Genomic DNA, 110,522 nt, shown 5'->3' with positions numbered 1-110,522 from the left:
TATTTAAAGTCTAAAAAGGTTACAGCGGTCAGTGCGCTTAAACCCTATTGGCTGGTGCATTTAGGGAAGCTTAGCAATGATTGGACCATCTGGAACAAGATGGAATGCCATACGTGAGAATCATAACAAAAGTAATAATCTAATTACCAGTTGTGAACATAAATAACAGTTTCATTAACATACTGTTGTCGCCCTTGCTGTGCTGGACTTTTCTGAACTAAAATATACTTAAAAAAAAAACACATCCCCAGATGTAGAGAGAGGGAGGGGAGGCGAGAAAAAGAAAGAGAGGCAGCCCTGAGGATCACACCACAGAGGAAGCTACAGAGATGTAAAGATAAAGCAGAATAAAGGCAGATAAAGAGACTGAGCAACTTTTTACTTGCTGCTGAGTCAACTGACCCCGCCATCACTCTTTCGGACCTTCTGCTCCAGATACCCATCTTTCATCATTTCTCTTTTGTCTCATTTTGTTTTTCTCCTCCACTTTTTGTTATCTCAACTGCTTCAAAACTACAATTTCTTTTTTGTAGTTGCACCCCACCCCCTCTAACCCAAGCATAAAGTCATTTTGCTGCAGTTGGGGTTATTGTTTTTGTCGGAGCCTCTGCTGGAGGCAGCCTGAGGATTAGGATACAGTCGGACAGAGAGGCACAGCATGATGGCACACTGAGTCATGAGGTAGGATAAGATACAGTATTTATCTCAACTTCTGCGTCCATGTGATGCAATGATGAGCTTTGTGGATGAATGTGTTGCTACAGTGAAGGTACAGGGGCTGCGTAATTGGCTTTTGTGTAAGTGTTTTAAATTAAATTTTTATTGCCAGTTTATGGATTCATTTTCTGTGGGTTCTTTAGTCAGATTTTTTTGCTCAAAATGCTGCATCTGCTCAATTTTACCCACTCATGTTACAGCACTGATAATCAAATATCGCAGTGTGTCTCCATGTTCCAGTGCACTTAGTGCCTCATTTCGTCTGAGCAGAAGCTGCAAATGGTTAGGATTTCTGGAGACTTTCAGAGGAAGTTGTTTCTATCTCTCCAGGCAAGCGCAGTGTGTGGCAGACAGACATTTTCACAGTTGGGTGGAGGCACTCCGATCTGAGCCCTCCCACTTATCTCACTGTAGTAACTGCATTTTCTACTTCTTTCAGGCTCTGTGGTTTTGACATCAAATTTGAGAGGATTTAAAGTCAGGCTTTAGTTTGGGGCTGTGCAGTGCAGTCTGTAGGATGGCCGCTGCCTAAACCCACATCCAGTTATTTACACTGCTGTTTCCCGGCCTCGATTAATAAAAGTAAACAATTTTAAAACGGGTTCATCTTTCATTTGAGGTATTAAAATGTGACGGATTGTTACATGTTTAATGAGCTCTGTAGCCGGAAGACAATCTTCACAGTGGGTTCCATATGTTGATGAATTGTTGTCTGCCCTATCATGGTAGTAATTTAGTTTGGTGTTTGGTATCAGCAATGCAACCAGACTAACAAAACACTTCCGATTTAAAATTGCACTATTTGATAATTTTCTATTTACAGTGGATTCATTGACAGTGTGGAAGGTGAAGAGTGTTGCTACAGTGATTAAACCACAGATAATTAGCACCAGCTACTTTTTTCTTAAGCAACTTCTTGGGCTAAATGAAGCCAATGGAAGTGCCAAAAACTGCAGTTCTTTAAATGGCCACTTGAGGCTGGCTCCAAAAGCAAGTCAGTCCCCATAGACTCCCATGTTAAAGCCGCTACAAGGAACTTTTAACTGGATATGCAAAAGTCTCTCGTTTCTGCTGATGTCTGTGCGTGACCTACAACAGCAAATGAGACCATCGTGTGAAGATAAGCTATTTCTATATAGTGTATATCCATACCTTTAGGAAACTGTCTCCGGGTCCGCCCCAGGTTGCTTTCAGGAGGAAACGATTTACGGCACTCAGACGTCACATGTCATCTTACCGAGCTGCTTACATTTATAAATAGTCGCTATTCCTCCTCCTCAACCCGATGTCTGTGGGGAGTTAAAATAGCAGCAATCATCAGGTTAAAGTTCTGTGAAAGCACTGGACGCACCAACAGTCAGCCACGTCTCAGTCACACAGAGAAAATCCAATCCTCGGGAAGTCAGGAAATCCTTCAGGATAAACGTTTTGTTCGCTAGCGATCTACCATTTACTAGCCCAATCCTGGCAGGAGCCGGCGGGTCCACGGCGTTAGCTGTCCGGGGAGCCACACACAGAGGCCGCAGGTTGCGCAGATTCACCCCGCGCCAGCGGGGACGAGGAGAGCAGGGGCTGCGGGACTGGAACACCTCATCTGGGCCGATGACAGGTACCAGCCAGGCGTCGACAGGGTCCAGCGTGTGCCGAGAAATAAAGAGGCGAGGCACTGCTCCATACTCAGTCCAAGAAGCTGTGGAAGTGCTCGCCAAACAGGCCATCAGCCTTACCAGCCGACCGCTGCGTTTACCCCGGCGGTGGTGCTTACGCCAGAGAGGTGGAGCTGGGGAGCGGCACAGGTGAACTGGGATCCCCCGATAGGAGCGGGGGCAAAGTTTTCCCGTCTTGTTGTTTCATTCATCCCCAAAACAAACACATGCACGAGCAAGGTAAGCGTCTTTACGATAATACACGCTAGAGCTCATGGGAAATGTAGGCTTCATTCCGGCAAAACACTCCCACTTTTGTCCACAGGGTCTCCAAAATCAATTGAAAATGAAAGTTCCTTGTAGGGGCTTTAAGGTGTTCAACTTTATAGCAGGAATAAACTTGTTTACAGCGTGGTACAAACATAAGCAAACATTGCGATTTGATCTACAGGCATAACTGTAGCTACGGCTGTGTTTTCAGATAATGAAAGTTAATTGAAAAAATTTGGTTGCCTAAAAATGTTTTGTTCAGCATTTTGTTGAACTTAAAGACCCTTCAAAGAGTCAGATGTTCCATTTTTGGTTAGTGCATTTTCTTTTAATGGTTTTAAGGCGTTTTTTTGTTAGCAAAATTAGCAGTAGCATTATCCTTGTTAACCAGAGCTTTAAATGTACTGTGCCAGCATAGCGAGCAGCTAGCGTTAGCTCCACACTCCCGTCCAAATATGGTCACTTCTGGCTCCAAACATCCAAGATGGCGACAACCAAAATGCCAAACTCAAGGCTTTGAAATTGAAGTCCTCAAAACAGCTGCTGCCATCACAGTGGCTACGTCCATTATTTCCCTTGGGAATTGGTCGACATCAAACCAGGGCTGCAAGGAGAGTGACACAAATGTTGTGTTTGATTGTTTTTATGCTGCCTCATAAAGGAAAGAATCAGTGAATGCAGGTTTAAATCCATGATATACATTTAATAATACCCACCCAGAGCTGTTGCGTGTATGTGTCACATACTGCTGTAAATTGATTCACAAGGATATTGAGAATTTCAAGGCCACTTGAATTAGTCGATGGTTCTTTGGGGTTTCTTTTTGAATGAGTCTATAAATACACCATCACTATGGTTACACAGTAACATGGTAACACAGTAATAGCTACAAGGCTTTTATGATTCTGTTACACTAGATAACTCTATCTATGGCAGATCTTAATGCAATAAAATCACATTTTGCTCACAATGGATGTTCACAACCAGATATTGAATCTGACCGGAAGCATCACAGTCATAATACAAAGGAAAAATCTGAGAAGATAAAATAAAATATATATATTTTTATTCTGTCTTCTCAGATTTGTCCTTTGTATTATGACTGTGATGCTTCACAAAAATATTGGAAAATATTATTTTCCAAGAACACGGTGCCAAAAAAGTCTGAATTACTCCAGTGTTATCCGATGCATCACATTTGAGTGTAAAATTTTGACCTTTAATTGTACTGCAATGGACCAGCAGTTGAATTTGTGAGCACAGCTGAATGTGTGTGGAATACAGACTTGAGAGTTGCAGCCATTTTGACATTTAATTACAGTTCTTTTATTGGAATAATACATGCAGGATTCACCAAAAACTAAAGCAGTGCCGTGTTAGATGGTGCATTTTGTCTTTTTGACAAAAAATCTGACCTTTAAGCAGTAATTAGATGTGGGGAGATGTTGTCGAACTTGCAGGTAATTTAGCAACTGTGTTGCCACCAACAATATGGGTGCACAGGAGGCAGAAGCAACAGATTTTCTGTACTGGTCAGCAGGCCGCTGAGTCCATTAATTCATGGTGTATTATGACTGATAGGAGAGGGTGTAATTAAGGAGAGGATGAATCTCTATTCTCTTTTTAATGAAAGAGTAAGGACCTTTGGCACTTGGGACTGAGCCGTCTGTTCCATCAGATCCAAGAGACTTTTAGCTGTGAATAAGATGTGAGTGATACAGATTATGAAAATTGATGGTAGGTTATTGCTTTTGTTCTGAATAGCAATGACGTTGTATTTTGTCATTTAGGAGTCCCTGCACCCTAAATTTAAAACCCATCATTTTTCACTATGCACAATGAGTCATCACCAAGATCCTTCCCCTCCCTTCATCTCTCTATTGTTCCTCTTTTGCTTCCCCTGATATTCCCCCATCTCTCCCACCACCCAGTCTTCCACCCATCCTCCGCTTTCCCACGACAATCCACATCATATTACATAAAATAAAGCTCACGGTCGTAAGTGGATAAAAAATTGCCTTTACTTAGGAGACTCTTTGCTTGCTTTTCCCAGTAAACAAACAGAGTTACATAAAGGCTACAAAGCCTCCAGATGGGACACGATGGAGGTGCAGTCATTTGGCCAGGAGTCATTTCCAGCATAACATGCACACACAAAAGTTTTTAGGGCATTTAGGAGCTTATTCTCATTCCTTAATCCCATATTTGTTCCCTACATGCTCACCTTTGCCACTACCTAGCATTAACCTTCATAGCAACCTTAACCTCACTTTAATTCTAAATCCTAACCTTTGAGCCAGGGCGAGCGGACACGTTTATTTCGAAAGAAAAAGGATTTATTGCAGTTTTTCAGACTGCTTCATGTAGCTGTGGTCAGGGAGGAGCCTCCATATCTGCAGTGGAAAATGCTAGCTGGTTGGTATCTCATATTGCGTATCAAGAAAATATATTTTTTATCATGCTGTGTACACAATCAGCACACAGGGGTCATGCACAAACCAGCAGTCACGTTCCTGTAGACATAGCTATAGATAGCCACTTGGCAGAGATTCAGTACCAGGTGGCATCTCTGAGGTAGCAAATGGAGCTGGCCTCCTCTGAACTTGGAATGTGCAGGGCGAGCATTATATCATCGTGTCATTGTAAAATTTTGTGGAATATCCATTTGCATTTTGTAACGCAAACAAACTGATATTGCAATGTCCAGAAGCCAATTTTATTTGTTAAATGATGTACTCACCCACGAAGGGTGACAGTAGAGGACAAATCACCAAGCAGTCATAAATCTCAGGATAATCAGACAGGCAGCACTTTTCACTGGCCGGCTCAATGTTATAGAGTTGAGTGTTTGAAATTGTAGGTATGGCATATCACTAGGGTTATCAAAATAGTGCTTGCTGCAGATATTTCATTGATTTTGGCTAAAAACACCTCCAACAGGCCGAACATGGTTATTTCTGGCATCTCAGAACCTTCCACCTTGACAGAAAATGCAGTGAAAGTCACCTCCTCTATGCTCCATGACTCAAAAAATCTCAACTCACCCAGACTGGACAGAAAAATAAAAACTGTCAACAATCAAAACTGAAGATATAAATGTCGAATGATTCTTTCTAGACCCTTTGTAACTTCTTTTGTCTGTGCAATAGGTGCTGCTCACTTTTTGTTCAGCCTGTACAGATCACTGCTGCTCTTGGCTATTTCTCTACCTCTTTGCTTTACGACCAGAGTGCCTCATTGATGTTGAGTGGCTTTCTTGGTCTATTTTCTCTGCAATCTGCAATCCATACCTGCAGTCAGGCAATTCGAGGCCTTCACTTTCAGGTCATGATCAGTTTTCTGGACTCGTTGTGGTCTGATTTTGCCGAGATGCAGGTTCCCCGGTGCACAGAAACTGTGTAGCAAAATGTAGATATGAGAGAAGCACAGGGAAGGGTGTCAAGTAAAATAAGTGTCCTAGTCAGGGTGTAATGATCCATCAATCAATGATCGATTGATGCATGTTGTCATCTTTAAGGTATGCCTTTATTTTGAGATTTCCATGGCATGTCTCTGTTGCCATTTCTGTCCAAGCACACCTTCTTTCTGGACATTGAGTGCTCACAGCCTAGTGCCAGGCAAACAACTACAAACAGCCAAGAAAAAGACAACAAGTACATATCCTGATATCATCTCATATCAATCGCAGGCCCCTGAATTGAATCAAATCAAAATTGTATCATGGCTTTGTGATATCAGCAAGTATCACCTCATTGCCCAAAGAGTTGATATCATATCATGATAGCTGATATTCGATATATTTGTCCAATCACCCAACCCTAGTCGGTACACCAAACTGTTCTCATTCCCAGGTTGTCAAATAGTGATGCTTTATCACGCCCCTTTTACACTGCCAGATTTTCCGCGAATGTTGGGCCGTTTTGCCGGCAAGCTGCGAGCATTCAGACACACAGAGCCGGATTGGCGAGTTGATCTGAGGTGCCCAATTTTCTGCCTCGAAGGGTAGTCATATTGGCGGAACCCCCGCAACGGGAGGGGCTGTTGATGAATTGTGGGAGGAGCTGTTGATGACGCCACACATGTGACCCACTGGCGGTGGATAAACAGGAAACAGCTGATAGCAGGAATTAGCGAGCAGCTAGTAGCAAGAGGGAAACACAAACCTGACAGACACTGTAAAGATGAGCAACTGGGGAGACAAGGAATTGTGCGCGCTCCTTGCCCTCGCAAACAAAGAGGCCATTAACCGTCAGATGACGGGGACGGTGGAGAACGGGCCGACTTACGAGAAAATTACCGAAGGACTGACCAGCCACGGCTTCCGTCCCACGTCACTGTTTATGTCACATGCCAAACTACACGCTTTGTTACTTGCTCACGCCCCCCATTGCCCCGAAAAAGGCGCTTTCTGTACAAACAAAAGTAGGTAGGCGGCATTTTGCTGCACTCCCCGATTTTGTTTTTATACTGCCAATGCTGAAAGAAGACTGATTGGGCTTTCCTGCAAATTTGCACAACTCCTATTTAAAAAGGGCTAATGTGAAACACAGCTGAAACACATTGTGACATGTGGTTAATATTGTGAAGCAATCGTGGTTAGATTTAGGCAAAAAGGCTAAAATAAGTATGTTTGTTTATGATGTGACGAAATATGTTATGTGAGTGACATCGGTGCATGATGATTGAGTTAGCTGAAAGCCTGGTGTGTTTGTATCATAAAGTACACCAAAGGCTGCCTTTGGCGTCAGTATCAAATGCTGAGGGGTGCGACGAAGCAACGGCATTTGACACACTGGGAATGATTATGGGCTGGTTACTCCGAATGTATTGAGGTCCAACCTAAAGGACTCAATCTAAATATTTAGACCTTCCTATCTGGAAATATAATTTACATAGAGTATAGTAGAAGTAGAAGTGATGCAAGTGGGGGTGTTAAAGCCTTGTTTCCTCTCCTTTCTTAATCACATTTTACTCTGTGAATTTTTAAAGTCTGTATAAGCAATGCCCTTGAAATCTTATTTGTTCACATGCAAATGCAGAGGAGTGCAGATTATCAGCAATGACCCTCCTACTTTGCCTCTGTTATGGGACGGGGCCCCACACCCCCACATAGACCAGACGGTGTTGATTTTACAGAGTGTTTAAGGCATTTCATAAAGTTTGTGCTCACCCCCCTTTTTACTGAGAGACAGAGGGAAAAGGGAGGGTAGCTGTAGTTTATGTGATGGCGTGTGAATAAATTTTCTTTCTCACTCTACACAATCAGATTTTATTGTCACCGGTCCTTGTTTATCTCCTCTGAGTCAGCAAGGACGACTGCACTATTATGTTGTGTCCTTCTCTTATTGTATATACATTATTGTTGTGGTAATCTCTCGCTGCCTGCTGTTGCCCAGGGGCACAGCTGACCTCTGCCTGCTCTGACTGGAGAGAATCACAATCATTGATTCTCATCCATTCACATGCACACATCTATACAAGAAACGTCTACTATACGTCACATGTGTCCCTGCTCTGTGGCATCGGGGTTTGAGAGCGGCATCAGGCATCTTTGTGTCTGAGATACACACACAAACACACACATGCTCGCTGTAAGTACAGCTGCTGATGTCTGTGCTTAGTAGCAGCTCTAAAGTTGGCACACATCTGTTCATGCATTGATCCACCCGCTCTGTGTGCAAGCTGTGTGTGGGGACGGGGAGTGTGTGCGCCGGACACACTGTATATCACACATCTTGTCATCTCTCGGATGATGCCGTGTGGGGGGAGGTTTTCCCAACATTGTCCCCTGCGATCTCACACTGCATGACACTCCCTGCATGCATGTGTGTGTGTGCCAGGGTCCGTGCATTTGTGTGTGTGTGAGTGAATGGAGTTTATCCCCACTGGCCCAGATGCCCCGGCTAAATCCATCACCAGCGGTGCTGCACAGCGGTGCTAAGCTGGAACATTTGGCACCAAGCTAGGAATGAAAAAAGAAAAACAGGAACACACTCAAACATACACATATGCACACGCACACACAGAAAATTGAGTTTGGGGATTTTTTTTTTTAAAGAGATTCAGAGGAAGTGGATTTTTTTAGTGGAGGAGTTGGACTCAGGGACCGGGACAGGAGCTCTTTCTCTGACGCTCTGAGCCTTTTGGTGGTGGTGGGGCTGGGGCGTCCATCCCTCTCTGTCCACCCGCTCATTACTTCATCCGTCCAGTCCGGCTGACAGGATGGAGCCATGCGACGACGATGACGAACTGGGGATGTTAGCCGCATTCCAGTAAGTTCTTGTGTCCCTTGACGCTTCTTGTTTTGTGCTTCCTCTTGTCATCGCACACAACACTTGTTGTTGACACATTGTACTTATTTGCAAAGCTGAATTTCTTTAAGCAAAAGGCACATTTTCAACCTTTGCCATCTCTTTCAACTTCCTAATCAGAGTGTTAAAGCTCTTTAGCGAGGGCTTTGTTGATTAAGCTCCATGGGAGGTTTACATGGAGGTTGCTGCTGGTTGTTGGAGCCTGCTGTGGGCCTCTGGCTTGGGGTCACAACAGAAGAGTTGTGCTGTTTTAGGCCAGTTTTTGGTGATAGATCTTTTGATGCATTCCCTTATTTCTATTTTTGTTTTCATCTCAAACATGTAAGTGCTTCGTGGCTTAAGTTTTTCTGTTCTTGTTCAGTAAAGTCAGCTCTGTATTGTGTCTAATAATACCATTTTGTGTATATTCTAAACCATTGAAGAAGCTGAAATGCTGTACAAACCTGCAACCCATGTGACCAAGCAGAAATTAGACTGCAGTTATAATCAGCAGTGGAGGAAGTATTCATATAATTTACTAAAGCTCTATGGGGGCAGTAACAGCAGCGTATAACACTTCTTGAAACACTAGAATCCTATGGCGAAGAAATCAGTAATTCGTACATGAGGAGGAAAAATTAACATCCCGCAATCAGGTGGTTAGCTCAATCTGTGGACAGTATAACCTGTTAGCAGTTACTTTTGTTCTCTCATAGTGGAGCCATCTACACGAAGAGACGCTACAAAGTAATTTGAAATGCGTTCAAATGTGATTTAAGGCTATTTTTGTATGTTGTCCACTCGGTCACCGATGGCTGATGGATGGCGTACGGTAAAACCATCTGATCGCCGCAGTGTAGCTGCTGGATTTTCCCGAATTCTTTCGTTATTTACGACGCCAACTACTGCAGCTAGCACTAAACCAGAAGAACGAAAACAATTGCATTAGAACCAGAAGATAAAAAATAGGCGGCACAGCATAAGGTGAATATCGTGTTAATATTGTGTTACAGGATGCTCAACTGTACGATTCTGCATTTCCAGTCAAATGTAATTGAATGCAAAATGGCAGTCACATATTGACAGGCCTTTCTGTGATGATCTTTAATATTTTCCTGAGGTAACTGTTTATTGATATGGAAAATACTAGCTGTAGTGACAAGTGAAGTCAAAAGGCATCGCCCCTTATTTTTCTCCTTCATTTCTTAACTATCTTCATAGCTGCTCTGAGAGAGTTGATGGATTTAATGCCCGACTGTCTTGCTGCTGGCTTTAAAGCAGCCATATTGTAATCTCGCTCAGTGAATTGACGGCACGTGAGTCGTCCGTTACATAAGGCTGAGGTGGCTCCAAGCAGCAGAGGAATCCAGGACCTTGTAATTACTGAACACACTTAGAGATTACATCATGGATTGAGGGGTTTAGCTTGCTGGCTGCAGGGAAGTGTGGGCGTGTGTGTGTGCGTGAGGTGTGGCCTCATAAAATTTTATTATTTTGCCCATAAATTTATATGCATGTTGCTTCCTACACTATGAATATGCAGTATGTAAATGCAGTATGTGTGTATATATGCTGCATGTGTGTTGCAGGTTGAGTAACTGAGGATCAGGGGGGCAATTAATTGTTTTAATACTGTCACTTCAACAGCCGGATGGTGTGTTTACTCTAAGTGATTGTCATTTAGAGTGTTATTTCACATATAAATGCACACATGCTTTTGAATCATGTGGTCAATGTTCTTCTCAGCTAAAGTAATTCATTTTTGACAGTAGTTAACAGCTTGTATTGTGATGCACTCAATATTTCAACTCGTTGACATACTGACGTCATACTGTTACCCACGGCACCGACTCTGCAGTGGTTCCAAAAAGTAGAGCAGCTTCAGTAATGTAGAATAAACTGTGGCGTCCTGAATGTTTTATGAACAGCCCCGGACTTCTCAGACTCTTTTAGTGACTCAAAGGGAACTCATTCAGTGGCGCCTCTGGCAACGGTACAACGTCTCTCCCTCTCCTCTCTTGCTGTGTGCACACAGGAGTTGTGTCGTCAAGTGATTTTGTGGTAAATCTTGATTAATTTAAACCTACCTGACGCTTGTGGCTTGACGAAAAATTACATATATATACATGTGCAATAGTTATGGTGGCATAACTGAAAATGATGGATAAATGGTTGAAATGTCTGTCTGCTGCCACTAGTTAGCATAAATGGATCTGATAATTTAACCAGAAAATCAAACTTTTTTAAATTAGTATCCCGCATCACAACAGAGTTTTCAGAAGTGGTATCGAGGACTTTGTTTGAAGGACAAACTCTATGTTCTGTGGTTTGTAAGAAAATTATGAAAACACAGCAAAACTCATACAGTAACTTTATGGCTTGTTTTTTTGGATGACAGCAGGTGGGAGAGAAAAGTACAAAGGAAGGGAGCTTTCCCTTCTGTCTCCTATCTTTTCTTTTTACCTAAACATAAACCCATGCAGCTGCTGGTCAGCAGTGGACTGTGAGATTGAGGAAGCGCCAGATCGCAGCATCATTGTCGAAGGATTACAGCAATGAGGTGATAGGTCATTGGCCAGGAAACATGTGGCCCAGAAAGCAGACAAATGAAATTTGATTCAGATTCAGACTCGACTCTGCTGTGTCAGTCTGATAGGCATGGAGTGATTTTTTTCCCCCCAATCTCTCCACCTGCTGTTCCTGGTTTTCAAAGCACTGATATTCCAAATATTTGAATGTTGACTCAGCAGCTGCAGAATGACTGACACACATTGGGATATCAGTGAAATCAAGTGACCCTGCTGTGCTGCTTTTCTTATTTCTATTGCACTGCAGCAGGCTACAAAACTAACATCTACAACTAACATCATCTACAACTCTGGTCTGTATTCTGGAAACGTAGAGTGTCCACAAAAACAAAAAGTATTTTTGATAGGCTTGGTGAAGCCTTTAGTAACTGACATCTGAGGCATTTCATTTTTCAAAGAGAGAGGTGTTTCATGCAGAAGTGTAATGCATTTATTTATTTAAAAAAAAAAACAAAAACAAAAAAAAAAAACTCTGTTTTTCTGAATGAACAAGATTATTATCTCACACTGAGAAAAAGATTCATGGGAAAAAACCTGCTCTTGTTTAATTGTAAATTAACAATATTGTTATCTTGTTAAGCAGAATTTTCTTTCCATGAAAATTTTCTAAGATAATTAATTCAGAAAATAAGGCAAGTCTTTTTTTGTCTGAAGCAAATGCATTACACTTGCGTATTTCATCAATATTTGCATTATGTCTTATTACCATTAAACATAATTAAAATGACACCATTGTTATTCCGTCTGTTGTGATGTTGTGGTAGAAATTATATTGATCAGATTTGGTTTATCACTTATATAATGAAGAAATGATAGGGGCCAAGAATGGAACCCTGAGGCACACCACATTGTAGTCATGCCTTTTTGCAAGCAGCAGTCAATCACAAGCCAGCATCCTCACATATTATTCACGGTTAAAAGGGTTGTTTTTTTTAACAATGCAAATGCTGTGTCATGAGCACCGCATTTCCAGAGTTTCAATAGTGAAATATCAGTTTTATCGTAATTGGTTGGTTTCAAAATAAAAACAGTTTCATCTTCCTTTGCTTTTATGTGCACTAAAGCTAAAGGAAGAGACTGTATATGTATTAAAACTCTACCAAAACAGAATACAGGGGGCGTCGGTAGCGTAGTGGATATTGCCAGCGCCCCATGTACAGAGGCGATGCCTTGCTGCAGCAGTCACAGGTTTGACTCCGGCTTGCAACCATTTCTGCATGTCATCCCCCGCTCTCTCTCTCACCCCCTTTCACTCTGTCCTATACAATAAATTTTTTTAAAAAAAGAATACACGTTAGACTGAATGTTGAAGCTCTAACCTGTGAGGATGTGAAGGTGTACATGCTAGAGATAATCAATAGAAATGAGAGAAGTTCATTTACTGACTGTGATTATTCATCTTAGGTTGAAAGAACAGCTACTTCCCCCCAGAATCCCTTGGGGGATCTCCTCTTTTACTGTTTTACCCAGCTTGATTGTCATTGCGAATTCACACTTTATATTCTGAAGTTCGGCAAACTTTATATTAAAATTTCAGTACAAATTGAATGTGAGAGAAATAAGACACATTGACTACTTTAGTAAGAGATCAGATCCAATTCTCTCACTCCAGAAAAGTGCAGAAAGTGTGTGTGTCTATTGCAAGAGCCCTCCCTTTGATATAATCTGCTGTCGCTCCACCTCTGTGCCCTGCTGCACTGCAGGATGTTTGTGCTTGGATTGGTCGGGTCAGGCTGGAAGAACCTTGAGGCCAAATCGGTCATAGGCCGATTAGTTTGCTGGCAGGTGCTCAAAGTCTAGTCCTTCTCTCCTTCTTCTTCTTCTTCTTCTTCTTCTTCTTCTTCTTCTGCTTCCTCAGCCTGTTAGATGGAAATTCATGTAAATTCCTGTTGGCCAAGGATTTGGAATGCATCATGACAAACACCACAGTAACAATCACCTCCTCTGCTTTTCTGCTCTTCCAATTTGGATTTCAAAGATCCAGCAGCTCTGGAGGGAAAAGTACAAAACACACACAATATTGAAGTTTTAAGCATTTCAAAAACTTTTTTGACTTTATATATATATATATATATATATATATATATATATATTTGTCATCCTGAAAAGTACACTACAGAGTTGCAAATCTGCCCACAGAAATGTGGTGCCACCTGCGACTGTCATTTTGATTTGATAACAAATATGCAGTAAATCAGCATGTGTCTTACTCTATTTTTGCATATGTGAATGTGTATAAAATGCTAACAACTTGCCAAAGTCACGCTGTAATTACGTATGAACTAATAGGTAGCATACCCTGGACCGGAATCTGCTTATTCCTGGGCCTGTACACTCAATATTGTGTTTGCTAGCTGGCCTCTGGAGTCAAGTCATCTTTCTATGTCACTTCTCGTAATGTTAAATTTGATTTTGAAGAGTAAAAAAAAAGCAGATTAAATTTGGTAAATTTGCTGGTATAAGTAAAGGCGTGTTAATGCTTGAGCCCTGTCTCCTAGAAGTTATGTTTATGTAAAACTAATTTGAAACAGCAAATATGTTTTGAGGGAAACACAATGCAGAGTACAATGTTGCTAATCAACATACCTGGCATGTCACAAAAATATTGATACTGTCAGGTGTCAACAAAAAATTCACTGACAATGTATTTCAGTTGTCAAAAAATACAATCTTGCACTACAGTTTTCACTGAAAGTGAAACTAGTGACGGTTGTGGCCAGAGGCATTATGTTTTTGCAAGGTTGTCCGTCCATCAGTCCCATTCTCATGAACACGATGTCTCAAGAATGTCTCAAAGGATTTTCTTCAATCTCTGGCAATTACGTCCACTTCGACTCAGTGATGTATTGATTAGATTTTGGTGGTCATAGTATCAAGGTCTTAAGGTATAAAGGTCATGGTCACTGTGGACTTTTCCTTCTCATTCTTGTCAAGACCACCTTGAGGAAGTTTCCGTAGTTTGGCATATATGTCCACTTGGACTCAATGATGAACTGATTAGAATTTGGTGATCAAAGGTCAAGGTCACTGTGACCTTGTATCTGTCCCATTCTGGTGAATGGTATATCTCAAGAAAGCATTGAGGGAATTTCTTCAAATTTGGCACAAACGCTCATTTGGTGTCAAGAATGATCTGATTAGATTTTGGAGGTCAAAGGTGACTATGACCTCACAAATCCCATTCTTGGCCATAACTCAAGAATGTGTATGCTAATCATAACATAATTTCAAAGAAATGTCTCATACATTGAAATGAGAAAGTGATGGCATAGTATATTCAAAATGTCAAAGGTCATCTTCACTGTAACATCATATTTTTTTTGCAAAAACACTTTTCTGGCCATTACTCAATGTCAGAAACAGAAGGGGAGACAGTTGGTCAGATACTGAATTGGTGACACTAATTGTGGGTGTTCACCTTTGAAACTGTGCTGATTGTATAGATCTCCTGTGCTGCTGGGGGGGAAGGTTTGTCTGAAGTATCTGTGTTTTTAGAATATGTAGCTCCTTTGCAGCAACATCCATGTTTGAGGCATTGTCCACTGTCATTGCTACATAGGTCTGGACAGACATAGAAGTAAACTTTAACTGCAACTTGACTGGTTCGTGGGGGCACAGGCAGTAATTCTTACCTTTTTTACTAACCCTTAAACCAAAATCACAATCTTTCCCCAACCTTAACCAGAGTGTGTCTGTTGCCGAAACGTGAGACAAAAGTCTGGAAGCGAAACCAGGGCTCCAGTGTCAAGGTCCTGCACTTTGTACAGGGTGTCCGCGGGGTCTTAAAAAGTATTACAAGTTGATAAATCAAATGTCGGAAAATTAAAAAAATATTAAAAAGTCTTAATCGCGATTTTATGAAGTATTAAATTTTCTTGGCAGTCAAGCTTTGACAAAAAGTATCCATGAATGTATAATTTATTTTCCTCCTCGCGACTATTACAAACAACGACGTGTATGTAGGCACACTCGGACTGCCATTAGGTGGGGTGGGGGGGTGCTGAGCGAAAAAAAAAAGTCCATAAAAGTTAATAAGATACAAATTAGGGCGAAATGGTAGTTTCTTGCAACTCTAGAACTAAATAAATTTAAAAATTTAAAACCCTCTGCGCGCACTGCAGCGCAAGCAGACAGATGTGCGACTCAGAGCGCAGCGGACCGGTGGAAAATGTCACCATCAGCATATTATTTTACATCAATAAAATCTATTTTATCATTATTTTGAGTCACATTGTTGAAAGAATTTAGTCGTCTGTGTTCAAGCAGAATAATACGTCCATTCATTGCACGTCAGGCTTTCTATTTCCTTGTCGGAGATGTTTCCTTTTTTAATTACATGATAGCTATTCTCCCTTAACTCACCAGTAAAGAATACCTTTGTCCATTTCAAATAACCCGTGGCAATAATAATATCCCTGTTCTCTGATTTACTGTGAAACTTTTTTAGGCAATTCATGCAACAATCAGACGACTTCTTTACTCGGCCTAATGGGGCCGGCCTTTATTTGTCAACCAACCACAAACAATCAATCAATTAAAAACACAAACTGAAACTGGAACATGAAATCTTATATGCCTAACAGACATTGCTTCTCGTTCTTTGAGTTTACATATGGCTAAAGGGGAAAAAAACAACCGTAAACGGACGGCATGATTGGTGTTGCGTTCAAGGTCCCCCCAGAAGGCGGGAGAAAAAAAGGCCGAATATTCGATTTTTTTTTTTTTTTTTTTACAATCGAATCTTGTGCCATCGAATAAGGTTGTTGTTAGCTGATAGCTGATGTTGAGCTGTAGAGCTGTGTTACTTGTTATGACCTAAGGTGTATTTTGATAAACCTGCATTTGGTTTAATTCATTCTTTCAAGCTTTATTCCTTTTCATCTTATCTGAGTTCTGTTGTATGTTTGTGCTCCATAGATTTAATTGCAAACTACAACTGTTTAGTCAGTTAAAGATGTGTTGCTACGACAGCTTGAAGTGGCGATGAGGTCTTACGGTTTTTTTGGAAGGTCTTAAAAAAGTCTTAAAAAGGTATTGAAATTAACCTCAGGATTCCTGCATATACCCTGTTGTACACTGGCCATCCTCCCTAATCTCCTCCTTGAAAAGTCTCAGCAGTATGTGAATGTAGTGTTTCGTTTCCGAAGAGAAACGTTGTCTCTTACCCTCATACAGGCAACGATAACTGTAGCTGTTTGGTAATGCACAGATGTAATTTCTAGGTGACAGGGTCGCGATGCTTTTAGCATGATGTAAGCAGGATGTTGTGGCAGTAATAGAACACCATATATTTCAATAAATCTTATGTAAGAGCAAAATATTGCAGTGTGCCCCCGCTTTTCCTTTCCCTCCCTGACACAGCATGATACATTATCAGAATTAAAAGCATATTCCTGCCATGCATCATACAGTATTTAATGTACTGTAAGCACTGCTACATTTGTGCTGAGGTGTGTATGTGTCCAGCAAAAAAAAACGATTTTCAACAAGACATGCTGCTACTAAAAAAGCTGACTGCATCATTGACCAACAAGGGTGAGCCATCAATACCAAATGACTTGCCAAAAACCCTGTGTGTTTGTGTGCAGCTGTGCTGGCAGGTATCGACGAGGCATCAGCAGGGTGTTTGCTTGTTATTCTTGGTTGTTTGTTGTTGGAGTTCTGTGTTTATTTCGCCATGTTGTTCATGTAGGAGCTAATAGAGGAAGATCACGACGTGTCACCAAAAACACAATATCCTTTGTCTGAGTTGAGCATGTCTGAACGTGTGGGTTAGACGTGTAACTGCATGTTGCACTAAGTGGGGATTTGTGGTTGCAAATCCGTCGTCTGTTTGCAAACAGTCAGAGATCTTTCATAAATGTCAGATGAGCTAATGTGTAAAGCCACAATCCTTTAATGACTAAATGCAGATATGGCAGCGGCCCCTGCAGCTAAAGAACGTTTACATTCAGCAGGGTTATCACATGATGTTGATCTCTGCATGACTGTAGTAGGAAGATTTAAAACCCATATGCCACTTAGTTGCATTATGTCCTGAGCTGTGTTTGCTTGCATGTTAAACGACTACAACAGATGGATAAGATTAGGAATAACAAGTTTTCTGTCACCCTTAATATTTGTTTGTTACATTGACTTTTCATGTCAGACTCTTTCTTTTTTTGTTGCATTCAATTTTGATCACAAGCTCAGGCTTTATTGCAGGATTATGCTTATGTAATTTAAATTTTCTTTATTAGAATTCAGACCACCACACACATTCAGCATCAGTGAGCCTGCAGCAATACATCTTTAATGCCTTTTACAGCCAGTATTCAAACTGTGTATTTGTGAACAAGCCGTATGTTCTACTGAAAACTACCTGCAAAGCAAAATTAGATAATAATGTGTGGGCTCCTTTCGGTATATACCTCAGCCCAGAGTGAGGTTGACATGTTCATTAATTCTAAACTAAAAGCTGAATTTTAAAGTCAGGTAGGAAAATGTTGTTACTCTGCAGATATACAGAATTTAAGTACAACTCCTTTATTTTGCAGAACAACATATGATGACCACTCTGTATCAGTCATTGTGGGCTCGGAGGTTAAAAGAGTTGCATCTCATGGTGAATTAAAGATACTAATTGCCCAGCAGCTGTTTGTATAAAGCTCTGTGAGCTGTCCAACAGGAGCCCAGGTGTATCTGGGTCTATTTGCTGATTTGTACACACCTTGCGTAAATACACTCTAATTCCCTCCACCCTCAATTAAAATGATGTGGAACTGAAAATTAATGAATTAAATATAATTAGTTGCTTCTATATCAGAGCCCTTATCTAACTCTCGGCAACAAAGCAACAAGCTTATCACTCAAAATATCAAACTATTTTTTCAATAGGTAAAAGTATTGAAAGGGAACCATGGAGCTTTTCTTTATTTTCTGTCATGTGTATAATGTTACAACGTTAGATGTTCATATTAAATGTGGACAAAGTTTCAAATACTAGAGATAAATATATCAACATTTTCTTACTCAGCATCACTATTGTAACTGTTGTTGAAGTGTTGTATAAAAGCAATATCACACTCCAGGTCGTGATGTTGTACTGTGATATCGTCACAGCTGTGATTCGGTTGTAGGTACGAGGCTGCAGACGATATCACAGTACAACATCACAGTACAACATCACTCCCTCTCGTGTGATATTGCTTAAATGTAAAACCGTCAGACCTTTCTGAATACTTTCCAGCTGTTTTTTCTACTTTTCAGACATATTTCTTTACATGGTTCCCAGCTCCAGGCATACTATTGCAAGTGATTACATTGTGTAGCCTACAGTGCTACATGTAGCTACATGCTAATGTTAGGGAAAATGAGTAATCTTGGTTGCCATCGTTGTTAATTTCCCCTTATTTCTGGATCATATTCCTGTTGGAACATGTCTGATAGTGAAGACTTTAATTTAGCTTTTGTTGGTGATTTTAAACGGTAGAAAGTGCCGTTTTACTCCATTTGCAAGTACACTGCTACATGTAGCGACATGCTAACATCAGGGAAACATGTAAATCTCCAATTTGTTTCATCATCCTGCTGGAGTATGTTCAGATGTGAAGATATTGGTTTATAAGCTTTTATTGGTGAGTTTTCAAGGTAGAAGGTGATGCTATACTTCGCTACAGTCATACCCCACCTGCAAGTACACTGCTACATGTAGCTACATGCTAACATCAGGAAAACGTAATCTTGGTGGCTGTTGTTAATTTCTCCCCAACTTATGAAAGAAAGTGCCGCTATTCTCCGTTACAGTCATTTTCCAGCTGCAGTAACGGGTCAGAGACCATGAGACAAGGACGACTTGGAAACATTGACCAATCAGAGCAGACTGGGTTTTTTGAGAGGGGAGCTTAAAGAGACAGGTGCTGAAATGGAGCATTTCAGACAGAGGGTCAATACAGGTGTTTCAGTACAGACAGTATGAGGAAACTCCAGTTGTTTTTTTTTATTTTACATGAATCCATGTAAACATGTTCGAGTTTAAACCCAAAATACAGGTATGAACCGAAAAAAGAGGATAGTAGGTTCACTTTAAGCATGTAAAATAGCATACATTACATGCAGTCGGAATGTATTCATTGGCTAATCATGAAAAAAGTTCTCCAGTTTGTTATCTCCACCTCTGCATGCTCGGACCGGCTGATGACAGTACATTGAGCAGTTTGCCAGTTTCTGATGTAGTCCTCATGGAAAGTTTCCATTATTTGTACTGTCACAATGTAACACTCCAGTCCAAACACACTTCAGCAAACAAAATTGCTTTAAAAGTGCAACACAGGAAACACCACAGTTTGGCCTCTCAGCTTCTGTTCCAGGAAAAATAAAAACAAAGCAGTTATTTATTACGTCCACTCTTGCCCAGAACACTTCCACCATTACTCTCTCACTTTGTTTCTCTCATCACCGGGAGCTCTGCCCAGTTATGTCCAGCAACATTGGGACTGTTGCCCAAACGAGAGCCCCTTGGGCCCCTTTGTCATCACACATTATTGGTCCTTAGCCTGGTAATCACACTCTCCACATTCAGTGAGCAGTTTTTCATAAATATACTATTTCTACTCGGTTTATGTCTGAAATGTCTGAAATCGGCTGTTAAAATTGTATTTTAATATTTTTTTTATTTGATTAAGCTGCTTTATTTTGTAGGGAATTGTGCCTTTAAAATGAGCTCCTTCATAAAACATACCGAGATAGACTTGTGTGCAGACGTTTATATGGCATCGCATGCTTGTTTGTGTGTTTGAGTGTATTTGGCAGCCAGACTATTGGCTGTGTTGGTCGCCTCGAGAGATGTGGCACACAAAAAAAAAAGAAAAAAAAAAAGACGTCAGCATTCAAGCTTAGTGAGTGCATGTGTGTGTAATTAAATGTCACGCTGGGCTTGAAGAATCGCTAATAGCATTTGATCAATTTGTTCAGTCTACATATGGGTCTCCATCTCTGCATCCCGATGTGTGTGCACGCCAGGCATGGTGAGAATACATACATGGCATGCAGCCAGCAGTGTGTGAATATATACTCCAGAGGAATATATATTTGCTTGGAAGATGTTTTTCTTGTGTGTTTACAGCTCATGCATGCCTGCGTGGAAGCCCACTAAAAGCTCAGGGGTCCGGGGCAGCCAGCAGCTTACTAATATGCAGCGAGGTGACAAATAGCTCCCGTCGTTTCCCACTCTTCCTTATCTACTAAGTGTCTCCGACAAGCTCCAGTTATTGAAGAGGGACGTTTAGCGGGCTGACAGGAGAAGGCATGAGGAAAGTGGGAGAGGGAGAAACAAAAAGCTGAGCCAAATGTATTATTTGTTTAAACCCACATGGAGCACTCAACATTTTAATGCGTCAGAAACAATCTGGTCGCTGCCAGGTACAGACGGTATGCCAGGAAGATAAAATCTCAGCTGCTTCGAGAGAACATTAGCAAACTTTTAATATAAATACACATTTCTCAAGGTCTGTGGAAAAGTTTTTTTTAGGATATTGTCCCGAGGAACACCAGAAAGGCTTGAAAAGTGATGTTCTTTTGAAAATAAATGGAAAGATAGAAGGTGTGTGATCTTTTTAATCAAACTACTAAACTACTAAAACTCTAACCTGTGTGCTTATAATGTCTCCGTAACAGTGTGCTGAAATATTGTTAAAAGCTTTCTTGATCCCAGTCAGTCATATCAATCCAGTCTGCCCAATGTGAACTGTGGCTGGTGAGCGGTGCTTTGTTTTGGCTTGACTGTTGTCAACGTCGCAGCTGGGTCACAAACGTTCTCATTTTACAGCTAAACAGTACACTAAAATATGTTTCTGAAAACATTGAAGGTCTTCCTAGTCATCCAACCACTCAAAGTGCTTTTTCGCTACAGCTATATTCACTAATTCAAATAAACTGGTGGCCAAGGCTAACGTACAAGGTGCCACCTGCCCACCTAATCACACACACTCACATCAATGGCATCAGGAGTGTTTTGAGATTATCTTGCCAAAGGTTACGTGATGTGGACTGGGCGACCCATTCTACCTTCTGAGCGGCTGCCTGCAGCAACAGAGTCTGGATTCATGTTTGATCAGCGCTGTCTAGTTTGACAGTTTGACCACAGGTTGACAGGACGGACAGCTGCGTCAGAGAACTCCTTAGCTCTGATTGGTTGTTTACAGCACAGGTCCCCTTCTAGAATTGAACTGAGGAAGAAAAAGAAAACGTACGGCCAAAATACTAAACTCAAGGCTTCAAATTGGAAGTCAATGGATGATTCCATCGGTCTATAAAGGAAAATGGATCTTCTGCATCGTAGGGCTCATAGAGCAAGCGCAATGCCTTTTGCCAGCCGAGATTCCCACAAACTCCTAACTTCAATGGCAATATATGATTTAGTCTTCCGACTCCTTTTGACTTTCAAAATGTTATCAGACAGAATACATCAAACTCTAATGGTGGAATGAGTCACTTTGCGGGGGTTGTGATGCCCTAAACAATTTATCCACTCATTTACAGACGTCTCTTTCACAACACAAGTCTTTCAGAAAAGTCTTTGTGGGCCCAATGGCACCACATGACAGACCAGGAAGTTGTAATTCCATGGTCTGGACATTATGTCTAATTAACTTCAAGGCCCGGTACTGTTTCTAGGGGCTTGGTGATATCGTGGTGGCTATGTCCATTAGTTTTTATACAGTCTATGTTGGCACGCAAAGCCAGTCTACCTATTGATAATTCCATCGAACCTATTGATATGCAAAGAAGTGCTGTGCTTGAAGCAATTATCCTTGAAATCCCTTCCAAAACAGTACCAGCTTTGTTTGCTGACCCTCTCCCCTATCTTGTTACCAAATCTCAAAATAAACCCTCCACTTGATCTTGAGTAGCCGATATAGTACGTATGAAAAGTGTAAGCCTTCTCCTCTCATCATATAATCCCTTCCTCTCTGCGTCTTGCCCTTTTCCCATCTCTTTCTCTCGTTCCACCCTTCAGTCTCCTTCTCTCCCAATCCATCATCAACTCCCACATCACACCTTCATCTTACAACCCCTCACTTCTGGAATATCCATGTCTCCCTTCATCCATTTATCCTCCCTGACCTTTCCCTCTCTCTCCCACTCACACCCTCATCATCTCTCCCTCCATGCACCTCCCTCGTTCCCCCTTGTTGTATCAATCTAGTCCGTCTCTCCTCTTTCTCACACCCTCCCTCCATCTCCCCTCCTGCAGGGTTGTCTGCCCTATCAGATTAGGCCCGTGTCATAAGGAAAAGAGAGAAAGAGAGAGAGATTGCCGGTTGGATTAAAGGCGGACGGGAATGAAATTCTATGATCTCGTTGTTTGGACGAGTCACATAAAGTTGCTGTATGTGTGTGTATGTGTGTGCATGCGAAGGGTGGCATCCGCTTTATCCCCTGTAATGACAGCGAGCTGGGCAGGAATGCCTGGCCTTGCACTGTTGCATGCTGGTAAATAATGCATGTCTTTGGTATGATGACAGAGAGTTTAATGAATGGCTGATTGCAGTTTTATTGTATTAATATATCTTGTGATGCCATGTAGATTGGACAGCATGTTAAATTACTGTATGATGATGGATTGGGCCACAGACACGACACGTTACAGAGCAATCAGGTGTGCATTCAAATAATAATTAAAGTGTAGGATGGGGTAATATTATGATTGGATGCCTCACACAGTGCTGTGGCACAGTGAAACACAGTGTGACATAGATTATTTATTTTAAATAAGACACCCCCTGTAACGTAATGGTTACTTCAAGGCACCTGGTGATGTCAGCAAATAGTCACAAGAACTTTTATGTGCATCCTTAAAGACCAACAATATGTTGAATGCATTTCCTTCCTCATAGACCATTTGCTAAGGTATTTGAGTGTTTTTAAACGTTCATTCTTAACACAGTTTGCAGCCTTTTCCTTTTTTAATTACTGCATTTAGAGATGTCAGTTTAAGTTAACTTTGCTTTCGATTAGCCCGACATCCATTAACTCGTTACACAACTGTGATTTTTTAAGAAAAAAACACACAAAATGACTTGAAATACAAGATGACTTTTTGAGTTTTGAGTTGAAAATGTCTTGAATTTTTTTTATATTTTCTGTTGGCTTTGCTGGCAGACATAAAACTAGCTGCATTTTCGTGGGGTGTGTTCGGAAACACTCAGTCTGAGTGCCGAAGTGCACTCTGGCACAAACTTGCGAATTCAGGGCACCGTTGGAATGTACCTTTCGGTTATTCAGAGCACTGCACTCTCGGAGCAGCACAGCATACTCTGGGTACTCTGTCTGGGGAGACGGAATAGCATTCACGTGAAAATACAACACTCTTCAAACGATAGTGCTCTCAGTTTGGTGTACAGCGCCAGACTGAATTTCCAAACACAGCCATGGTGCCCACTGACAACCCGCTGGTCCCACTTGATATCGTTAGCCTTGGTTTCTCTGCGCTGTGCACCGGCCGGGCTGGAGCAAGCTAGGGGCAATGCTAATTTGGCAATTAGCTGAAACATGGTGGCCACCCTCTGGTGTCCCCCAAGGTTGCGTCAGTGAGTAAGCGGCTTAAATTTGAGCCACAACCCCCAATAGCAATGTTAATATGTTAGCACCACGAGCTGTGCTGATGCTGCTAACACTGCTATCTCTGCTGACAGAGCTCAAAATTAAGCCACGTTCTCAGCAGGGTGACCTGAGGGGGAGACCAGAGGGTGGTCACCATGTTTCCACAGTGGGAATCACCAAAGAGCTGCGTTACAAGCAAGCTCCAACCCAGCCACTGCTCTGCACCGTGCAAATGAGAGCAGTGGCAGCTAGCTACCCAGTGTGGCGTGAATCCCTTATTACCTTTGTTCTGCATGTTTTGTGAAAGATTGGGATATAGACGAAACAGAGCAGTACCACCAGAGATCGTGGAGGCAGGGTAGTGTCATCGAAGCAAGATATGATCGGAACGAATCGGTAATACAGTGATACAAGATGCCTCATTTGTTGTTGTGCGACTCTGTGCTTTAGTGCCATCTGTTGATGCCAGCATAAAGGACGCATGGAAGTATGAGGGCGGTGATGTTTACAACGTTTGGAACAGATGTATCTATTTTCGTATAAAGCGAGTCTAAAAGAGCCTGACCGTGTGTGGGATGCTAATCTCAAGTCTGTGGAGCCTTGTGCTTTGTATGCTACCCCACCTCCTCCCTTGTGACGCTATAAAGATGTCACTCTTCATGAACTGAGACAAAGCATTGCGGAGGATCCTAATCCAGGTAGCAATAGTGTTTCCAATAAAAGCCATAATTTGCAAAGGTTGTACACAGCCGTATTTTGTTGCAGACGGGGGTTGGCTCTGCATATATTTGTCGGTGGTCTGCAGAATACTGAACAAGCATTGATATGTGACTGGCTGCTGCAGAGGTGACACAGATTTATGTTTGAACATCACCACTCAGAGACTCAAGGGAATGTCAAAGTCATCAAGGTAGAGAAAAGAGACAAAGCTTATCATTTCAGTATCTGTCCTCAGCTGATGAGCTACATGTTTAGTTGGATATTTCAACTATTAGACTTTATTGTTCTTGAAGTAGCCTCTGGTAGAAATCTCATTACGGGATACGATTATGATGGTTATTTTGTTGGACATGCTACGTCCTGCTCTTCTAAAGGAGACAGAAGAGATGTCTTGATACAGATACACATCACACACACACACTCACAAACACACAGGCAGGTCAGTGATTAGAGAGCTGAATGCCAATGTAGTGTGTAATAATGCAGCGCACAGGCTTTGTCTTTCTTAGTTTTCTCTTGCACACAGTCACTCACACTTGAATGCTGACCTTGGGCTATATTGTTATTCATTAATGGCCAGAGGCGGGCGGACTACCTTCTCTCTTCTTATCTCTATGGGACACAAACCAGCAGTGGGATGCTGGTGGCGTTCCTATCTATCCTCACTGTAATAAGAATCGCTGCTTTAAATCAGCCGAGTGGAGAGATCAGACAGCAGCCTTGGAAGATAAAAGAAAGGTCCTGCTGTTCTGTCCGTCAGGTGCTTAACACTTTCGTGGACTATGGAGTTTATTACTTTCTGAAAGAAAAGTGATTTTTTTAATATATAAAATGTGAGAATATTATAGAGAAGGTGATGTTTTATATGTGTTGTGTTACACTGACTGAAACAGTGCTTGTTCCAGTGGACAGCAGGGACCTGCATATAATCCTTGAGGCAGTTGTTAAAGTAACAGAACTTTTCTGGGAACAACTGAAATATTTCAGCTACCATTCCAAGATATGCTACTAAAATATTAAAATAAATCTTACTTCATTGTAGAATTGCATGCAGTGCATTTGTTCAGGCCCTCCTTGCCCTGCTCTCTCTCTCTCTCTTTATCAAACCACAAATGAGACAGGAACTAGCAAGCTAGCCACCTCACTTTCCACTCCTCTGGACTACTTCCCTGCAAGGAGAGCATGCAACTGTTACAAGACAGACTTTCGGTCAGCAGCTGTAGCGACTGAAATTCAGCCAAACCCCTCAGTGCCAGGTGTCAACAAGGCCTGGTGGCTAACAATGGTGTTGGGCCTGAACTGTGTAATGGCAGCAACAGAAAGTTTGCTGATTCGGCGTCAGTCAGGGCTGGGGCTGGGCTTGCTGGTCCATCTCCAAAGCTGCTGCCTGCTCTCCTCTGACAAGGTGGCCTGTAGCGGCAGGGAGTGAAGCAGAAAATGCTCTGTAATTTGACTCTAGCTGGCAAACGCTATGTGAACACCTTTGGCTCCGATTAGCAAGGCTAAACTATTAGCATCATGACATGATTATTGTCACATTTTGTTTTGTTAATTGTTAGACTCTGTCAGACTTCTGATAAATCTATCTTACTATTTTGCATTGCTTTGCAGTGTAGGCAGTCATTGTCAATGTTGAAATAGCAATTTTCTTAGCAGGATTCTTCGCCATTAAATCAGGCTTTCACCGAAGGGACGTGCGTGCACCTTTGCATTTGTACTGCTGATAGGAATGACCTCTCTCTGATATGACCCGTGATTGGCCAAAGTCTCGGGGTCGATTTTCCGAAGCCTGAAAACAGATCCAAGAGGAGGTGCAGAAGTCCAGTTTGCTCTCAGTCCAATAGACTTATAATATACTCAAAGTTTTCATGGGATTTTTGATCAGTGATGCCAGAATAAATCTGCCTAACCCGGCTTTAACACAGGAAAAGTAATGAAAGGAGATTTCAAATGAACTTTAGAATATTAAAAGCAATATGATCACTTTGTTCTGTTTTTCCTGCGACACATTAAGAATCATTTGTCTTTCTCTGATTTGATTGTTTTGACTGTTGCCGTCAGTTTTTTTGGTTAACCTCTGTGGAGTCTTTCCATCTGAATGTGACAATCTAAGGTACCATCTGCTGTCTGTCTGCTGCTCTGCAGTGCCAAATACACCTTTCCCTTCTGCTCATGGAACCTAAGTAAATGCTGCTGGATTGATTCATCAGTTGACAGAGTTGATTGTCAGCACTATGTTTTATAACTTTTAAGTGTTAAGAAAGGAAATCAGGTCCTTCCAAATCAAAAGGCTGAAGTTCAGGTGAAGCCAGGGGTCATTAGTGTTACAGTCAAGAGCATAAGAAAGCAGAAGTTGTCGAAAGAAAATGTTTTGTACATGTTTCTTTCACTCTTATGTTGTTGTAGAGCTAAAGTTTCATATTGCAGTTGTCAGAGTTGGCACTTTCTGAATCCCTCTGAGATGGAACGCTGTTCATAACATTTTCAGAGAAGTGTTGAAAGTTGAATGGGTGGGCAAGTCACTGGAGGTGGAATCAGTGAAGTGTGGAAGTAAATTACCATCTTAGAAGTAAAAGGCCCTGCATGTCCTTCACACACCCCACTCAAAAAGTTAAGAACGCAGTTGAATAAACCACTTTCTTGCGTATACATTATGCAGTGTGTGAGTTTTAGTGTAGTGAATTGCTGTCTCTCCGAAATTTGAAGAAGACGGACGACACACAATAAAATCAGAGCCAGTTTTACTTGCAGCATCACCTCACATTTGGTTCAGCGAATGGCAAATATCATGGGTGAACAACTCACTCTTTGTCCTGTCCTTTGCATCCCTTCTTGAAACAAGTCATAATAATAAAATGGAAATTTGTGGGCCCTGGCAAAAGTTCATTCACTCTCCCTCACTTCTTCATTCATCCCTTCCTCTCAGCCCTGATGCCTCTTGGCCTCGATCCATTTTCATAGATCCCTGCTCCCCTTTATTATCCTGTCAATTTCAAATTAGGCAACTCCTTCCTCAATCACTTTATCCAATCTCTTAAGCCTAAAGGTACCACTCCGATCTCTTACCCACACAGGAACCAATCATTAGTCACTGTTATCTTCGCCAATCCAATCAGCTCCTCCAGTAGTGCAGTGCTTCCAGCTTTTTTTTCTCAACAATTCTCAGTCGTGTTCAGAGGCATTATTTTCCTAATCTGAGGATAAAGGCTAACTTTCTACATTTTAATTATAAATTAAGGTTTTAATGATTAATCACAAACATGTAGTATCTATGGGAGGTTCAGATAGGGCATACTAAGACCGTGGATTTATGTAGACAAGGCCCCAGTCGTCCGCATGATCCTTCTTTTTGCTCGTCTGTCAGTGTCAGGTCAGATATATTGATAGAAGATAAATTCATGTGAGATATGGTTGGGGCAGATGAACTGAGTTGAAGGTTGCGAGGTTAGCTCATTATTTCCAGCGCATTTTAGTTTGTTTCTGCGGTCCCCCTAACATAAGATGTCCTTCCATCCAAGAACCTCCGATATGGAGATCACCGTTCTGACATAAAGGCTTGGGGTTGGCTGTGGCCCAGGAAGTAGAGCAGTCATCTACCAGTTTGAAGGGGTTGTGGTTTGATCCCCAGCTCTTGCAGTCTACATGGCTGAAGTGTCTTGGGCAAGATACTGAGCCCCAAATTGCCTGTGAATGTCAGTCTGATGAGCAGGTGGAACCTTCTATGGTAGCCTCAGCCACCTGTATATGAATGTGCTTTGGGTGGTCACAAAGAATAGTAAATTGCCATAAGAATACAGCCCATTTACGATTCCAGTAACCTGATATCCAAATGCTCTCAGTGATGCCCAACACTAGACATCAAAAATAGCTTCTACCTGTAATAAACTGTGCCAGGAAATTGAATATACAACAGATAAAAGAGCAATCGTTCATTTGTCTCATTCTTGTCCTGAGATGAAATGTGGAAATTATGAGAGGGCAACAAGGCTTTTTATATATTGTAATCACAAAGTGCGTTTGATGTATGCGGTTGCATGTGCTTTCAAATGCACCTAAGGGAGGGCGAGGGTCATCAAAGAGTCTTTGCATTAAAGCTGCCTGACGTAAATCAGCTGCTCTCTGCTGTCACTGCTTTGCACTTAGAGTAGGGGAAAGACGTTATTTACATTTACAGACGCACACTGAATTTCTTAAGGTTTGTGAGCTCATTTACAGTTGAGGTTTAAACGAATTTCTACATTTAAGGAAGCTACTGTACTGTATTATTGTCCAAAGCTGCCATGAATTTTTGTACAGGCATTCATGGTCCCCAGAGGATAAATTCTATGACATTGGGATTTCTTGATTTTCCTCTAGCACCATCACGGCGTTGACATTTATGGGTTTGAGTAAAAAGAGACAGCATAAAACAATGGACATAGCCACAGTGATGTCATCCAGTGGTTTGTGGACTCCTGTTTTAAAGCTTTGAGTCTGGCATTTTGGACAGCGTCATTTTGAATTTTCTGAGACAGCAGGGACCATATTTGGCTGAGTACGTGTAGCCTCATACCGGCTGCTGGCTTGCTTAACACAGAGCATTTACATCTGTGGTTAACGGTGATAATGCCAATGCAGATTTTCAATGGCAAAAAACAGGCTTAAAACCAATAAAACAAAATTCACTTAGTGGAAACACTGAACATCGATCTCCTTACTGGATCTTTAAGTACACCCAAATGCTGAGCAAGACGTTTTTTAGATTGCCAAAATGTTACAGTTAACTTTCATTAACTGAAAATACACTGAAAAAGCGACAGCTATGGCTTCGCCTACACTCTATACTGAATCTGGGGTTACGCCATTGTTACCTTACCTAACCAACATTGTTGTCTGTAGCATCTTGTGAACAGATGGCACCCATCTGTCAATGAAAGCGCCCTTAATTATGCATAACCTAAATCCTAAATTTCAACAGGTGAGTTATCTAAAATTACCTCCCTCGTACAGCTGTCATAAATGGGGAAAATGGCTGTAGAGTAGGGCTGCAACCATTCTTGGAACCCATCAGCTGTATTCGGTGTCTGACTTCCGGCAGACGGCGATACAGCCTCTGGGGGCAGACCCCGGATTTTTTGGCATTCCAGTTTGATTTGGGTGGAGGAGGAGGATTTCCCTTTCCGACTTCTGTTCATATATAAGTAAATATGCTGAACCATTGCAACGGATTCTGAGTTTTCAGTGACCCCAATTATGTTCTGCCTCGTTAGTTCACCGCACGGACCATTTAAGCCTGGAAACAACTGCAGCCGGCTCAAACGTGATTGGTCAATATCATGCGGACTACAAACAGCCTACAACCAGAAACCAGGGCTCTTCCGCTCTTCTTCCGGAGGCAAGATCTCCGGGGTTTCTACACGCTCAACATTCACTGATTGTAGAGTCTGCATATAGAGACTAGGCTGCAACTAACGATTATTTTCATTGTCGACTAATCTGTTGATTGTTTCTTTGATTAGTCGACTAATCATTTTATTTATTTATTTATTTTTATAGTACTTTTTGTGAAAAATGACTCAAACCGATTAGTCGACTACTTAAATAGTCACTGATTATTTTAATAGTCGATTAGTCAACGATTGGTTGGACGATTGGTCATCATTCTTTGCTAGTAGGGTTAAAAGTGTTGATTGATTTTAAAAGTCTGCCTGTCTGATGTGTTCATGGTGGGAAAGATATGGAATTGGCAAATATAGTATAAACTAGAAAAGAGGTGATTTATGATGACATGAAAAGCAAAGGTAATCGATCATACAGCAAGCAGCACTGATGGAGTGTACTGGCCTCTTGACCCTGAAGAGAGACAATAAGCAAACAGTGACATCATAATATCAAAAGGTCAAGTGACCCTTACAGCATCTTGTCTTAAAGTACTTACAGAACTGTAATTGATGATGACCCAAAGCTTGTAGGACTTTATAAAAAACACAAATCATTGACAGTGATGTAACATTTCCAACACTGGAAACGTCACTGTATGATTACTTAAGATGGAGCATTATGTTAAATTCCTGTATCCTGGGACAGTCTGAGCAATACTCTTGAAAACTTTTCTCTTAAAAAGAAAGTCTCAAACTTTTAATGTGATCAAGTATGCAGTCTTGCATCACCCCCCAGAGAAATTTTCATGCTCATAAATAGTGATTAGACTGTCCTCAACCATCAGAGTAACTTTTATGAATTCTTAAATCTCATGGCATTCAACTTGAGGATATCTGGTTCCATTTCTCTCATTTCATGTGTCGCTTGACATTATGTCTCCCCTCTGCTGTCCTGATCCGACAGCTCTGTAACTACAATTTAAGAAAATGCCAGGATCCAATTTAGTGATTCTTGTCACGTAACACCGTCTGTTGACATTGGGGACAAGAGGCCCAGTGAATAAAATAACCTGCTCGCTGTTCTGATCGGGATTCCCGTTACCTTGCTGTTTCAGGCCTGTAGCAACTGAAGACACTAAGAAAAATGTACTCCTTTCGTTCAGAAGATAAATGAAAAATGTACTTCCTTTCATTACACGCCCAGTTGAGTCGAGCTGGATTACATGGGATGCTAAACATACTTTCAGCTCTTTTGCATTCAATTAAAGTTTATCCTTGTAACTGAGGTTCATTTGTGGTTTGTCCTTGGCACCTTGTGGCACAAGGCCAGCAGGAGCAGCATCTTGAACCATCTGTGCGTGCTCACAAACACACACACGAGGCTGTGACTTGTTGTTCGGGTTTGATGACAAGCTTTGTGAAGGGCTGTGCGTGTATGTGTGCACAACAAAAGAAATAGTCAATTTTCTTGCATTAAAACCCATTTGTTTTTAGTCCAAGTGAGGTTTTGAAAGTAATGAATAAAGATGCTATGTCGAGACAATTCTCAAATGTTGTAAACACATCAAAAGGTGTTCAACCCACACGTGCAAAATATCCCTATGTTTCTTCCATTCAATAAACGAGGACTGAAAAATGATCCAAAACCAAATATTCCCTCTGGATGAAAATAAACAAGAGAGCTGTCTGTGGTCTACAAGATTAATGCGTGCTTTCATCACGGTGATGGTGTGCGCATACAAGCTCACTTAGTAAAACCAAGCGGGGGGGGGGGGGGGGAGGAAAAACCTGAGAGACGGGGTCTTGCTCCCATCAGCATCCCATTCTGCTGAGTCAGCTTTCCTCTGCCCATCACCACTCTCTCTCTCCCTTCTCTGTCTCTCTCTCAGTTGCTTTCTCTTTACAACCAAAGCACTTTTATTCTCTTTTTTTTGTCCCTCCTCCATCTTTCATCTTGATTTCCTACTCTTGTACCCCCCTCCTTCTCCTGCATCCTCTCCTCTGCCCCTGCAAAAGGGACTCGCAGCCCCGATGAGCGGAGGGCAAAGCCGGAGCCAGAGAGCATCTGTCATCCGTTCGCTTTGTCCCCCCCCTCCCTACCTACCTCCCTCTCCATCCCATCCCTCTTCCATTCACTGTCCCTCCCTCCTCCTCTCTTCTACCCTGCTTGCCGCGGCTAGGATCACTGCACTACTCCATGCGCTGAGATGGAGAGCACACACAGTGGGCTTATTGCAGCTCAACCAAGGCAGGTGGAGAGGAGCAGAAAGGGCTGACTCGTCCCAGAGAGAGCAGAGAGGAGGAGGAGGGGGGGGTGACCTTACTGTCTATGTCATCACTTGAGAACGCAACATTGTGGAAAGACAAGGAATTGGACTGTCTTCTTACCAGATGGGGCATTCAGCAATGGTGATACTTGCTGCCATTTGAGTGTGTTTTCCCAAAGTGTGAGAAATTCTGTGTTTGAATGGCTTTTGTTGACTCTTGATATGGATCCGGGTTGAAACAGGATTGTCTGGAATTTGGATGTGGATTAGAATGCTGATGTGGAGCACCTGAGGGTTGGGACGTAGCGCTCTGTAGCAGGACCACATGGACATGTTTGGGTTCTCCAAGATGCCAAAGCTGTCTGGGTGAGTGTGTGTGTGTGTGTCCCTTTGCAGCTGGTCTCTTTTTTAACAATTCTTCAACAAATGCCACTACCTTGAGAACAAAGTGATTATTTATTTCATCTAAGGCTGATCAGTTTTTGGAGGGTATACCTGTTTCTGCTTGGACGACTCTACAGTCACTTTGTCCACTTTTGTTTATCCAATCCAAAAAGTTTTACGACTCTTAAAATGAATGAAATGAGAGGGCTTCAACAGAGAGACTTTGGTGATAAAGCTAGAGCAAATGTTTGATGAAGAAAAAGCAAAACGAGGAGCTTTGTGTGATGTGTGTGTTGCACAAAACAGATTTGTATGTGACCCGTAATGCGTTAATTTCACAGACAATATTGTATTCTATTGATGTATTCTTCCCTGTCTTTGAGCAGGTAGAGGCCTGGTTGTGTTTTTGTCTTATTATTTGTTATTTTAGGAACTAAAAAATGTTGGGATCTACAACTCATACTAAGATATGCACATTGTCAACAGCAACAACAGAGGCTCAGTGGGGAAAGAAAGCCAGGGTGGAATCACAGAGTCCAAGAAGCATCCAGATAGATAGATAGAGGACGGACAATGGTTACTTAAAAGGACAGAGTGAGCCAGTGGAGAGCACAGAGCCAAAGGAAGAGTTGTAACAAGACTACTAAGTACTTCAAAAGACAGCTTGATTTAAAACTGTTCCAGAAGAGGAGGTTCACCCTGAGCCACCCCATCCACTCCCCATTATGCACAACCACACCCAGAACTATATAATCAAGGCAAAAGATTCAAACATTTAATTAAAGTCCTCATTCAAGATTATTTTAATTCAAGTAAACTATCCAGTGTTGCAGTTTTACATACCAGACATGTTAGTTTAAACGAGCCCCAGGCCTGAAATGTAAAGACATACTAAGAAGTCTTAAGATAGAGGAGAACTCTATAATGAAGAGCTCAGCACACAACAATCTCCGCTCACTGTGATCTAATATGCCATACATACACACTACACAGCATGACGCATGGACACACATGCACGTTAATACATGTTTGCATGATCCCCCGACTCATGTGTGGTCACATCGCTAAGCCCACTAAACATGGCTCATGACAAATCTCTTAAACCTACACACTCAGAGGGTAGCATCTGGAGTGCATCTTCTGCTCTTCTGAGGAAAGAAATTGAAAAAGGATCCACGTCTCCATTGTGGTTCAGACTTAACAATACAGCTATTTCTACACAATATTTGTGTGTTGTTATTATCACATTTATACACTGACATTTAACCAGTGTATAAGGAAACACAAGAACTTTGAGTTTGCCTGAATATTATTGCCAAATTCCAAGTAACTTACTCCAAACTCTGTATTTGGCTCAGTCATGTTTGTGAATTTTTAACACTTGGCACTCAAATATATGAAAAGACATACAGATGGTGTAGTGGTTAGCACTGTGGTTTCACAGCACGAGAGTTCCAGGTTGGGGCCCCTCTGTGTGGAGTTTGCATGTTCTCCCCGTGTCAGCGTGGGTTTTCTCCAAGTACTCCAGCTTCCTCCCACAGTCCAAAGACATGCAGGTTAATTGGTGACTCTAAATTGCCCGTAGGTGTGAAAGTGAATGTGAGTGGTTGTCTGTCTTCATGTGGTAGTCGGGCTACCTGTCGAGGCTGTGCCCCGCCTCCAGCCAATGACAGCTGGGATAAGCTCAGACCCCCTGCGACCCGGTATCAGGATATGCAGTGACAGAAAATGAATGAATTCAGGTTATTACAGAGCCATGTAATGAGGAGTTTTGGGTAGATGGGTCAACAAATCTTCTGCCTTCAACCCGAGAGGCTGTTGTTCATATCTGTTTCAACAACAAACAACAGTAGTTGTTTTAGAGTATGACCACGATTGTTCCCTACGCTGAAACATGTACTGTATCAGCATAACCATTATGATGACGATCCCCTAATCTTAGAAAGGCAGCCATTTTAACCCTAACTCAGCCTGGTGTTGGACGCAAAGACTTAACAATGTGTAATGTGGTACGGGGCACGAAAACTACGTGCTGGCAACACAGTAACAATGCCAGTGCAAACTCAATAAGGATCTTTTGTCATGGTGTGCGCTCAAGTTAAGTATTAAAGGATAACTTTGGTATTTTTCAACCTGGGCCCTATTTCCCCATGTGTATGTGTGCGTATGATTCATAGGTACAACTCGTTTTAAAATTGGTTCAGTATGAGGGAGGCGGATGCAGCCGGCAGCCGCGAAACGATTTAAAACGGTAACGGGGGCAAATGCGTCCCGTATAAGTTTGTGCATTAAAAGTGCTTTTTTTCGTCACTGAGCGGTTCAGATCACCAGTGGTATCTCTGTAAATAGCATGCTAAGCGTTTCCCTTACCTCTGGGCTGTGTGACCTCATCTCGCGAGAGCTTTGCTCCACTGTGTCTGTAGCTCTCTCTATTCGTGGGACAGCCGTTTTCTTGAGGAAGAGGTGTTTCGTGATTGGATGTCTTCTCTTCTTCGGCTGGCAGTAGTCATCTTGGGAGAAGTGAGCACTGCAGACTCAATGGTCTGCAAGGCACAGTGTCTGGACAGTGTTAGCATCCATTTGTAGCACAACTAGCCACAACTTCAGCATCTTGCCGTCCGACAAAGGCAGCCTATGAAAGCTGTACGGGGTGTTGCGCGACATCCTGTTCTTGCAATTCGGATAAGCACAAACACGAACCATTGTTTTCAATCGATGCAATAAAACTCTCAACTGTAGTCCGGGACAACCAGCACCACTCTGAGCGGCACTCTGCATTGCTCCTCTGTTTTCTTCCGGCCACAAGCAAAACTCTCGCGAGATGACGTCACAGCCGGGAGGAGGTGAAGGGTCAGGGAAGCGCTTAGCATGCTATTTACAGAGATATCACTGGTGATCTGAACCACTCAGTGACGAAAAAAGCACTTTTAATGCGTGAACTTATACGGGGCGCATTTGCCCCCGTTACCGTTTTAGCTCATTTCCTGGCTCCCGGCTGCATCCACCTCCCTCAATACTGAAGCAATTTTAAAACGAGTTGTACCTATGAATCATACGCACACATACACATGGGGAAATAGGGCTCAGGTTGAAAAATACCGAAGTTATCCTTTAAGAGTGGGAAAGTCGGGGTGTCGGTGGCTTAGTGGTAGAGCAGGTGCCCCATGTACAAGGCTGTTGCCGCAGCGGCCCGGATTTGACTCCAGCCTGTGGCCCTTTGCTGCATGTCACTCCTTCTCTATCCCCCTTTCACGCTTGTCTGTCCTATCGATTAAAGGCCAAAATGCTCCAAAAAATATCTTTTTTTAAAAAAAAGAAAAAAAAAGTGAGAAAGTCTGTGTATGGTGGGTGGGAGGGTTAGTGGATGGGTCAAATGAACATGGACTTTCAACCAGGAGACAGCTGTTTGTGCCCTGTTTGAAACCAAAAGTCAGTGCAGTTCCAAGACTTTATGATCTTTACATGGTTATGCAAAGTACATAAGTTGAAGTCACTACGTCCCATAGGTAGTTATTAACACCAAAGCTGCAATCTTTTCCTCAACTTTATCAATTATTTCTTTGTTCTCTAAACCTAACCAAGTGTCATTCTTTCCTGAGACCTCACCCCACTGCGACTGTTTCACAATGAAACTTCAACTGTTCATAATAGACTTTGCATTGGCTTTGTTTTGTGTGTTGCAAGCATGTAATTTTAACACTTCTTGTGCCCATCATCACGTTATGCCTTGTTAAGAGATCCTGTCTATTTCATGTATTTTTCTGAGACTGTGTTGCCTCACCACGGTGTTTTCCTGAGCCTAGTCATGTTTGTACCTTAACCTTACCACACCACAACCAAAGAGTTCTGAAAGGTGCTTCAGGTCAGAAAACACTTCTAATGCCTGTGAAGCACGTTGTTAACATTCAGAATCTTGTAGAACTATCCCTGTAAATCACATGGAGAGAGATAAACAGTTAAATGAGTATTACAAAACCAAATAAAATGGAAAACATTCATATTTTTCACATTAATGTGGATGAATGAGTCACACAGCACAGAGACAAGTGCCTAAAGTGTGCATATGTTCCATATTATCACATTTTTATCTTTATTTGACTTCAGATTTGAATAAATAGCTTCCATTTATCATACGAAGTGCTTCCACTCCTCTTGCTCTCCAGTAGTTGTACCCTCCTGGGAACCACTTGCACTTCTCCTTCTGCTTCAGCTGGTCATAATGTTCGCCACACCAACTTATCCACATTTGGCTCCATCCGTTGTCGACAGACTGTAAAACGACGAAAAATTAATAATGGCGTAACGCTAACAGGCACCAAGAGAGTGTTTGCATCACTGGCAAGTTTGCCGCGCCTTGCCTGTACCCAGATGGCCGCTGTGTATCCATGAGCTGTCATAATACAGTTTCGAAGCCTTCTGTTTGCAGATGGCGTACAAGCCAAGTTTGCTTCATAAACTTTAATGAGAAATTGTGGCTCATTTATCACCTTTTAATGCTTCGGAATAAATCATTCATTGTGAGATGGGAGTTAAAACAGATGCAGCAGGTGAGAGGGATCTGTGATCCTTCTTGTTGCGTTTGTTGTTGCCTTTGTCTGACTACGTACTAATGGGAGTTCTGTCATCACACATCTGGCTCTATTTGGGGAACATTAACCTAATCTCTCTCATCCATGCATCCTAAAGACAAAGGCAGGACCTGTATCGGTATTTGTAGTGTGGGAAAATGTTGGCTTTAGTGTGTTGGAATTTGGCAGTGAAACTAGCCAGCAGGGCTTGTTTGTGTTCTGAATATCAGATTACAGTAATGCATGCCAAATTGCCTTCTGCTTAATGCCAATGCATGCTGCTACTTCAGAGGGCAAAGTTCCATTGTACCGAGAGCCATCTGACAAGCTGTGGCAGCCTAAAGAATATCCCAAATCATTTTCAATTCCGAGTAAATTAGGGCACTCATGATTTAAAATCACCTGAAATCGTTTCAGAATCACTTTAGTCATTGTGATAGAAAAACAACATTTCTGCATATGTAGAATTTTTCAGTCGCTTTCACTCATGATCAAGTATTGAAAGTTTGCGAATGTGGTTTTTCAGAAAGAGCTCAAGGAAGGGGAGAGGTACTACAAATACATGATGACACAGGGTGATTTCAAAACTATGATTAGTTGTTTTCGTGCTGAGAGTTAGATGAGACATTTGCATGTTTTGTAGGTATCATATCAGCATTTATAAAGTGACATAGAACATGAGCTGACATTGTCATCACGAGGTGGAGGGGATGGTGGATGGCGTGTCACTTAGGTGAGATGCCTCCCAAGCTGCAGACCACTCTGTTCAAGACCAACAAACAACAAAACCCGTTGTGATTAATCACGTCATCGCTGTTTTTCCAGCAGATTTTTAGACACCAAATTTGGGAGTTTCTTCGCCACCTGTGGCTGTTTCTCCAGCAGCTTTTCAGCCCTCAGACAAAAGTATTTTAAGGGACCTGTTGCTGAGTTTTCTGCTGGTTTTTAGCTCCCACAGTGGATATTGTTTAGGGACCCGATGCTGTTTTTCTGGTGGTTCTGAGCTTCCAAACTTGGGTATATTTTCCAGCTGTTTGTTTTAACGAACTTTGGTTGTTTTTTAGGGACCCGTCACTGTGTTTCCCGCCACTTTTTAGCCCCCAAATGTGGGTGATTTTTTTGTGACCTGTTGCTGTATTTCTCCTGCAGCTTTTAGCCCCTGAACATGAGTGTTTTTAGGAACCTGTCACTGTTTTTCCTGTGGCCTCTTAGCCCCCGAACATGGGTGATTTAAGTGAACCACCACTGTTTTTTCAGCGGAACAGTGACACAAAAAACAGTTGTTTTATACCAAGACATTGCTGTATTTCCAGTGGATACCAGGCATTTTAAGCCAAAACATGATCTTCTCCTAACCATAAACAAGTGGTTATTGTGCCTAAACCTAATCACATGTTAACCACAGCATTGTTGACACGTAACGATTCAGCGCATCCGCTACAAATGTTCTGGAAACATACAATGCACACATTTTTTTCTTGTCTTTGGGTTGTGATCTTTCAAGTATAGTCAAAGCTAATGCGAGATAAGCAGTTTGAGTTGGTCAAAGTGTGTATCCTCAACCTTTACCTTTGTAGCGATCAGTAAGGAGTCCTTCACCAGCTCTCTATAGCTTGTAATACCACTTGTATTTTTTCACACACTTGCAGTTATTTGGTATAGGTGGACGTGTTGCTGCACAAGGCACATGTGTCAAAACTCACAAATCAAAGGCTGGCGATGAGAAAAACATAACATCAGGCATCAGCACTACCACCCCCCCACTCCATTTCTCTCTTTCTCACTCTGCCCGTAACCCTTAAAGTTGCACAATTTTCTTGATTTGAGTCTGGATAATCCTCCTAAGGGATTTGGTTGGTGATCACTGCAGGAGGGACTGGCAGGGTGAACACACTGTTGGCTGTTTCATTCAGTATATGAAATCACATCACACATCTCTCTCTCCCTTACCTATCTGTCTACTTTATATGGCAGCACATCCATCCATTCCCCTGTGTATCTATCCCTGCCTGTAATTGCAACCAGGTACAATCTGCTTCAAAGACACAATTCGTCTTTCAAATTGAGACTGATATGGTTTCTGATTGTGTCAGGATGCTGAAATATATTTTAAGGCGTGTTTTGTTGTGTTTAAAAAAGCATGTGCGCTCTTTTTCTTTTAAGTATAAAGCCACAGAAGCATCTTTAATTTCAGCCCAGCAGAATAACACATTTGTTATCTCTAAATGCTTATTTGATAAAAGATACCAGCTCTGAAAGAGAATGCTTTAATCAGTCCCTCCTTCTTGTGCGCATCTTCTGCAGGGATTCATTTCCTGGTGAACACTAATATTCTGTTATGTTATGATCACCGCATTTTACTTCCCATAATTCCAGTCATCTCTCACACCAGATAACAGTGAATGAGTGGAGCGATGCGCTTCATGCTTCCGCTCTCCCTTTGACGGAAGACCAAATTTGATCAATTATGCAAATGAAGCAAAACCCATTTTGTTCCTTGCTCCGTTCAGATCCGAACTTCCTTCCCTCGCCCCTGCTTCGCAAAAACAAATAACTTTTAGAACAAGCATCATCTCCCAATCATGCTTCAATTCTCAAAAAGCAAATTTAGACACAATGTGCAAGCTGATCAGCAATGCAATAAGTGACACTCTTGTAGAATTTTTAATCAAAGGAGTGCATCACATGTTCTGTAAATGTTAAGAGAATTCAACATACAGCATGTGTTCCTCTGTTAGCACTTTTATGTCTCATGAATTCTGCATGGAACCTGCTTTGTGCATTATTTAATGGTACATTGGTGCATAGGCTTTGGCTTTATAAATGCATAACTGCCTTGTTGTAACCAAGCCGTGACTGCAGAAGTTCAATTGGAAGCATTTTCTTTTTGCTGAGACAACTGCCTCTTTTCCCAAACGCCCATCATAGCAAGGCATGTACTGGTGTTTGCCCCTAGGTTGAACTCTATAGCAATCCCTGAGAACAAAGGCATCAAAACCACCCATGTGTCCCACGATGACTCACTCAAGTGACTGATCTTTCTGAAGTCTTAACTTCACTCTAACACTACAGGGTACTCTGTGTCGAGATGGCAACCGGCTACATTGCTACATCCTTTAACTGAATATCTGTAGAGGATGTGTTTAGGTTCATTTTTAGAATTACTCCCAAATACATTCACAAAGGAAAAAGCCTCCATTGCCTTTTGTAGAATGGTAGACATCCCTAGGCATGGAGACTTGGAGAATCTCAACCCATTGTCATTTCCAGGTTTGTCAAATACCAACATTTTGTGACGCCCCTCAGCATCTGATAGCGATGCACAGGGCTCCCTTTAGTGTATCAATGTGACACACAGCTGAAACATGTTGTGAACTGGTCGCTTTTGGGTTTAGGCAACAAAACTACTTGGTAAGAGATGGTGTTCTGCCTTAAAATAAGCACGCCACGAGTGATGCCAGTGCACGACAAAATTACAGAAAGTTACAGTAAAACAGTGTAGACTTGGTTTCACACAGGATATCATAACATTACATTAAAACAACCTTGACTTTTTGTTTTAAATGAGACGCAAACTGCGGTCTCCTGGATGAAAGTTCAGTTTTGTTTGACCACTTGCCTCCCCTCCCATTTTCCCTTACTAGCTAAGACACAGGCGGGCCACCTGGGTGATTTTGGCCACCGCCTTGGTTAAAGTGCGTGTGTGTGCATGGGGGGCGTTCAGATGTAGCGTCTTTTGCGCGCACAAACCCATTACTTTCAATGTAGACGTGTGTTATGTGCGCTCACAACCCAAAGCGACGTCATAGCGGCACACATTCGGTGCGACGCGCTTGTTTTTTCGTCCGGCGCACAACTCCACGGACCTGCTTCTCCCTCCGCTGTTGTGTCAGATCCCGGTTCCCCCTTGGTCTCCCTTACTGTTTCCCACGGAGCTCTGCCCCATTTAAAAGGTGAAGGAAGCCTGTATGTGGAAGGACGTCGCCTCTGAGATGTAGAATGTGTATTATAGAAGAGAAACACACATTTCAGCACCGCTGACTTGTATCATCACAAAGGACATGTCCTGTGATTTTCAGCCTCCTTTCATATTTAATAGAGGGGGGACAATACCTGACAGGAATATTCTCAGCTGTCAGGATGTGCCTGCTGTGAAGGGTAAATATAATCATAGAAGGCTGAAAATCACAGGACATGTCTGTTCTGATTAAACAAGTCAGCAGTGCAAAGCTCAAGCATGTGGGGGCCTCCTTTCGTATTTGATAGGGAAAACCCTGTACATAACTTGCTTTAACAACAGAATTTTTACTTTCCTTTAATTTGTCAAACATCTATAGATCTGTGTTAAGGGAATGTCCATATTGACCCTGTTCAAACATTACAGGATTAGGACTGGATTTACAGTACAGTGTGATATGGTACATTCAAAGCCCTTTTTTCTCCCTCGGCAGCCCTGCTGTGAGTTTCAAAATAATCACTGAAAACCATCAAGGACATATAAAATCCATTTGTACCCACTGACTGAGTGACATAGCCTGATTACCAACCCTATACAGCCCATGCACCTTGCTATCTCCGCTGTTAATCCTCTCATGAATTTTATCACTCTTTAGATATGACGTGTAGAATTCTGCTGGCTCTCATTTGTTTCCTTTGTGTTTCACATAATATAGAAGACAACATAAGAGTGTTGTTGTCAACATTAGGATGCCTGGCAACTAGCAAAGTCTCTAGGAAGTTACTGTATGCCAGCACACTCCCCAGATTCCAAGTGCAACATCAAAAAACTCTTTCTAAACACAAGGCAGGCATGTTACATTTCCAGTACATGCCAATGTGTTGTCTACTTTCTGTACCATCTATCTTTAAAGCAGCTGTTGTTCCCTTTTTAACTAAATGCTAATGGATGCATTCAGTAGCATAATGTATGCTAAAGTCCTAGCATAAAGCGTCAAGGACACATGGGTGATTTGGGCATCTGTGCTCCAGTGATATAACAATTTAATCACCTTCAAAACTATGTATTTCTTAAAGAGTGTAAGATAAGTTTGCACAGATCTGACCACTCACATGCTGTCAAGTAGCTGAGTGTGTGAGGATGTTTCACAAAGACAGTCATACTGTACATGCCTCTGAGGAAGTGCGTACTCAATAATTGATCACTTTGGCTCGGTTTTACTACATACAGTGAGCGACTCTGTCCCTGTAGGACAGAAGGGAAAGTTAAAAATATCTTGCATTATCTAACATTTCATATTCTCTCTCTCCTACGCACACTTACACACTCTGGTTTGCATCCGGGAAGGAGACGGCTCTGTGGAACAAATAAATCAAACGTGACAGCAGAAATGTGGAATTAATGAATTCTTGGCATTTGTGTTTAATAGCAGTTGTTCAAGCGGTGAAATTGTATTTAGTTGCGCACATTTGTTTGGCATTTTGGGTTTCTACGGTAGCCTCGACAGGCAAGGTGAATAAGCAGAAGTCCTGGTGATCCATTGTCTAAGTCTGATCTAAATTGGTTTCCCTCCTGGGGTTACGACTTAAGAACAGGTCAAAAAAATATCGAGAAACTCACCTGGAAGAAAACATAAAAACTTTTAATCCTGTTTTGAACATGTGGTTGTGGTGGGCTTAAGTCTCTTGTGGCTGAAATGAATATTTCAATAGCGGACAACTTGAAAAATGATCTTCTGAGTATCTCATAAGGTGTCAGGTAAAATAAAGTATACTTTTAAAGGGCAACACCACCTAGATTAAGAAATCCACTATCTTATTTCCATGGTCTGGGACAGTTGAGTCAATATTTGTGAACATGAGCTGCTCTCTCTTAAAGCCAGAACACAGAGAAGTATGTCTCAAACTTGGTGGTGTCATTGGGTGTAAAGTCTGGAGCTGCTCCATAGACAATGAATGGGAGGCTGATATTGTTTTCTTTTTAATACCCAAATGAGCTTTAAGCTACTGTAGTGTTCTCATCTCTGAAACAGACAATGTACCCATATACTCAGAATTCCCCTAAGGGCTCTAAGTGTCATCTAGAACATCTTTACAATTCACTGATGATGGAGCAAATTCAGACTTTATACGCTATGACAGGCATGTCCAAAGTCTGGCCCGGGGGCCAATTGTAATCAGCCCTCGGCTTGATATTTCAAAATATACCATTTGTGGCCCTTTACACAATAATGGTTAATCACTTTGCATTTTTACCTTTCATGAGGACTGTCATACAGTTTGTAGACAGGCATTAAGTAGTAATAGTTTATCAAAAGATAAAAATGGTTGCATTTGTCACACTTTAAACCCAATTGATGTGAGAATCAGTTGGCCCCTAGGTATTTTCACGTTGTTTTATCTGGCCCCCATTCAAAAACATTTGGACACCCCTGCCCTATGAAATCACAAATTTGAGTTTCAGCACCCTGACTTCTGCCTTCTATCCAGCAGTCTGATAGGGAGGGAGAGAAAATGCAAAACGTAACTGTGCATTATCGCTGCCGACAACATTTGCAAATGCAATAAGCAAATTGTGAAGTATAGCCTCACACATCTGGAATTCAGGCAGCTGAAAAATAAGATTAAACTAGATGTAGTAAAAAAAACCAACAAAAAAACACTGAATGACGAGGCACATGACGGATGAGCTCACACTGACTGCAGCCAGTTGTCTGTTTGCTGATCCATCTGTTTGCTAAAGAGGCTAGTGGAGTGATTAGTTCTGCTCCAAATGCCATCACATAATACTTAAGTGCCACTGTGTATTCTTGGAGCCACACTGTCACACAAACACACACACACAGTGTACTGTAAACCTACATACAAGTACAGTGCAGTGTACGTACATTAGGACAGGAACACATGTCCAAGGCTGGCATGTATGGATATGTTAGTTTTAAACTAGTGCAGCATCTCTCAAAGCGCCTCAAAAAACACTCAACAGTGTGGCAAAATGTTTATCTGTGGCTCATCTACTGCACTCTTTATTTCCTTTCTTTCTTTTCACTGCCAGATTTTCATTCAGACATTATGATTCAAGAATCCAGACATGAGTGACAAGTGCTTCTTATTCATCGTAATGATCACCGTCCTCCCATGTAATCTTATTTAGGGAGCGCTCAGCGACGCTTGTTCTGCCGGGGTATTTTTAGCCCGCGGCATTATGCTTCAATGTTCAGTGCAGATGTTCTATCCAGCTGTAATGTTTTCAGCCTGTATGTGTTTTGACATGGACTGAATGCACACCCAGCGTCAAATCAAGTCGCTGGAGTGTATTCAGCGTGCATTCACACACACTCTGCAGCCGTGGTTTCTTTTGCACGCTGCGAGCAGATACCGTGCACACACTGTGCTCACTCTTTAACCTTTACAATTGACTTGAACCAAATAGACGGAGGTAGTCAATGCTTGGTCGTCATTACATCACGCGAGTACAGTCAACCAACCAGAAACTAACTGGCAGTGAAACTCCCCATGGGCATGACCTCAGTGAAAACACAACTTCCCAGTCCAAATATGAACATGATTAAAGGGCTCTGACACAGAATGTAAAGTCATGTTTTAAGCCTCAAATAAATTGATTTTACAATTTCATGTGCGCAAATTGAGACGTGTAAGACTGCAAAAAATTCACGTCATTATGGCGACTTTACTGAAACCGCTGGATCACCACTTGTGTGTAAAAAGGGAAAATCTAAGCCCTGACTTTTCAGTCGTTTCCTACATGACAGACCGGGAAAGTGAGGTGACTGGTGAGTAATTGCCTTTAGTTGTCTCTGGGGATCCATCTGTTTGATCCTGCTTCTTAAGTTGCACCTCAGAGCTCATTCCCGGATCCAATAATAGACAGCCAAAAGGTGCCGTTTTCAATTGAAATTCTGTCTTTATATCAGTTTCTCCTCTGACTGAAATCCAACAGTGGGTTCAAGTACTTTTCCTCTGCAGCCAAAGAAAACAGCAGCAACATAAACATAATTCACACAGACACTCATCAGATTTCCTTTAAAAATATCATTTAAAGTGCCGCTCCGCTGCCCTTTGTGTTTTCTGCCCCACCCCGGTTCCACCGGGCTTTATGTGACATTTACAAAGAATCAATGAGATGTTGTGCTGTGGACTGTGTTGTCCAACAGAGATGTACCGCTGTGCTGCAAAGGTTGAAAAGCAACACTGTAAAGTGTTTTTAGATCTGCGGCTGAAACAGATACAGTGGCACAGTGGCACAGTGACAGGCTGTAGACATAACTGACCTACAAGCACCATAACCTATTCCTGTCGCCAAACATGTTTCATTCCTGACTCGTGTAGTTTTCCTTCTGTGACCTGCCCTTGTAACCACTTTCATTTAGAGGTATTAGCGGGTAAAAGTAAGTGTATCCCAAAGCTAATAAATCATCTAAAGCAGTACTCGTAGCTGAGCAACTCTGACCTCCATTTGCATTGTAAGGGTCATTATTGATCCTTGTTTCAGCTTCACCATTTTCATCACACCAGCGATCCTGTCTGTCAATCAAAGCTTTGACAGAAACAACTCCAAACAGACCACATGAAATGTACAGAAAACAGATATTACATGTTCAAGAATGTGTTTGAAGTGATATATATTTTATTAATTAATTGATTGAAGTCACTACAATCCCCATCCTATAGTCTATCAATATCAACCTATTCAGCAGCATACATATAAATCCTTAAATACCTGTTTACTGATGGTTCCTAACTTATTTATATTCTCTTATACGCGTGCTTATATGCGCTGCCCGATCCTCTGTTTGCAACTCCCCCCACTGACATCTAGAGGTTTCATCTGATATCATCTTATCTTATAAATGAACACACTTGTAGCTGCACCTGCTGTCCTCCAACCAAATGCTGCTCTCCCCACTGCAGGAAACTTTCATCCCGAAGAGAAATGGGATGTTTCGAAGCGATCATGAGCTCGTCTCAAGCCGTTAAATGCAATTTGCGGTGCAGTTAATGCCTACCATACACGAAAAGACTTTGGAAGGACTTTGACAAGACTGACACCCTCTCACATGTAAAGACAATGTGAGCTTTCAGTCGCACAGTGTGAGATTTTGCAGGGCCACAAGTAGATTTCTTTTGAGATTCCCAAAAATATTATGTCAGAATCCTTTTAATAAATACGACTTATTATCAATTTATTATGTGGCTGCAAAAATACTTAACTCTAGAAAGACAAGACAAAATGATAAACTTTACATTTTGGATTTTGTCGCCTTAAACACGGACAAATTAAACTCGCTCCACAACTCAAGTTTCTCCCTCTCCTTTTCCACAGTAGAAGAGAACCCAGAGTTTCTTTTCCTATACCTAACCAACGTAACTTTAATTACATAAAGTCGGCAGTAGCTCAGTCCATAGGGACTTGGGTTGGGAACCGGAGGGTCGCCTGTTCAAGTCCCCGTCCGCACCAAATATGGAGCGTGGACTAGTGGATGGAGAGGTGGCAGTTCACCTCCTGGGCACTGCTGAGGTGCCCTTAAGCAAGGCACCGAACCCCCCCAACCACTCGGGGTGCCTGACCAAGGCAGCCCCCTCACTCTCCACTTTGTGCATGTATGTGTGTGTCTTTCGGACCTGTGTGTTAATGACAAAAAGAGTGAAAAAACTGAATTAAAAAAACAAAAAACAACCTAAGCTTAGTAACTTTATATTAAGTACATTACGTTAAGTATGTTCCTTTAAGTCAAGTGCGAAACTTTACTTTTCATATGTAAGTTTACACTAAGTACAGTATGTGATGACATCCAACCATGTTTCTTTTCCTAAACCTAACCGATGTTACTTTACATAAGTCCATTACATTAAGTACATAACTTTATGTTAAGTACGTTAAATTTATGTTAAGTACTAAACTTTATGCTGAGTACAGTATGTGGCGACACCCGACCATGTTTTGTTCCTCAACCTAACCTCCATCACTTTTCATTAAGTATGTTACGTTAGGTATGTAACTTTAAATTTAGTTTGTAACTTTACGCTAAGTACAGGATGTGACAACACCCATCCATGTTTTCTTTTCCAAATACAAACCAACGTAACTTTACTCTCTGAAACCTAACCTATGTATGTTAAGTACAAGTACTTACCTTTACAGTAAGTATAGTATGTGACAAGGCCCAACCATGTTTCTTTTCCTAAATCTAACCCATGTGACTTTACACAAGTATAAATAACGTAACTTAACGTGTCGTACTTAATAGGGATGCACCGAAATGAAAATTTGTGGCCGAAGCCGGATAAAATTAAACACTTGGCCGAATACCGAGTACCGAATACCGAATATCGTTGTTTAGTTTTTCATTAGTTTTTGCAGATGAACCCCTCCAGATTAGTGTTGTCACGGTACCAAAATTGGGACCCACTGTACGATACCAGTGAAAATAATATCATGGTTCTGAGTAGTATCACGACACCACAGTGAAAATGAGGCAGATGTGTCTTTTGTCATTTATGAAAAGATAAATCACTTTTCTATAATACATCAATGATATTTCAATGGAATAAATTACTTACTGACTTATTCATACTTCAAAAACAGCATCAGTGAGTGATTAACATGGGGGGGGATCAAAATAAAATAAATAAAATAAGAATCAACCAGCCACCCTCCTCCCCTGACAGTCCCTTCAGAAGTAATGAACAGTCCCTAAAGTGTGGTGAGGTTCGTGGGCCGTGAACGGCTCGTTTCTCCTCTGACACGTCACATACCTGTGTTCGGCTGGCTTGGCTGTTCAGGTACTTCTGGGCAGTCCACATGCCAAGAAGAGGATACTATTGGAGCTGACTTTTCCGTCGCCCGGTAAGCCAATGGCCGCCGTATTTGACAGGAATACATTACTGTCTGTGTCTGTGACCCCCGTTCAACCCACAGTCGTTGGGATTCGCCTTTCATTTCTGCTGCTGGTTGAAATCTGTAGGCTGTAACTTTACAATCTGTAATCTGTAACTTTACATTATGTATGTTAAGTTATGAACTTAATTTTAAGTTAAGTACACAACTTTATGTTTAACACAGAACTTGACACTAAGTACAGCATGTGACAAACCGACCATGTTTTTTTTCCTTCTCCAAACCAACATAACTTTACTCTCTGAAACCTAACCGATGTAACTTTACGTTAAGTATTATGTTGAGCACAGAACTTTACATTAAGTGTGTAACTTTAGACTAAGTACAGTATGTGACAAGGCCCAACCATGTTTTTTTCCTAAACCTAACCTGTGTAACTTTACTCTCTGAAACCTAACCTATGTAACTTGACTTGCCTAACCCTAACTTACATAACTTAACGTTATGCTATTAATTTTCATATTAACAGTTGTATGTAAGATATCATAGGAACTGCTGTATGAGGATACTTTGCCGCTTTACACCAAACAGTCAACATCATGCTGGCACGCCACAACTCTGGTAAAACTCTGCTGATTTTATTCAGACATTGGAAATTCCTCTGCAGCAGTGAAAAAGCTTGAAAAACCATTTGTTGTGAGGCCAGCATGAGGACTCTGAGCAGAGGTGTGTAGGTGTGTGTCTTTCCACGGTGAGGAGTCTGGCCAGCAGCCTGAGGAAGAGTTCAAATCTTCTCATTGGGAACGGACAGGGTGTGCCCAGTTCTAGTCTGGTACACTCACAGTGTGATTGTGTGTGTGAGAAAGAGAGCGACAAGGAGAGGAAAGTCAAGAGGAAGGAATGATTGCAGATGAGTGGACAAATAGAGCTGAAGCCTTGAAAAGTCTTTTCCGATGCTCTCATATGCTGTTTGTTTGAGGTGATAGGGACTTGGCTGGAGGTTTGACCAAGCTGGACAGCTGTGATTGATGTAGCTGACTGTCCTTATTGACCTAACCCTGACATGTCTTCCTGCTTGCATATTGCTGTGTGTGTTTCAGTAGATAGAAAGATCTGACTTGAGAATCAGTATTCCCACCCTGAGCAGTGCTGTATAATAGAAGGGGAGCTGTCCATAGTTCTGAACTCTGCTGAATGGGAGCCTCAATGAAGCAGCTCCCTCGCTCACCTACTTTGATGTCTTTGTAAGGAGTAGCTTTTTATGTGAGCTTTTAATTGATTCCATCATGGCACGCCGTTGGCATGTTTCCACATCACTAAGACCAGCCGGTGTTTGTAAGGAGTTTCATCTCCAGAGGATATAAAGAAGCAAATCCCACTAATCAGCTCAAGTACAGTTCAGTCTCTATTATGATCTCAGAGGACAGTTAATTTTCAGGGGAGGGACTTTATAGCGCACAGTGCAGCACAGTGCAACATGACAAATGCAACATTTACCCGCAACCATAAAACAGCAGAAAAGTGGTGAGTCACTGCCTCTGCGGTTAGTGCTGATGGGCGATGGATATTCGCAACTTGGTGGCTGATGGGGGCAAACAAATGATTGCATATGGTGCAGTGTTGTAGCCTGAACAGATGCGAGAGGACAGGGTAAAAATAAACATTTAATAACCTTTTGAGATATTCAACTTGAGTGCTTTTTTGCCTCCCATTTCACATTAATGGCATGCTTTGTGTGTATACTAGATAATATATAAAAGAGTTCTGGTGTTGTGCTGTTTCTGAGGTTGAAAAAACAACCAATCAAAACGTTTTCAGAGGAATTAGGAATGAAGAATCTCTCTGTTACAGAGCCTGAAGATACTTTATGAAAAATGGTGGCAGATTCATGCCGCAGATATGAAGATATTATCCTATATGTGATAGCGTTGTTGCAATAAATAAACCGATAACATGTACTCGGTTCTGCCTTGCTGCTTCTTTCAGTAAAATACAACAAACTGCTTGTTGAATTAAAACACGAAAGGACCATATTTCCAACATTATTTTACAGAACAAATTGATCATTTAACCGTACGCATAAGGCACACTGACATTGTGATGAAAAAAGAGGCATGCCAGAGGCATCTTGGAGGGCTAGTTGTGAACTACTGTAGCTAGGATAACAAGCTGGGAGCATGCTAGCTCTAGTTAGTCCCAAGAACTCCCCCTCCTTCTTTTTATCTCAACACTAGCTGGTTTATGCCCCCTGACATTTTGTTCTCTGCATTGTGTATCATTTATTCAATGAAGAGTTTGCTAGAGTTGTAACGTGCTGACATGATCTCGATCATTTGGTAAACAGGGGTCATTAAACTCAGTCCAAGCTGTCTTAAGTTGGTCTTTTTCTTGTCTTGATGTTCTACCAAAATCAAACATTGAAACATATTGTACGTTTTTAGTCCTGGCTGTGTAAATACAGCTACACTCTCTCCAGCACCAATAAAGAAGCAGCAAGCCGGGTAGGCAATAAACATGGAGGGGAGTCTGGGGAGGTGCAAGAAAATGAAAAACTCCCGGTTCTCTCTGACTGTGGAAAAGGAGGAGAAACTGGTGGAGTGACGCAAGAGTCGGGGTTTAAATCAGTGTGGATCTAATTCACCTACCAGCACAAAAATCCAAAATGGAAGTTTGTGCACAAATGCAGTTTGTCTTATAGATCATGTTGATGCCGAATTAACAAGATGACGGTCGTCTTGTGATGCCTTTTATCTTGTGTGTCTAGGTTATGTGTTTTTGCACATAAGGAATTGTTAATAAGTCATATTTCTTAAACTAAGTGTGGCATAATGTTTTCCACCAGCAGCGGGATGGGAAATACTCTCAAAAGTCTGTTAAAGTCTTTTCAAAGTCTTCTAGTGTATGGTAGACATGAGTCAACGACCTTACTAACTGACACTTAGCTGACTGACACTTAACAAGCTACATAAAAGGACAATGATGTAATGGGACATTAAGTTCACATTGTTCATTTAAGACAAGCATTTGTGCCATCGACTCGTGTCTCATAACTGCCTCTCTTGTGGAGTAGTTTATTCTCCAACAGAGAAGGTCATAAAATAGCGAATAGGGCAACACAGCTTCTTCCAAGGATCCTTCAAAGGTCTGCAGCACTGTTGAGACATCTTGCATTTTGGTCAGTGGTGCAAATTTGCATCTGCAACTCCATTGAAATTACTTGATTTTGAACAACAAACAAAACAGCCCTCATCGCAAACACAAATTGGCTAAAACGAACACATTGTCAGACTTAATGATAAAGTGAAGCTACACAGCAGTTAAGTCTGATTACCAGGCTTGCCATCAAGAGCTTGAATGCTTTAGCTTTACGAACCATGGCTCTTGTCCAAAGTCTTGATGGCCTAGCGCTGCTCATGGTATTTGTGAATGGAAATCTGAATGTGGTCTTTCTTGGTAAGTGGAAGCGCTTTCACTTTCAAATGGACAGTTGGAAAAGGACACAGGAATCATCTGAATGGATGGATCCATTATCCCGCTGAGATTGTTCTCAAGAATATTTGTATTCCAAAGTGCTTCCAAAGCCTCTTCTGCAAATTAACAACTTTGTGAAACTCTTGCAATTTTCTCTGCTCTGTTTTTTTTTTTTTTTTTTTACCCCATTATGCTTGTTTAGCAAACATCTGCACTCTGCAAGATGTTCAGAGAGCATGCAGAATGGAGCCTAATGTTCAAGTGTTACATAAACAGAAAGTGCGTGCACATTTTCATGCGCATGTTTGTGTGTATGTGAAAGGCACTGAGAGCCAAAGCATGTTGTCTTCAGACAGTAAAGCCATATAAAGTAAGAGCACTTCCAGGGCAACTTTGAACAACGTTCACTGATGTTTCATTTATGAGCTGCGCAAAGTCGCGGAGAAAGAGTGAGTAAGTAAGAGAGAAAAGAGCCACCAAAAAGGATGAGGACTGGATGAGAGGAAGGTCAGGCGATGGCTGGAGTTGTCTTGCTAGGAGCTATGAGTGTGTTAAGTTGGAACATTAATGAGCATAACGAGGAAGACTAAGAGGAGAGAAGCTCTATTCGAAAGCAAATTAGAACATTTCAAGTGACAGATCAATGCCAGATTGGAGAGTCTGACTGACAACAGCACAAATCCAGTTAATTCAGCTTTAGATATATCTGTGTTACTGTGCCACATTATGTGCTCTTGATAATTAGTATATCATGTTATACAGGTCCACAACCAAGTTATATCTGCAGCCCAGTTACCAGAAGAAAATGTTAGCATTGTACAATTCTCCAAACTAAGAATACATTACATCTGTATGTTTCATACAAAAATGTAAACAGTGTCTGCGTTTCTAATGTGATGTAGTATTTTAGCTGACTTTGTCATCAGGAATTGGAGGGGATGATGGATGATGTGTGCTGCAGACCACTGTTTGAGACCAGCAAACAACAAAATCAGTTGATTTTTTTAGTGAGTCATTGCTGCCTTTCCAGAGGGTTTTTAGTTAATCAAACGTGGGGTGTTTTTCAGCCACCTTTCACTGTGTTTCCACCGGGGATTGTGCCATGAAAAACGGTTGTATTTTGCCGAGACATCACTGCGTTAACTGCCAGAATACTGCCACAAAAAGTGGTTTTCTTAAGCCAAAATATGATCTTTTCCTTAGCATAACCAGGTGATTTTTTTGTGCTTACACCACATATTAACCCAGCGCTGTTGAAATGACAGAAGCATAAATGTACCTCAGTAAACATTTTTCGAATGAGTCCCATGGCATCCCACAAGGGTCCATCCTTGGTCCTCTTTCTTTTCATTTTTAAAAAAAATTTCCTGTGGCTTTTAAGGTTCGTCAATGGTACGTGAGCAGTGTAAAAACAGAAAACAGTATCTACTGAAAAGTACCCCTAACCTTTAAGCAAATATCTTGTGTGGTGTCCCAAAAGGATCAATCCTCGGTCCACTTTCTTTTTTTGTTTTTAATAACCTAGCCTCTGTCTTCTAAACCAGTGGTTCCCATCTGGTGGGTCACGGATCGAAAATGGAATGGATCGCAAGTGATGTGCGAATGTTTCAAGTTTGTACGACACACACTTTATTTTGAGATACAGCTAATTTTCAGCTAATTTGAATGAGTCCTCTTCCTAAATACAGCATGATGTCAATTTTGTGAATTATACTCCAATTTAAAGTAATACAGGATATGCCTACCTTGTGAGTGACAAGTCTCTACCATAGCCACCTGCCAAATAGGATAGAGGCACAGTGATGTGTGTCTTTCCCATCGAAATGGGTCCATGTCATTGGTCCGACATCCCATTCGTCCGATGGTCCGCGGTGCTGAATGGCTCCCGGCGGGCGTATTTCTACCTTGATGGTGCGCTGCAACCGGCTCTGGGTCAGCTGGGAAAGGCTTGAGGCAAAGCAGGCTCACAGCTTATGTGTTTGTCACTTTCTTTTTCATTTTAACCCACACCATGATCTTTTCCTGACCCTAACCAAGTGGTTTTTGTGCCTAAACCTAACCAGACCTTAACCACAGGGCATCATGATGATTTGGGAACAACGGGACTTCAGAACAATGGGTTAAATATGGTCGGACCAATGGGCTGTCGGACCAATGGGCAGTTCCCCATCGAAATATGGTCACATCTGGCTCCGAAATACCAAAATAGCGACGGCTAACAAACTCAAAGCTTCAGAATGATCCACAAACCAATGGGTGATGTCACGGTGGCTACATCCACTTCACTTATACAGTCTATGGCTGCAACTAGTGGTTTTCATTATCACTTAACCTTATGATTGTTTTCTAAATTAATCATTTAATCATTTTAGAGAATGTGGAAGTATGTCCATTATAAATTCCCAGAGCCCAAGGTGATCACCTTTGTCCAACCAGTCCAAAACCCAAAGATATTCAGTTTAAGATCACATCTGAGAAGCTGGAAGCAACCAACTGGAATACACTCCAAAGAACACATCTTGTATCCCAATAGGACCCTCCTGGCTAAATAAAGGATTTACAGTTTAAGCATCCATATACACATAGATACCACATTGGTGTACATCTGTTGTTGGGGCTGTCGCCAAGCTTTTTTGCTGTATTTTAAATCATGAGAAAAGATGGAGGTGTCCGCTTGTATTTTTTTTCTCCTACATTATTCTCCTATTTACATCATAGCTCCATGATTCACCAGGCATTCATCGCACAGCCCAGAATGACTCAAAATTTATGTCACCTGTCTGACACCGATTCCGGCTGGCATTTTATTATCGCTCAGTGTGACATGCAATTAAACCGTAAACTGTTATCTCATGCTATTTATGGGACTGAAGTCAGTTACAGTCATGTATTATGGATTCTTTAAACCACAACTGGAGAAAAAACACCTTGTAATAATCCTTTTTTTTGGCCCTTTAAACTAGAACCAGAGTTTTTAAAGGAGTCTGTTGCTAATTCTGATGATGATACAAGATGATACTTGAAATACGCAGGCTAAGAGTTACTTCAGACTAATTGCAAAGTTTTACAGAAAGTTTTTTTTTTTTCGGTTCTTCATCTGTTTTCCGAGATTTGCATGTTGAGTAGTGTAAGATCTCTTTGCATCTCATCTCTTTAGTCCCTAGAGCTGAAATACCTTTGATTGCAGTGGAATTTCCAAAAGCACTTAAGTCATTATATCAGTGAAAGACTGGGAACGAACACTTTTCTATTTATTGCAGACTCAGCTGACATGTTAGAATGAATAAACTGAGAGAGAAGTGACCCAAACCCTGATGTGCATTTTCTATGTATATTTCATCGCTCCACCCACCACTTAACCTACATGTCCTTATGTGCTGAGAGGGGTCCTCAGCTCCACCATGCAGGACACTCAGCAGCTGAGCTTTTAAAAAGACAAGAAAAAAAGTTGCTTAAATTACCCTACTTGTTCTGTAGAGTGTAAAGTGGTAAGAATTGGCAGGGGGAGGTGGTTTTACGCTACTGGCTCTAGTAAGTATTGTCATTATGTAGGCTAAAGCATCTTGGGAGAGCTCTTCGTTTTTTGTGCAAATTCAGTCAATCTTGATAAAGATCTTGAGGGTTTTTATGAGATTTAATGTGCCATGTTGAGTGTGTGTGTGTGCAGGCTATTCAAAAAAGGAAGGTCAAACTAAATTATTTTCACTCTGAGTAGTAATATGTAGCTAGGCCATTGGCAGACACAGTCCTTTGAATGACCTCAGTCGGGGGGGGGGTCTTTGGAATACTGCAGCGTCTTGTTTAAATTACAACTCAAACTCTTTGAATTGAAAATGTGTGTTGGTAAAGATCAACGCAGAAATGCCCCAGTGACTCAGATCCCTGCCTGCTCCTGACTTTCATTTGAAGTGACAGTCAGAGGCTGACGAATGTTAGGGTTCAGTGGCAGACTAAAGTCCAAGCTAGAAATTACTCATAAATCAGGGCTATTAAAACTTTTGGCGGTAGCATTTATGCTTCAGAAATCCTAGAAGTGGTTTTCATTTGTGAAGATTATCTTGAACAAAACGTCTTTGTATCATGAACTTTTGTTTGCCACAGAGCTTATTTTCTGCCATTATCCAAAATCCAATGGCCAATCCATTGACTTTATGTCAATGGGAATCAAAAAAAAAAAAAAAAAAGAAAAGAAAACGATCCCTGCACCTCTCCGTACAATTGTGATTCCAAACCGGGCGTTGTTCTAGCAAGACTAGCCACCTTTAGCTGCTATCACTTAGATGCACTGTAGCTTAAGCTAACGTTAGGCTAAACAAAATACACTGTGTGTAGAAGACTTCATTGTCACTTCAACAAGCCGTGTTCGGCGTGATGAGATTATGTAGTCTCATTAAGCCACTTGTTAGCAACCGCCTTTTTTAAGACAAGTAAAAGTGGCTTTATGCCATACAACAAAACATGAAGATATCTTAAAGTAATACTTCACATACTTTCAACCAGCTGTGTGTCGCTGCGATGTGGGGAATTTGTGCAGATGAATGGTGTTTGGCTTCCCCCTGTGTCGGCAGCACCGCAAAATCACCATCCATACTGTGAGCAAAAAATCTGCAAGATGTGCTATTTCATGACACCAACGATGCATTTTGCGTCATCTGGTGGATTTGGCCCAGTGGATGGACAGGGAGCTGCCGGAGTTGCGGCACCGGGAACGCCTTAACATCATTTATCCACACACACTCAACGGGGACACAGATATGGTTGAAAATCAGGAAAGTATCCCTTTAAGATTGTGCCCTGATTTCAGGCATCTAAGCAAAAACCCATTCAAAAAACCCTTTGACAATTACAAGAGAGAACCAGAATTGATAAAATGCGAACTCATTCCAGCAACCTGACACATCTGTTGCTGCACGTCTAGTCACTGGACATTAATTTATGAGCATATTATGCATTTGTGCCTGTAAGACTACAGATATCACTGGACATGAAGACCCATTTCTAGTTCTCTTTAGTTGCAGAATTCTCTGTAAACGCCATCATGGTTACTGATAAAATGTAATGAATGTCAGAGAAAAGGGGATTATAATCTACTGTGATGGGCTACTACATATTAGGCTCGTGTGTGTGTGGTACTATAGATATCACCTTGGCTGAACCCTGTGATGGATTACTTTACTGGACAGTAATCCGAGTCAGAGCCGCAGTGTATGAGGAATGAAACATTTGTTGAGATGCACCCGGAGCTCAATGTTTGGGGCTGCGCGTTCTTGCTGACTGGAGCATGTGGTGCCTGAGCGGGGAGGTCTGTGCCAGCTGGCTCGATAGCTTTCTGTGATAGGGAGGCCTGACATATGATGCAGCAAAAAAAAAAAAAAAAAAAAAAAACTGACTAGCTCCAGTAACCACCATCTCTGTTGCTAAATAAGGATGGGTGTTTATTCGTGATAGGGGGAATATATTCAGATGGAAAACAATGGCTGACTGAAACTCTTTTTCTCTCACACAGTGACTATGCTTATGTAAGAGGTCATACCTTGTTGTGCAAAATATCACAGTGACTCAATCTTTTTTTTTTTGTTATAAACAACCTAATGAAAAGACAGAATGAACATCTGTTACAGCAGTCTATGAGGGACTAGTCATAACAAATCTATTAGGCAGGGTAGAATTTACAAGTAAAACAAGCATTAAGATTCTAGTTCAGTCAAAAGCACTGACATGAAATAAAGTATACTGCTCTGTTGATTACTTCAAGTCCACCTCCACTCAAAAATGTGTTGTTCTTCTGGTGATGTCCCCTAAATTGTTTGACCTTGACTATACTGACTTGTATCTGTGCAGAGTTTGTCACCAAAAAGGTGTTTTCACATTCCTGTCCTGAGTGGGGCGATGCCTGTACACTTCCCTAAAATCTAGGATTCAAACCAAAGCCAATAACTGTGTAATATGGGAAACACATATCAACGAGGGAACAGACTTCAGCACAACACCTGAAACCTCCAGCGCAGAGTGGCCAGTACAGAGGGCAGAGTTAGCTGTATCATAGTGAAAGTTTTGGCAGCAAACATGATGGAGTGTGCATTTTTTGGATGCAAACCAGACCAATGTGAGCCCACCGTCACATCCTAGCAGATCCACTCACGCTGTGCTACCTACTTCAACAAGCTGTTCTCATGTACTTTTTGTATGCATACCTATGAAAAGTAATGTTCCAGGATTCGTATATAAGTAATCGTGAAGGCTGCGATCATGTGACGAATGCGCTGACGGGAGTAAAGAAGGATGTAGTATAGCGACCGAAAGTATGGAGGTAGGGTGGGATGATGGATGGGTAAGCAAACGCAGGACTTTCCCCTGGGAGGCCGGTGTTTGTCCCGTGTGAAACCATGTGAACTACTTAGTACATAACGTAACTATGGCTTTCCATGTGTCTTTTCCTAAACGTAACCTACGTAACTTTACTTGCCTAAACCTAATGTACGTAACTTTACATTAAGTATGTAACGTGACGACGCCCAACCATGATTATTTTCCTAAACTTGACATACGTAACTTTTTATTTCTAAATCTAACCCATGTAAATTTACTTTCTTAAACCTAACCTTTTTAGCTTTACGTTAAATATGCAACTTTTCGTTAAGTACGATACCCAAATATGAATGTTTTTCTCAGCCTAACCCAGTAGAGGCTGTAATTTGTCCGTATCATACAAAATGTTGTACGTGCACTTTTGTAAGATATCATATGAATGGTTGTACATGGATACATTGCCTCTGATTTCGGTGCGCAACAGACACCTCACCTGTCATTGGTCTGACTGAGGCTCAGACATGTATGCCTCCGATGTTTCCTGTAACGCTAGCCATGTAGATACACACTGCTCTTTGACTGGTCAGTCTAGCACAGAGATTTCCAGAGATTTTTGTATCTGGAGGGTAACTTTGAAGACAGAGGCACAAGCTTAGCAGTACTTGTACAGGCAGTCTCTCTTAATACTAGCAACTTGTCAGAATAAATCAATTAATCTATTAGCTGTAAATGTAATCTGTGAAAACTATCTATTAAGTCAATTATATATCACAATCTCAATTGTTTCTGCCTGCTTTGCAAAGAACCTTTCTGATGAAGCCTTTACATGTTACATCCATTGTGTCACCCCGATGCTGCCCTAATATTTCTCATGCTACTACATTTTAAAAAGCATTACAATCAGAAATTTTCTTTAATTCTGCTCCGCCTCTTTCCTGAAAGATGGATCTTCTTAGTACATTTTCGTCAAGCAAAGGAAAATTGATTTAGTGTTATGGAGTTCAGCTTTTGAGGAGTAGTGTAGTTGACAGAGAAAAATTGATCCCTGGAGGGAAAGTTTTGGAGAGGAACATGGATTGATCAGTTTGGGGGAAAAAAAAAAAGTATTTTACCGTGGCCTTTTCAACAACCATGAGAACAAAGCACCCTGCTGCACCTTTGGAATACATATATTAGGATTCCTGGTATGTCGAAGCATCACAATAGAGGGAAAACAGTGGAAAGGCCTTATGTCAACACAGAAAGTTTGTGCTACAACAGTTGAACAAACACTCTGCTGCATAGGTCATCGAGGAGACAACTTTCATGGTGTGAATGTACGGGTTATGTTTCTTGCGACGGTACTTTTTGTTGTGATCTGTTTATGTTTGTAAGTTCCCACTCAGAGATTCTTTAGTCAGTCACCTTTTGCACTTTTAGAAACAATTTTTAGGGAGGAGAAAGAAGTCTGAACCATTTCAGCAAAAAGGTTTGAGGATGTAGTTTTCAATGCTGCTTTTAGGATTTCCCTTTAAACATGCAGCTGTAAAATTAGTGTGTCTGTCACTGTTATGAAAGGTAAACACAGTTACTTGATTTCATGTGCTCATTCAGTGCAATTTAGTAGTGCTTGAGCTTGAATCCTCATGTAAATCCCTTCGTTTTGCTCAGAGAGAGCAGCTTGGAGCATGGATGGATTACTGAATGTGCCTACCAGACAGACGCAGGGACCCATTGTGTCAGGGCCCCCCTGGTCATTACTTGTAAAATTTCACTCAAATTAACAGGTAGGGACCAAGAAGAGACAAAAAATTGCCACAAAGATACACAAAACAACAACAAACACATGCGAAGGAACTAAAAAGAGACACATAACCTCTACAAAAAGACACAAAACGACCAAATAGGACACAAACATACCTCAGAGACACAAATTGACCGTTAAAGAGACACAAAACAACAACAAAAAGACACAAAACGACCAAAAAGGACACAAACATACCTCAGAGACACAAATTGACCGTTAAAGAGACACAAAACGACAACAAAAAGACACAAAACGACCAAAAAGGACACAAACTAACCTCAAAGAGACAAAAAATGTACCTTTATAGAGACACAAAACGATAACAAAGACATGCTAAGGAACTAAAAAGAGACAAAACGACTACTAAAAGACACAAAATGACCAAATAGGACACAAAAATACCTCAGAGACACAAATTGACCTTTAAAGAGACACAAAACAACAACAAACACATGCAAAGGAACTAAAAAGAGACACAAAATGGCTACAAAAAGGACACAAACTAACCTCAAAGGGACAAAAAATGTACCTTTAAAGAGACACATAATGATAACAAAGACATGCTAAGGAACTAAAAAGAGACAAAACGACTACTACAACACACAAAAAGACCAAAAAAAAGGCACAAACATACATCAGAGACACAAACTGACCTTTAAAGAGACACAAAACAACAACAAAGACATGCAAAGGAACTTAAAAGAGACAAAACGATGACAAACACATGCAAAGGAACTTAAAAGAGACAAAACAACTACTAAAAGACACAAATTGACAAAAAAAGACAGACACAAATATACTTCAAAGAGACACAAATTGACCTTGAAAGAGACACAAAATGACAACAAAGACATGAGATGGAACTGAAAAAGAGACACAAAACCACTACAAAAAGACATAAAATGACCAAAAAAAACACACAATCATACCTCAAAGAGACACAATCTAATGAGACACAAAACATTTACAAAGAGATGCAAAGGAACTACAAAGACACACAAAATGACAACAAAGACACACAAAGGAACTACAGAGAGACAAAATGAATACAAAGATTCACAAAATGACTACAAAGAGATTGAACCGGACTACAAAGAGACGAAAATTGACCTTTAAAAGACACAAAACAATAACAAAGGCATGCAAAGGAACTAAAAAGAGAGACAAAACGACTACAAAATGACCAAAAAATACACAAACGTACCTCAGCGACACAAACTGACCTTTAAAGAGACACAAAACAACAATAAAGGCATGCAAAGGAACTAAAAAGAGACAAAACGACTACTAAAAGACACAAAATGACAAAAAAAAGACACAAATATACTTCAGAGACACAAATTGACCTTGAAAGAGACACAAAACCAATACAAAAAGACACAAAATGGCCAAAAAAGACACAAACACACCTCAGAATGACACAAAATGACCTCAAAGAGATGCAAAGAAACTACAGAGAGATGCAAAACAATTACAAAGGGACGCAAAGGAACTACAAAAAAACATTAAATGACCAAGGAAGATACATCTATATGTCAAAGAGACACAGATTTACAACAAAGACACACAAAGGAACTACAAAGAGACAAATTAATACAAAGAGGCGCAAAACAACCACAAAGATACACAAATATACCTCTAAGAGACACAAAATGACCTCAAAGAGATACAAAACAACCACAGAGACACAAAATGACCAAAAAAGACACAGATATACCCCAAAGCTTCACAAAATGACTAGAAAGAGATTCAACTGGACTACAGCTGGACTACAACTGGACTACAAAGAGACACAGAAAGACACAAATACACTCTTAAGAGACACAAAATGACCTCAAAGAGACACAATACAGTTACAAAAAAGCACAAAACAACAGTGAGAACAAACAAAATTACCACTGAGACGCAAAACCATAAAAGGTGCTGATAACTATAAAGAGACGCAAAACAACAACAAAAAGAGGCAGAGCCAGCCCAATGTCTGCGTGTCTTGCTTCTATATAGGAGAGGTGGTGGGGCCCTTGGCATGTCTGTGCCCAGGGGACCATTGTCTCATAACTCGCCCATGAGGACTTACATTTTTAAAGAGTATTTGATGCCAACGACGCCGCCAATATCACTCAACTATAACTTTTGTCTTCCTGGCAGAGCCGTTTGCCCTTTTCTGTCTCGTTCTGACATGAAAAGAACGACTTGTTTTTAGCTGGAGGAAAACCAAAAGTGAAGAGTGAAATATTAATGCCATCCAGGTGAACTTTAAGAGTCAGTTTCGTCTCAACACTTCGCGCTGTGTAGCTCCAGCTCAGAGATGGAGCGATGTTTCGAAAAGCCTCTTACTCCACACACACTCGCATACACAGTACATGCACGGTTGCACACACACTGTCTCTCCCTCTCATTTTCTCTCTCTCTCTCTCATACACAAATACTCATACTCTCTCACACACACACAGCATGGATTTGTTTTCTCTGTGATGAGAGGGATTATGGGATAAAGGAGGCGAGGCCACGGCAGTTTAGTTCAGTTTGGACCAAAGCTGCTCTCGGCAGCAGCACAATGACAAACACAGATGAATGTCTGGCTACACACTGGAGATCCGCACAGCCGTTAACGCCGCGGCCTCCGTATATTTTGAGCACAAGAGCCTCTGATTGGGATTCTGAAGTGGCGGTGGATCTGTTTTTCTTTTGGATGACTGAAGATCAGCAGAAGCACGAGCGTCTGACTGGAATCCGTGCGTGGCAACAGAATCGAGAGGAGTTAAACTCGAAAGCCCGAGAGTGCTGAGATGGATCTATTGCCTTCTTTTTTGTTTCGCTGTCTTTGCAGCTGCTGTTAATGGAAGCATGGGAGATGTGTGTGTTTCTTGAGACAACTGGAGTATCATTAGTGAACTTTTCTTTCTCCTACACATCTGATCCGCAGCATGACTGAGAGGGTCTGATGCTTTCACCAGCAGCTTCACTGCACTCCAGTGGAGCTTGTTTTGCACTTTTCATCTAAGGCCAAGTTTATTTTTCACACCCTGCAAGCTATGACATGACTGACTGATGTATTCAACTCATCAGCAGCACAATATGGGAATCGATCAGCTGGATTCCTACGGTGATGACGTCCTCATCTAGTACGCGCTTTCCTCTATTTTAAGAATTTGTATCGACAGCTGAATCAATCTGGGCCTTTGCTTTTGAATGGCAAACGCCCAAGAGCTGAGGCTGTGATGGGTGACGTCACGCAGTGGAGAATATGCTGTGTAACAGAGTATCAGTCCAGATCTTGGCACTGCAATGCCATTAATCTATTCATTGTTACTGTAGCTATGCATCAGCTCGCTGTCGTAGATTTGAGGTCAGGACAATAAACCCGTCCTCACGGTTTATGGCTGTGGGAGGAAACGTTCTCCAAAATAAATCAAATATGAAAATGAAGTGCACAGATGATTGAATTCAGTGTTATTCCTCCGGCTTGATGATCTTTTACTGCATTCGGGATTATTTCTGTGGAGAGTTTTATGATCTGTGCATGATTAGTCACTGTAGCATGTGAGACTTAACTCAGCCCGGATGACTCAGGAGGGTGGTCTCTTCAATTTTCATTAGACGGTGGACTTTATTTGCACAGTTCACGCTGAGGTGACACATTGGACCCCTGTCTCCTCCCTCTGCTTCTCTACATTTTCCCCAAACCCTCTGTGACATTGTTTGAATAATCTGCGATAACCAAATCAGCTGTCACATCAGTGCCTTCCCTCGCCGCACGCGCACAATCTCGCAGAGCAAGTACCACAGCGCTTGCCCATGCACGAAGCCATCGATCGGCCATCTACGGACCCGATGAGCTGTTATTTGACTGCGGTCGATTGCACTAAGCAGTGCTATCTCACACTGCAAGCCACACGCAGAGAGACAAGAGGTCACACTAATTGGGCTGGGAGGGATCTAACCGGAGCGTCTCTGAGTGTTTTTATCCAGAGAGGAGAAAAGAAAAGATTCATCAATTCACCTCTGATTCCTTTCTTAAATTATAAATCAGGAGGTTCATGCGCTGTGATGTTTATTTATGAGTTCTGTTCTCTGTGGATCTTCTCTCTGCATGAAAGTCCAATCAATCTACAGATTTGTTGCAGCTATTAAAAGTCCAATCCAGTAGTTTTGTTTAAATGTTTTTAAATGCTTGTTTTCTTAGAGGTGACTCCAAGATACTAGATTGAAACTATATAGGAATCAAATGGTTTTACTTGAGAATCTGAGTCTTTAATATATTCCACACAACGCTTACAAAAATACCGAACAATCAAATGCTGATTTTCTTATTCTTTATGTTGCAGCCATAAGAACAAAATGTCGGGCTGGCCACCCCCTGGCCCAGGCTCCTGGGGTGGACTGCAGGGGCCTCCATACAACTGGGACAGCATGAACAACACCAGGGAGGGACGGGACTGCCTCACCACGTATGTACAGCATGACACCATGTTTGGGCCGGGCGTTCTTACTCCCAACTCGTCAAATACAGATACTTGGTCAAAGTGGCCCTCAGCGTCTCATACCTACATACCCAGGAACCTTTTAGTGTCTGTTTGAGACGCACTGGGATGCATCATTATTAGAAGCTCTGAGCCACCGACATAGTATAAAGAGCAGAAAAGTCCAGGTAGGTCATGAGGTGGGAGGGTGGATCGGTCAAACAGACACAAGACTTTGACCTAGAAGACCACTGTTTGTGTCCCGTGTAGAAAGCAAAAGTCAACATTGACTTATTTTGACAATGTAAGGTTAGTGATTTATGTCAGTAAATAAAGACGAAGAATTAAATTATGTATACACATCTCTCAAAGAGCACTCACCTCGTTTGCGTCTGTGCACGTATGTCTTTGGTGGCAACTTACCGACGACCAATACTCAGTCGAAGAGATGGGGAGATTGGCTTTCTGTAGTTGGTCTCCACCCTTTACTCCCCACAGTGTGCCATTTAATTGACACTTCTACACCCCCGCAAAACCCTCGGCAGTGCAGGATTTGGTTCGGATGCAGCCTAATGAGCGGAAACGGACACACCAGCCTTGAGCATCCAAAACTGGCCCTAGAGGGATTTGTAGAGCATCACAGTTTGACTCGTATGCCACAGACCAAGTGACGGTATTTAACGAGTCGGGAGTGACTGTGTGTTGGTTCATGTTGGTTTGGATGGGGTGCAATCATCATTACAGTCCACACAGATGCATATGGTTTCATTATAAAGATCTACTGGAGAATGATAACCGTCCGTATTCATCAAACTTCTAAAGCCAGATGGATGGAGGGCTCATGTCAGAGAATGCCACAGCAAGTGAACACGCTGTAATCTGATAGTGTGTAACTGACATGTCCAGCTGACTAACCCTAAAACCAACCACTGATGACACTATCAGCCAGCTTGAGTGGAGCTTAGACGGGCCAGCTCACATCGCTGTGTTCTAATGTTCGAAAACAGCCGCGAATCTTTGGTTTGATCTGGGCGTAAGAGATACGCTTTTGAATACTACAAGGAGTCAGTTTCAAATCAAAAAAGTTTAAAAAGTTTTAACCTGCCCTTTCCTCTCCAGAAGCAAAAAAAAGGTCGCCATTTTCAGGTAGTTTTGCATTCCACGTGTGTGTGCAGTGGCTGTTGTCTGTGTAAATCTGTTATGCAGGAAGTACATTTCAACCAGGTAAATGTGCAAATCCTCAAATTGGACCGGCATGGAGGGCTTGGCATACAGAACGTTATGCACAGTGAATCTGGCTACCGCAGTGGAACAGACTCTGTGTTAGGCAGACGTGTCTGATTTTGATAAGCTGTGATCCAATTAACTTCATTGACATGGTGTTTTGATGTACAAATTGCTTTATGCGGTGATAAAACTATACTGTGAGTTAATTGACAATGGATTCATATGTGTACCTTTCCTTTGTTTGTTTCCTTTCCTGCTTGTACTCTCATTTTCCAATTACCTTTCCTCCTCTTTTTTTATTCTCTTCGCCACATTTTCTTTCTTCTACTTGTCACTTTCCCTCGCATCTGTTTGACTTTTCATCATCTATTTTCTAACTATTCTCTCTCTTTACTGCTATATGACCTCCCCCTGGCTCCTCTTTTTTCTCTTTGACATGTCCTTTTCTTCTGTCCTCCTCTTTGCTTTGACCTCTTGACATCAATTCCCTTCCCCTGGTCTCTGCTTTCCCAACGCTGGTTTTCTGAGATTCAGTGGACAAATGCAGCACTGATAAAGTAATACATTCAACACTAGGCACACTAAGATCATTTTCAACACCCCTGCCACTATCTTCTGTACTTCTTTTTCTGTTTTATCACATGCTTTCATCACGTCTTATTACCACACCATATATCTTCCTACACATCCTGTCTATACATTGTTATATTTCCTTCTTTCCTCTCGACCATTTCATTTCCTTTCTTACTTTTATCTCTTGTCTTTTCTGCCAGTTTCCTCCTCTTTGCCACTCCCCCATTAAATTCTCCCGTCCTGTTCATCTCATGATGGAGGGTCAAATATGACAAGGGAGACAGCTCTGGTTATGTGGCTTTGTTCTCAGAGAAAAGCTGTTGGTGTTAGACGAGGTGACACAGATTGAGTGTCACAAATGGATTCCTGGGAGACAGAGAAGGAAAGACAAAAGAGAGTGAGAGTGAGTAAACCCCATAGATGATTTGATTATTTTGGACAGATAACTCCCCCCTAACCTTACCTGACATGATCCAGCAGGTTTTTGAATGCTGTCCTGCAGTTATTGTAGCGACAAAAGTAGGTATTTTTTTAGCAATACTTCGGGACATGTCCAAGCGCGTTTGTAGCGATACAAGTGGGTATTTTTAACGAGAGTTTGGGACATTTCCAGCTGTGTTTGTTGCGACAGATGTGGGTATTTTTTTACCAAGAGTTGGGAACCTGTTCATCTGTCTGTAGTGACAAAAGCTGGTATTTTCTTAGGAGAGTTTGGGACATGTCCAGGTATTCTTGCAGCGACAAAAGTTGTTTGTTTTGTTTAACAAGAGTTGGGAACATGTTCAGCTATGTCTGTAGTGACAAAAGCATGTAGTTTTTTAATATGAGTACGGCACATGTCCAGCTGTGTTTGTATTAACACGTGGGTAGTGTTTAACAGGAGTTCGGCACATGTCCAGCCTTGTTTGTACCGACACAAGCAGGTATTTTATAACGAGAGTTTGGGACATGTTCAGCCGTGATTGTAGCAACAAAAACTGGTATTTTCTTCCGAGAGTTTGGGACATCACCAGGTGTGCTTGCAGCAAAGTATGAAATAGGGCATGTACTTTTTTAACGAGAGTTTGGCACATGTCGACACATGGGTATTTTTTATCCAGAGTTTGGGACATGTCCGGCTGTTCTTGCAGTGACCAAAGTGGGTATTTTTTAGCAAATGTTCGGGACATTTCCAGCGGTGTTTGTAGTGATCAAACCGCATATTTTAAGCCAAAAACATGATACTTTTTTCTAACCCCAAACAAGTGGTTTTGTGCTTTAACCTAACCACACATTAACCACAGCATTGTCACAACATAAAACTGAAATAGTGAAGCATAGAGTTTTTGGCATGTCTGCAACTGTAACAGCATGGTTTGCACTAAAGTACAATGCCAGCTTTTTTTCTGGCAATTGGGTTGATTTATCTGCACAAACAGTGTCTAAAATGGCTGTTGTTACACTGAATGACAATTTTTAGTCTTAAATTCTTATTCTAAAATAGTTGTGCCTATCACAACATGAATTTAATTGTTTTTTCAGTTCTATTTGTCAATGGGCTCTTCCTTAAACAATATTGATAAGGCAATATAGATAAAATTATTTAAAAATTAATATAAATTATTACAGTGATAAATCAAGACATTGTATATTTTTTCCCATACTTTTAAAAATACCAGCAATGAGTGTCTTTTACATTACATTAAATTAATTTAGCAGGTTCTTTCATCCAAAGTGATATTCAGCAAGTTTATTCAGACCCAATGAGACAAATTCTGAGTATGATGGCCAATATGAAAAAGTGCCTCCTTAGTGGGGAAGAGGCAAATCCCAGTTGTTATCGCCACGGCACACACCACTACACTCTTTCCCCCGAAGAACCACAAGGTCATTTCTTAGGTGGTGTCTTGAAATCCACTCCGAGATGGCTACCAGTCACATCGATATAAAAATCTTGCAAATCCAAGATTGCCAGAAAACAATCAGTTAATCTCGCTAATATGTGACATTTGCTTGGAATGCCCAGAGATGAAAAAATTTGTTTCTCTATGGAAACAAAAATAGAAAAACCTGGCCAAATTAATCTTACAGTAAATATATCATAATATCACCCAGCTCTTCTCATATGCTCAGCTCAAGTAAGTGGTGCCAGCTGGCTAAGACTAGGTTTGCTATGTTTATTAAGACTGTTATGCAACTGTAACGTACTACTCTTTGTCCTGGACTGTATCACATCTTTTTTGACTCATGGTAGTTACCTGTTGAAGTCCTCTGAAACTTGCTCTTGATAATAGACTTGATAATAGTAGATAGCATTTTTTGCAGATGGGTTATCCTTGTAATATCTGTCAGTAGCTGGCTACTAAATTACAAGTTAAGTGTTGGCATCTAAAACCACTTGCATGCTCTCCCATCCATCCAATGACAAGCAGCAACACCAGGATTTGACCTTTTTGTATTCAGCTTTCCCCTGACCCCCTGACATTCGAGCTCTGCCCTCCCGTGGGATTAAACCCCAACGACCCTGACAGGGAAGATGAGCCCACACCACAGATTGGAACATGCTTCATTACAGACAGATTTAGTTTGAGATTTCGGCACCGTATGTACAATACAGATCAATGCAGTGATGAGAGAGGGAATGAGAAAGCGCAAGAGGGACACAAGGTGGCGGAGATTGAGACTGATCCGGATTGGTGGGAGATGAAGTCGCGTCCCGGATGGTAGGAACATACTTTATCATCAGAGCAGATTTAGTCAAAGCTGCAGGTATAGAACCAGATAAATATCAGTGGGTAAAGCCACACTGCTCATGTACGATATGATAACAAAATTACCTGATTAAATAAAAGTTAGAAAGTTAAGTGTAGTTGCAAACCAAACACCTGTGACTATGTGAAGGTTAGAATGGATGAGGCAGGAAATACATTATGCTCCGCTATATGGACAGTAGAGGTAGACAAAGATGGAATGGATGTTGGCCGGGTAACAATGGACACCCTGTACTGGACTTAATGTGCAGAGAGAAGGCAATGGCTGCCAAGGGAGCCTTTTAAGCTGTGAAAGAGGGAGGGAGGTAGAAATGGAGACAGAGGGAGAATGAGTTAACCCCACTGAAAGCATATATCACCTCTTAATTAACAGGCACTCTGCATTCTCAGTGTCCCGGTCGAGACAGACGTCTGAGGTTCAGCGAGCAGAAGGGTTTAATTTAATATGGTACATTTACATTTTAGTGGTGCTCTCATCCTGAGTGACTTGCACTAAGGCAAAGGAAAGGACAGTGTGATATTTCACCAATATTAACCTACATTAGCGTTGCATTAAATGTTGGTGGCCCCATATAGCCAGCAACAGTTCTCTCTTTAATCAAGGGCATTGCCACCGTGGTTTAGTGTCAGTCCCTCAGAGAGAGCATAGATGTATGTCCGGACTAGTTATTGGAAACGACTGGTGAAATACCTGCACCTGGGGGCACAACCCCCGCTAGTGATAACTTGGTAAAAACCAGACGCCTTTCGTGGCGCTATACCAAATGAAAAAACAGCAATGGGTCACTAAAACACATCCAGCCTTGTTGTTTGTTGGTCTTGAACAGTGGTGAGCAGCTTGGCTGGCATTTTGCTTTGATGACACCTTCCTGGCTTGATAGGCAGCGATATCTCTCTAAAAATCAAAAAGTTGTCATGGCATTATTCCTGGTAGAAACGCAACAGTGCCTCGCTGAAAAGCAGCTGGTTTTGTTGCTTGTTGTTCTCCAACAGTGGTCTGCAGTAGGCTCACCATTTTGTGCTGTTCAACGTACAAATATTCGTAAGTGCTACATCGTAGACAACTGGACTTGCTCACGTTTCTTGAAGACTTTTTGCCTCTCATCCAAGAAGCTTCTTCAGTTCTTGAATGAGAGGCGAAACGTCTTCAAGAAACGCAAGCAAGTCCAGTTGCCTACGATATAGCACTTACGAATACCATGACCTGGATGACTGAGAATCTTCATGGACAACATACAATACTGGATGAAAACAACACGAGAAGCCACAGGAAAAATGAAATAAGCAGTAACTAAGCCAAAAAAAAGTTAATTTGGAAACTTCTTGCTTTTGTGTTTTGGCCATGCATTGCTTTATCCACCTACAACACAGTCTTACACAAAGACATGAAATGGATTCAACCTCTCAACACGGCATTGCATGGTGTTGGCATGGAATGATAACGATGATAATACAAAGTCTTTTACGAATGCTCGCAGTTTCATTGTCAAACAGTCGCAGTTTTGGTAGCTTTAGGGACAGAAAAACACTAGGCTTGGTTTCAAGATAATGTTTTTGTTTAAAATAACTACATAAAGGACATAACTGACATGAACTTACTTACTTTGTGTACTTACCTAAAGTACCTATGTAAAGTTCTTTGCGTCCGTAAAGTCATGTAAAGGGTTGTGGCAGTATTCCGGTTTTAAGATATTCTGTGATGGAAAGTGACGGTTATCACACCATGTACATATGCAGATTTCCGATATTGAAAAACAAAATGCACCTGGACAGAAAATCCACCTTTATTTCAGATATTTTCTAAAGGAAGACTTTTACACTTCCTTCCATTAAATGATGGTTTAAAGTTTCATTTATACCCTGAAACCACAATATTTTTTGAGATGGATACTGTACCATGAAAATCTTATACCATTGTAACCCCAGTCACTTAACTACGTTGTCTTGATTTTACACAGGACATGAACATCAGTCTCCTGGTTGAAAGTCCATGTTAATTTGACCCATGACCCATCCACCACCCCTCCTGCCCGCCTTTCACAGACTTTCTCTTTCTTCGTACTTACCGTAAAACTTGGTGTATAAGTTGCACTTTTTCCCCCTTTTTTTTCATCTAAAAAGTTGGGTGCGGGTTATAGACCAGTGCGACCTATAGACCAAGGTAAATGCTGACATAGGTAATTTGACCCACAAGATGGCGCTATGTAGTAATTTAAAATCATTCGTTTTTGGGATTTGAGTAAGCATGTATAGTTACAGCCCACACTGTAATAAGGTACTGTAATGCTGTCTTCTTAAAAAAGAAAAAAGAAGTTTAATGTTAATTTAAACTCATTTTTATGGCTCAGATGTTGTTATGCCGTAATTTTATTTCCTGAAGAGGTTGTTTGGAAAATTGCAATCTGAGAAGTAACCAAAGCTGCTTAAGAGGTTATTGTGTTTTGAATGTGTTTCAAATTAAAAATAAAGGGTAGGAATGACTTGTATAACGTTTTTATTAACAAATAATAATATAAAACCTTGTTTTCCCTGTTTGAGACCTTAAAAAATAGACTGCGACTTATATGCCAGTGCGACTTATATTCTGAGTTTTACGGTAATTTGTGTGTCCACCAAGATGATTTTGATTTAAACTGAAACACCAAGAGCTTTGGGTGTTGGTGAATCACAGTCACATGGAAAGCTTATATATACCTGTTGCACATGATGGCTACATACATGATGTTGTACAAATAGGATGAACAACAATCAACAGCGGCAGTTAACAGACCTTTACACATTAATATTAGATAGCTGTGACTTTGATTTGGAATAGTCTGCAGACTCTTATATGAAAGTCAGAGGCAAATTGGTTCCAGATTGCACATCTTAGGCTTTTTATGAATGCGGGACCTGTGCTCTCTTTTATAAGTGGCACTTAAGCATAAAATGTTGTGCTAATGACCAACCCTGAGCCAAGGCTGTGACTTATGAGCAACTGATCGGATAACTCAAATCATTCATTATAAGTTTAATGTTTTCTTTCAGAGCTGAAAGTAATTCCTGGTGTAGGAATGACTGAATTGATTGGATTTTAATGTGCACTGTGTCAGATTCTGTAAGAGACCCTCCTCTAACAAGCAGGACAGGTTTGATCCCAGTAACAGTTATAGTGCCCATTACCAGCTACATGTCTTTTTGAAGTGAAACTATTTGCTGACTCATTTGGGAGTCAGCAAACTGTATGTGAATCAAAGTCAGAGTGAATTGTGTGATGTCCGTATTGTGCCACATAGAGATTTTGGTTGAGCTTGTCTCAATCACCATGTTCCTCCTCTCCTTTACTTTCCAGCCAAGTGTCCCAGAGCAGCTCCCTGGAGGAGGTCCACCTGGATGCGGTCCCACCCGCCCCTCGCCTGGTGGAGATGAGACGGGACCCAGTCCTGGGCTTCGGCTTTGTGGCAGGCAGTGAGAAACCGGTGGTGGTCCGCTCTGTCACACCAGGTAAGCTGTGACAGTGTCTTTTCTAATATCACCACAAGGGGTCACCAAAGTTAGAAATGTCACATCCAACCCATCAGGGTCTTAAATAAGATTTTTAATGGAATGACCCAGCATTATCGACACCTAGCACATACAGTCTCCAATCCTCAAATTAAACAAGGGAACAAGATATATAATATGTAACCCCAAATATTTCGTTTTGTTTGCTTTCTGTTATATCTGGTGGTTTCATCAGACACGCATAAAAATACTTTAACTGATAAATGTCAACCCAATTGCCAGAATAAATGTTGTTGTACATTACAAACCACAGACACATGACCTTTGCACATTATTATGTAGCGCATACATTCAAACTTTACATTTCAAAAACGCTGGTTCGATTTAAGCGCAAAAACTTCTTGGTTATAGTTAGGAAAGGATTCCATTTTGGCTTAAAATACCAAGATCTAGTGACACAATCCCTGCTAGAAATGCAGCAATGTCTCAATCGCTTTTTGTGACACTATTCCCAATAAAAAAGCAGCAACAGGTCACTAATAAACACCCACGTTTGGTGGCTACAAAGCCACTTGAAACCCAGCAACGGGTAGCTGAAACACAACTGGTTTTGTTGTTTGTTGGTCTGGAACAGTGGTCTGTGCAAGCTTGGCAGGCATCTTGCCGAGCTCACAGGCACCAAGGTGTCTCGCCTAGGTAAAGATCCTGAGCCGGTCCTTTGGCGCCATGAAATGCAGAAATGTCTTCGTAAAAAAGGAACACTTCTCATGACACTATCCACAATTGAAACGCAACAAAGGCTCGCTAAAAAGCAGCCAGATTGCCAACTGTCTCGTCTAGGTGACAGACCATCCACCACACCCTCCGCCACCTGTTGACAGTTAGCTTCTGGCAACTGTAAATGTTGTATTGCTTCCTGATTTAGCCCATGGATATATTGGGTAACACATGGATCAACTTTTTAGAGTTTTAAAACAACACGAGGGATTATTTCTTGGTGCAAAAGTGCATTCACTCCTGCAGATGTTAGATGACTGACAACAAGAAGAGTAGTATTCACTGCCTGCACTTGAAACCCTCAACACTGGTGGGATAATGTGAAGAGAAACTAAAATAACTGCAACAGAAACAGGTAAGAAAACAAGCCCTGATGCCTCCAGCTGTGCTCGTGTACTACAGGAATCCAAGAGTTTGCATGTAGAATGAATGCACTGAGTGATTTTATTAGTTCCCCCTGACTGTGTGCAGAGTGCTAATCACTGCACACAGTTGCTGTAATGATTGTTTAGAAGGAAACCATGCAGGCTGTTGGCTTCTCCAGCCTATGATTGCACAAGTAAGTACTATTGACCCCATGCAAGAAAGACAATAAACACAAATTAATGTTTTTTTTAATGCTGGAAGTATTTTGGTTGATTGGCTGATATCCAAATTAGTGGCAAACCACTGCTTACAGACTTCTATCAGCCGTCAGCCCCAGTGGCAGCGCAGACACAAACAGTGATTAGGCATCTCAAAAATCAATCTGTGCTGAATCCCAAGCAGACAGTTGAACTAATGAATATTCTATATAGAGTTGTTGGCCAAGGAAAGGAATATATGTGCTTGAGGACGCAGCTGTTTATCACTGCTCACGCTTATTGCACATGTCAGGAGACGGACACACCCAAATTACCTATAAGCTGACAGATTTATACACGCAATATCATACCTACACACGTTTGCAGTGTTCATTCAGCCGCACTGATTCATTCCCAGACAGTCTTTAGCTGACAGACTGAAACTATATTTTTCTGTGTGATCAACTCTGGCTCGTTTGCATGTGTGTGTGTGTGCAGGTGGTCCGTCAGAGGGGAAGCTGTTGCCCGGGGATGAGATCATCATGATCAACGATGAACCTGTCAGCTCAGCTCCGAGAGAAAGAGTCATCGACCTTGTCAGGTGAATACAGAAAGCCATCGGGACACAGTGATATGTTAATCAGTGGATGGAATGCAAAAAAGAAATCCTCTCCCGAAACTGTACTGATGGTTAGCGGCTCATATTTAAAGGGCTAGTTCACTCATATTATCCAGCCATGCATATTATTTGATTTTTATTTGTCTGGATTTTGAGATACCCCTCCACCTGTCATGTTTTCTAAAGGTGTTTTTTTTTTAATGATGTGAGCACCACAAACAAAATTCTGCATGGAAGAATAATTTGGAGGAACTGACTGTATAAACCTGCCATGAGCAATAAAATTCAATGCCTGATGCAGAGGCATAGAGTTTTCAAACACAACGTGGCTTTAGGTGATTAATTTGAGGCACCTCTGGGTTACATTGCCTTAAAGGTCCAGTGTGTAGGATTTAGAGGGATATATTGCAGAAATGGAATTCAATATAATAAGTGTGTTTTCTTTAGCGTTTAATCACCCAAAAATAAGAATCATTTTGTTTTCGTTACCTTAGAATGAGCCACAGGGGACACAGGGAGCAGCCTCTCTGTGACGAAAAGCGTTGGAATAACTGCTTTATTCTGTGTGTTTACTGGTTTAAGACCTTGTTTACATGGATACCGATACAAATAAAAACAGATTTTTATTTATCCTGTATAAAAAAAAAAAAAATTCTGGGTTAACACAATCAGTTGTGAAAATGATATCCCTGTTTACACAAAAACGCAAAAACGGTGGCTTTTGGCTGCAATTAGCATGCCAGGCCAGTTGGTGGCGATATGCCATAGGTCAAACACCATAGAACGTTCTGTGCATGCACAGTGATTTGTTTTCCTCTTGGTGCTAGTGATAAAAGCAATGATAAAGTACATTTTAACCTTATGTAGCATAGTTAGCTGCTATACACTTACTAATATTGGGCACAGCAGACGTCTTTGTGTGCCGTTGTAGCTGTGATGTTGATGCAGCAGTGCTAAGTTCATTTGTAAGCTCGTAAGTAGTCCCAAAAGTGTGCGAACTGGGTTGCAACGTCATCCGCCTCCATAGAAATGGATATTTTTTAAAACTGTCACTTTGGAAGCTGTTTTTGAAAATCTCTGTTTTCCTTGGGAAAAAAAACACCGGTTACGTGTAAAATGATGGGTGAAAACGAAAAAATAAATACCAGTTTTACCAGTTTGCGGATAATTCGGCTCCCACTGAAAACCTCCTGAACTTCTGGATCTTAAAGCTGCAGTAGGTAGAAAGCCTGAAAACGGTTGATTTTTGAGTCTCATCTGAGTTAGGTTTCGTTCGTCTCCGCCCTGAGCCCCTCCTACCAGACGAGCACGTGAGTATTTTATCCCACTTGGTTCTATTCCTCCCTTTCTGGGAGCCTCGCTCTCCCTCACCGCACAGCAGCCCTCCCCATCCCTCCCTCGCGGCCCCGCACATACCCCTGAGCCTCGGCTCTTGCTCTCCGCGGAGAGCCCTCAGCTCCACTCTCACGGCCGACCCTCGCACCCTCCGGCCGGGCCCAGCCCCACCTCACCCTTCCCCTCCCTCCGGGGCACCGCGGAACTGAGTTCTGTCTTCCTTTTTTTGGGTTTAGCCGTGTAGGCACTTGTAGCCAATGCTGGAAAAGTCAATGTTGTGTTACAGTAAATGCCTTTATATTCCAATGCACAGCCTGAAATATTGAATTGCGTCTTAAATTGGCAGGTTTTATACTGATCATAGCAAAAACAAGCAAACCAGTGCCAGATAAAGTGCCAATTAAATCAACTCATTATCAATAATTTACTTCTAATATCTATTCAAGTCTTTAATTTCACAAAACTATGTGAAACTGCGACAAAGTGCTTGCCAAGTTTTAGTCATGCTTTACGCCCATCTGCATAATGTTTGGTTAATATAGCTCTGTTCATCACACAAACATAGCCATCATCACATAGCATTGAGACAAATGAATATTCAGGATTAATAATAAGGAAGAAAAAGCTATCTGGATGCACTCAGTTAACTGTGACTGAAGTCATGTTTTGATTCGCCAGAAATATTGTCACTTTTTTTTTTAAATGGGAAACTAATGAGTGTTTGTGTATGTGTGTGTGCATCTGGTATTAAGTGGTGATTGCCAGAGGCATCTCATTCCATTTCAGCCAAGCTAATCAAGTTCCTTCCCCTTATCTGCCATTGTCGCTCGCCGCGATTGTTGTTTTCCGATGATTTTTGTTGACTGTGTGATTTGCTGTCTTCTCGCTTCAGGAGCTGCAAAGAATCCATCATGTTGACTGTTGTCCAACCGTATCCCGTGAGTAGATCGGCTTTTGCAAAATGCACCACGAGGACTGTATGTATCAGATAAGTTTATCTAAATAGTGCTGAAATGAAATCCAGGGAAAGGATTGCTTAGTATGTGTGTGTTGTTGCTCTGAATACATTTTGTATCCACTTGCTCTCTTTATCTACACTCCATTCATTCACTGTACAGGCTGCAACTGTAAAGAATGGATACTTATGTTACAATAATTGAAACAAGAACATGATCATTATAGTATTATCTTCTCCATGCCGGAGATGTCACTGGCATTCCTCTGAATTCTCATAACCTTTCCTTTGAAAATACATTCTCCTCCAGTGTCTGCCCTTGATATCATATTTGGACAGGTGCAGATTGGTGGGTTGTACTGTACCTGCAATTTTCTCACAGTTGAAGCAGCCCTTGACTCCCTTCCAGGCCTTCCGAAATTCCGTCCTGCATTTCAAGATGAAAGCTGCTGATATTCAGTGTTTCTCTTACTCTCAACAAATCCCATAAAAAGACGGGGCCAACAATGAGTTGATCCTCTCTGTGCTATAATACTCCATTGTTGTCCGAAAACTACATCAGCAAGCCACACCGTTGCACTCAGTGACATGTTCTTCCACTGATCACACGATGAGTTTGCCCAGTTTTTGGCCATTGTCATTGTTTTCTCAAGTGCTGTTCACACGCCAGGTTGACTGACAGCAGTTGGTCAATGATGAGCTGTCGTTAAGCATCTGTTGCCCTAGTTTTTGTGGTGTGTCTCACACCACTGGACTAGTTGGCCCTTGTCAGCGGCTTTTCGGCTGATTCAGCATTTTGGTCTGGTTTCCCTTTTTGAATACAAACTACTGTCATCTGTGGGTATGGCTTATTTATTGTTTGTGTGGTTTCTATATGACTTTATGTGATAGTGTGTATTCTACGTGAGCTACTGAATACAAGAACTTCCCCATGGGGATGAAAAAAGTATCTATAAATCATCATAGGGTCACTTCTGGCTCCAAAAAACCAAGCTGATGACAGTCGTAATGCTGAACTCGTCGGACGTACATGCTAAGTTGGCTGTCGCAGTGGGTTCAAGCGCAATTTTTTGGCCGAGACACGGGCAACGTGAGGTGACCCAACAGTCAGCCTTAGCCACCAAGTTCTTTGATGTCGGTTTGATGTGCATGGGCCTTGAGCCAACAGCATCCACCATACAGTACCCACTAGGGAGTCAAATGTGTGTCAATCCACTGCTCAAAATAGTCCCCAACATATGCAATATTTACTTCACTATGGACCCTTTTTTAAGAAATTAAACCACCATGTATTTGAAGCCCATTTTTAAAGATTTATGTCTTCAATAGAAATAGTGTGTTTGAGCGTTAGAGACGAGGTAAGGTCGTCAGAAAGTGCTATACCCAATTCCTCCTCTGTAACCCATCCATCATCCTAGTAATACACCCATTTTTATCAACGACCACTATACCACTGACGAAGAGATTAACTAACACAATGCTGATTTGGGTGTTTTCATGGGATTTGTTGACATCAAGAAAAAGTGACGTTATTGTGTTGATGTTTTATTGACTTTTTCAGATGTTACATGTAAAGCTAATGTGCTGGAAATCTGTCCTCTTCTTTTGTGCATGTGTTTATGCTTCTCTTTATCTCCCTCCCTCCCCCCATTTGTCTCTTTCTTCCCCCGTCCCTCCTCTTCCACTCCCTGTCTCTCTTTTTGGATGTTTGCCTCTTAGTCCCCTAAGTCGGCGTTCATCAGTGCAGCCAAAAAAGCCATGCTCAAGTCCAATCCGGTCAAAGTGCGCTTTGCAGAGGAGGTCATTATAAACGGCCAGGTTCCAGTCAGTTCTACCGCACACACACAAACACATACACACACACTTGTGTATGACCTATATAAGCAATGCCAGATGGTTACCACATAAGACAGACAGTGCATTGAATGCCAGATAGATAAGACAATCACAAAAATGTGTTGTGACGTGCCACTTTTATGGAATCATTTCACGTATTAAACCTCACCTGTCTTGTGTTGAAGGGACCTCGTGCACAGCATAAAAAGACTGATCGTATTCTTTCTTTGCAGAACCCGGTGAAGGACAACTCTCTTCTGTTCATGCCAAATGTCCTGAAGGTCTACCTGGAGAATGGGCAGACAAAGTCTTTTCGCTTCGACAGCAGTACCTCTATCAAGGTGTGTGTTTGCGGGTGTGTGTGCGCGCGCCCCACACCTTGAGGCACACTCGGCAAAATTAGCAGTCTCTGCAGCATCTATAATTACAAAGGGAGGAATTCATTTAGAGTGCAAATTAGTGTGTCTTGGTGCACACACACACACACACACACACACACACACACACGCGCGCAGACAGATCATGAAATTCAATCACTGTTTGAGTTCCATTTGTTTGAGCAACTCATTTATTCAGGTAAGGTGGCAAAGAGCATATTGAAATTTTTTTTGACTTGTGATCCACTGTGGCTCCCAGCTTGCGCTTAAAGAAGCAAAAGTGCTGAGTCACTCCTTTTCTCTGCATCACGGGAATACTGTTATCTTGATTAATCATATTCGTTTTATCCTCTTAACCCCCATCGGGACCTGAACTCTTCCATAGGTTGGTTAAAAATGACCTGTGTCAGTATTAAATACATGCTATCGTCGTAATTTTGCTCATCATGTCAATTTAAATCCCACACCAGTATTGTTTAAAATGCATTAAGTTTATTGCCAAACTTGCTAGTAAGCTAGCTGGCTAAGCTACGTAGCTATAGCAACAGTTATGTGCAGCTACAGTGATGTTAGCTTGTCGGCTAATGTTAACTAGCTATAAAGAAGGGTAGTTTTACTGTTCCCCACATTTTCATGGACAAAATTTCAAAACTTTTCCATGACTTTTCAAGAGCCCATACATTTTCATTCTTGCCATACATGTGTTTTTCTAACATATCAGATTCAAACTGTATTCAAACATAATTTAAGCTCGCTGGCATACATGAAGGGAGAGGTGGAACATGGGGGACAAGAAAAAATGTACACACATCAAAAATAAAATTTGCCGTTATGTTACATCACTGAAAGGTTATCCATAAAAGATTAGTGTAACAACTTCATTACACACAACTACCGTATTTACATGACTTTTCCAGGCCTGGAAAATGTGGTTGTGAAATTCCATGACCTTTCCAGGTTTTCCAAGACAGTGGGAACCCTGTAATTTGAATCCAGTAGCAGATACTCTTACATAACCCTTACTAAATTGTATTAGTCATTGTCAAATAGAGTGTGCCAGGGCTGACGTCAAAACCCGGAAGTTTAGCATCGCGCTGGTTCCCAGAAGAGAAAGTGAATGTGATTTTTGCATTGCGTTTTGGATTATGTCAGAAAATAAGCTCTGTGGCTAACACAAGTTTATGATACTTACAGGTTTTGTTCAGCGAGATAATCTTCACATATGAACACCTTTCATACCGCATTTGAAGCTTAAATGCGATCGCCAGAAGTAAAAAGCTAACGTTAGGCTTTAATGGACTACATGACTACTCCACGGTCGCATGACTCTTTACGTCACCGCCACTAAGCTTTCAACTGATTTCGGCCACTTTATTTTAAAAACATTGTATAATGGGGAAATCAGACTGTTTAAGCTAGATAAGAAGCTGTAATGGCGGACTGCCAGCACTCTCGCCTGTTCGGAGGTGATGACGTTTAATGTCCCCGACAGGGTTTGCAGTCATATTGAGCAACTTGTTAGCAACCGCCTTTTTTATGACACGTAAAAGCTTCAGAATTCACAAGTAGGGTATTTACTGACATGTTTTATGTCGTAGAACAAAACCTGAAACTCACTTAAGCTTTTGTTAACCACAGACCTTATTTGAGGCATTTTACCAAAATCCCATTCAAAAAACGTATTGACTTTTAGACAAGAGAACCAGAAGTGCTAAAAGCGCTAACGGAGTTCCGGGTTTACTGGCACACTCTATTATCAAACTTGAGTAACGCTACTAAGCTATCTAGCTAAGTTACGTAGCTCTGGCAACTGTTATCCGTAACTACTGTAATGTTAGCTGGTAAGCTAATGTTAGCTAGCTGATAGCAGCAGATTCTTATTCACGTAACACTTGTCCTCTCATAGTCTGTGTGAAATAATGTATGGCAGTCGTGATACAAATGACAGTAGGATGTGGTTCACTATAAATAGGCCTGCATAATGTTACCCAAAAAATAAGTGAGAAGAAGAAAGATCCTTTTGAATTTATATAGAAAACAATGATAATTTTTTTCTTACTTGTGAAAATTGGGCTAATGATAGGCTACATCATTTTCTTAAAAAGTAAAATATGTTAAGATAAACATGACGAGGTTGGAATTATAATATTTATAATTCTGACAGATATACTGGAGAAGAAGAAACATTTATCGTATCTGAAAGTAAGTGACCGTCAGGCCTGCTGCGAGCAAAACACCTTGTTTACACCGTCATGTTTTGGCCTTGTGGCTATTATGTTTTACGCCTGAGAAATAATCATTTAAATAGAAGGCATGTCGAAAATTACAAGGGTCGTCTGTCCTCCCACAGTCTTTTCACATTTCTACATTTTCATCTTTTGAGGTTTCTGTTCAAGGTTCCTGGTTTTGTTAGACCACGAAGAATTCAAATGGCAGGCACAGAATCTGTGTATAGCCTGCTGTGACCTGGCACAAAGATGTGCATGGTGCCCTTATGTATTACAAATAAGTTTCCACACTTATTTTAAGTAGATTCTGAGTATACTATACAGTGATTTCAGAAGTGATTCAAAAGAAGTCACTGATACTGCGAACCTGATCTCCTCGGGCAGGTTGTTCCAAAGCTGAGGGGCTCTGAGGGCAAAAGTAAATGCACGTTTACATTTAAGCCTTGACTTGAGCAAACAAAACAGCCCTACCTGAGGATCTGAAGCAGAACGGACTCATATGGGGTCAACATTTGTGCTGTGTGATCAGGAAAATCCAAATATCAATTCTAATATGAACAGGGAGCCAACGGAGTAATGCCAGGATTGTGATGCCAATAAGAAAAACATACTGCTGATTGATTTACAAAGGAAACGGAGAAGCGTTAAAGAGCTTAACTAAATGACAGATGGTGCCGAGACAACTTGAAAAAGATTTTGGAGGACAAACAAAACTGGGAAAATATTTTGCTTTGTATTAGTGACATCAGATTGGCCATTGCACTCCAGATTTGCAGTTTGATTGATTGATTGATGTTTGCCCAGGACTGAGAAGTACACTGCTTTCTTGTTTATTAACTGCAAAAGGAATGAACAAAAAATAATGAGGGGATGTTTCAATATAGGACGTGATCCTGACTCTGCAAGAGAAGCTGTCAATCAAATGCATTGAGCACTTCTCCCTGGTGCTGGAGCACAGGACAGAGGGCTCTGGAAGCAAACTGCTTCTCCTGCACGAACAGGAGATGCTTACTCAGGTAGGAGATGTTTCCTCCTCGTTCACTTTTTCTGTCTCATTGGAGTCACACACACACAAACACACACACACACACACACATTCCTGCTCAGTATTCAAGCAGCATTTGGACCCCAGTGTCATTTATCAGCAATGGCACAGCAGGGGCGACAGCTCACATTACACCTACCCACACACACACACACACACACACACACACACACACACACACAAATGCACAAACACCCACAGTGCCCGCTACATTCTAATGAGGTTGCAGGATCACAAGAGGACATTTTTAATATTCATACCACACAGTTCAGATGTGAAAATCTACACGTGGCACACAATGGCAGTTTAAGAGTCCTTGACACACTCGATAAAACACACACCACACTGCAACACAGCTGAGTGTCAATCCTAGTGACAGATACACAGATGTATGTGAAAGGGCTGGTAGTCCTTGGAATAGAAAATACACTCCCTCACTCACTCTCCCTACACTTGCATGTTAAATAATTTATCAAATATGATCAATATTTAAAAGACGATGCTGGTCTGGCGGTTTTGTCTTGAATAAGGAATGCAATCAAACGCAAAGACAACCACCGCAGGGCTACTGCTGCGATTACACAACCGTGTATTTAGGTTGTAAAGTGGTTGTGATAACACTTATATGGCACTGGTGTTAATGCTGCTGCTGCGACTGAATCTGATCACTGGCAGTGGAGTTTAAGTCGTACATAGTTCATACTCATACTTTCATACATACAAAGGCAAATATCGTACCTTTTACCTCACAGTGTTTGTTTGAGAGCGATTGCGAACTACACGTACCGTTCTGATACACAAACTAGGTGCAGACAATTTCTACGACCGTCCATCTATCTCCTCTCTCTTCCTCCCATCATGCCTCCTTCCTCCGACCCCCAGGTGACCCAGAGGCCTGGCTGTGACAAGATGAAGTGTTTCTTTCGGATCAGCTTCGTGCCCCGGGACCCTGTGGAGCTGCTTCGGAGAGACGCCGTGGCGTTTGAATACCTCTATGTACAGGTGAGCAAAATCCTCAGTCCTAGAAGTGATTCTGTAAAATTGTTTGTCGACTTTGAGAGGGATAATTAACAAAGTCACAGTTCAGAGACGGTTGAGGCGAAATCCTCATTTGCAAATAAAGTCCTCAAATAAGCCAACTCTTGTATAAACTACTTGTCTCTGAAATAATAAATTGCTTCCCCATAGGATTCCTTTGATAATTAGTCAAGTGAAACAGCCTGAGAGAAGGAAAGCTAATCATCTTTTCTTGTCAGAGTTCACCGTTTTGTGCTTCCGAGTCCTTCATCAGGGACTGGAAACTGTATCCCTTTGAAGGAAGCTCGAGCCACAAAGGTTGAACTCGTATCAGCTCAGCAGGGATGTGCTGCTGCTGCTTGGATTTGCTCGACGGAGAGACAGAATGCACTTCACAAGCCCAAAAACTCGACTTTGGGATTCTTATGTAACTTCCCCCTCTGCCCGCAGAGTTGCAACGACGTCGTCTTGGAGCGGTTCGGCCCGGAGCTGAAGTACGACGCGGCGCTGCGATTGGCTGCTCTGCAGATGTACATTCTCACCCTGACAACCAGGCAGAGCCAGAAGGTCTCTCTGAAGTACATCCAGTAAGTTTTGTGTGTAAATGGAATTGTGGGTATGTTTTTACACTACCAACATGATCTGTAATGTTTAACTGCTGTACAGCCTGGAGCTGCTCCATCAATAATGAATGATAGACCGACTTAGTTTGGGTTTTTCAGGGATTCGTTGTCCCTTTTTCCCGTCTTGGTTGGAAACGTTTTCTGCAACACAAAGTTTTCTGGCTTCTGAGCATTGGGCCTCATGTAAAAACCACTCATACAAACAGATTTGTTTTTAAGTAACACAGCGATTTAAAAGAATTTGTGGCATTCACCAAAGTTCTTGGTCCAGAACCTTTGTACAAGTCGCAAACATGCTGTTGGGAACATTCTCTCACGTACTGTAAACAAGGTCTTATTAAGGGATCGCTGTCTGCAGAGAAAGCTCCCATCCTGAGAGGCAATTCAGTTTTTAGTTCTGTCGCTGACAGCTTGTTTAAGAGTCCAATTTCTAGCTTTTCACTGCAAGTATTGTGACTTTGTGCCGAAATCAATCTTCTCCCGACAGAAAGGAGTGGGGTCTGCCGCTGTTCCTGCCTCCCGTCGTGCTGTCCAGCATGAAGGAGAAAAACATCAAGAAAGCTCTGACACACATCCTCAAAACCAACCAGAACCTCGTGCCTCCGGGGAAAAAAGTAAGCCGCTCCCTTTGTCTTTCTCTGCCCTTGTTAATAAACTTCTGACACACACACACACACACACACACACACACACACACACACACATGCGCGCAAACACAGTGTCTCTGTTTCTGATGCAACATCCTAAAATAGCATCGCTGCCATGCTCAACCTTGTAGAGGTTCTCACCCTTGTCAACCTAAGACCCTTTGTGGAGCCAGACTTTGAATGCTAATGTGAACACAGAGCTAAATTCATTGTCAAACTCTGTGCATAATAAGATATTCATATTCACACACACACATGTCTCGGTCAGGGGCCGCTGATCCGACTCTCGCTGAACTTTTGAGTTCTTTGTGAAAGTGTTTTAATGATACAGGCAGCTGCTGGTCTGTTTATTCTGTGACAGCCAGATTTACTTGTACTGACATGAATAAATAAGCAGCTCGCCACAACAAAATTAACCTGTGCAGCAGTTTCAACTTAAAGGGTAACTTTCGTTATTTTTTAACCTGGACCTTATCTTTCCATGTGTCTGTGAGTTACAGCATAGCACTAGGTGGCACGTTATTTAATTGTGGTAAACATTGGCCCCATAGTTTATTTTGAGGCGATCCCACACACACCATCACGCTGCCATAAATATTCAAAAGAGCACCAAATATGTATTAATCCTGGCTAATCCCCGCTTCTAAGAAGAGCCCGGCTGTTTTTTAGGAAATTACTTTTCCTTTTTTAAAATGACACTATATATTTTTGACCCATTTTTAAAGATTGAGATCTTCACGAGTGATGAATGAGCTCGGGGCTGAGTGCCACAGACGGGGCAGGGACAAAGGGAAGTACTGGGATAAAAACACATTGCTGGCTTTTCCTCTTTTTATGGAATCTATTACAAAAGAAAAGAAATGTAGAATAACGAGTTGCCCAATCACTGGGCAGTCTAGGTCGGGTATGACTCTAAATTCACTGACATTCACTGAAGTTTATTCGGTAACACTTTACTTGAAGGCATCTACATAAGAGTGACATGACACTGTCATATCAATGACATGACACGATCATGAACCTGTCATGAACATGTCATGAACATTATGTACATGTCATAAACGTTTATGACTGCTGTCATTAAGTGTCATTCAGTTATTGTCATGACAAGTTGACATTGTTTGGGTTGTCTTGATTATGACAACTTGACATTAACCAGGATGACATTACCAGAAGTTGTCTTTGTCATGACAAGTTGACATTAAATTTGTTTGGGATGTCCTTATAATGACAACTTGACATTAACCAGGATGACATTACCAGAAGATGTCTTTGTCATAACAATAATAATCATTATGTCAACTTGTCATAAACACAAAGAGGTGCATTTCTTGTCAATGTCAACTTGTCATGACAAAGACATCTTCTGGTAATGTCACTTTGATTAATGTCAAGTTGTCATAATCAAGACATCCCAAACAAATTTAATGTCAGCTTGTCATGACAAAGACATCTTCTGGTAATGTCACTTTGATTAATGTCAAGTTGTCACAATCAAGACAACCCAAACAAATTTAATGTCAGCTTGTCATGACAAAGACATCTTCTGGTAATGTCACTTTGATTAATGTCAAGTTGTCATAATCAAGACATCCCAAACAAATTTAATGTCAGCTTGTCATGACAAAGACATCTTCTGGTAATGTCACTTTGATTAATGTCAAGTTGTCACAATCAAGACAACCCAAACAATGTCAACTTGTCATTACAAAAACCGAATGACACTTAATGACAGCAGTCATAAACGTTTGTAACATGTACATAATCTTTATGACAGGTCCATGACCGTGTCATGTCATAGTTATGACACTGTCGTGTCACTCTTATGTAGATACCTTCAAGTCAAGTGTTACCGTTTATTCGTTTATTAGCTATGGACACCTGGGTGCAAATAGCATCTGCCCACGCCTTGTAAATGTGCCTAAGTTGCCACCAACTCTCTGAAGACGCTAATAATTTAACTGTAACTGCATGTAGCTATTAGAGCTGATTTTTGTTAGTTGGACTGCGTTTGCAATGAGATTCATTTGTGTAGAAAGGGGACAATTTTGTGCCAAATGTAAGCATATCACCCTTTAATCCATGCAAATAGCAGAGGAGTACCTGAGATGCTGTTTGCTTGACAACAAGGTTATAGGACTGATGCATTTCACCCCTTGTGGGTGCTTTGAGAATGACTTGGCTTCGTTTTGTCTGATTTGTGCAGGTTTACCATTTGTAAAAGGGTCCAAATTAAATAATCTCGTCCTTTAGTTTTACGTGTCATAGCTGACACATAATAATAAGGTCAAAGTGTAACACCCACCAGAGTGTGCACAACATGGATGAATCAGATTTGTCCTCTTTATGTCTGCTGGTGTAACAGCACCACTTCTCAACCCAGACCATTAGATGTTAAGATGTTAAATCAATATTAAGGGCTCATGAGAGGATGTTCATACATGTCAGGTTCCTCTGCGGCTGGTTGAAGAATTTACATGTTTAAAAGTGTGACAGAAAAATAAAATGATGCATTTATTCTGAAGATGATTTACAAGGTTTGCAGTCTCCAAGCCATTAAGCATTCACTCATGCCGAACGTTTAGGCAACATCACTCATCAGCAGGCAAATTAGCATTGCTTTACGCCCAACTTAATCTACCTAACACAGCTTCATGTAGTGGCTGAAGGAATATACTACATGTTAAACTCACCTTAACTCTATATTTGTGTATATGTGTGTTTATAAAATGTCAGTCATACTAGAGGGTTATTGATCTTTTCCCTCCAGCCCCAAGCAGTGTGATGTGCTGGCTAATCATTTGCATTCACAGTGGCAGTTGATATCCACTCTGCTCATTAGGGAGAAATACAGCCAAGCAACACCAACAAACTGACATGCAATTTGAAACACTGACGCTTCAAATTAGCTTTCTTATTACAGCCTTGAAGTTATCACTCAGCCCCTCACTGAAAGAGGCTGCTCGCTCAGTTTTGAGGAAAGGTGATGGTTAAGATTTGTACATGTCATGTGGCGAATATGTTAAAACAATTCAATTATTAATTTCATGTTGTGACAATGCTGCGGTAATGTATGGTTAGGTTTAGGCATAAACACTTGGTTAGGGCTAGGAAAACATGTTTTGTCCTAAAATTCCCAAATTATCGTCGATTGGTTGCTACAATCACGGCTTAACATGTCGCAAACTACCATTAAAAACCCCCCACTTTTGTCGCTATAATCACAGCTGGACATGTTCGGAACTATCATTAAAAAAACCTGCTTTTGTCGCGACAGTCACAATTGGACATATCCTAAGAAGTTGTTTAAAAAACACCCACTTTTGGCGCTGTGACCATAGCCGAACATGTCCCAAACTGTGGTAAAAAATACACCTGCTTTTGTCGCTATGAACACGGCTGGACATGTCCTGAACTTGTTAAAAAAACACTTGCTTTTGTAGCTACGAACGCAGCCGGACTTACTCCAAACTCTGATTAAAAAACACCTGCTTTTGTCACTACAGTTACAGCTGGACATGTCCTAAACAGTTGTTAAAAAACACCTGCTTTTGTCACTACAGTTACAGCTGGACATGTCCTAAACTGTTGTTAAAAAAACACCTGCTTTTGTCACTACAGTTACAGCTGGACGTCCTAAACTGTTGTTAAAAAACACCTGCTTTTGTCACTACAGTTACAGCTGGACATGTCCTAAACTGTTGTTAAAAAAACACCCGCTTTTGTCGCTACAGTTACAGCTGGACATGTCCTAAACAGTTATTAGAAAAACACCTGCTTTTGTCGCTACAGTTACAGCTGGACATGTCCTAAACTGTTGTTAAAAAACACCTGCTTTTGTCGCTACAGTTACAGCTGGACATGTCCTAAACTGTTGTTAAAAAACACCTGCTTTTGTCACTACAGTTACAGCTGGACATGTCCTAAACTGTTGTTAAAAAAACACCCGCTTTTGTCGCTACAGTTACAGCTGGACATGTCCTAAACAGTTATTAGAAAAACACCTGCTTTTGTCGCTACAGTTACAGCTGGACATGTCCTAAACAGTTATTAGAAAAACACCTGCTTTTGTCGCTACAGTTACAGCTGGACATGTCCTAAACTGTTGTTAAAAAACACCTGCTTTTGTCGCTACAGTTACAGCTGGACATGTCCTAAACTGTTGTTAAAAAAACACCTGCTTTTGTCACTACAGTTACAGCTGGACATGTCCTAAACTGTTGTTAAAAAAACACCCGCTTTTGTCGCTACAGTTACAGCTGGACATGTCCTAAACAGTTATTAGAAAAACACCCGCTTTTGTTGCTACAGTTACAGCTGGACATGTCCTAAACAGTTATTAGAAAAACACCTGCTTTTGTCGCTACAGTTACAGCTGGACATGTCCTAAACTGTTGTTAAAAAAACACCTGCTTTTGTCGCTACAGTTACAGCTGGACATGTCCTAAACTGTTATTAGAAAAACACCTGCTTTTGTCGCTACAGTTACAGCTGGACATGTCCTAAACTGTTATTAGAAAAACACCTGCTTTTGTCGCTACAGTTACAGCTGGACATGTCCTAAACTGTTATTAGAAAAACACCTGCTTTTGTCGCTACAGTTACAGCTGGACATGTCCAAACAGTTATTAGAAAAACACCCGCTTTTGTCGCTACAGTTACAGCTGGACATGTCCTAAACAGTTATTAGAAAAACACCTGCTTTTGTCGCTACAGTTACAGCTGGACATGTCCAAACACTTATTAGAAAAACACCTGCTTTTGTCGCTACAGTTATAGCTGGACAAGTCCTAAACAGTTATTAGAAAAACACCTGCTTTTGTCGCTACAGTTACAGCTGGACATGTCCTAAACAGTTATTAGAAAAACACCTGCTTTTGTCGCTACAGTTATAGCTGGACAAGTCCTAAACAGTTATTAGAAAAACACCTGCTTTTGTCGCTACAGTTACAGCTGGACATGTCCTAAACAGTTATTAGAAAAACACCTGCTTTTGTCGCTACAGTTACAGCTGGACATGTCCTAAACAGTTATTAGAAAAACACCTGCTTTTGTCGCTACAGTTATAGCTGGACATGTCCTAAACAGTTATTAGAAAAACACCTGCTTTTGTCGCTACAGTTACAGCTGGACAAGTCCTAAACAGTTATTAGAAAAACACCTGCTTTTGTCGCTACAGTTACAGCTGGACATGTCCTAAACAGTTATTAGAAAAACACCTGCTTTTGTCGCTACAGTTACAGCTGGACAAGTCCTAAACAGTTATTAGAAAAACACCTGCTTTTGTCGCTACAGTTACAGCTGGACATGTCCTAAACAGTTATTAGAAAAACACCTGCTTTTGTCGCTACAGTTACAGCTGGACAAGTCCTAAACAGTTATTAGAAAAACACCTGCTTTTGTCGCTACAGTTACAGCTGGACATGTCCTAAACTGTTATTAGAAAAACACCTGCTTTTGTCGCTACAGTTACAGCTGGACATGTCCTAAACTGTTGTTAAAAAACACCCGCTTTTGTCGCTACAGTTACAGCTGGACGTCCTAAACTGTTATTAGAAAAACACCTGCTTTTGTCGCTACAGTTACAGCTGGACATGTCCTAAACTGTTGTCAAAAAACACCCACTTTTGTCGCTATGACCACAGCTGGACATGTCCCAAACTGTTGTTAAATAAACACCTGCTTTTGTCACTAGAAACAAGGCTGGACATATCCCGACCTCTCGTTAAAACACACCTGCTTTTGTTGGTCTGCTGCTGGCTGCTACTTGTTAGAAAAACCACTTGGTTAGGTTTAGGAAAGCAAAATGTTTTGGTTGTTTGGCCGCAAACTTGGCTTGACATGTTCCCAACTGTCGTTAAAAAACACCTGCTTTTATATATGTACAGTACAGGCCAAAAGTTTGGACACACCTTCTCATTCAATGCGTTTTCTTTATTTTCATGACTATTTACATTGTAGATTCTCACTGAAGGCATCAAAACTATGAATGAACACATGTGGAGTTATGTACTTAACAAAAAAAGGTGAAATAACTGATTGGTTCTTGCCATAATATGAATTTTAACAGTTGTCCAATAGGGCTGTCGGCTGTGTATTAACCTGACTTCTGCACAACACAACTGATGGTCCCAACCCCATTGATAAAGCAAGAAATTCCACTAATTAACCCTGATAAGGCACACCTGTGAAGTGGAAACCATTTCAGGTGACTACCTCTTGAAGCTCATGGAGAGAATGCCAAGAGTGTGCAAAGCAGTAATCAGAGCAAAGGGTGGCTATTTTGAAGAAACTAGAATATAAAACATGTTTTCAGTTATTTCACCTTTTTTTGTTAAGTACATAACTCCACATGTGTTCATTCATAGTTTTGATGCCTTCAGTGAGAATCTACAATGTAAATAGTCATGAAAATAAAGAAAACGCATTGAATGAGAAGGTGTGTCCAAACTTTTGGCCTGAACTGTATATATATATATATATATATATATATATATATATATGTGTGTGTGTGTGTGTGTGTGTATATATATATATATATATATGTGTGTGTGTGTGTGTGTGTCATTGCAGTTTAAGCATCAGTACTTTGCAAAAATGCTCATTTAGTACATTCAGGTTTGAAATTTGAAAATCCCATTGACCCTTAATGGCTGGAGAGGCACACATCCAGAGAAGCAAGCCATAAAGAGTACTGCAGTGGAGCAGTGCTTTGGATTTTGATCAGATTTAAATGACATGATGGGATATAATAGAAAACCAGTGGTCCAGATCAGAATGGCTTGAGGGTACTTTACATCCTGACATTAGAAGACAAATGTGCCTGCCTAGGTTGAAGTGATTTGGTTGTGGATGCTTACTAATGTACTGCATTTCTCTCTCTGCAGCTGACTGCTTTGCAGGCCAAGGTGCATTACCTGAGGTACCTCAGTGAACTCAGACTCTATGGAGGCAGGGAGTTCAAATCAATACTTTTGGTAAGGCCATTAGCTCCAGACAAGATTTATAAAAGTTTGAGAACAAACTTGGTGAGCATCTCTGTCAGTGTTAATATCTTAACTTTTAACTGTCAAATGTATACACACTTCTTTCTGTAGCAAGGGGAGAAACAGACGGAGGTGACGCTGTTAGTGGGTCCACGTTATGGCATCAGTCATGTCATCAACACCCGGACCAACCTAGTGGCCCTACTGGCCGACTTCAGCCACGTCAACCGCATCGAGATCCTCACTGAGGATGAAACCAATGTGCGACTGGAGCTGCATGTTTTGGACGTCAGGGTGAGCACAGCTCTGTCTGAAAACAGAAGTACCAGCAAACATTGTTTCACCTGACACAAATGATAGCATCTTATGTTTTTCATTTCCTTTCCTTTTCTTCCATCCTTCCACACACCCCTTTTTCCTTTCACTCTTTTTTCCACAGCCCATCACACTGATCATGGAGTCCAGTGATGCAATGAACCTGGCCTGTCTAACAGCAGGCTACTACCGCCTCCTAGTGGACTCCAGGAGATCTATCTTCAGCATGCCCTACTGCAATAACACAGGAGGGGATGACACAAGTGAGTTGTGCATTTGCTACTCATTTGTACAAAAATGCAATTTCAAGAAGTCATTCACAGTTCAAAATTTACACTCAGTCTTTAAATCGTTTCCTATAACAAGTGAAAGGATTTGCATTTGGGTGAGTTAATGTGTTTTCCAGCACAGCTTTAATTGTGTCGTTAAAGTCATAGAAACAAGTGGCTAGATCTGCGTCCTGGCAGAAACACTCACACCATAAAACTAGGAGAAAAAGACCCAAGACTTAAAAATTGATGCTTTACAGTGCAGCATAAATCCCGAAAAGTCTCGGAGTAGAGCACTCATAAAGTCGAGTGAAGAGGAGGCAGCCACTTTAAACTTTAATCAACATGAAACGTAAAACACATACAATAATAAGACCGTGTATTATTGCTGTCTGCAGGCCAGGATCGAGTCCTGGAGTGGCCGTACAGCACATCTTTGGGGGACAACGAGGAGCCGTCGCCCAGCCAGGGAGAGGTCTACAACAGGGACTCTGAGTATTCAGACAATGGGCAGAGAGAAAACAGCATCTCTCCTTACTTCCATGAACCCCAAAACCCAGAGAGAGACGCTGGGATGCGGAGAAGCCCGCTGCCCCCGCCTCTTCCACCCGCCACCAGACACAAACCTCAAGACTCACCTCGGAGCGCCAAAGTGTCATTTATTTTTGGGGGGGACCCACCCTTGAACAAGCCTAAGAACTTAGGCTATGAAAGACTGTTAGAGAGCCCTGAGGTGCCCGAGCACAGGCCGCCCTACTTGCACAACAACACAGACTTCCGGTCACAGGACAGGGTGCCATTTCAGTTCAGTGGACTGACGCATGTCTATAGCAACATTATAACTGAGGAAGGCGGGGAGGAGCCGCTGCTGCGGGATCTGTTTTATCGCGACACGACGGACGACGCAGAGGACGATGACGATGCTTCCTGTGAAGAGGACTCCACAGGAGGGACGCCAGTGGGTGACGACAGAGGTGGTGGAAACGGAAACTGTGGCAACCAAGAAGGAGGGTTAGCCACGGCAGCCGGGAAAGCCTCCTTCCTCACACTTTCCGGTTCTACCGATGACATCATCGACCTCACGTCGCTGCCTCCTCCTGAGGGAGACGACGGCGTGGACGAGGATGAAGACGACACACTGCTGCAGACACTCAACCTTGCGATCGCTGCTCCACCTCCAGGCTTTCGGGACAGTTCAGATGAGGACGCAGCACCTGAAGGAAGGCCGCTAAGCACACGGGACAACGATGACATCCCAGTGTCATTAATTGATGCCGTCCCAACACATGGGGAGGGAGAAGGGAGCAGGGGAGGGGAGAGAAGACTGGAGAGTGCAGTCATGAATACGCTACAGGCACTGGAGGCTCTGTCTGTCTCTGAGCAGAGGCCTCCACCGCCACCACCCGGCACTAACAATCCAGGTCTGTTGAACACTAACGCAGGCGCAGATATGTCTCATCACCATCATTTATATCTTTGTTTAGCACAAGTTTTCAGACCTTTTTTTACTTTTTATTTATGATATTTATATCAGAAAAGTTAAACATTATTGGGTTGTAACCATTTGCTCTTTTTGTGGTTATATTTTGCATGTTCTCTCCAACATTTATCTTTAATTTTCGATGACCTCTTGCCTGTTTTAAGCTAGCAAATGCACAAAACACATCCGGGACAACAGAAAAGAAACTATTTGTGTATAATGCGCTCTCAATTAGCCCTTCCTAAGTCCCGCCCCCTTTCACTCTGTGCTCCAATAACAGTCGAGCAGGCTTGGAACCCAAGAGAACCTCAGCCAACTTTCCTCTTTTCTATGAAACATAGAAATGGAATGTGCAAGGCTCATCTGTGTTGAATAGAAAACAACGTTTTGAAAGACGGTTATACACAGTACACATCTTTAGGTAGCCGATGTTAGCAAAACACTAGCTAGCAATGTAATGTATAGCTAGGAGCCAGGATTGCTTCCTCTGTATTTTTGGGGTAACTTTAAAGGGATTTGGAAACGACAGATAGGTTGGTTGCTGACATATTTTAGCATACATTATTCTATCATCAGTTACTATTGGGGGCAGAACTTAGGAAGGGTCAATTGCAAATATGGTCATAGTTAATATTATACTATTAAATACAGTACACATTTAACAGCAGCTAGCTTCATTAGCTTCATGACTCATGTTTAACTTTCTATCTCTTATCTTCTAGGTGTTTACACTTCCCGAGGCTTTAGCCCAGAGTCGTCCTCAGATTCTGGCAATGAGACCAACTCCTCAGAGATGACAGAAATCTCTGAATTGGCGGCTACTCACAGACTCAACGAGAGCCACATGCGTCTCCTGGTGGCCACGAGGGAGGGGTACCAACCTTTACTTGAGGAGAAAACAGAATTCCCTGTCTCACCCAGCACGGTAGGAACAATACAGAAGAAACCCCGCAGTCCAACACGGCACCTTCAGCCTCCTGCAGTTCCTCCAAGACGGAGCCCTCTGTTGGATTCAGCGTCGTCAGGGCCGGACAGCCTGGCACCGAGGCCCCAGACGAACATCTCGTCCACCCTCCAGCGTCCAAGTTCCACCACACCAGGAGGCAAGCATCACAAAAAGTCTGCAGACTCCAGTGGAAAGTACAACACCTTCAGCACAAGGGAAGGGCATCGAGGGGAGGGTGGTGGGATCCGCAGCCATCTGGAATTGGACCAGCGCACTTCATTCTGTGAGCGAGGGGAGAGTCAAAGAAGACAGAATTCTGTTTTGGCAGAAAATTCTGCAGCTGAGGGTGTTGGAACCAACAGCCTCCCTCGTGACCATCACAGAATCCTCCGCCCTCCTTCCACTACCTCTGATCGACTGTTAGATGCTGTTAACTTGGGAGACTGTGGCGCAGACAATGGAGCTGCGGCTGCAGAGCAAGATGAACATCTAGTTGTGGCATCATTGCTATCCCCAACCAAAAAATCCAGATTAGGGGGGTCGGACCAGGGATCGGACGTACAAAACGACCATCAGCCGATTTCTAGACAGCAGAGTGTTGCACGTTTGTGTGAGTACCATCTAGCAAAAAGGATTTCAAACTTGCAAGGAGAAGCCCACAGTTCACTCCAGGGCTCTCTGTGCTCATCGCTGGATGCTGGTGGCAGCACGAACAGTAGTGCTTGTGCCACCCCAACCGACTCACCACTCGGCCCCAGTGCAGTTGAATCAAAACACCACCATTTGCAAAGGCACCCGCTTTCTAGTTCCTCCTCTTCATTACTCAGGGTGCTAAACTATGAAGATAGCAAACCCGGAATGTCTCGTGGCATCCCTAGCCAGAGCACTCAGGGAAAAGACCTCCACCCTCATGCGGACCCTGCCCTCCTTCGGAAAATGCTGCCCAACATTCATCCTCCTGCTGCAGGGGCTGAACAAGGCCGCCCCTCCTCAGCCACACCATCTAAGCATAAAGAGACAACAGGTACTGGGAGCAAGAGACCCCACAATGATCTGCATGCTAAACAACAGGCCTCTTTTAAGGCGCTGAACCAGAAGGAAGGCAGTGAGGCCTACAGACAGCTGATTAACTATCTAACAGTCAGCCAGATGCATCAGGGAGGGAAACTGCACAGTGCAGGCATGGGAGGGGCGGTAAAAAAGGACACCAGGCGCTTTATCACTAGTAACCCTCAGCTTGTGGAAATGGTTAAGAATAGAGGGAACACCATCGCTCGCTGCCCGTGTATGCCTTCATCCATGTCATCCCCATTCCTCAGCCCAAATTTAGTAACCCCTAATGCAACCGCCATGCAGATGGCAAATAAAAATCCCCACTCGTACCATTCTGCCACACTTCCTGCCAAACTCAAGAGAAGCCCTGAAATGCATGCTCAGAGAATGAATGACAACCTAGATTTCAGGCCAGCTTCCGCTGAGAGGAGAAGCTCCTTTTCTGGCCTGGAAAGTGAACTAGAGAGAAGTGGTATGGACCCAGAGCACTTCCTGTCACTGTATAAAAAAGAGGGCTCTGTCATTCGTGACGGGGGATTTGTTACAGGCGGAAACCGCGAGGGTGGCACTAACCGTCCCCCACCTCGCTCAAGAAGCCAACCTAGTAGCGGCACTGAGGACTGGTTCAGATCAGACCAGAGGGCAAAGCATGCAGTCCGTCAGTCTCCTCATTCTCGTCCTAACGATTCTCTTTGTTTCTCTGCTGCCTCCAGTGTGAGTGGTCAACGCCCAGACCCCAACACCATCTCACTAGGAAGGGGAGACCACCCTTCAGCTTTTGTCAGGCAGACATCCACTGGCACTAGGGCTTGCATTACATCTCCAACTCCCAATGCCCAATCTCCACCTCCTCCACCACCTCCCCCACCACCTCCTCCACCTCCTGTTTCTCTTGCCCTGCAAGCCAACACTAGCTCCAGCAACTCAGGATGCACACAGGATACCGTGCATTCACTCCAGTCCCGGCAGAACCACATTCAGGCCGTTACCCCGACCCTAGCACAGACAGATCCCTTCTGCAATAGCCTGCAACGGGGCCGGGAGCTCAAACGCAGCTCCAGCAACGTGACTGCCAGTTCTGGCAGCGTGGAGGTTTTGTTTGATAAGCCTACTCGGAGCCGGAGCCAGCAACCCTTGTCACCATCTGTGCCCCAGCAAGGTGAGACCAAAGTCCAGCGGAGGCCGACAAGGAAGCGGCTCTCCAAGAGCTACTCCCAAGGCTCCGTAACTTCCCACACGTGCTGGTCTACAGGTAATAGGATCGACAGTAGAAGGGCGTCTGTAGCGTTTCCATTGCAGAAAGATGCGAAACACATGAAGGGCTCTCAAAAACTGGACACCAGTCCCTGGAGATGCAACGGGCCTTTTAGCTACTGTTTCTTTAAACGTAAGAGTGAGGGAGAGGAAGATGATATTGAGTGGGAGAGGCCGAGGCGAAGCCGTGGTGGGAACGATGTTGATAATGGCGGTGCCGCTGCATCGGCCATATTGCCCTGTGGCTCAGCAGTGGATGTGGCTGGGGAGCAGCTGTATGGGGAGGTCCTCAATAACATGAGCTTCAGCGACCGTCTCGCACGCATCAATGCACTCAAGGACCGCATGTACTGCTTTCCTTCTGGCTTCATCGATGTCCGTCGTGACGCCAGCGAGCTCATCGCGCTGGTGAGATCCAGCGTAGGCCGCTACGATCGCGGAGCCCAGATGCCTCTCCAGGATGTATCCCAGTACAAGCAGCTCCTCTCTGTTGAGTCAAAAGAACTGGGCCGGGCGTGCCGGAGGATGGCACAGGCCCACAGTAGCCCTGAGGAGATGCTGCTCGCTGTGACGTGTAGCTTCCAGGTGCTGTGCTGTCTCTGCGAAGCTTGTATGTGTCTCGTGAGGGGGCTCGGCGCCTCGGCCTCGCACCAGCAGAGAGAGGTCGTGGCAAAGGTAGACGAGGTTGTTATGAACTATATCTGTTTGCTCAAAGCGGCTGAGGCTGCCACCGTGGGAGCACCAGGGGAGCACAGCGTGAAAGCCCTGGTCCGCCACTCCAGTACCATGTCGGCCATTGCTAACGCACTCACCCGCTCCCTTAAAACGCTGCTTAGCAAGTAGAGGCTACTCTTTACGCTTTATAGTGTGGCCTACGCAGTCAGTAGTCTGTCTTTAAGCATCTTTTTTATTTCTAGGTCAGCTGGAGAAGTCATTTATTTTTCATATAAGGTCTGGCAGTCTCCATATCAAAATAAAGTGTAAGACTTGACATTAAAGTACACAAAACTGAGCGTGATGCTGAAAGGCAGTCATATCTGACTGCACTTGCTTTCTCTGATGACAATATTGTAATGTAAATTTACAAAGCCATACTGTCACAGACCTTTGTAATATGACATGTACCTAGTAGATACCCTTTTACCTGTGCATTATGTAACTTATTTAAAAAGAAATGTATATAATGTACATAAATATAATATATATTGCCGTAGCAGTTTCAAGAAGCCAAGAGTATTCAGCTTAACTTGCTCTGATATTGTACAGGGCTGGAGGGACTTCACTTTCAGTTCAATAAATACATTAAGTGCAGTTTTACAACATATATTTATAATTTATTCGTAGAAATGTACGTAAAAATGTGTCACTGTCAGTCCAGTGCTATCATTTCAGTCACATGATTTAACCTACTATCAGGTTGGATTTCTGGATGACTGTAAAAGTGTTTTTAAAATGCAGGTTTTTGTGTTTTTGTTTTTTTTTGCAGGATGAGAGGAATATTTGTTTGAAATGTTGGATATACAGGGACACCAGAATTGCACTGCATTCACCACTGCTTCGTAATCTAGCACATAGGTTATTTTCAGATAACTATATTAAGCAGTAAATATAACTATCCCCCTCAAAATAAAATGTATTAAACTATAATAATACATTTATATTAACAGTTTAGAAAGCATATAATTTATGACAAAATATGTCAGATCAAACACTGTGTTAATTATATCTAATATTATATCTTTTTTTAATAGTTTTTGTGTTAATTATCAATTGTTTTCAATCAAGTTCTGTGCTTAAAGATTTATTATTCCACACTGTGTATCAAGATGCAGGTGTGTCGCTTGAGAAGAAATTAAATTCATGTTTCTTTTTTTTGTTTGTTTTTTTTTGTTTTTTTTCCAATTATCCACCGACCTATTAAAAACATTTTACAGATATTTTTCTGTCTCTTGCTTTCAATGATTGACCATAACAGACGAAAAGCACTGGAGTGTTCTGAGCATTATTAATCTTAAAATAAAAATACAACAGCTTTTAATAACTTTAATAACTTTAATAAGTGTCCATGTACTTTTTGTTGTGTTGACTTGCTCGAAGGGTCGATGACAGCTGAAGGGCTTCGTTCAAGCCTCTCCGTGGCCTGTTGTGTCTCAACTCGGTCTCCCTAGTAAATATTATAGAGGTAAGTTGACATCACTGTAGTAGTCTGATAACCTAGAGCTGTGGACTGGAGTCACACATACTCCAATCAGACTCGAGTCACAAATTTGATGACTTAAGACAAAATTGAAGAAGACTTGCACCTCGACTTGGACTTTTTATGGTTAAGTTCAGTCGCACTTGTTTTAACAAATAAATATGAATTTTAAAAAGCATTCTTGAATTGTAAATATAATATGATATTACTCTGTTGATTAAACAGGCTTACCTTTGTTGAAGAGTGCTTTGTGACTTGACGTAGAACTTGAAAAATCAAAGTTAAGGACTTGTGACTTGAGTGCAAAGACTACCCAACTCTACGTCTCTTTCTGTCTTTGGTTCGCTGGATAGTTCGTTTGCATTTCCCCACTGTAAGCCAACCACACCAGGGTTCACTTGCAAGTGATCCGAGACCCCCAGTTTTCAAGCGGACCAGGGTTCGGAATGAGCGTTCAAACCACTCCAAATCAACCGAACTATCCATGGAAACGGACCAGGGATCATTTAAAGCAGACTAAATAGCTCCAGTGTGAATGCGTCTTTACTTCTGACTCGCAAAACAGTGACTTAGGCCCAATCCCATTTCTAACCCTTAAATCTTCCACTTGGTATTGAGTGCCCTCGTTTGCGACATAACCCTTGATGAGGGAAGTGAGAAATATTAGCGTAGAGATCTTTCCCTAAGAAATGAGACACCACTTCATGCAAATTGGCATGGCCGACGTGCAGGGATATGTCACGCGTAGTAGTGACGCAATGAAAATGCCAGCTCCAGCACTTGTGTTGTGGCATGTGCTATGTTTAGTCTTATGCGTCTGATGAATCAACGGAGAAGAAATGCTGAAAACAGGAGGCGCCTACGATGTCTTCTAGTTCTGATCGATTTTGTTCGGGTAAGTCGATTTGTTGAAATATTTTGATGCTGTGTTCAGCCAAGTTTCTGATGAGTTTACGCTAGTCCAACCATCTGTTGTTTGTGTAGCCTACAATCCGATTGTACAGTAACAAATTGTTTTCCAAAACTTGCCGAAGTTGCTGACTTCATCTTCCACTTCGTTGGAAGTGTGGGTCGGGGCTCCCTTGGAATCGAGGGCGGGTTTTAAGTGTTGGAAACCACTTCCACTACCTCAGTTCTGTTTTGGGACACCACTCGCCTAAACGTGAACGCCCACAACCAAGTGCAAGTGGGTATTTCTAGGGGAAGTGTGGGTATTGGGACACGCCCTTTGTCTCACCTGTGACCTGTGGCATGATGTGTTGGTTTGCCTGAAATTGTCATATGTCAGTTCGTTTAAGTAGTATCAGTGATCGCATGGAGCGAAAACAAATGTTTTTGGTAAAAAGGGGACGATTTGAAAGTCAGCCATCACAGTTTCATCATCAGTTTAGCCACACAGGGAGTATGCAACGTTAGTCTATATTGTGTCATATTTCTCAGATAGCCAATGTGAAGCCAACTAAAGTCAGTTTTTGTGTGTCCTGCATGTGTATTCGGGGGGTGGGGGGTCAACAGATTTGCCAACCCTACAATGTTGCCTCCATAGCTGCAGCCTTGGTCAGGACATAATGAATGAGAGAATAGTTGTATTTCATATATTAATGCTTCATATGCATTAAAATGTATATATCCATGCCAGGTGACTGATTTAACTGGACATACAGAGTGAAGACTGCCAACGTTTTGACACTGCAATGCATAGTGAGCGGCCACGCGCAGCCATTCGTGTGTCCACGCGTGCACGAGCGTTTTTCCCCTCACGTGATCCCCACCCCAAACAGCAGAGCAGATGTGGGGGTGGAGGAAGCTGGAGGAAAGTGGCCGCCTCCTTTGCATATTGGGCGCCTGTTCTTCACGTGCTGCGACGGTGACCAATCAGGTCCACGCATGCGGGAAGACCCCGCCCGCGCGGCAACTCGTGTCGCGCGCCTCATCATCATCAGTGTTGTATTGGCGGTGAGGAGTCGACAAAAGTTGTAACCGTCCTGAACTCACACGACAGGCTTCACAACAGCGCGGGGTTTTGTAGTAGTGAGTTAAAGCAAAGTGCGTTTGTCGTGTGTGGCTTCACGGCTTTGAAGACGCTGTCGTGTTCACCAGGTACCGCCGTGGAGAAATTGCTGCCGGGCACTCCGTGGGGTTTAAAGTTCAGCTAACAGTAGCGTCACTAGCAGCGAGTTAGCCCCGTGTCTTCACATTAGTTTTGTCACAATGGCAGCTGTGTGCCAGCCACGACGAGCCCTGGTGGAAATACCTCCTCCGCAGCCCAAAATCGCAGGTAAGTTTGAGACACGTCAGCTTTTAATTGAAGCTACGAAACTTCTAAGTTGTGTCCATTGTGCTGCACGCGCCACTTTGCTATCAAGCTAGTGTTATCGCGCGCGCGCGCGCAGGATTAACAGTCGGTTAAATAACAATAATATGTGTTTAGAGTTATTTTAAAGTGGCCAGCTGCGCCTATTATCCAAAAATATGGTGGTGTATGCATTTATATTGAAGTGTATTATCACAACAGCCATTTTAACACGTCACAGGAGGGAAAGCACAGGTGCATTTAATAATATTGAAGATGGCTGCGTTCCATTTAGTGCAAGTTTTGGTGTTGTGCATGCTGGCTCAATGGGCAAACTTAAAAGGACAAGAAATGGAACACAGCCATACTCAGTGTTACCAGTTTCACCTGTTTCCTACTAGGATAATGCAGAAATATTTACACGAGCCACTGTCACTCATTTTTATTAATATACATTTTTACAGCTCGAATGAGGAGGTCCTATCTAGAAATTTTAAGCGCTCGTTTGGCTCCATCTCCATTTCCAAGAGGGAGAAAAGCAACCACACACACCAAGCGTGTGCACTCATGTAAGTACAAAATGATTCAACTGTCACTCCACCTGCGAAGCTGCTGTGTGGTTTGGTTTTGTGAGCCGTCAAATGGAAAAACTTGGACAGAAAATGGGGCTGGTGTGTTTTCAGTGTGCTGTCTTCTACCATTTTGTGTCCCAAAATGTTAGTCAGCGTCAGGCGATAGCAGATGTGTCCCACAATGGCTGGAAATGCAACCTTCACAGTGATTGTTGAATCGTCCCTGCAGTTGTTTGCTCTGCTTTATTATTGTCCTAATTATATCAGTTTTTTTTTTTTTCACAGTGGACTTGTCCATTGGTGGGGTGTGGAGTGGGAGGATAGAGGAACAGTGTGATAAGATGGACGAACCCCATACCCCTCTCTCCAAACAGCAGCTTGTGCAGCTAATCCGATCCCTCATCTTAGTCGAGCAGGTATCCATCCTGGCCCTAAAGAATATTTTTTTGCAGAATTTTAGTAGCCAAGATGTAAAATAAAATATGCTGTGTTGCCTTCATTCTAGAGCCAAGAACCGAGGATCCTGGCATCCGACCTGAAGTCTCTCCAGGAAGACCTGCAGTTGAAGAAAGCAAATGTTTACCGGTCGATACCATATTCACGGCTCGGCTCCAACAGGGATGCTCACTGCTATAGAAAGGCATATCCTCACCTGGTGGCGTTCAAAGTGAGTATCAGTCGTGTTTGGCCACGTTTGTATGAATGATGCAGATGTCATTTTACTTGTTTGCTGTCCAGTTCTCATTTGCAGGAAAGTGATGTATTTAATTTTAGACTTGTAGAAAAGGAGTTCTTGGCTCTTAAAGCACACCCCTGCTATTCTTTTCACACTGAGCTTTTTGTCTCCATGAAGAGGATTTTTGTCACTGATATATTAAAAACTGCTCTGTATGTTACCTGGCTGCAAGCGGAGTGTTTTTGTCAACCCTAAGCCGTTACCTTCTTATCCTCCCCCTCAGGTTTCGTGTCAGGAGTGGGGCCAAGTTCTTCTGAGGAACAAAGAGTGGGACGCTGTGTTGGAGCACACACTGATGGCGTGGCGCTACACCAGCGAGTTGCCGCAGTGGGATACGGCGAGCCATAACGCTCTCCGGGAACAGTGTTACAGCATCTTGGCAGCTCAGAGCCTCACTGCTCTGCAGCACTTACACCCCGGGCCCAACAGAGGACGCGAGCTGCTCAGAAGGTAACACATTAGCTGCTGGCATCTACATTCAGATTTTAAACGATGCATTGTTTACACTGGTAGTGTGTCAACATGCACGTTGATTATATATCAGATAAAGGAAATACTCAACAAGGAAATTATCATGTTAACAGGTCAGTTGGATACTAAGATTTGCTGAAGGCTTCCCACAATCCTCTGAACAGCCTGATCCTTAAGCAGCAAAGGTCATCTCAGGTTCCTGGGGAAACCAGGCGACAGCAAACCTTGATTTATGCAAATGATTACCTTTTTTAAATCTGTTAAGCATTTATGAGCCATACAGGCTTAATCTGCGATATGCTTCATGTACTATCGCCTCCCACGTTGGATTTGCTAACGTGCTGGCAGCCAATTTCCGACTTAAATATCCAGCTGAAGCAGTGCAGCATGGGCATCCTACTGGAGTCCTGTTTGTCACCTGTTGAATGTAAGTTCACACTGTTTTTTAGCCCTTTGCTGACACACACGCCCCTGGGCAACTTGATCTCATTCCTCTGCTTGATGTTCCACTTTCTTCACCACCCAGGGGCCAGATGCATAAAAACGATTTCATTAATATAGCGCCCATGTGGAAATGGACTTTACAAAGTGTGCCACAATTCAGGATCAAATTGAACAATCATTAACAGGGAGACCATGGCCCAACTGTAGATAAACAGAATTATAAATGATGTTAAATAAAGTTTGTAATATGCCTTTGATATTGTAGAGAATGCTTTCTTCCTGTACACATGGTGTTTGTGCATATGCATTGTTTATACATCTGGCCTTGTGTTTACCTCACCTCTCACTGGGATGTAGGGTTGTCATGAGAACCAATACTTCAGTACCAAGTCGATGCCAACATGCAAAAAAATACGTTGGTATCTGTTTTTTATTTGTGTGTGTGTGTTTTTTGGCACTGTAAGTACCGGATACAAGTTTGCCCTCAGCGGGCCATGTTGATTCCTGTTGGAACTGACATGGGCAGTATACACGCGTCACTTAGTGCCGAGGACGAGCGCCTGTTCTCCATTGTCTTTGCTAGAAACAATGGCTTTTACAAGTGCTGCTGGAGCCACAACACCTCGGCTTGTTGAAAAGTCAGGTAGTAGGAGTCGTGGGTGGAGAGGGACTCATTTACACCACGAGCGATGCATTCGCGTAGCACTTGCAAACGGTCGCTGTTTACTCAGGTTTTCATTTCGGCGAGCATGTTAACAGGTTAGAGCAATTACACTGCATCTGTTCTACGAGCTGTTCGAGTCGTGCTGCTAGTGGACCACTATGAAGGGAAAAAATGAGGCCTTAGAGTTAAAGTTGAAGTTTGAAACGGTTTTAATTAAGTAGTGAATTTAGAAATACATGAGTTCTGTTTTTTATTTTTATCGTGGTATCGAATGAGTATCGAGAATCGTGGAAAGTCGCTAGTATTGGTATCGACTACTGAAATTCTGGTATCGTGACAAGCCTACTGGGATGCATTACATATGTTTGTGTACGATGCTTGTCAGTCATCTTATGAAATCTAGCAGCTAAAGGAAGATTCAGTGTTTAACATTAAAGTGATGGTTGTTAACATTCTGACGTAGCTAGTAAAGTAAGCTTGCTAGCTACAGATGTATTTTCTGTCGGTGCCAAGTACCTAGCTTCTTGATGAGCTATGAAGCTGAGATGTTATCATATTCATCATTTTCTAATTGTTGACAGGTGTTTTAGTTGGATGTTTTGTTAATCATTTCAAAAAAACTGGATTGAATTGAGAAAGTATCCTGGTGAAAACTGTTCAACAGATGACTCTTGTGTTTCTGTCTCTAGGTTGAAAATGGCTCAGTTGCACAGCCAGTCGATTGTGCCCTGCATTCAGGAGCTGCAGAGGATTATGGGATGTGCTGATGACTCCTCCATGGACACAAAATAACAGGAGAAACACTATCTGACCAGCTGGCTGCACCCTGGTGAACAGTGTGCTTCATTGATGGCCTTAATAATTTCTACGTGGTACAGGGCCGGAATCCTTGTGCATGGTGGTGCTTGTTTGGAGAAACCACTACAGTATTCTTCCAAAGGTCAGGGTAGCAATGGAAAACGTGCCACATAGCACAGGTTTGTAAAGGTGATGACAGCAAAATGCAATAAAACCTCTTATTTAATCACATTGCATTTTTATATGAACTGGAAAGTGTTGTTAGTAGTGGAACATTTGTTGCACGGCACACCTCATGATGTATTTATTGTTGGTTGGTGTAAGGGTATGCTGATATTTTATCTAACAGCCTATTCCAAAAAATGTATTGCCTTTGGAGGAACATTGATGCGAGTGATGTCATTAAAATATTTGTATTTTTTTAGAACTTTGTACAGAATAACTTGCATTGAGCAGTGTGAAATGGCCTTTGGTGTTGCTGTATAAGTGTGTGTGTGTCCTTGTTAGCGTTTATGATACTTGAAACTGTGGCCTTAGCCGTCTCTGAATATAGTTGTGTTTATGTGTGTCTTGTTTATAGGGTATTGTCCGTGTCACTGATTGCACTGTTGCCGTCTGTCCTGAAAACTTGAAAATTTTTGATAAAATAGTCGCTTATTTCAATAAACCTGTTACTTTGTACTATTGAAAATCTCCATCTGTTTTGTTCGGCCTCACTGTAGCCTTGAATTCTGTATTCGGACATAAATATAAAACTGCTGCACTTTCCATAGAGTCAAATACAACTCCACAAAATATGTCCTTTATTTTTCATGAATGGGAACCACTTTTCACAGGACAGTTTTGTAGTTAGGTCTGAAATGGATTTGTAGCCTGGACATTGATTAGTAGGCTGGGCGAGCTGATTTGTAGAGCGTGGAGTTTGCAAAGCACCTTGATTTGACACTGCAGCTTCTTAAAGATGGCCCATTTTACTAGATAATAGGATTAACCAATCAATGGATTGATCATTTGTCCACTCTGGCTGTGTTAGAGCTCTGCTGCTGAAGTTACCACTTCACGCCAGTAGGTGGAGCCCACGTCGCGTCATTTTCCAGCACCCCATGTTCCTGTCATCAGAATCAGGCTTGTGACTTCAATGGAGAAGCACTGTTAATACAACTGTGGAAACAGCTGTTGCCATGGCACTCTGTAGAATGAATATTAAATTAAACGCTATTTAGGGTTCAAGACAATGAATGGGAGGTGGAGGGGTGAGAAGTCGACATGCACACATCCTGCTGTGCAATGTCATTGTCAGAAATGATGAAATAGCTGTAACCTTATTTTTTTATGCAAATAGGAACACACAGTGACGCAGCTGTCTTTAAGGGGTTTTGAGTTATGATAATATTACAATTTCTGTGTAGGAATGTACTGCAGTTTGTGTTTGTATTTGGTGCTGTTGTTGGTGCAGGATAAATACAAATATTTGTCCACAGGGTATTGCAAGTGCAACTTATGTATATTGCAGCTGTGGCAACTCAACATGTAACATGTGGCCAACCTACTCAATTAGATATATGGTGTTAATTTGTAAAAATACAGATTAAATTGGTTTGGCTGGTGGTGGTTCGGATTCCCACAGCCCTCATACATTGACCTACTTCAGTCTTTCTTGAGAAAGAGAGAAACTGTCTCACTCTATCTATATATTTGTTACCTGGAATTACAGAACAAATAATACCACACAGTGTTTGTCTAAGCCAAATGGTGATAATGTCAAAGTTACCACTGTAAATCACTATAGTCTACAGTCTAGATAGATAAACTAGGTTTTTGGTAGTATTGTTTAATGTTAATTACTGTTTTTTGACCTCTGTTTTACCATATGAAAATTATTTTGCCATAGAAATTTAGAATTACCAGGGCTTTACAATATAAGGAACTTAAACAATTTGTGCTAACACTGTTGAATATTGCGATAACGATATTACTGGCGATAATAATATATTAAAGTGTTCTCAGGGCGTAAATGTGCTCTCTATAGGGAAACACCCAAACACGTCATCATGTCACTCTGACCAATGGTGTAACTCCATCATTCATGCACATCAAATATCAGCAGATCTCAGCAGTAAACCGCTTTATCTTCTTTATCACTGCTCAGTCTGGTGGATAGATAAACCAACTGGTTTCCACACGTGTGTGGGGGCATCACAACTCAATGCCGCATTCATTATGCCGTTGCGGAGGATCTCATTTGAGCCACAGACCAGTCAAGGGCCTGGCAAGGTCTCAGCGGGGATCCTCCACGGATCTACCTGGGTCCCGTCAAAGAGGAACTGAAAATTCTGTGGCTGTATCTGTAACTCAACGATAAAAAAAACGATTTGTTGCAGCCCTGATAATTACTGGGAAAACACAGTGAAATTTTTAAAAATGCACTACCAATAAGACCAAAGTTCAGTTACGAGTAAGTTACTATCCTGCCAGCTACTTAAGCTATAGCTGTCAAGCACAAACTGGTAAAGGACTTGCAAAGCAGACTCACAGACTCAGATGAAAGTTCAGGGTCTTTAATCAGGCTCAGGTCGGTACATGGGTAGACAGTCACACAGGCAAAAGTATCCATTTCGACAGGCAAAAAGGGTGGTCAAAAGGCAGAAACAGTCAATAACAAAGTCACAAGGAACACTAGGGAAATGCTGGAACTCTTACTCAAGACAGGGACTTAAATTAACTCAGACAAGGAAGACAATGAAACACAGGTGAAACACATTTAGACGAGGCAAGCAGTCACAAAGGAGGGAAACTTGGCAGGACATGGAATCTGAAACGAGACGAGCAATGGTTACCAAAATAAAACAGGAAATGCACCGATGACAAACGTAAATTTCAGTAGCTTGACGGGTCATGACAGTAGCTGCCATGACTAGCCTTAGCTTAAGCGAAATGAACTCAATTATGTTTCCCAAGTTGTTATCCATAATTGCCTTGTTTTGTATGGTAGTTTCAGTACTCTGGTTTGTCAGTATGTGAGAGATTGATGTACTGTTTTGAACTAACATGAAATGACAGAAGATGAACTCAGAGAGATGTTGAATAAAGGTGGAGGTGTGTCAATAACCTCGTCATGATGGATGCGAGTTTATTGGCAGACATCAACCCCAGATCGTTGCTGCTAGCGTGTATCACCAAAATGACCATGGGAGTCTGAGGTTTTGATAACTCTGTATACAAACAGGGATGGACGCAGCTCTAACCCTTTGCCAAACCCATCAACTCTGGCAATGGTATATACACTGCTTCTTACCCTCGTCGAATGTAACTAGACCCAATGATCATATCTTAGTTAGAATTTTTGTCTTGTCCTTTTTCTTCCTCTGAGATGTGGCTTGGATGACATTGGATGGAGTCTCTTTCAAGGTGCTTGGTAGCTCATTGTCTTTCTCCACTGTATCTGTAGTAATTCTCCCCCCTTCCTTTCTGGGGAGAAGAACTCCGGGTCTCTTTTGCTGCCCTCTGAAATTTCACAATAAGGCTTTTTTTATTTTTTTAAACCAAAGGTCTAGTGTCACAAATCTTCTTTTCTTCCTTACTGTGGGGGAGACCTCTGGGTCTCTTTTGCTGCCCTCTGAAATTTCTCAATAAGGCCTTTTTAACAAAGGTCTACCTCCACAGATCTTCCTCCTGTCCTTACGGGGGAGGTACTTTCAGAGCCTCTGTTGGAATTTAGTCATTATCAAGCATTTACTAATGCCTTATTCTGCACGACCATGCTCACAACTAATAGGTCATAAACGTGCCGTTTTCCCTCAATAACCTCTAAATTACTGCTTATTGATAGGAAGTAAGGAAGTTGTCCATGAATGACAATCTTAATATGCTTTGCTCAGTTCGGGCCTTAGAAGGTAGCAGTCCCACAGAACACAACTACTGCAAATAGCAGACACTGGTCTTTAGTGATAAGGCAGTACATTTTTAATAGATATGTTTGAAAATCTCTGAAGTGGTCCATTAATAAAGGAGAGGTTTCGATTTGTGCCTACTTTGTTCTTATTGTTAAACTGCTTCTGAGCAAGACCTCACTGTAGAAGGGGAGCATATTCTGAGTCAGTCTGAGTTAGTTCTTTGTGTTGTTGCATCAGAATAGACCCTGTTTATCCAGAGTTTTAAAAGGAGGATGACTACTACAGTTAAGTATGACTCATATTTTAAAGGCTAACCTTACCTTTTATCAAAACACCTACTGATGATCTCATCAGCGTTGATTCCTATTCGATATTTGGACGAAGGAGCTCATGCAAAAATAAGAGTGATGCTCTGGACATGCAGAAGTTTTCCTCCCACTCCTCATTAACAGCTTTCCCATTTTTGAAATTGTCCCACCATCTGCTGGTTTGATCAGGCCTGATCCCAAACTGTCATGTCTGGTGGACTTTAAACTGAGGACCCTGATGTGGGCTAAACAATGCTGGGTGCAGTAGATGCCTCCGTTTGTCCAAAATGTTGCAACAGTGCTAAGCCATCATTTCTCAAATACTCGGTTTACATGTTCACACAGATGCACAGCAAATGGATTTTTTTTTAAAAAAATCTGCACCTTAGAAGGCATCAAAGGTGGGACCAAGTCATTGTTTTGCAAGTCACATCTAAGTCTCAAGGTTATGCACTCAAGTTACAAGTCCGAACTTGAGTTTTGAGTCCTAAAAAAGTCATAATATGCTCTATAACAAATGTAATGTCAATATTAAATTTACAAAAACTGATATAAATATTTATATATAATATAAATGCTTTTTAAAATGAGCAATTTGTAGAAAAGTTCCGTAGCTTATGCTAGCTAAATATTAGCTTGCTAACTTTGACTCACTGTTTTGTGTGCAGTTTTTGAACAAAGCTGGCAGTTGTTTTGTCTCTGTGTGTAATTTTATCTATTTCGTTTTGCATACAAACGTTTCTTATTTTGTTGATGACCGTGTAGTTTTTGTAGATGAACAAAATTGTCTTTGGTATAATTTTTCCTAGCCGATTTCCAGAAACGTACTGTTAGTACTTAATGGTTCTCAAACTAAGTGGATCTGGTGCATTAAGTGTAGAGTGGACTTGCTGGGAATTAACAGCATAAATGTTAGTTGGTTCAGGAAATAACGGGAAATTGATTCATCCGTGTTACACTTTTTAAATAACTTACTATTTAATCTTTGGGCTCAGGGGGAAGGTATCGAGGTTTTTCAAGACAAGTAAACATCAAGAGTCACTGATGTTAAAGTCCTTGCTGAATTATGGGTCTTTTTTGATTTTGTCGAGTCAAAAGTCATCCAATTTGTGACTCGAGTCTGACTTAGGTTGTGACCTTAAACAATCTTTGCATGTGGTTAAGAGGCCAGAACGTAGAGGAAAATATCTGTTTTCAGAAATATCTGTATTCATGTAGACAGGGCCTTGTTATTGGCCTAGTAGTTGTAGAATATGGTCATGCAGTATAAGGCATTAATAAGTGCTTTATAATGACCAATTAAGAGCCAATATGCTACTAATATGCATGCTAATAAGCAACTAGATTCATCTTGTGACCCTTTGGGGGATCTCAAACCACTTGACTAAACCACCAAACTGTAAATATAGTAGTTAAAACTAACTCCACCTTGAATAGCTACAGCAAAATGCCGCTTACACATTGATGCATCAGCATTAACTTCATTGTTCAGTTGTAGAACGAAGCTATTTCACATATAATGTAAAGGCATGGCCTGATTCTCACCTGAGA

The 110,522-nt window shown here is 41.8% G+C and overlaps 2 protein-coding genes across 3 annotated transcripts; both read left to right on the top strand.

Annotated features, from left to right (window-relative positions):
* The first annotated feature begins 32,383 nt into the window (after positions 1 to 32,383).
* LOC125885040 (FERM and PDZ domain-containing protein 4-like) lies at positions 32,384 to 98,499 on the top strand. The gene is made up of 16 exons (XM_049570406.1): positions 32,384 to 32,806; positions 64,103 to 64,225; positions 72,119 to 72,270; positions 74,109 to 74,211; positions 76,457 to 76,502; positions 78,239 to 78,343; positions 78,589 to 78,696; positions 81,845 to 81,976; positions 82,888 to 83,007; positions 83,473 to 83,609; positions 84,133 to 84,259; positions 91,180 to 91,269; positions 91,390 to 91,572; positions 91,718 to 91,856; positions 92,261 to 93,283; positions 94,065 to 98,499. Exons 1-16 carry the CDS (start codon positions 32,766 to 32,768, stop codon positions 97,436 to 97,438), a joined length of 6,003 nt encoding a protein of 2,000 aa, XP_049426363.1. The 5' UTR covers positions 32,384 to 32,765; the 3' UTR covers positions 97,439 to 98,499.
* Positions 98,500 to 100,635: 2,136 nt separating this feature from the next.
* Positions 100,636 to 105,436, top strand: LOC125884658 (uncharacterized). Of its 2 annotated transcripts, XR_007448749.1 has the most exons (7): positions 100,636 to 101,070; positions 101,550 to 101,654; positions 101,943 to 102,073; positions 102,163 to 102,324; positions 102,617 to 102,843; positions 102,978 to 103,291; positions 104,662 to 105,436. XR_007448749.1 is itself a non-coding variant. In XM_049569691.1 (6 exons), exons 1-6 carry the CDS (start codon positions 101,004 to 101,006, stop codon positions 104,762 to 104,764), a joined length of 795 nt encoding a protein of 264 aa, XP_049425648.1. In that variant the 5' UTR covers positions 100,638 to 101,003; the 3' UTR covers positions 104,765 to 105,436. The 2 variants fall into 2 exon arrangements, 1 of the variants encoding a protein (XP_049425648.1); XM_049569691.1 differs by lacking the exon at positions 102,978 to 103,291 and having other exon boundaries at positions 100,638 to 101,070.
* Positions 105,437 to 110,522: the final 5,086 nt, after the last annotated feature.

This window comes from Epinephelus fuscoguttatus, linkage group LG24, assembly GCF_011397635.1.
Source record: "Epinephelus fuscoguttatus linkage group LG24, E.fuscoguttatus.final_Chr_v1".
Taxonomy (NCBI): domain Eukaryota; kingdom Metazoa; phylum Chordata; class Actinopteri; order Perciformes; family Serranidae; genus Epinephelus; species Epinephelus fuscoguttatus.
This window is presented reverse-complemented; position numbering and strand designations above follow the sequence as displayed.

Excerpts from the sequence above, each read along its gene's own strand:
- LOC125885040 (XM_049570406.1), top strand. The coding sequence starts at position 32,766 with ATGGACATGTTTGGGTTCTCCAAGATGCCAAAGCTGTCTGG. Across the intron at positions 72,271-74,108 it reads GGTCCGCTCTGTCACACCAG|GTGGTCCGTCAGAGGGGAAG; the intron begins GTAAGCTGTGAC and ends GTGTGTGTGCAG. Across the intron at positions 83,008-83,472 it reads TTGAATACCTCTATGTACAG|AGTTGCAACGACGTCGTCTT; the intron begins GTGAGCAAAATC and ends CTCTGCCCGCAG.
- LOC125884658 (XM_049569691.1), top strand. The coding sequence starts at position 101,004 with ATGGCAGCTGTGTGCCAGCCACGACGAGCCCTGGTGGAAATACCTCCT. Across the intron at positions 101,655-101,942 it reads CACCAAGCGTGTGCACTCAT|TGGACTTGTCCATTGGTGGG; the intron begins GTAAGTACAAAA and ends TTTTTTTCACAG. Across the intron at positions 102,844-104,661 it reads GGACGCGAGCTGCTCAGAAG|GTTGAAAATGGCTCAGTTGC; the intron begins GTAACACATTAG and ends TTCTGTCTCTAG.